General features: G+C 39.2%; 22 protein-coding genes and 1 non-coding gene across 36 annotated transcripts in view; 9 read left to right on the top strand and 14 right to left on the bottom strand.

The window, feature by feature from the left end:
• Positions 1 to 5,152, bottom strand: part of LOC140794066 (glycerol-3-phosphate acyltransferase ATS12, chloroplastic) — a 10,255-nt gene extending 5,103 nt beyond the window's left edge. Inside the window, exons 1-9 of one of the 3 annotated variants that reach the window (XR_012110054.1) lie at positions 4,530 to 5,152; positions 3,936 to 4,033; positions 3,650 to 3,736; positions 3,438 to 3,535; positions 2,271 to 2,328; positions 855 to 956; positions 690 to 751; positions 479 to 589; positions 244 to 322 (exon numbers count right to left, since the gene is read on the bottom strand). Coding sequence is in view for 1 of the 3 variants with exons in the window: in XM_073145900.1 (XP_073002001.1) it covers positions 244 to 322; positions 479 to 589; positions 690 to 751; positions 855 to 956; positions 2,271 to 2,328; positions 3,438 to 3,535; positions 3,650 to 3,736; positions 3,936 to 4,033; positions 4,530 to 4,875 (1,041 nt within the window). In the remaining 2 variants the exon portion in view is untranslated. The remainder of the gene's footprint in view (positions 1 to 243; positions 323 to 478; positions 590 to 689; positions 752 to 854; positions 957 to 2,270; positions 2,329 to 3,437; positions 3,536 to 3,649; positions 3,737 to 3,935; positions 4,034 to 4,529) is intronic. The other 2 variants (XM_073145900.1, XR_012110055.1) reach the window with 2 other exon arrangements.
• Positions 5,153 to 7,876: 2,724 nt separating this feature from the next.
• On the top strand, positions 7,877 to 13,397 carry LOC140793741 (inactive poly [ADP-ribose] polymerase RCD1-like). Of its 3 annotated transcripts, XR_012110010.1 has the most exons (9): positions 7,897 to 8,079; positions 8,239 to 8,335; positions 8,931 to 10,196; positions 10,389 to 10,630; positions 10,726 to 10,802; positions 11,125 to 11,304; positions 11,390 to 11,485; positions 12,063 to 12,255; positions 13,055 to 13,397. XR_012110010.1 is itself a non-coding variant. In XM_073145418.1 (8 exons), exons 3-8 carry the CDS (start codon positions 9,082 to 9,084, stop codon positions 13,094 to 13,096), a joined length of 1,752 nt encoding a protein of 583 aa, XP_073001519.1. In that variant the 5' UTR covers positions 7,877 to 8,079; positions 8,239 to 8,335; positions 8,931 to 9,081; the 3' UTR covers positions 13,097 to 13,397. The 3 variants fall into 3 exon arrangements, 2 of the variants coding, with proteins under 2 accessions (XP_073001519.1, XP_073001518.1); XM_073145418.1 differs by lacking the exon at positions 12,063 to 12,255 and having other exon boundaries at positions 7,877 to 8,079; XM_073145417.1 differs by lacking the exons at positions 12,063 to 12,255; positions 13,055 to 13,397 and having other exon boundaries at positions 11,390 to 11,936.
• Positions 13,398 to 18,426: 5,029 nt separating this feature from the next.
• On the top strand, positions 18,427 to 20,539 carry LOC140793742 (probable xyloglucan endotransglucosylase/hydrolase protein 30). Its single transcript, XM_073145420.1, has 4 exons — positions 18,427 to 18,769; positions 18,877 to 18,977; positions 19,522 to 19,730; positions 19,804 to 20,539. The coding sequence occupies exons 1-4, from the start codon at positions 18,589 to 18,591 to the stop codon at positions 20,312 to 20,314; spliced, it is 1,002 nt and encodes a 333-aa protein (XP_073001521.1). The 5' UTR covers positions 18,427 to 18,588; the 3' UTR covers positions 20,315 to 20,539.
• Positions 20,540 to 21,172: 633 nt separating this feature from the next.
• LOC140793740 (uncharacterized) lies at positions 21,173 to 22,873 on the top strand. The gene is made up of 3 exons (XM_073145416.1): positions 21,173 to 21,507; positions 21,592 to 21,932; positions 22,126 to 22,873. The coding sequence occupies exons 1-3, from the start codon at positions 21,450 to 21,452 to the stop codon at positions 22,678 to 22,680; spliced, it is 954 nt and encodes a 317-aa protein (XP_073001517.1). The 5' UTR covers positions 21,173 to 21,449; the 3' UTR covers positions 22,681 to 22,873.
• A 1,731-nt stretch (positions 22,874 to 24,604) lies between these two features.
• On the bottom strand, positions 24,605 to 30,201 carry LOC140794305 (homeobox-leucine zipper protein ROC3). The gene is made up of 11 exons (XM_073146291.1): positions 29,881 to 30,201; positions 29,563 to 29,783; positions 29,364 to 29,481; positions 29,050 to 29,238; positions 28,475 to 28,954; positions 28,285 to 28,386; positions 27,973 to 28,185; positions 27,229 to 27,397; positions 26,875 to 27,143; positions 26,664 to 26,759; positions 24,605 to 25,701 (listed from the first exon to the last, which is right to left on the bottom strand). The coding sequence occupies exons 1-11, from the start codon at positions 30,055 to 30,057 to the stop codon at positions 25,279 to 25,281; spliced, it is 2,457 nt and encodes an 818-aa protein (XP_073002392.1). The 5' UTR covers positions 30,058 to 30,201; the 3' UTR covers positions 24,605 to 25,278.
• Positions 30,202 to 31,843: 1,642 nt separating this feature from the next.
• LOC140793526 (plastoglobulin-1, chloroplastic) lies at positions 31,844 to 37,406 on the top strand. 3 transcript variants are annotated; one of them, XR_012109978.1, is made up of 4 exons: positions 31,922 to 32,662; positions 33,898 to 34,093; positions 35,657 to 36,024; positions 37,048 to 37,406. XR_012109978.1 is itself a non-coding variant. In XM_073145046.1 (3 exons), the coding sequence occupies exons 1-3, from the start codon at positions 31,998 to 32,000 to the stop codon at positions 35,972 to 35,974; spliced, it is 1,179 nt and encodes a 392-aa protein (XP_073001147.1). In that variant the 5' UTR covers positions 31,844 to 31,997; the 3' UTR covers positions 35,975 to 36,219. The 3 variants fall into 3 exon arrangements, 1 of the variants encoding a protein (XP_073001147.1); XR_012109979.1 differs by having other exon boundaries at positions 36,991 to 37,406; XM_073145046.1 differs by lacking the exon at positions 37,048 to 37,406 and having other exon boundaries at positions 31,844 to 32,662; positions 35,657 to 36,219.
• LOC140794540 (U1 spliceosomal RNA) lies at positions 37,048 to 37,207 on the bottom strand. Its single transcript, XR_012110153.1, has one exon. It is a non-coding gene; the product is annotated as a U1 spliceosomal RNA (small nuclear RNA).
• A 645-nt stretch (positions 37,407 to 38,051) lies between the features above and the next one.
• LOC140793525 (uncharacterized) lies at positions 38,052 to 50,396 on the bottom strand. 4 transcript variants are annotated; one of them, XM_073145044.1, is made up of 17 exons: positions 50,151 to 50,396; positions 49,882 to 50,059; positions 48,496 to 48,804; positions 48,275 to 48,364; positions 47,024 to 47,488; positions 46,827 to 46,934; positions 46,451 to 46,581; positions 46,239 to 46,368; positions 45,070 to 45,427; positions 44,433 to 44,932; positions 44,128 to 44,307; positions 43,902 to 44,060; positions 42,640 to 42,714; positions 40,825 to 40,966; positions 40,187 to 40,392; positions 39,542 to 39,757; positions 38,052 to 38,918 (listed from the first exon to the last, which is right to left on the bottom strand). In XM_073145044.1, exons 1-17 carry the CDS (start codon positions 50,327 to 50,329, stop codon positions 38,871 to 38,873), a joined length of 3,474 nt encoding a protein of 1,157 aa, XP_073001145.1. In that variant the 5' UTR covers positions 50,330 to 50,396; the 3' UTR covers positions 38,052 to 38,870. The 4 variants fall into 4 exon arrangements, with proteins under 4 accessions (XP_073001145.1, XP_073001143.1, XP_073001144.1 ...); XM_073145042.1 differs by having other exon boundaries at positions 38,052 to 38,905; XM_073145043.1 differs by having other exon boundaries at positions 38,052 to 38,905; positions 40,187 to 40,377.
• Positions 50,397 to 51,702: 1,306 nt separating this feature from the next.
• On the bottom strand, positions 51,703 to 53,079 carry LOC140793999 (myb-related protein Zm1-like). The gene is made up of 3 exons (XM_073145806.1): positions 52,884 to 53,079; positions 52,626 to 52,755; positions 51,703 to 52,553 (listed from the first exon to the last, which is right to left on the bottom strand). The coding sequence occupies exons 1-3, from the start codon at positions 53,020 to 53,022 to the stop codon at positions 51,842 to 51,844; spliced, it is 981 nt and encodes a 326-aa protein (XP_073001907.1). The 5' UTR covers positions 53,023 to 53,079; the 3' UTR covers positions 51,703 to 51,841.
• A 4,068-nt stretch (positions 53,080 to 57,147) lies between these two features.
• Positions 57,148 to 58,511, top strand: LOC140794000 (uncharacterized). The gene is made up of 3 exons (XM_073145807.1): positions 57,148 to 57,553; positions 57,636 to 57,680; positions 57,767 to 58,511. The coding sequence occupies exons 1-3, from the start codon at positions 57,319 to 57,321 to the stop codon at positions 57,886 to 57,888; spliced, it is 402 nt and encodes a 133-aa protein (XP_073001908.1). The 5' UTR covers positions 57,148 to 57,318; the 3' UTR covers positions 57,889 to 58,511.
• A 478-nt stretch (positions 58,512 to 58,989) lies between these two features.
• LOC140794071 (binding partner of ACD11 1-like) lies at positions 58,990 to 61,201 on the bottom strand. The gene is made up of 5 exons (XM_073145907.1): positions 60,773 to 61,201; positions 60,398 to 60,504; positions 60,244 to 60,316; positions 59,992 to 60,075; positions 58,990 to 59,898 (listed from the first exon to the last, which is right to left on the bottom strand). The coding sequence occupies exons 1-5, from the start codon at positions 60,776 to 60,778 to the stop codon at positions 59,131 to 59,133; spliced, it is 1,038 nt and encodes a 345-aa protein (XP_073002008.1). The 5' UTR covers positions 60,779 to 61,201; the 3' UTR covers positions 58,990 to 59,130.
• A 403-nt stretch (positions 61,202 to 61,604) lies between these two features.
• On the bottom strand, positions 61,605 to 66,927 carry LOC140794447 (protein SAMBA). 2 transcript variants are annotated; one of them, XM_073146479.1, is made up of 4 exons: positions 66,738 to 66,919; positions 66,493 to 66,603; positions 65,482 to 65,573; positions 61,605 to 61,792 (listed from the first exon to the last, which is right to left on the bottom strand). In XM_073146479.1, the coding sequence occupies exons 1-3, from the start codon at positions 66,883 to 66,885 to the stop codon at positions 65,500 to 65,502; spliced, it is 333 nt and encodes a 110-aa protein (XP_073002580.1). In that variant the 5' UTR covers positions 66,886 to 66,919; the 3' UTR covers positions 61,605 to 61,792; positions 65,482 to 65,499. The 2 variants fall into 2 exon arrangements, with proteins under 2 accessions (XP_073002580.1, XP_073002579.1); XM_073146478.1 differs by lacking the exon at positions 61,605 to 61,792 and adding an exon at positions 62,018 to 62,526 and having other exon boundaries at positions 66,738 to 66,927.
• A 2,215-nt stretch (positions 66,928 to 69,142) lies between these two features.
• On the bottom strand, positions 69,143 to 72,976 carry LOC140793802 (heat stress transcription factor A-1-like). The gene is made up of 2 exons (XM_073145509.1): positions 72,474 to 72,976; positions 69,143 to 70,662 (listed from the first exon to the last, which is right to left on the bottom strand). The coding sequence occupies exons 1-2, from the start codon at positions 72,717 to 72,719 to the stop codon at positions 69,415 to 69,417; spliced, it is 1,494 nt and encodes a 497-aa protein (XP_073001610.1). The 5' UTR covers positions 72,720 to 72,976; the 3' UTR covers positions 69,143 to 69,414.
• Positions 72,977 to 75,832: 2,856 nt separating this feature from the next.
• On the top strand, positions 75,833 to 80,131 carry LOC140793463 (alpha,alpha-trehalose-phosphate synthase [UDP-forming] 5). The gene is made up of 5 exons (XM_073144957.1): positions 75,833 to 76,114; positions 76,464 to 78,531; positions 78,720 to 78,993; positions 79,079 to 79,405; positions 79,814 to 80,131. The coding sequence occupies exons 2-4, from the start codon at positions 76,544 to 76,546 to the stop codon at positions 79,385 to 79,387; spliced, it is 2,571 nt and encodes an 856-aa protein (XP_073001058.1). The 5' UTR covers positions 75,833 to 76,114; positions 76,464 to 76,543; the 3' UTR covers positions 79,388 to 79,405; positions 79,814 to 80,131.
• Positions 79,659 to 80,565, bottom strand: LOC140793464 (norbelladine synthase-like). Its single transcript, XM_073144958.1, has 2 exons — positions 80,171 to 80,565; positions 79,659 to 80,082 (listed from the first exon to the last, which is right to left on the bottom strand). The coding sequence occupies exons 1-2, from the start codon at positions 80,460 to 80,462 to the stop codon at positions 79,781 to 79,783; spliced, it is 594 nt and encodes a 197-aa protein (XP_073001059.1). The 5' UTR covers positions 80,463 to 80,565; the 3' UTR covers positions 79,659 to 79,780.
• Positions 80,566 to 83,107: 2,542 nt separating this feature from the next.
• LOC140793462 (ABC transporter B family member 2-like) lies at positions 83,108 to 89,624 on the top strand. Its single transcript, XM_073144956.1, has 11 exons — positions 83,108 to 83,481; positions 83,568 to 83,622; positions 83,697 to 83,872; positions 85,576 to 85,776; positions 85,861 to 86,120; positions 86,201 to 87,127; positions 87,275 to 87,702; positions 87,791 to 88,032; positions 88,119 to 88,366; positions 88,443 to 88,855; positions 88,926 to 89,624. Exons 1-11 carry the CDS (start codon positions 83,191 to 83,193, stop codon positions 89,483 to 89,485), a joined length of 3,801 nt encoding a protein of 1,266 aa, XP_073001057.1. The 5' UTR covers positions 83,108 to 83,190; the 3' UTR covers positions 89,486 to 89,624.
• Positions 89,625 to 91,276: 1,652 nt separating this feature from the next.
• On the bottom strand, positions 91,277 to 92,543 carry LOC140794099 (uncharacterized). 2 transcript variants are annotated; one of them, XM_073145964.1, is made up of 3 exons: positions 92,049 to 92,543; positions 91,791 to 91,963; positions 91,277 to 91,686 (listed from the first exon to the last, which is right to left on the bottom strand). In XM_073145964.1, exons 1-3 carry the CDS (start codon positions 92,484 to 92,486, stop codon positions 91,596 to 91,598), a joined length of 702 nt encoding a protein of 233 aa, XP_073002065.1. In that variant the 5' UTR covers positions 92,487 to 92,543; the 3' UTR covers positions 91,277 to 91,595. The 2 variants fall into 2 exon arrangements, with proteins under 2 accessions (XP_073002065.1, XP_073002064.1); XM_073145963.1 differs by having other exon boundaries at positions 91,791 to 91,977; positions 92,049 to 92,531.
• A 1,340-nt stretch (positions 92,544 to 93,883) lies between these two features.
• LOC140794100 (uncharacterized) lies at positions 93,884 to 97,819 on the bottom strand. Of its 2 annotated transcripts, none has more exons than XM_073145966.1 (5): positions 97,493 to 97,819; positions 97,269 to 97,407; positions 95,654 to 95,739; positions 95,425 to 95,579; positions 93,884 to 94,281 (listed from the first exon to the last, which is right to left on the bottom strand). In XM_073145966.1, exons 1-4 carry the CDS (start codon positions 97,745 to 97,747, stop codon positions 95,451 to 95,453), a joined length of 609 nt encoding a protein of 202 aa, XP_073002067.1. In that variant the 5' UTR covers positions 97,748 to 97,819; the 3' UTR covers positions 93,884 to 94,281; positions 95,425 to 95,450. The 2 variants fall into 2 exon arrangements, with proteins under 2 accessions (XP_073002067.1, XP_073002066.1); XM_073145965.1 differs by lacking the exon at positions 93,884 to 94,281 and adding an exon at positions 94,381 to 94,675 and having other exon boundaries at positions 97,493 to 97,818.
• Positions 97,820 to 99,338: 1,519 nt separating this feature from the next.
• On the top strand, positions 99,339 to 102,199 carry LOC140794130 (cinnamoyl-CoA reductase-like SNL6). The gene is made up of 5 exons (XM_073146006.1): positions 99,339 to 99,774; positions 99,885 to 100,045; positions 100,333 to 100,521; positions 101,264 to 101,598; positions 101,708 to 102,199. The coding sequence occupies exons 1-5, from the start codon at positions 99,642 to 99,644 to the stop codon at positions 101,802 to 101,804; spliced, it is 915 nt and encodes a 304-aa protein (XP_073002107.1). The 5' UTR covers positions 99,339 to 99,641; the 3' UTR covers positions 101,805 to 102,199.
• Positions 102,200 to 104,061: 1,862 nt separating this feature from the next.
• Positions 104,062 to 113,546, bottom strand: LOC140794401 (uncharacterized). The gene is made up of 6 exons (XM_073146412.1): positions 113,281 to 113,546; positions 112,503 to 112,707; positions 110,190 to 112,408; positions 107,313 to 107,459; positions 106,607 to 106,850; positions 104,062 to 106,504 (listed from the first exon to the last, which is right to left on the bottom strand). The coding sequence occupies exons 1-6, from the start codon at positions 113,307 to 113,309 to the stop codon at positions 104,276 to 104,278; spliced, it is 5,073 nt and encodes a 1,690-aa protein (XP_073002513.1). The 5' UTR covers positions 113,310 to 113,546; the 3' UTR covers positions 104,062 to 104,275.
• Positions 113,547 to 117,236: 3,690 nt separating this feature from the next.
• On the bottom strand, positions 117,237 to 118,653 carry LOC140794177 (protein HAIKU1-like). The gene has a single exon (XM_073146085.1). The coding sequence runs from the start codon at positions 118,424 to 118,426 to the stop codon at positions 117,527 to 117,529; it is 900 nt and encodes a 299-aa protein (XP_073002186.1). The 5' UTR covers positions 118,427 to 118,653; the 3' UTR covers positions 117,237 to 117,526.
• A 2,496-nt stretch (positions 118,654 to 121,149) lies between these two features.
• Positions 121,150 to 123,821, bottom strand: LOC140794268 (transcription factor MYC2-like). Its single transcript, XM_073146223.1, has one exon. The coding sequence runs from the start codon at positions 123,359 to 123,361 to the stop codon at positions 121,442 to 121,444; it is 1,920 nt and encodes a 639-aa protein (XP_073002324.1). The 5' UTR covers positions 123,362 to 123,821; the 3' UTR covers positions 121,150 to 121,441.
• A 5,570-nt stretch (positions 123,822 to 129,391) lies between these two features.
• On the top strand, positions 129,392 to 133,293 carry LOC140794504 (probable ADP-ribosylation factor GTPase-activating protein AGD8). 2 transcript variants are annotated; one of them, XM_073146586.1, is made up of 7 exons: positions 129,392 to 129,647; positions 129,799 to 129,917; positions 130,737 to 131,172; positions 131,421 to 131,681; positions 131,879 to 132,001; positions 132,492 to 132,593; positions 132,875 to 133,293. In XM_073146586.1, the coding sequence occupies exons 1-7, from the start codon at positions 129,579 to 129,581 to the stop codon at positions 132,980 to 132,982; spliced, it is 1,218 nt and encodes a 405-aa protein (XP_073002687.1). In that variant the 5' UTR covers positions 129,392 to 129,578; the 3' UTR covers positions 132,983 to 133,293. The 2 variants fall into 2 exon arrangements, with proteins under 2 accessions (XP_073002687.1, XP_073002686.1); XM_073146585.1 differs by having other exon boundaries at positions 129,420 to 129,647; positions 130,771 to 131,172.
• The last annotated feature ends 350 nt before the right edge of the window (positions 133,294 to 133,643 follow it).

Below are 133,643 nucleotides of genomic sequence, written 5' to 3'. Positions count from 1 at the left end.
ACCTTGGACATTCCAGATAGATACCTAAGGTCACAATTACATCTAACTAGATAAATGAAAAGATACCAGAAGCACAAAAGAATCTATCAAATACTTAATACTCAAAGATAGTTAAATATTTAATTACTTAACTACCGAAATAACACAAGACAATTATCATGATGTCATGAAGGAATCTAAGTGATGTTCAGAAAAGAGAAGAGGCATAGATCTACCATGAGGGTAATTGGTAAGAGAACTTACTGGATGCCAATCCTCAGTCATTGGATCTGGACGGTCTCTACCACCACTTGGCGCAATCCAGATTATCTGAGATCCACCCCTATAATTGGTAAATAGGAGTCAGAAACAAAAAGGATACAAATAGAAGCACAGGGGAACAGATAACAATCTAACATGCTCATGCAATCTCTATAAGATAATAGACTAATAGAGTACAACCAACATGAAAACAAATTGTTACAATGAGAGGACATACTTTAAAAGCAAAGCCATTTCCTTGAGGCTTCGAGTATTTGCTCTCCTTTTCATATCAGAAAGTTCTGGAACATCGTCCAAGTGCTTTTTTGAGTATACGCAAATAAGATTTCTGAGGGAAACCATGATGGCAATAACAGATAGATGACAATCAAAACTAGCAAAATGTAAAATTGAAGAATGTACATCAGTTAGCAAAGTATCGTAAAGACCTTCCCATGCTAAACGGTTTGCAAAGCGTATCAGCAACAACCCTGTCTCCAGCAATAAAAACCTGATAAAAAAAAAATCACAGTTCACCTATATCCTACTGACATATCACATTTGGTAAGCAATTTCACATATTATATCAAGGAAATTTTAATGTGTTGGCATACTAAATTCTCGGCAATTTGTGGATTGCTTCGTTCAAGCAACAAAGCTATGACAGCTGGATCTGCTTCAGTCTGATGATTAGACATCAAAACAATATTATGACCCTGAAAAGCAAGAAAAATTTCAGAGAACTATTCATGAAGAAAACCAAGAAACTAGTAGTCATGCAGAGCAACTTAAGACCAAGAAACCAGAAGTCATGCAGAGCAACTCACTTAGTCAAGTAGGCATAGCATCTTTTGATGCAAATTTTCTATGTACAACATCAACTATATTCAAAATAACATGTTTCTCCTAAGAAAAATGATATCCAAAATAACAAAGAAGTTATCCAGATTTAACAGGATCAAATTTTATGCACTTTCATGCACTATGGAACGATACAAAAGAAGAAGAAAAATGATTTACTCCTCTGCATCCTCTTGGTATTAGAATAAGGCAGATTAATATCAGAAGAACAAAGTTCTAACTTCTAAAGTATAAACAGATTTCAGGAAATGGACAAAGTCTACCAGTGAATGTTTGTAGTTCCAAATTTTAGTTGAATAAAACATGTTCCACATCAAAAGTCAAAATAAGTTAATCAACCAAAAGAACTGTAGGGTAATCTTCATAGATCATGATTTTATATTGACAGTTCAAATGGAAATATCAAAATTGGAAATAATCTGATAGAGAACTCATCAGGTTAAAACCTAGCTACCATGCATTATTTTAGGGTAAGCAAATGATGGCACAGCTTTCCTTCGGTAAGTTTATCTCTATTTCTCCTACGCACAGCAGGAGAAAAGAAACAGATGTCATCTCCCAACTACTCAAACAATCCAAAGATAAAAACACTCAGCTTAGACATTCTGCTAAAACTCTCAAATAGGCATACTAGTATTTTACATCCTAGGAACTAGCCCAAGCCAAAAAAAAGGATTATCAGGCCTTGGTAAGTGGCAGCCTGCAGAAGGGAATCTGCATAAATGCAGACATACAGTAGACTGCACAGCCCAAGGTACACGAATACAGGACTGAAAGATTTATCTGTCCATAGTCAGGTTAATCATCCAGCTTGGGCTTAATATGATAACAAACAAATTGAGGCAGACTTGGTTAAGTTCTGGTCATGGACTGGGTTGATGTACCGAATTGCTAAACCTTTTTAAAAGGGCTTCTAAGGCTAAGTTTGATTGTTCACCCTTCTTAAGTAGCGCCAGGAGGAACTGGCATTCCAATTGAAAGTTCAGCATGAGAACTGTTAGAGCTTGAGCACGTGAACATATATATATATTGAGATTTCTAGTGTATCATTGCATACAGTAGTACTGAACAAGTAAAATTAACAAAAAAGTGTTTTCTTCCAGTAATTGTAATTATGTGCAAAATATCAACTAATGACATATGATCTCACAGATTACATGGACTATCACCTGCTGAATCTTTTCTTCCATGTCACGAAAAAGGGCAATATTGCCAACATATGACTTTCTGAGCAAATAAAGAGTAAATGTCATCAATTTGCAGGGTAAAACCATATCAGCAGATAGATTTGGAATTCGTACAAATATAGACATGCTTGTTATGCTTTAACTCACATAATTACAAGCATATTTAAAGCAACACAGAAGGTCACCTAATAAAAGAATTGATATTTGAGCAAGAAATGAAGATTGTATCTGAAATTAAAAGCAAGGTTCTGAAACTTGGAATCAGGGTTGGGTTCGGCTGTTAGAAAAATGATACGTATAGATTGTATCAGATTGAAATATTTTTAATTAGGTAAAATTTTAAATATTGTTTAAAAATGCAGGAAAATTCCTAAAAAATTTAGAAAAAATAATAGAAAATTAAGAAAATAAAAATTAGTTACATATGAAGCCTAAAAATTAAAGAAAATAACTCACTCAAAAAACTAATGAATTTCAACTTTAAATTTGTAAAATTTTATACTCGTAAATTACTAATTCAGAACAATAATGAAAAGAGAGAACTCTCTCTTCACTGTTGTTATCTGCCCTCTCAATCAAGGTCAATCTATCAAAACCATCGCCTTCCCTCTATAGCAGTAAGAAAAGAAAAGTTGAAGGGTGGGTGAAAAAGAGAAGAGAAATGAAAAAAAAAAAAAAAACTTACCCAAGTTTACGAGTGTACAAAGTAGCCGGAAGGGCTCACCAAATCGACCACCGAATAAGCTTGGTGAAGTGTGAGGGGTGAGAGGAGAGAGTGTGTGTGAGAGATAAAGGTAAAAACTAAAAACTTGAAAGAATGTAGCTAAGGGCATCAATTATAAGTTAGATATATTTTAGATTCCAACTAAATCTTAAAAAATTTAGCTTCGACCTTCGGCTGATAAACCGAAACTGGTCCAATCCCAAACCGAAATCAATCACTAAACTAGTTTCGGATCTAAATCAGGACCAGCCGATTTTGGATCCATGATTAAAAGAACTAACCATCAAATTAGGGCCTACACAAAGTGACAGGACAAGTACAATAAATTCTCTCACTTGCAAAATGCTCATTGACAGGCAATGGATTCTTAAACAAATCATGCTTCAAGATATTAGTCATTTGAAGCACTAGAAGTCTTGAATCACCTGAAATCAATCAATGGCCGGATATAATTTTGACCAAACATGTAATAATCAAATGGTTCTCTTACTGCTTTGTGATGAGATGGAAAGGTAAAAGGGTTCTGCAAGAGATAGAAAGCTTTGTTACATCAAAGGAATACATAAACGTCAAAATAATTTTCAAACAGTTTATCTCATATGACAGCATTTGGATAACAAAACATGATAGGTCAAACCTCTACATCCAACAACATACGATCAAATGCAACAGCCATGTTGGAAAGTATGATCTCACTTGCATTAGGATCCCCACTTTGCAAAACCTGACGAGAGAAAAGTTTGACTTTATCACACACATACCATGAAACACATTTCACACGCAAGATCCGAACGAGCCTCAAGCAAGATGGCCAACTAAGTTAGTAAGAAGTATATAGCTTTATTTAATCAGCCAAAAGTTTATTTCCGTGTATTCTCATGGAGGACATTGGGATCATAACATGAATGAGATGTAGTAGTTACCGCATTTTGGTAACTGTAATAGAGCTCTTCTAATCCTTTGGCAATGTCTGCAGGGAGCTTTCCACTCTCAGCTTCCTTTCTAATATGAGAAAGCAGCTCTGAAAATAAAAGATTAATAATGACCTGTGAATCATAATGAATAGCTTGCTAGCGGCCTTTTTATTCTATCCATCTACAATAGCTAGTAACCTCTATCCCAACGAAATCTTGTCATTACTAGGACGAACAGGACAGAACAAAAAATAAATAAATAAGGTGCACACCTATTTCGTTTCCATGAGATGAACTATCTTATATTTGTGTCACAGTCATCAAAGAGAAGGAATAAATAAACAATTGAAATAAGCAATACAGACAATTTTGATGATTCCTAAGTCATAAAGACTTGTGGAAACAAAGAAGGACCGTAATCAAGTTGTTACTAGCTAAGGTTTCTCCTTGTAAAGCAAATCACGCGAATAAAAAGAAACCAAGAATCACAAAGAATGCAAGAAACGAATTCATCAAATCTTTATCTTGCGCCAGAATTATAATAAAAGAACTGAATCGAACAAAACAAGTATTCACTTCCAGCATCAACCCATAGAGGCTAACCTTCTCCGGTGCGAGCCCTGAGAAGAGGCCGAGAAACAACTTCCTCCCCGGCGCCCATATCCGAAGCAAGAACCTCTCTACTCGCCACACTTCTTGAAGCCCTGCCCCCCTTCCTCTCCACCACATCTTCTACCCCTGCCTTGGCGCTCCACTTCAAGATCCCGCACGGGCAACGCCAAAGACGCGATCGGGCGGAGGACCCCAACCAAATGCCGGCGCGAGAAACCGAAGCAGAGGGATAACCACCGCTTCCGCCGCCGGGAAGAGTTCCGACAACCTCCGGCGGCCGAGCTGAAAGCGTAAGTGCCTTCGTCCAAGAACACGGAGAAACCGCGAAAGAAGTCATTAGACGATCGGAGGATTCCGCTCGCCTCCGAAACCCTAACCCTAACCCTACGCGAACTTGTTGGAGCTGCGATGGAGTAGAGTGGTCGAGTAACGAGAGAGAAGAAAAAAAAACGAAAGCGTAAAAAGAAGACGAAATTGAGGAAGAAAAAGGGTTATTTATAGGCTTAAGCACAGGTCGGCCATTGGTTCGATCGAGAGGCCTTTGTCCCACGAGCAAATTTTAGGAGTTTTTCTAACAATTTTTTTTTCTTTTTTTTCCCTAACCTAAAAGAATTAGAGGGAGTGTAGAGTGAGTGAGAAGACGATAGCCATAGCCCATAGGGGAGCGCGCCATTGCTCGGCTGTCCAAGTAATGGGCAGCAGAGGTGTCGAATCCCTATTGGATACCTCGCACGGTCACCGTGATGCCTGAGCCAGCGGGGACTCCAATGGAAGCGGTGGATCCCGTGTGGGTAACCAACACGTGGCTCGTGTTGAGCCACAGAGAGGCGGATAAGCTCAAGAACTCGTCGCCTAGTGATGATGGCGATGATGAGAAGATATCAGCCGTCTGATGGGAATGAGAAAATTCCCGTCGTTGAGCAAGACGTGTCTCAATTCACTTTGTCCTGTGAGTGACTACCAGAAGAGAGAGTAACAAAGCTCGAGTTATTTTTATATATCATTATCTATTACTAAGATGTCTCATTCGATGAAATTAAATAACCACCAGTAACCCTACGTAACAACATTATTAATTAGAATAAGAAAGTAATAATACTATAAGACTAACTGGTGTAGGAAAATAACGGAGTGAGTCAAGTCAGCATAATCTGGAAGGCTTGCATTGTCGATCAACATCGCATGTAATCAAGTCATCGGAAGGGAAGACCGGAAGAGGCATGAACTCATGACTCACGAGGAAGCAACCGTTTCTAGAAACAGTCAAGGACGAAATATAGCTCTTTTTAAATATATATGTACATATATATATATATATATAAGAGAAATAGAGAAATTTAGAAAAAAATTTCCACCAGGTAATATTCCACAGGACTGAGGCCGCTTTGTTTTAAATATATATATATATATATATTTTTTTTTATAACAACCCTTTAATGAAATATAAATATTATTAACAAAATTACTTCTTATATCATGTACTAACATATTTATCATTAATATATATCATATTAATTTATTATATATATATTAGTGGTAATTCTATAAAAGACAGCATATTTTTTCACTTTATATTATTAAAATTAAAATAAGTAAGCATAAAAAATAATTATTCATATATTAAATTCCTTGTTTCAAAATAATATATTATCATATTTATTATATAATTACTCTTATTTCTGAAGCAAATGAGAACAAATGAGCATGTTGCAATTTTTACAAAATAACCTATAAAATATGTAGACTATCTTAAACTTTGTTATAATTATATATCTCTACATTTTTTAACTAAATTATAAATACAAACGCCGTTAACTTTGATGATAATGTAATTTAAATGATTTTACTTCCGTTCAATAAGCATGTATTCAAAAAAACATCAGGGGGCTTAGTTATACATAAGAGAAGTATAGAGATGCAAAATAAATTTTTTGTTTAAATTAGTAAATAATTTTTAAATTTAATTGTTGCAAATAAATGAAATGTTGATAAGGAGGTTTTGTTTTTTTTGACTAAAATGTTCCTTGTTAAAAACTCAACTAATGTTTTGTCCACGCATTAAACTTGATATCAAAATGTGTCTCTTTCGATCACATCAACTACCGTATCAATAATTTATCAAAGGACTACTTAATAGTCCAACGGTTTACATAAGTGATCGAGAGTTTAGTTTAGCGATACTCATATAGCGAAAAGCTTTTGGGACAAATTTTCATGTGCATACTTCTCAAATAGACTTTCAACCTGGGTATCTCGAATCCAACTGCTGTCACTGTAATGTATGTCATGATGGACAAGACAAGCATGCATCGAAAGTATAAAATTTTGACACCACAAACACACCAAATGCCCACTGATAGCTAATTGATCAACTCAAACAAAAGGAATAGTAAAAAATCAAGACCGTAAATAAATTCACATTGAAAAATGAAGGATTTTGTCTCGTCCACCTCTTCACCTCCTTCACTGATATTTTGTTTGATGTAATGACAAACTTCATCTCAATGATGTTCTCGATAGCAAGATTGGTGCCGATGAGAGCATCGTCGACCAGAAAGCGAAGAGTCCACTTAAGTACAATATATAAAATGCTGTTCATGCAAATTTACAGGTGCAAAAAATAAAACGACTTCCAAAGGAGAAGGAATTGGAAGAAATGAGTTGCCCCTCGAAGAACATCAAATAAAGTGCCTGTGTTCCACTATTTTAAAAAATTGCTAAATTTTAAAGTATTTTTTCTCTAAGTAAGTAGTTGAACCTGTTTAATGGTTCAGTAATAAATTAATAGTACAGTAAAAAAATATTTTCGTGTTTAAGTTTGGTGGTGTATAAGAAAACGATAATTAAATTTACGAGGAGACTGAGGCAGTATTGCCGGTTTCATTAAAACAAATATTTAACCCAAATTATTTGTTTATTATTTTTCTTCGTACTACTCAAAGCATGATCTCATGGCATACATCTTCCACTCGATTTATGAAGCCTAAAATTTCAAACGAACATGCCGAAACCATGTACGATCCACACGTAAACCATCTCCTTTTCGCAATTCCAATAATAGAAGTCAACCCTGGTAAAAGTCATAAAACACCAAACAGGCTCCAGAGCATCTCAATCCTTTGCCGAGCGCGCCGAAACTAGCCACGTATCCGTTTCAAGCATACGGCCCGTCCACACATGTGATGCTCAAGAGAACGGACCCAAAAATATCGCACAGAATGAGCGGTTGTTAATCCTCGTCTTCTGCCTCGTGATGCGTGAAACAGTCCTTGGCGGTCAGATCGGGACGAAGTCGGTATCGTGGGATCATTTGCTTTTGACGCAAGCAAGAGAGAAAAGGGGCGAAGGAGCGCCGCCCGTGCGACGTTATTTGTACCCGAAACTATTCACCCCTCTCTCTCTCTCTCTCTCTCTCCCAAAACCGAGGGTTCCCCGCAAACCCCCCTATTCGCGACCACAGAGAACGCCCCCGAGATTGAAGAGAGAGAGAGAGAGAGGGAGAGAGGAGAGAGACGATGTATTTGATTCCTAAGCGCCCCAGGTATCCTTCATCTCTATCCCTTTATTTCCCTCCCTTCTTAATCGAGTGCAGTCCTCTTCCTTTTTTCTCTCATTGTAACTTGTGTGGGTCCTTGATCGTTTGATCTGGTGTTGCTATTTGCTATAGTTTGGGCTCGTAAGTAGGGTTTTTGGTTTACAGGATTTATTTTCTGTGAGTTGGAGGCCGGTCTTTTGAGGTTTTAGATGGAATTGGTGGCGTGCTGCTACAAGATATTGCCGGACGCCCAATCGCGAAGGTATTTGTTGAGTTATCTCGCAGTTTATGCTGAGTTAGTCTTTCTTAATATATCAAAGACGGGAGCTTTGCTGTGTTGATTTTTGAAGCTAGTCTATCCACTTCATGGGTATATTTGTTCTGCATCGATACTATCTAATTTGGTAGTCATAATGACAGTTTGTCGCTATAGTTGCTATCATTCTTGGTAAATACTGTAGTAATTGGGGTGAAACTGTGGAACTTGTTTTGCCTGCACGCGCACGATATTTTGGTTCTTTGTTGTCGCATATATGGTTCTCCAAAGATTATAAATTTTATAGCTGGTTAAGGAATTTCTCTTCCCTGGATTTTTTTTTAATTCTTGTCATGCTTTATGCTAGTGAGGGGAGATAGGCAGATAGCTGATTTTTTCCTCCAAATTGCATTTTCCAAACTTTACAGTATGTTGCTCTATTGCGGCATTGCCTTGCTCTTTTCTCCTATTCATCTTTTTATCAGAAAAGAACGTATCAAATATTTAAATCTGTTTGATTCTTTTTTCATCGTATTTTCCTGTTCTAGCAAGGTGCTTCATGCAATTACATGATTAAGTTATATATCTGCTAACCTTTCAGGATCACCTTGGTTATTGTCTCCACTGGCATGAGCCTTTTTTCCTATTGCCTTATGGACAAAGCTGTAAATTAGTATACATAACAGATTTTGTTGAGACAAGTCTGCTAAGAAGAATTAGTCAGTGGTCGGTGTTCTTTTCCGTGTATAAAAATGGAAGTGACGAGCGTAAAGGTGTCGGGTGATTGTGGAAGAAACATAGGTGATCTTAAGAGGAAGCGGGACTCTGCTGCATATTGGATGGAGGCTGGCCATGACTTGGAATATCATCAGTATGGTGCAGATCAATCTCCTGTGAGAACCTGCCACACAATTGAATGCATAGCTAACTTTAACTGCTGGTCTGATAGACATATCTTAAAGGGCTACCACAATTTTGTGACTAGCGGGTTGCCACAGCGTATGCTGTCATATCAGGAGAATCAGTGGAAAGATTTCCCAGGCAAAATCATCAGCATGGTCCAGAAAGACTTCAGAGGAAAAAAGGGAATAACTGAAGTATCATACCAGAACCAGCACTTATTGTTGGATTTTTTGCACATGGTGTGCATAGATTTGAAGACAGGTCTACGGAAGCCAATTGCTTGGATTGACAAGTGTGGCAAATGCTTCTTTCCAGAACTACGTCCTGAAATTTATGCATTAAACCAACATCAGCATCCTGGCAAAGGGAAACATGACTATGCCAATCTTGAACCAAATGGGGCATGTGAGGTTGATCCCTGCATTGAGATATCAGTAAGTGCAGCTGAAAGCTCAAGTTCAGAACCTCATGATGAAGTAACCTCTAATTTTAAGAGGATCAAGAGCGAAGAAGATTCCTTCAGCTACCAGAAAGTCTATACTGATGGTGATGAAGCAGTTGGAGAAAATGAGCCGTGTTCTTTCTTCCCTTGTAAGGTTTCTGTTGTTGAATCTTTGCAAGAGAAGTTGACTAGGCAAGTCAGTGGCCCACATGTCAATGATGCCGTGAAGAAAATGTTACTCCGGGGACTGGGCCAACTTATTGAGGCAGAGGACATTGCAATCTATAGAACCCCATTGCTTGATAATTCTGGACAAGTACGTTTTACACCCTTCCAAAAGCAGGTAGAGATTACTAAAAGCTGCCGCGGCAATGCAAATGTCCGTTATGCTTGGCTTGCTTGTTCCAAAAATGATATGGAGGAAATGATGCTCCACGGTATTTTGCAAATTAAGAAGCCTTCACAATGCCCTGTGTATGGTATCGGTACACATCTTGCACCTGCAAATTGCTCCAATATCTGGTATGATTTATTTCCTCCCTTGTTATAGCCATATTAATGTACTATATCATGCCTCGTGATCTTGTGATGGAATCTAGCAATGTCTATTGTTCTGATTGCTGTTGCTGCACAATTATTTCAGCAGTGCTGCTATTTTGTTTATTTAATCCGACAAACTTCATGATATACGGCTAATGCAAATACTCTGTGCAGTGCTAGTTATTCTGATGTTGACGAAAATGGGGTTACCTATATGATGTTATGCCGCGTTATAATGGGAAATGTGGAACTTGTTCATCCTGGATCTAAACAGTTTCAGCCCAGTAAAGAAAATTTTGATAGTGGAGTAGATGATCTTCAAAAGCCAAAGCATTATGTTATATGGGATGTGAATGTGAAAAGACACATTTATCCAGAATATGTTCTAACCATCAGAATGTCTCCCAAAGCTAAAGGTATTTCCCTAATATGACTGTTGTACTTTGTTTCATGCAATTATAATTTTTATTAAGGTCCAATTTTCTGGATAACTGATATTTTGTCACTGCAGAATATTTGGTTGCGAAAGGAAGCACATCTAATATGTCTACTGTCATAAGTTCCAGTTTACCTAACAGTCCATTACAGGTTTGTTTTGTTCTGTATAATTTTCATTTAAATTTTTTTTCAGGAAATTCATTAGAATCCAAAATTAATTTCGTATTAATTCCATTGGGTTATAAGGAAGTATATCTAACCATGTATCATGGTATTTACATAATTGGCCAGAACATTTATCTGTTTAAAACGACATGTACAGCATCGCCACTATTGTATGCCACTAAATATAAAACCATAACTCAACTTGCTACATGACTTTCTTTGATATGAGAACACTATTAGAATTGTAATCTCTTAGTAGTAGAATATTAGTCATTTGACTGATATTGTTTTATATTATCATAACCAGGATCGGGGTCCTCTGCCTTCTCCAGCTTTTGCAAATCAATCTCAAGCTCCCATGTTTGGTAGAGCTCCAAGAGCTCCTTCGTCACCCTGGATGCCTTTCTCAATGTTGTTTGCCTCGATTTCAACTAAGGTGTCTCCTCAAGATATGGACCTGGTTAATCGTCATTATGAGGAATTCAAGGTTTCACTTTTCCTCCTCTGACATTTTATTTTACTTGAGGCACTTTGATGTCCTAGCTAACTGGTGTCTTCTTTCCAACTTCTAGAAGAAACGGATAAGCAGGATTGACCTAGTTAAAAAGCTGAGGCAGATAATTGGTGATAAACTGTTGATATCTACGATTATGAGGCTCCAACATAAGGTACGATTTTCTCCCGAGACTATGATGAAGCCGTGCAATTGGTAATAGGGTTCGATATGACAAACAGTTAGGATTCTGAGCTATCTTGGTGACTCATATAGCTCATCGATAGGACAACCTTTGCCTGTTGGTTCCAAAAAGGGCTGATGCTTGATTAGGGATAGGGAATATTTGGTTAATTTTGTTATTGGACTCTCATGTATTTTACCTAAATTGACCATATCTATATCATCACTACTATGGCCCACATGATCACAGCGAGATTGCATTTTTGTGTTTCGCTGAACTGTACATATCAGGTAAAACTTGTATTGGTCTAAGCTCAGTCTGTGATAGGACTTAGCCTGTGCTATGTACATCAAAATACTTTACTTTGCTCTTTGTGAGTTGATGTAAGTGCTGTTATTTACACGAGAAAAAGTTTCTATGTAGTATGTACCCTTTCTGGATCTATCTTGTCAACTATATTCTCTGGGAAGTACAATGGCAATTGAAGACTTTCAAGTTAATACCTTCATTTTCTTTCTGAAGAAGCAATACATTCATTTACACTTATATATCACCCTCCATCCTGTAGTAGGTGTATCCTGTGGAGCATGGTACATCTCTACTTCCTGTATAAGTTGATGACGGTATATCCATGACGTATCACTCCATCTCAAATCAGTCATATATTTTCTATTGAGAGGTGTTGCATCACAGCCAGCAATTTATTCCTCCCAAACAGTAGCTTGCTGTAGACATCATTCTGGACATTCTACTAGCTCATGGTACATCCTTCAGCGAATCCAGAACATGGGTCATGTTTTTTTTTTATATTTAATTTTAAAAACAACTTATTGATCAGTTAGATCTTCATCCATCAAATGCTCTCTTCTGTTTATTAGGTTTTAAGACATGGCCCTCTTGTTAGAGATTAGTCCAAGGACATGCTTTCTCACCTTGAGTTAAGCTCAAAGAAGTGTTAAGCAATTCCCATTTTTAAAAGTTGCTTTTTACATCCTGGGAATTGAAGTTGGATGGGCATGTGAATTGTGAAATTGAGACGAGCTAGGAAACATTTGCCAGTTTCTCACTACTATCTTTGCTTAGTAGTCTCCTGAATTTTTGAAATTGTGGACAATCTGATTGGTTTTATTTGAGAGCAGGTTTTGATCAATTTTCCATTTTTCATTGCCTGACCTCTTGCTCAGATATATCAGCGAGTAGAATTCCTCATTCTGGAATTCTTGTTAAGCTTATAACTATACCATAAAGGCTAGGCGGTTTCATTGCAGATTCACGTTTTGTTCGTCTGAACAACTTTATTTTCTGTATCATGTTTTAGTTGTTTTCTTTTCTGTTCATGTTATATGAAGAATGGGATTATTGTGTTTTATCAGATTTACCTCTCAATCTCTCACGGAGTTTGTTGTTTTTTCGATTGCCTACCTGTCAGTTGTTGTTTTGCCTCATGTAATGTAGGACAAGTGTACTTGAGTTGGTGATCTTCCATAATTTTGCTCTCTTCACTCGTTTGTTGGCGCAACTGGATGGAGTCTTATCATAAGCATTCTCTTTTCTTCACAGTTACCTCCGATTGCAAGGCATGAGACACCAAGATCCTCGTAGTAATAACGGAATCCAAATCTTGATGTGGTAAAGCTTGCTCCTAGAAGAATTGCTGGTGTATTTAAGCATCAGGTTGATATGGAGGGTCACGTCCCCAGTGAGGATTGCTGTTTTTCAACTGTCATGACTCTATTAACCCATTAGATCAACGACATAAAATTGAGTAATTGACTATGTGAATTACGAATTTAGGTTGGTTAGCATTTCCTTTTTATTTTTTTGTGGTCCTCTTTTCATAAAGCTGCCTTGGTGGGGGTGGTAATGACTTTTCCTTCTCATAAAGCAAAGCTACCTTGTGTTACTGTCAGTTTATAAATTCTCAATCAGGTGTTCTTTCATAGTACTTGTTTTGAAGTCTACTGGAAAATAGAACACGGGAGAGTCGAGGGGTTGGCTAGGCGTACTTGTAATTCCAGGAGTGCTGTTGCAGCTTGACTTTCAGATGTGCAAGTTTTCTTGAGACGAGGCCATGGAAAGTTATGTTTGGGCTTGCGAATTTTGTGCTTCTGCGACGTCTCTTGTTTAAGGCCACCATTTTTGACAAGATGATGATAAACGAGAGCATTTTGAAGTCCAAATTCTTCTGGGCAACAATGACTTCATGGTTTGCTGTCATGGTTCTGCAGCTTCTTGCCAACTTTATTGGTATCCATTAAATTTTTTTTTTGGGGGGGGGGGGGTCATGAAACTAATTAACCGCAGGATTCAAATCCGGGATCACTGGCTTTTTAACTATCTAAGTACTCCTCTATTTTGGCTTATGGTCGGTTGATTTTTTTCAAAGCAACATACCAAGCTGACCACGATGTTGAATATTTCTCAACGGGGAGGAGGAGGAATATGTGGGCCTGCTTTGGTTGGTCGGGCTTACCTGTCATTCCCCAGAACCAAATTTGTCCAAGCCCAATTGAGATTACTTATAGCAAATATTCTTAGGATTATTTCTGCAAAGTGGTTAATCTTAATATCAAAAATTCCATGGACTTGAATCTAAAAATATCATACCGACATGGAAATAGAAATTAATAATATAATTAATAAAGGAGGAGTCAGGTCAAGGCTTCACAAAGTCCAATTCACTCGGTTATCTAACGTTGCATCCACATAACACCAGACTGTCCCAATTTCCCATTCCATCTTCCCCCTTCTCCATGTGGACAGCTGTCAACTGATCCGCCACAACACATGACAGCAGATATTCTTAACCATAGCTGCACGAAAACTCCTGCGGTCAACCTTACTGCACGAATCCCATTGGTTGGCTGCCGCAAAACAACCAGTCAACGTTCTAGAACTTCGTCGGCACGACCTTCTTAGTAGTTAAGCTGGGATAATTGCACATCACACCCTATGTTTCAGGAGGAAAGAAAAAAAAAAAATTCTGCTCAACAAAACCGTGCAACCCTCGCAGCAGACGATCCCGCACACACCGAGGGAAGCGGGGAATGGCTCTCTGAGGCCGGTGAGACGTCCATGCGTCCACGAGCGACCTGACAGCAACCGCCACCTCCTCGCACCCATTGGGCTTCCGACACGTAGCCCGACGATCTCGTCAAACCGTCTCCTTCCTCGTTGGGTTTCGGTGGATAAGCACAGAAAGCCGGTGGTGGGGCCTGGTCCACCTGGATGAAACCAGCAGCACACTGATACATGGGCTCACACATATCCGCATGGTACAGTAATTTATTCTCAAATGTCCGCCCTTAGGGGTATTTTCGTCATTTTCAATTATATTCTCAAATTTGTTAGCTTGCAATTGATTTTTTTTAAAAAAAAAATTTTAAAAAAAGAAAAGAAATAGAACAATAAGCGACATAGTTGGCTTTAAAATTAAAGTGGTGGAGAGTTGGGGACATGCATATGTATATATATTTTTGGTGGGTTTAGTTGTTTTGGAATCTTGGGAGTTCCGTTAGGTGGTGAGTTCCATCCTGTGACCCTCCTCCCTCTCTTACATCACCTTACGCAATCTCTTCTCCTAATTTTAATTCATAAAACTCGATCTCCCAAATTCTCTGTATTTATATATAAGAATAGTGGAAATTAACATTAACCTTGGTTTTATTATTCTTATCTATCCAACAAAAGAGTACAAAACTTTTGCTTAGTATTCTAACTAAAACTAAATCCTTCTGTCAGTGTGGTACAGTGGGGAGGGGTTATCGCCTTTAGTTGCTTCCCTGTCACGGCAGTGAGATGTGAGATGTTGCCTTGAGTGGGCCTCGCGAGAATAGAACCATGTAGAAGACCAACATAATTTTAGGGCACTCCAAGAATAAATCTTTAGGAGTCGCACTGTGTTCTGCCTCACATTTATCTTCCCCCCCAAAGAGTGAAAATAAAAAGTAGATAATTCAGGTTGACTAACTAGCCCAACAATAATTTTAGGGTAAATTACCTCTACCTACTTTAAACTTAAAGGTCGATTAATTCTGTATGTTTCACGATGCAGCATCTATAATAAAATATAAAAAAGTAGTGTAAATAAAGGTCTTATTTATTATTTTTTTTCTCTTTTTCTGTTAAAGATTAAGAAAATATGTTTTGATCTTCGCTAAAATGAAGGGGATGTCAAAGTACTGCATATGAGCTCATCTTGGCCCTTAGAAAGAATATTTTATGAGATTTATTAACTCAAAATTAGTTTAATTTTAGATTACACTTTATATATGCAGATGCAGTTTTTTTTTAAAAAAATTATATACACGAAGTTAAATGGCACCTTAAGTATTTAATCCTTTCGTTGTCAACACCATGTTATAATTGTTAGCTAGGTGTCAACCAAGATCCGAAAATACTAAATTACCCATACAAAATACTGTTTGATTTAAGAACGACAGGTAGTTTGATTATTTATCGACTTGAAAAATATTGGAATTAATGATGCACTAATTCCATTGCAACTTGATTTGGATCATTAGATGTGCTTAATTTTATAGTATAGGGAGTTAAAATCAGTTCAAACCATATGGAGGCAAGCTATAATTTGCCCAGAAAATCATTATAAGAGAGAGAGAATGTCTCATTTTCAAATAACTCAGAATTTAAAAGAAGAAATTTTATTTCAAAGTGCATTATTCATGTCCATATACTAATTGTCTCTCCCTGCATTGGCCCTAGCTTTGCTAGAGTTTGCCATATAATCTTCTCCCTCTCTCCTAGGGGTTTTTTCCACTTGTCGCCATGATCTCCCTAGCAACCGTCGATGTTCCCTCGACAACTTGTTACCATTGTCCACCCTCTTCTGGCTATCCCTCTTAGTCACAGTCCCCTCGCCTGCCATACCAGTCTTCATTTATGTCGATCACTATTGTTCCCCACGGCTACCTATCCCAGTTGTCCTCCCAACTTTGCTCATCGTTGCTGCTTCCCCCTCCCCAAGCTAATTGTCCCTCTTTGTTGTCTAACTCATCAACCCCTTGCTGCCTGACATCGTTGTCCGGCTCATCACCTATGTTGTTCTACCTCGCCTCTGTTCGTTGACTCCAATCTTGCGCACCCTACTTTGGTTGTGGGCGTTAGCCCCTTTTGCATTACAACCTATGTGTTTTCTTCTTTGCTATCTCTTTTGTGATTTGTTTTTTTTTTTTGCTTAGGTTGGAGTTTCTTCTTCGGCCTCTTGGAGATTCACAAGACTGTGACCTATAACTATCAGACCACAACGAAGCTGCATGTTAATCTTGGGTCTTTTATGTCTGTGTATTTTCTAGGGCTATTCTTCTTGTAGTACCCTTTGTTTATGACTTGATAACGCACTTTCCTTATTGGAATGCTTACCATTATATCAATATCCAAGTGACGGTCTTGTGTCAAAAGAACCGTCTTTATCTCTCTCTCTCAATTTCTATATCAATCATTTTATTAAATAAATGAATACGATATTTGCCGACAAGCTTTTTCTAAAAAAGTTGCTAATTATCCTAATAATTTTATGATGACAGGTTCCATAGATTGTGACCTACCAAAACCAACCTCTCCTGCAAGAAGAAGCGTATTAATATTTCCCCATGTTAATTTTATCTTGTTTCAGAATTAGGAAGTCAATTTGATAAATTATTAGTTCCTTTGCCATTGGCAAGTGGGTGTTGAGACGCATGCAATAAGGTAGCTTTCATCTTTTAGGACCGACCACGAGCAATTAGCAAAGATGATGTATCTTTTGGTGTGCCCTTTTCTTATCCTCACACCTACACCTCCCTACCAATGCTTTTCTTCTATATCATATCTAACTAATTACACTCATATCATGTAGCAATATATATACAATCTACTAGATTTTCATAATAAATACGATAGTTTTTTTTGGGTAACTAAACGATGGTAGGTTTAGTATCTCATTCACGTCTACAAATGGAGGTGAACGTTGCAACTACCTGCAGAGAATTGTCTACAATATGAGGTTGGGATTGTACCAAGATAACAAATACGGCTCGTGTGACATGCATCAAAGTTGTATACATTCGGCGTACGAAAAATAAAGCAGCTACTCACGTGAACTTTGGTCTTTACTTAATTGTCAAGCGTCCAAACATCTGTTTCACATTAGAGTTAAGAAGGATAAATTAAACCCAACCTTTGAATAATTAGGTGGGTTAGTAATTAGGCGATAATACGAATAGGTATACGTATAAAAGAATAATTAGTTCCCAAGATTAACCAATTGGTGAGGGTTACTTTTGGTAGAATAAAAGAAAGTAATGATTACATAAGAATCATCATCATCATCATCATCGTTATCATAATTACTAATTTCATTTGGGTAGGTTTACTGCCTTATCTTAATCACAAGTGTTGTACAAAGATAACAACCCAATAATTAAAACGACAACCTTAAGGTAGCATTCATCTCACCCGCCGCCGTCGCTGTTGGACGCGGTCCTCTGTTACGCAGGAGATGAGAAACTTTTCCTGTTCCAATGTTCCTCACCATATTGCCAAATATAATTATTCAAAAAATTATAAGAAAGGAAAAAAAAAAAAAGGTTTCAATATTATATAATATTTACATAGGGATGCGAATCGAACAAATACAACCAATAGTATCCAACTCATTTCTACTCATATATATATATATATATATATATATATACACACATTATGAGAATAATATATAACTTAATTGAAGAAGAATCCAACGGCTTATATCGAATAGGCCAAGGCAAGTGGACGTCTAATAGGATGACAATATCCTCCCACCAAATCCTTGGAATATTAGCCGCCACACCCTCCATTTCTCCCACTAATTAATTTATTCTCCTATGTAATAATAACACTAACAAATAAACAAATTAAGAAATACATAAACATATGCCAAAACCTTCTACATCCTTTCCCTCTCTTCCTTTATAAGCAAAGCGAAGGATTAAAAACAAAAAGAAAAAGAAAAGAGAAAGAGAAGCTTCACCTACAAGTGGCTAATAGAAGAAGAGAGAGGGAGATAGATAGAGGAAGAGAAAGCGAGATACCAAACCCAATTGGAGGGATTGGAGGAGATGAATTCTCTCTTATTGGCGGCGGTGATCGCCGCCGCAGCGATGACGACGGCAGCGATGGCCGCCTTCGATGTGCCGACGATCGCCTTCGACGAGGGCTACTCGCCTTTATTCGGGTACAGCAACCTCGTCAAGTCACCGGACGGGAGAAGCGTTAGTATTAAGCTCAATCGTTATACTGGTATATATCTAATATATAACAACTACTCTTCTTCGATCATCTTATGATCACCTCTCGTACCATGGATAGATAACTATTTAATTATATCTCGAATTGCTTATAATTAGGCTCTGGATTCGTTTCATCCGATTACTACTACCATGGATTCTTCAGCGCCTCAATCAAGTTGCCTTCGGATTACACGGCTGGCGTCGTCGTGGCTTTCTATGTGAGTAAATGATTAATTGTAGTTGCTATTATCTTCTCCTTCTTCTTCTTCTTCTTCTTCGTCGTCGTCGTCTTTTTCTTTGAGAAGAATTAGCAGGGGTATTTTGGTCAATTGGTCTCCGGCGAGTGATGGCTTTCTCCGGTGCCGGTAGCGGTGGTTTGGAGAGGAGTAATTGATAACTTCACGCCAAAGAATATAGATATTTTTAAAAGTTTTGGTGTTTCAATATATATTAGCTAGCTAGGAAGTCGTTGGGAGAAGCAGTATTGGCCACATGGATTGTGGGAGTCTAAAAGGCTGCGCGTAGAATATTTGTAGCCATATTTATTGCAAATTGCTAGTTCTATAGGGGATGAATATCGAAGCCCATGCATATCCATACCAATATGGAACCATCGATTTAATGCATACCGTTGTGTACAAAATATAATAATAATAATGCACATGCATGGATTAATTATTTATAAATAAGCTTAAGTTAATCAATTCGGGGTTTTAATTTTAATTTTAATATATATTTTTCCATTTTCTTTTCCTGGCGCAGCTATCGAACGGGGATGTCTATGAGAAGACGCACGACGAGTTGGATTTCGAGTTCTTGGGCAACACTTACGGCAAGGAGTGGAAGGTACAGACCAACGTGTACGGCAACGGCAGCACCAGCCGCGGCCGGGAGGAGCGCTACCACCTCCCCTTCGATCCCACGGAGGACGCCCACCGCTACTCCATCCTCTGGACCGCCGATCGCATCGTGTATGCCATCAATTCATATCTTGACGGAGGGTGTTTTCGTCATCCCATAATTTATGTAATTATTTTTGTGTAGGTTCTACGTGGACGATACGCCTATAAGGGAGGTGGTACGAAGCGAGGCGATGGCCGGCGACTACCCGTCGAAGCCGATGTCTCTGTACGCGACGATCTGGGACGGGTCGGCGTGGGCGACGGAGGGGGGGAAGTACAAGGTGAACTACAAGTACGCGCCCTTCACCTCCGAATTCTCCGACCTGGTCCTCCGTGGCTGCCGCGCCGACAGCCTCCAGCTCCAGCCCTCCATGGAGGACTGCGCCGAGTCTGAGGTCGACCTCATGACCTCCGACTACGCCGCCATGACCTCCAGAAAGCGCGCCGCCATGCGCCGCTTCCGCGAGCGCTACTTGGCCTACACCGTCTGCTACGACGCCGTCCGCTACGCCACCACCTTCCCGGAATGCGATAACACCCCCTTGGAGCAGCAGAGGTTTTGGGAGTGGGGCGAGTCTAAATATGTCACCTCCCGCCGGAGAATTAAACGCCGGAGTCGGACTAGGACTAGGCGTGATCAGGCCGACGTTTAATTTTAATCATTTGGCTAATTGGTCAATGAAACAGTCGTATCAAAAATTTAATTTTCTTGCTATGTACATGTCATTGGATACTTAAAAGGATGGCTCTTGCATGTGAGTACGTAGTATTCGTAGTGTACATTATTATTGTTATCATTATTCGTATGAAGCTACTGGCTAGTAGTACTTAATCTGGTTGAATAATATTATAGGATTGATTCTTTTTCGAGCGAGGCATATCATTTGGTCGAGCAGGTAGTGTGGTTGGTCTTATGTGAAGGAGTGGTGGTTGAGTTCACGGATTTCTGCTATACTTTTCAGATGGATTTGCTTTATAAATCATAAGCAAGAGTAAGTCGTTCTTGGAATCTCTGTGCATAAAAAGTTGAATTGCTTGAAAAGTTTTGGCTTAAGCTTTAATCTATATGTGGCTTTCTCTATTGAAAGCAACCTTAATATATTGTGTATATATATATATATATATATATATATATATATATTCCTGATGATTCTTATCTTAAAGGACCGAGGGCTAAGAGTTTCTGTTTTTAAGATAATTGGCAGTGAGAACTTTTAAAATATCACCAATATCATTACTGTTAGTTTTTAACGAAATATTTATAAAAATTATTGTTAAAGTTAACAAACTCATGTTAATGAGTAAATTAACCCTCCTCCTTGAAATTTAGAGTGTAAATATTTATCAATAATTTAGAAAGCCCATATTTGTAATTATGGATATTTTGTGGATTGTTGACCTAGTAAATATGTTTGATATGGAGAAATTAGTGCATAAGCACAATGGGCCAAAGGCCCAAAAGCCCATTTTTTTTTCATATTATTAATGACTCGTTTCTCGTGCCTCTCCTCACTCAACGGCTAGTTTTCAGAACGGCAAAGAAGGAAGCCAAATCCCTTCACCCTTCACCACTACACAAAGGATATGGGAGGAAACTCTCGCTGCAACGGTCATATTACCGTTGGAGTCCTCCCATTTCAAATCTTTTAAAATCCCCCCTCACACTTTCCCCCCGAACTCACTTCTGTTCTTGTGTTCTTCTTCTTCTTCTTCTCTCTCCTTCCTTCTTTCACGTTCCATCTTTTGATTCGTTCTCGCAGACCCATATCTCTTTTTTCATTTCCAGTAATGGAGACCCCATCATCCATGAGAAGGGTTACGAGATCTCAGACCTCTGTCGCCTCCGGTGAGCAGAAGAACCAATCATTTTTTCTTATTAGGATAAATATTAGATCCATGGCATCACATTCCTTGTTTGATCTCAACGCAGAGAAAGGCAAGCAATCCGAGCGTTCGGCGCTTCTCGACATCACGAACGATTCGCCTATTGTTGGGCTCGCGGTGGAGAAAACGCCATCGTCTTTGTTGGCCAAGAGCAGGGGTAGGGCTAAGCGGACGCCGGGGTCTGGCGAGGCGCTTCTCCGCGGCCAGGTGAAGACATTGCTGCAGAAGGTGGAAGAGGAGGGCGAGCTTGTGAATAAGATTTCCTTGGCAAATATCCCTCCTTTCCATGCCCTTTTAGGGATTTCGAGGTCCCCGGCGCAACTTCTTGCTCCGACACCGGCAAATACGCCTTGTATTGTGGAAGGAAATGTTTCGATCACTCAGCAGGTATGTGGGTGGGGCTTCTTCTGTTTGATGAAATGCCTCTGTTAGCCTAAAAGATCACATTTTCTCGACCTCTTGTTTTCCTCCAATATTCCAATTTTGAGAAAATTTCTCCAGCTTCATGGTTTATTGCTGTAAAATCAGTGTTAAGTACTTGTTCTTAATTCAAGTGATGCTAATTTTCTTCTTTCTTCAGGCTGTTTCAGGTCTGAAACGAGAAGAAAATCTCGGTCCTCAAGAATGCCTGCTCAACCGGGCATTGCTGTTTGACTCACCGGGGAAGTCTGAAGCCTCCGAGATCTCATCTTCCCTCACATACCAAGGAAGCGAAAGCAGCTACCCGGAGAGATCTCCTGAGGATGACAACTCTTCTATCTGGTCCATTCAGGTCAATGCAAGTACTCAGGAGGAGGATGACGAGGACAATGGCAGTGAGCTTCTCGAAGACTTCGAAGAAGAGGAAGTAGCTGCCTATTACTCTGAGGAATATGAAGAAGATGAAGAGTCTTTTGACGATCTATGCGATGGTATGATGAAGATGTCGGTTGTGGGTGATGGTAAAGCTGCAGGGCCGGAATTGAGAGGGAAGCACACAAGGTTTATCTACAACAGCGACGACGAGATTGAAGGACATGAGCAAGTTGGTGGCAACTGTAAGGTGACGGTTTCGCCGAATACATTGGTGCTGAAAGGACTGCCGGTGCCCGAAGGGAAGCATCTGCGCTTCAAGGAGGAAGACGAAGAAAATTGAGGGACTTTTTTTAAGAATTTGACATGTTGGAGATTGTTATGGTTGTCATTCCCTGACACCAATTCTATTAACTGCTTATTTCTTTTATAGTTTTAAATCTACTACAATTGTCTACTGATTCATCGTTGTCACGAATTGTGGAACAAAATGCAATTCATGCTGAAATAAAAAAAAAATTGCTTTATTTGCGAAATTAATGATTTTTTTCCTTCCTTCAAAAATTTAGAGTGGATTCCATGCCATTGTTCTCTTGAAACAAATAGTTCGCTGCGGTTGAACTCTTTTTTCTTTCTTTTTTTTGAAGATTTTGTATGTGGATTTTAATTTGAAATTGGAGAAGGGGAATTTAATTTGTTGGTGGAGTCCGAGTGAGAAAAAGTAAATTAAGAAGTGTAGAAAAATTCCAAGTTCTGAGATCACTACCGAAATTAAAGTTTCATTGATAGATAATATAATCTTATCTTAGGTTTAGTCGTTATCTTAGATGAAGAAGAATTTTGGTTGACTTCCACTACTATTGATAGACAACGTAAGATTCCTACTTTTACCAAAAGCTAGAGCATTCTGCGGAAATTCCATTAGAATTTTTGTAATTACATCCTTCGAGAGCCCTGTATTTACTCCTATATTCGATCTTTTAAAGTCTTTTTAGTCTTTGTATTATATATGTCAGCTTCGGAGCCAATTACATGCCGCCAAGTATAGGGCTGTAGAAAATCCGGCGCCGTGGCTGCGGACAATAGATCCGCTCCTTCTTTCGAATTACTTTCGCGCCATATATAACGGTATTAACGGCCATTTGTCTCTCTTATCTCGTCCTTTGCTCGTTCCCAAAGCCAATATTTAGCACTGGCATCATTCAAATAGGACGCAGAAAAAAATGATACCGAGAAAGAAGTGGAGTAGCAGATCTAGAAAGAGAGAGCCAGATGAAGCCACTGGGTGAGCTTTGGCTTCTTCTTGAGTTCTTTCTTGGGTATTCTACTTCTTCTTCTTCTTGGATCTTTCTCTTAGAAGGCTTTATGGGTCTCTAATGGAGTAATGGATATCAGAAGCAGTGGCAGCACCATAACAGAGCGAGAAGGCAGATTTAAAAATGGAAGAAAAGAAAGATGATAGCAGAGGCAAAGAGAAAAAGTCCCCTTTGCACCTGATCAAGATCTCGCGCTCCTTTCTGTCGCTACGGAATCATGGCATCGTGGAGTAGGAGGTCGCACTGCGGACTTGCTCCTTGCAGTTGAGGAGGGAGAACTTGGCAAACGAGATTGTGGACTCGAAGAATTTGACGAACTCCCTGCTCAATACCTATCGATGGCGACCTGGATCTAAGACGAGAGAGATGGTGAGGCACAGCAGAGTGACCAAGGGGGGTTGGAGAATGGAATGCTATAGCACGACAGCAGAGGCGGAAGAGAGGGAAAGACAGAGAGAGAGAGAGAGAGAGAAGGCTTAGAGGGGCTTAGATTTGAGTAGGCCGGGCTATATATGGGCGGACTAAAACCTGGCCTCGGGCCTAGAATGGACGGGGCGAGCCGGATGATGCATGCAGTCCAAAAGTATATGCTAACAAATGGCTTCAAACGAAGTTTCAATGTTGTCCATATCATGCCGTCATAGTCATATACTATCTTCATCCCACATAGGATTGCATTTAAAGAACCTAGGCATACAGGTTATGACGGTTTATTATGATGGTGATATCAACATAAATATATAGCTGAAAGTCATGATATGGAATTAATGACAATGTGTAAAAGATATATATATATACAGTAAAGGATATATTTGACAGTCAAAAGATCCAAACCATCAATTAATATCCGACTCCTCTAAAGAGGAGATGGCATACAATAATGGCGAACATTGAAGGCTCTACCTGAAATGGTCGTGAAAAGTCCCAGCAGCGAGCATTGAATACCATATATACTACCAACCCAACTTTGCATATATAATTGCATGCAGCGGAGAGGTAACACAAATTTAAAGACCAACAAGATAATAAAAGTTACATCAGGTACTGGAAGTAAAATGCCAAAAAGTTCCCAGGAAAAAGCAAAACAAAAGAGTCTGACAAGCAAGAAGGAAGTCAATTCCCGAACCAATTACCCTTCTTTCCCTGGTGAAATTATAACCCAACCAGAGATCACAAAGGGTCACATCTGGTGCGCTCTTGACTCCCCCTCCACTCCACTACCTCTCTATACTAACTCAAACACTTCATTAACAAATCTATCTTTTATTACTACATGGGAACTTCCTTCACATTGATCGATCTGTAGGATGGAAATTAACTATAGCTTTTAATTAACCCATGCATGCCACACAACCAACATGACCAAAACTATAGGGCAAGTGAAAACTTGACAAAGACCCCCAGGCTTTACAAAGGATGGCATATACAAAATGACTAAAATGCCCTCCAAATATATAAAGGGTATTTTTGTCATTTTGAGAGAGCATGTTAATTAGTTAGGGGGGCGGGGCGGGGTGGTCTTTGTCAAATCCTCTCTTGCTCCTAAGGGTAAGGGTGCATTCGGTTGCTAGGGGGTGTATGGGTTGTATAATTAACCAGGTAATTCCATCCTTACCCCTTTCTTGCTAGGGTTCAGATGCGGCGGCGGTGGCCGAAGGCTCCGCCTGAGCCACGCCTCCGAGGGCGGCGCTGATCTGGTGCACGGTGTTGCATATGTGATTGTTGATGGCGGTGACGCTGGAGAGGTTGAGCTTGGCCGACGGGACGGCGCTCGCGAGCACTTGCATGCCGACCGTGAGGAGGCAACCGGCGGCGCCCCAAGTAGGACCTTCTGTGTCTTCTTGAGAAGCACGATTTGGCGGTGCAATAGCTGGGGAGATCACAAACCCCATAGGAAGGAGAGGAATGTAGGATGGATCCTCGCCGCTCATCGCCACCTGGACGGCATCGACGTCTATCGTTGCACACACTACGAGGCTGCCGCCGGTCGGGTGGGTGCTGCTCTCTTGCAGTAGGAGCTCCACGTTCTGAGATGAGTTGCTTGCAGCCTGCATGCGTAAATTTCACGTAAGTACGTGCGTCAATATTGCATGTTATATATGCATGCATGCACAAGTATATTATCAGACAATAGCATATGATATTGTGACATATTTGCCCTTTTTTTTGTAAAAAATTCTTATTTGTTTGAATTCTTTAATGGAACTTGGAAAGGTTGGTGGGATGGTTGACAGGATGGTACGTGGCTCATTCAATGTGGTAACTTTGACAGCTCAAGTTGGCAGGCAGAGCTTGTTGTCTTACACTTGTGGGGAAAATAATAAATGCAGTAAAGCTGCCCCGAATTTAACTTTCAGTTTCACTCCTTAGTGGTTATCATGAGTAGTTCCTCTTCATTTGCATGAAATGAGTTGAACATGGATGAGAATTGGAAGACAAGCATGCATTAATTGTAGTTCAACTGCTTTGTTGTTTATGGCACTGGGAAAGCTAGCTTATTCTCGATGCAATTTATTACTTCGATTTCCAACTTTTATATGTAAATGCAACTAAATGACTAAGAAAACTTTCAACGAAGACTTCCTTAATTCAAATTAACCAAGCTATATTACAGGGATCCATATTTTTGCTTTCTCTACAATATATTGCACAACAAAATAGTACATATGTAAATAATATAAATGCAATGAAGGATGCACATATGCAAATATTCTCTGGAAGTAGCAATATTGTTACATAATCCTAAGGCTATTTATACGAAGTTTGTCATATATTCTGTTCTTTTCGGTATAGTTGTATATCTAAATGGCGAAAAATAAGTACTTCCTCTTTCTTGATATCAAGGAGAAAGAAGAATTTTCCTAATATTTCCGACTTACCTTCTTCATACAATTTCTGAAAATGTATATAATCTAGTCTAATAAAACGATATAAGTCAAATAAGGCACACATAAATGAAAGCAAAGGATAGCAACCTTCACCAACTAAAGAAAGCAATATATATACTCACATTAATACGCAGAAGAGAAACACAATTCCTTGGATGAGAACCATTCGCGATGTGAGCCACCTCATGTAGCGAGTTTCCACTAGAGAAAACATCAAACTGCAAAGTCGACATTTTAATTACAAATCATCATGCCACAAATTTAACATAAAATAGTAGAATACATAAAAGAAGATTCAAAGCAAAATACACAATAATATCCTCCGATAACTACCTGAGAACGTCGCTGCTCATCGGTTACGAGCTCAAACACTCGTTGATGGTGGAAGGGAAGCCATGTCGTAGAGACTGCAGTGAGAATTACACCATTAGGCTGCCCTGGATCGGTGTTCTTCCGCGTCGTAACCCTAATTGTGTCCTCGGGAGAATCCGAGAGCGCCGTCCAAGAGTGGATTCCAGAAGAGCTAATATTAGCACAGAAGGTCTTAACCATTCTTTGTGATAGTGTCATCATATTCTTTCTTGCTTCTGGAGAAGGAATAACTGAGAAGGAACATATATAAAGTCTATGAATAAAAGTACACACATAAATATATATAGTGGAAGGGTAAGATCAAGAATTTGTTACCTCCTAGGTCTGAGATGCTTCTCGCCATGAGGCTCGCAAGCCGTTCACATTGCCGTTGTAAGGTCGAAACCCACCGTGTTGCGCCGAAGGCCATACCACTGCTTACAAACTCACCAAAGACTTGGTGCACTACCTTGTCCTCCACCTCCGAGTGCTCTACCCATATCACCTATATAAAGAGGATTATAACTATATAATGCATTTAGAACTAATTGATGAACAACTGCAAGTGTAAACGTTTTAGGCTTTAGATTGTTGCTGTATCCAGCCCTAGATCAAAATACTAACAATCAGGGGTGATTAATCGGATTGGATACAGTCAGATAGTTTATAGCTAGGATTGAATCTGAAATGTTTAAATTTGTCAGATTTGGTTCAGATCTTATTTGACATTTAAATTCAAGTCCCATATCCGGTCCATTAAGAGTCAGATCATTTCGGATTTGAATTCTACTCGTAAATGCAAATAGATTCTAGTTACATAGTGTAATACAGAATTAAGATGTCGTTAGATTCATTTACTTAATTGATGCATATCCATTAAAATCAATCATGCTTGGATTAGATATATAATTTGTGACCTAATTAATCAAGGTCCTATTATGCCCTCATATCCATCACTACTTGTTCCCATATATGCGTCCCATATATTCTATGCTGAAGAGAAACTAGTAGGTGGAATTAATTTAATTAAGATGCATAATAATTAATTATCTTCTAAAGGGTACTTCTAAAGTGACATACTCTTGAGTAACCATTTGGCATATCTTGAATTAGACAGCCGGAGGGCCTTCTTCTACACTTGGCAAGAGAGACTTGAAGGCCTTCTTGGAAGCCATCTGCAGGGAAATCAACAATAGTCCACACACCCTCTTCTGCATTCATTTGGCAATATCGAAAGAAATAAATCTCGCGAACCGGCACCAAAGGAGACAAGAATTGCAACTCCGCTTGCATCTGTTTAAATTAATTAAGATCAAAATTAACGTAGATATATGTATTTATATATATAGGAGTATGGATGAAACTATTATAGTTAATTGATTAGATAATTACCAGATGGAGAGAGCCATTCACTTGACCAGAGATTCCAGTGTTAATAATTTGCAGTGTTCTTGCCTTGCAAACAATTGAAGGAAACAATTCCATCCATTTATTCTAGGAAAAAAGGTAGCAGAAATAATTAGAAGGAACCTAATTTCATATCAATGAAATTAACAAGTGAATTAAAGGTAATTAAACTTACAGCATCCATGAAGGCATCCACTAACGTAATGCTGTTCATTATAACCAACGCTGTATCGCGAGTCGACTCCTTCCTGAACTCCAAATGGTGTTCTTGCTTCGAATTAATCGGCCATGGGAACAATCTCGCATGCTCTTCCAAGTTCAACACCTCGATGCCATGCACGGCGCTTCGCGCCCAGAGCGGCTCATCGGTGCGGCACATCCTCGCCAGCTGGTCCGCCGCCGTCATCGCCATATCGAGCACGATCGGCTTATCATGCTCCATGACGAGCACGCTCGGGAAATGCGGGTGGTCATCTGCGATCGGAACGGAGGAGATCATATCGGCGCAACTCACCATTGTGTTCTCGTTGAAGTGCCTCGAGTATATGGCCATGTCGAGGTCTAGCGACGGCATCAATAGTGGCGGCGCCGGCCCTAGCGACGGTTGCACGTGCCGGTTTCCATAACGGGATGGAATGCACGACAGCCGCTCGAGCTACATACGTTCACGAGATTATATATGAACAGATGTAGGTTGAAATTTATATATATGATCGACGCTGTTAGGGTTTTGAGGGTGTTGGTTTATACCTCCTCCTTGAGGCGAGCATTCTCGATTCGGAGATGCTGCTCTTCGAAGGACATCTCGCCGAGGATGGCTGGGCCGCCGCAGTTAGGGCAGACGACGTTGCGGATCGCCGCCTGCAGCCGGAAATTCTCGTTCTTCAAGTTGTCGTTCTCCGCTCGCAGTATCACGTTGTCCGCCCGGTCTTGTTGCGCCTTTAGTTAATTACATTCCGTTCATCCACCACCACCAATAATAGGCAGTAAATTAATTTTCTTTGTCTTCGCACGTGCGAAGAAATTTGTATATTTGATAAGAAAAGGGAGAGAAATGTGCTCACCTTCATCTGGGTGCGGCGGTTTTGGAACCAGAACTTGACCTGGCGAGGTTTGAGGCCGAGATCTTGGCTAAGCTTCAGCCGCTGCTTGTCGTCCGGGTGCGGACATTCCTTAAACAACCTAATAATTATAAAATTTTTATTTTATTAACATGTAAAAAAAACATTCTTAAAGAAGAAGAAGAAGAAGTGGATGTCTCACGCTTCCATTTCTTGAATCTGGCGAGCGGTGTGGCGATGGTATCTCTTCTTCTTCGCCGCCGGTTGCAGCGGATCTTGCTGTTGGAATGGTTGCTGTAGTTGGTCGTTCTCTTCGCCCTCGCCGCAGCTAAGCCCGTCCACGTGTCCGCTTCCGGAGCCGCCGCTCTCCATCTCCTCCTCCTTGGCCACTCCCCTCCCCATCCCCATCAACCCTTCCTCCTTCTGCAGCACCCCCCAAAAAGATATATCATAAATAGAGGAGGGGGGAAAAAAAGAAAAGAGAGAGAAAGAACTGGAGTGATGTTGTATTACTACTCACAGGGACTATGGCGGAGAAGGCATGGAAGGGCATGCTCGTCATAAAGCCCAGGCTAGGGTTTCGGATCGGCGAGGAGAAGAGAGAATCGGGTGACACCACGCTGCCACCTCCCCCTCCCCCTCCTCCTCCTCCTCCTCCTCCCATCATGGAAGACAGCACTTGGCAGTCTCCATACATCTCTCTTCCTCTCCTTTTTCTCTCACTTGAGGTAGAAAAAGATGGAGACAAGATCTACGAGAAGAGAAGAGAAGAAGTGTATGTGGTTTTTGTGGTGGGAAAAGGGGAAGGAGAGAATAGCTCCTCTCTCTGTCTCTCTCCTCCTACTTGTATATGCTTCCTTCCTTCTTTTTCTTCTCCTCCTCCTCCTCCTCTTGTCTAGCAAATGCGGACCAACCTTTTGTTTTCTTCTCTTTCTCTCTCTAAAAACTTTGCCATTTACTCGGTAATTGCTGCGTTTTACCGCACGGGGTTAATGCGGTCTTTAACTCCGCGGGACAGAGAAACCGATCACTCGCCAGTGAATCCGCGTTGAAGAAACCGACACGTGTCAGTCGGCGAGGACGGAGGGGAGGTTACTCAATACTCTCCCCCCCAGAAGTCAAACCCTTGTCCGCTTCCCCCCCAACCTCCTTTCCCTTTCGCTTTTGGACTTTGGCCTCCCGTCCTACGGAGACCAGCGCAACCGCCTCTTGACTTTTTAATTCGGACGGCCCTGATCCTCCATCGGATGCATCTCCGCCGTCGGTGTAGTGAATGCACTCCAAATAATGCCGATTATGGTGAAATAAGTCTACAAGTTTACCCTTTTCCGCTGTGGGAGTGGGAGTGCGGCCAAAGAGCACGACGTCTATGCTATTCTATGTTTGGTTCAATTGATGCATGATTTGAAGTCGTAGATGCTAAGTGTTTGATTGGATTTAGGCACAGCAAAGCTAGTAAATTGTATCGCCTTTACTTCGTGTGTTGTCACAGCAGCAGCCGTAGGGATCATGATGGGTCAAGTGGGCTGTGGGCCCCCGACCTCTTGTTTTACATCTCGGCCCAACTTGGCCCCTTTCTCTCTCTCACATTCTCACAGTACTTACAATAGATAAGAAAAATAACCAAAATAATAATCTGCAAAACTTTGAACTAAGTTTACGCGATAACTATCCTCTTGCATCCTTCGCACGATGCAACTACGGTCTCTTCTCCCTCTGACAGCGCTGTCCCTGGACAATATTTTGGATAATAATATCATCTTATGCAGCAGGACAGGCTGCTCTTAAATGCACATAATGTTCATGAATAGTTCTGGGGTTTGTATTATTAATTAAACTGCATCACATTTACTTCATACATGTGAGTAGATGCCCATCCTATTAATGGGCTGTGGGCTCTTAATCTGACGTCAAGGTGGTGGCTTGTGTTAGTTGGATTCCAAAGCCGCGTTATTTAGTACTGGATTTGCACTCTTGACACTGACCTGCAGAGAATTGTGGGGTCTGGTACAAAACTAACGTCCTGTTATGCTTAAGCTATTATTCCCCTCGAACAATCAATCAAAATTTGTTTCTCATCTACGCCTTTTAGTTCAGTTATATATAATAAATATAAGCATGTAGATCTTTGGATGGAGAGAGAGAGGCTCCTACAAAGCCTCTTTATATATATATATATATATATATATATATAATGCCCTATTGCATTGGCGATTGACCCATATTTTATTCACTAAATTTATAAAAAAATATCCTTCTTGGAGTGTTCTCTGAAAATAAAATGACGAAAATAAGAGTGTGGTTCAGGGCATCCCTTCGATATTCTATTAAAAAATGTAGGGATGGAATTGAAAATAGCGAGAAAAGTAAGGTGTAAACCGCAATAACCCCAGATGTGAAAGGAAAAAAGGTCAACTAATAAGAAAAAAATCCACCAGTCATCAACAAAATTGAAACGAGCCGCTCCAATTCGTTCTTGGTGTAGATTCGGATTCGATCAGATCCGCACGGATCGCATCGTGACCACAAGAAAGTGAAACACCCAACTTTCCCTTCGCATCTCAAAAGAGATCTTTCCAGTTCTTTCCGCCCAGTCCCCCACCCCGCACCCCCCACCCCCCCGCGGAACTGACCACGATGGCTTCCTTCCTCTTCTCTCCCCACGCCTCCCTCCTCTCTCCAAACCCGAACTTCCATTCCCTCCCACTCCTCCCCAAAACCCTTACCCATCCCTTCCTTCATCCCCGCCCTCGAAACCCTAACCTCCTCTCCATCTCCGCCGCCGCCTCCGGCCCTGGCCGCCGCCGGAGACGCATTCCCGGCCAAGGTCCCGGCACCGAGCCGTCGTCCATACCCGATGAGTGGGGAGAGGAGTCCCAGCCGGATCCGGAGGTGCCGTCAGAGGCGGATCCCCCCAAGGACGACGAGGAGTGGGGAAGCGATCCAAAAACTGAGGGCACCGCGGCAGGAGTCGTGGATGAGTGGGGGGAGAAGGCGGATCCGGAACAGGAGGCGCCGTCGGTGCCGGATCCGCCGAGGGATGAGGACGAGTGGGGGAAGGAGCCCGGGGGAGACAGTTACTTGCCGGGGAACGGGAGCCCGGTGCCGTCGCCTGAGGATGAGAAGCTTGGGAATTTGAAGCGGTGTCTTGTGGACAGTATCTACGGGACGGAGTTAGGGTTTAGTGCTTCGGCGGAGGTTAGGGCAGAGATTTTTGAGCTGGTTAACCAGTTGGAGGCGGAGAACCCGACACCGGCACCGACTGAGGTGCCCGCGCTTCTTGATGGGAATTGGATCCTTCTGTGAGTTGATCGGAGCTCTTTCTTGCTTTTACCTTTTCTTTTATTTTTTTAAATTATAATGAATTTATGTGCAGTTTATGTCGCAATTTGTTACAAATGCGCAGAGAGAAGTTTCTTGAGAATATAATGGTTTAGTACTATTGAGTGATGGAACCACCTAATGTATTGCCTTTAGTCCTTAGGAGTATGAACTTTATTGTAGATTTATATATGAGACTTGAAGCTTGTTGCATTTTAATGACATAAAATGTAATGGATATGATCCAAGGGCATTTATTGCCACAATGAAGTGCCTTGCAATTGACTATACTCTCTTGAAAAAAATATCCATGTTTCTTTTAGCTAGTAAAAGGTTCAATAACTAGAACTACATAAATATCTCCAACTAGTCTTCAGTTGATAGGAATGTAATCCATCACCTAACGTTGTCTTTTTATAGAAATCATAAATTGTTGTATATCAGAACTTCTATTGGGGGATGCTTGGTATCTGCAGCTGGAGATTCTTCCAGTTGAATAACCTGAGAAGCAGGTTTCGGTCTAATCTTAAGTGACTAGATTATATTGGGTCTTATTTATTTTGATGTGGGCTTCGAGTAGGCATTATTCTAGTTTCAAGCTTAGATGATCAGATCAGGATTTGCTTGTTTGGAGCTGATGTTGGCTTGGGCTAGTTATTAGCCTGATTCATGTCAAAGTCAAATTCAGTTAAAATATTCTATCCACATGAGCTAAAACTAAATTAAGATCTGTTCAACGCTCAAACTGGACCAGATGAAGAATATATCCTGAGACATTCTGGCAACATTTATTGATATTTTGACAGATGAGACCCTGAAATTAGGTAAATTATTGAAATGATTGAGGTAGATATGCTGTTTGACTTGAAGTGCTGTGTTGGATCAGTTGGATTCTGGTGTGAAATTTATACACTTGTGGCTTTTGCCTTGATGAGATATTTAGTTATAGCTGCTGATATGGCTTAGCCATCTAATTAGGCCCCCATTGATTATCTTATGCACCATGCATGATACGCCATTAGGCTTAGCCATCTAAAAAGTCAGCACTCTTGTTGTCACCCCCTTGTTGAAATGCATGCTTGTTGTTAGTATTTAGTAGCTATAATAGCATTTGTTGTCTTGTAAGGTACTTATGCAATACTTTTGTTGACATTTTATTATGAAGAAGTATCATTATTTGACATGTGCTTGACTATAGACTTCTTATGTTCTTTAGGTACACAGCATTTTCTGAACTTTTACCTCTTCTATCTATTGGAGCAATCCCATCACTGAAAGTTAAAAGTATATCTCAAGAAATTGATAGCGGAAGTATGACAATAGTGAATGCGACAACCCTCTCCAGTCCATTTGCCTCTTTTTCTTTCAGTGCATCTGCTTCTTTTGAAATTCGAAGTCCTTTAAGGATACAGGTATCAACTTTCAATCTTGTATGGTATTCTACTTTGAGTTGGGAATATTTGACTGTATTAAGATACCAAAGACGTTTACTTTGATGCTTTGAATTGATTTAAGTTGTCCTTTCTTACATATAATTGTTTAAACCATTTGGTCAAATTACGTGTATTTGCATGAGTTTACAAACTTTAAACGGCAAGTTTGACAGTCACTAGGTCGAAAAAGTTATTGAAATATTAGTGAGTTATAAATATCAAAGTGCATTCACTCTTTTTCTGGCTATAACTAGAAATCTAAATGCATCTCACCTCAAATAAAGTTATTAATTAATGATTGTAGGTTTTAGTTAAGGTTCGAAAAATCAGTTGCAGGCTCGGGATCGGCTTTCTAAAAAAATAATACGTATCAATCGGGTCGGCCGTATCAGTTGCTCGGATTGGATCGAACTTTTTTTAATTACATAAAATTAAAAAAAGTCTTTTTCGAATCTCATTCACTCTTTTTTTGGCTATAACTAGAAATCTAATTGCACCTCATCTCAAATAAATTTATGAATTAATGACTGTAGGTTTTAGTTAAGGTTCGAAAAATTAGTTGCAGGCTCGAGATCGGCCTTCTGAAAAAATAATACGTATCGATCGGGTCGGTCGTATCAGTTATTCGGATTGGATTAGACTTTTTTTAATTACATAAAATTCTAATGCAGAAAAATCTCTAAAAATTTAGAAAACATAACAAAAGAATAAGAAATTAATTTATTCACACATAAACCCTAAATTTTTTTTAAAAAAAATACTAACTCACTCATAAGTCAACTTTGATGACTATCGAGCCGACTTTCATAAATCCATGTGTTTTATCGAAAAGAAGAGATGACAAAGAAGAAAACCAAAAGAAAAAAATTTCTGCTAACTTTCACCGAAAAGAAAAATAGATTAGAGAGAGAAAGTGAAAGAAAAAAAAAAAACAAAAAATTATGGTGCAATGAAGGAGAAGAAGAAAGAGAGAAGGGGGGAGAGAGAGAGTGAAAGAAATTAAAAAACTGAGAGAAATGAAGAAATAAAATTAAAAATTTTATACTGGAGTTAGATTTGCGTCGCCAGGGTTCGCTAGATCTCTCTATTTAGAAATAATGGTTATGATAAGGAGAGAAAGAGAAAGAAAGAGTTAGAGAGAGAGAGAGAGAGAGAGAGAGAGGGGGGGGGGGAGGGGGAGGGGGAGGGGGAGGGAGAGAGAGAGAGAGAGTTCTAGGATGTCTCCGGGTCAGATCCATAATGGATCTGGCCCGTTATAACCAAAACCCGCCGATCCGGTCGATCCCAGTCATTTGATCAAATGAGCCGACGAACCTTGGTTTTAATATTGTTTACTACATCTTGTTAATTATGGCTGTCTGGCTCTCTGGCTCATTGAGTGATTTGTTATAGTAATAGTGTATCTCTATACACAGACTTAGTCAATGGTCTATACAAGTATCTATATGCAAGTCTACTTGGATGTACAGCAATTGTACACGTTCTATTTGACTACAAAGAGGTCAATATATGGTGTATATCTAATTAGCCATTTTAATGCAGGTCCAATTCAAGGAGGGCACTATTCAACCTCCAGATATATCATCAAATGTAGTTCTACCAGAACAAGTTGATATTTTTGGGCAAAAGATTAGCCTGAAACCTGTTGAACAGGCATTAAACCCCATACAGCAGGCTGTTGCTAACATCACACGAGCTGTATCTGGACAGCCGCCACTCAAAGTTCCGCTTCCTGGAAACCGAGCTGAGTCCTGGCTCTTGACAACTTACCTTGATGAAGACTTCAGAATCTCGAGAGGGGACGGCGGTTTATTTATTCTTGCAAAGGAAGGCAGTCCTTTGTTGGATCAGCTGTCATGATTTTTCATGAATATAGTAGTGATGCAACCTGTCGTTCATGCATCCTCATGGTGAGATATTTCATAGAACCTCCATCACATCGTCTCTTATTTCCTGAAGCATGTCTTTATAGGAAGTACATACATCCATATTTCTATGGGCTCCTTGTCTAGGAAATGTATATAACGCAATATCGTTGTTTTCTGCTTCATGGGCAGAGATAAAATGTTTATCAATTTCAATGAATCTAATGGATTTCTCTACAAGCACTATTGCACTAATTTCCCAAGGTTTGGCAATCATGATAGAGTGATCAAGCGGGTTTCATCTCCCACCATCTTGGCTCCTTGCCCATTCCAAGCTGCATTCGATCATCACTTAAACATGTAATATGTTTTTCAGAAGTGTCACAATTAGTGATGCATTAATTTTATTCTCCTTGATGATTAAGAGGCATGTCAAGACGTACTATGGTTTATGAACCATCACCAGACAGTATTATAGTTTTATTCTCCTTGACATTGTCCTCTGATGAATATGCCACTTGACACCATTTCAGTTGCTCTTTATTTAATTCGATTAATGCTCTTGTTTAGTAATGCTCTTTACCGTACTATGGTTTGATTTTGCTCCATGTTTAGTGGCAAGAATAAGTGTTTGTTAAGGTAAAGTGTAGTGCACTGAACTGATTCAAGTCTTGCTTTTTACGACCCTGACCTTTGTAGGAGAAAAAGGTTGGTAGCTAAATCTTATTCTTCAAAATATTTTTTAGTGTGGCTTTTATTGACATCAAGAAGGATGGGAGTTTATGGAGAGGTTTATAACATTGATCCGTTCGGAGTAAAACAAGTTGCTTGTATTTGGAGTTGAGAATGTTTGATATTAAACGATATTGATCATAGTTTGTGAACTTCGTCTATTTATTTCTAGCCATCTATCTATTTTTGTGCTCTCAAATAAGCGATTACATCTTTTGTTCGTTATGAACTATTAATGAGTCAATACTGATGCCAAGATCTGCATCTTTAACTTGATAGACGTTGTTCATGCTACTTGGAAAATACATCATTACAAGGTAATAAATGAATGTTTAGGATGGGCAGAGGCCGGATACCCACTCGACCACAAATTATGACGTCCACTCTACTCTCCCACTTGGGGATGACAAGCAGTGCTCCTTCAACGTGCAATAGAGGCCGCTGACATAGGCAATGGGCCTTCTTGGTCACCCATATACCCCGTCCAGGTAAGTATGCCACGTATGCCTGAAAATTCAACATAATTTCTCTTTCTTTCTTTCTTTTATCTCAATGATTAAGAAACTGTCGTTTGACATCTGTATAATTCTTTCTTTTCTTCGCACCCAATGGTTGAGAAACTGTGTTTTTATATCTGTTCATTTTGAGTAAATATTAAGAATACTGCATACGAGCCTAACTTAGCACTTTGAAAAGAGCATGTATTATGTATTATGGCATCCATAAAATAAAAATTAGGAAAATTTGCATACAACACACTATTTTAACGAAATTGTAGTTGACACCTTATATTTTTACTATTTACAAATTAAGCTCTATGATTTAGTAAATATGTGTAGAAAATACTCTGGGTTAGATTTAAACTAACAACTTTTATGCAAATTAGAATATTTCTTCAAATTAATTTTTTTAAATGACTAAAATATCTATAGTATATGTTGGGTAAGTGCAATTTAGTTAAGAGTAATTTTATAATTTTTTTCAGTATAATTAACTTAACCTGAAAACTTAGTTAAGTTTAACTAACGAATCTTTAACGTCAAAATATTTTTACAAATTCGCCAAATCATACGGCACAATTTATAAATAGTAAAAATATAAAATGTAAACTATAATTTTATTAAAATATAGAGTGTTATATGCAAATTTTTCTAAAAAACTAATGCTCATATTGCACTTCGGATGCATATAGAAAATTATTTTAAATACATAAAACCAAACCATCGCCCCTGAGTCGTACCGATGAGTTCAACTTTCGCTTCGCAAAACATCAATTTTTACTTACAAGAGAACATCATAAAATTACTCTGCTAGTATGACAATTTTTAAACATTTCACAATTTCATGAAACGAAGAGCAAAATATTGTCCTGGCCATCTCTTCTTTAAAAAAGAAGGTTAATATCTCTTCAACGTAAACAAAACAACAAAATTGATTGCTCAACCCTGCGACAGGAAACTTTGAAACTATAATACAGTAGACCAATCAACCAATTTACATCCTTAGGTCTACAAGGGAAGCTACACAAGCATATGGTACAAACCTCTCTAACTATATTGGCAATCTACATCCTTAGCCCAGATTGAATCCTTTTAAAGATCGTCTCAACCGAAGAGGAATCTATATCAAATCCAAAACTTTCTCCCCCGTACTGCACATACAGGTATTCTTTGGAAGCCAACGGTGGGGGCAGAAGCTCAGAGATCCCAGCTAAATCTGGACTTGGTGGCACAGGAGCGTCCTTTTTATTCAAGGAATAATACAAATCAGCTAGGAGAAGCCAAATAAGATCGGGGTCAATGCACGCAAGGCCTGCTAATGCTTTGACAGCAGCTTCTCGAAGACCTGCCATGCTACTGCAAGCAATACCTACGACAAGGCCGCTAACCTTCTTTAGAACACTTTCTAAAGCTGTGGCACTCTTCCTATTTGAAGTTATCTCAGCAATCATGTCCAAAACGGCAGACTGTATTTTTTGATGGGAGATCTCAGACATTGGCTCTTCTGAAGAGGTAGCTCTATATGGTAAAATAATTGCTTTCTCATCCTTCTGTGCCATGGTCCTCCGAAATGGCGATAAGGTTAGCAGCTTCCAAATGACAGGTCCATCATTACGGAATCGACGGATAAAGAATTCTCCACCAGATATCACGATTGTTCTACTTAAGACACTTGTGCATTTCTTGACAACAGCCTGGCCACAAAAGCTGAGTCTAATAAGATCAAATATCATTTTAAAGGAAAGCAAAAGGATAGCAACTATGAACTATTAAGAAAGATCAGCAACTTGAAGACTTATAAGCATGAAGTGCACAGAGCTGTTATAAAAAACTACTACTTTGCCTCCACAGTAAATTGTTTTCATAATAATAATATATTGGAGTAAAAATGCATAAACCCTCACGATAAATTTTGATTCTGGAATAGTGCATAATACAACAGGTTTACAGCATTTTTAATACACAATGTTGCTTAATGATAATTAGAAACAAATTTTGCTATCCTAGGAAGGTGGTTACTAAAAGGTGCAGGCTAGTATAATTTTGTGATTTACCATTTGTACTAATGGAGCTTCATCTTGTGTTTGATATGCTTTTCGAGTATGACACATATGGTGAGTATGATTTAACCTGAAGTATACATAATTGCAAAAAGCCTTGAACAACAAATATTTTGATGCTTAAGAAAGAAAGATGGAAATTTTGTGTATCCCATGTGTTATTAGTTCCAGAGATCCATATCTATGCTTAATGCTGGAAGCATGAAAACCAGAAATTAAATTAATGATATCTCTCATATATTGAAAAGCAGAAAGGTGGATGTGCTTTACCACTGAAATCTTATTTTTGAGACAAATAACCAAATAAGGCCAGATTTTGTTCACAGCTGGAAGCAATCTATTCTCGTCAACTTCTTCATCTGCAGCATCTATAGTATCTTGAAGGCCATTCAGTGATAATAACTGAATTGCCTTGTAGATTGTTGCTTTGGTTCTCTTCTCATGCTTATATGCTTCTTCCACTTTAGCAATAGATATGACTGCATTCTGCAAATAGTTCAAATAATCTTAGAAAGCAAGGAGGAAAAAAAAAAGAACTTCTGAAAAACCAAAACCAAAAGAGGGAAATTTGTCCCGACAACATGTCATCTATAAAAATACATCAGAGAAAAATCAACAAGGTTATTTACTTTCCAGACAAAGGAAAATGAAATTTGATGCATGATGAGATTTTAATCATAGTCCTCAAAGAAAAAAGGCCAAGCCATTTCTTAATATAACTTGATTCTTATAAAAGGTTAGCTTATAAAAAAAATGCTATCAGAACAAGCTGATTGGAACTTCAAAATTTTCAGAATATTGTCTAAATGGCATTATGAGCTCTTTGAGTCGATAAAAGTAAACCCAAATTAAACCCCTCATGCCCAAACAGTTATTTCAGTTGACAAAAGTACTTTATCTCAATCAAAGTAATACCTCCACGATCTCGAGAGCCACCAGAGAAGCTGATTCACTGAGCGAAGAAAGAAGTGGAGTGGCAGCTACTAAGCAAGAGCCAATGAGAGATCCAACTATTCGTCTGTATCTTCTCATCTCATTCAGCTTACATAACAATTCGTCCCAATATTCCAAAGAAAGACATTCTTTGTGATTAATGTCCACCTTTTCTGAGTCCATCAAATCTAAATTAAGAAAGCTCGCAAAAACTGGTTACAATAAATAAATAAAGCTAGAATTAAGGGAAAGGCAGAAGATGATGCACATCGTTTGGTTGATACTTGAATAGTTGAATGTATCATCTATGTCATATATTAACCTAGGCCCTTCTTTATAAACATGCACGCTGCTCTGCGACATGTGTTTGGACCTCTTTCTTAATCCTACTTAAAAGCTAACCAAATACCGCTGTAATCTCTAAAAGAAGTTTTAAACATTAAAGCCTACTTAAATTCTTTGTGAGAAAGCATCCAATACAAACTGTAAATAATAGCCTTCAACTCTGGCCTCCAAAACAAAAGGAACTAATTACACCTAAAGAGGACCCGCCAACATGCAGCTAGATAAGCAAAGGGAAGAGCATATTATGGAAAAGCATCAATCGAAAGATTGATTACCTGATATAGCACTAGTTTCTTGGTGGTCCTTCATATTCTGGACTATATGAACATTGGAATCAACTTCCACATAAAATGTTTCCGCCTCATTGGGCAGCCTAAAAGCTTCATGTCTTGATGCCTTGGAAATCTCGCCAACCGCCTAAGCAAAGGAACTCTAATAACTAATTATGAAATATGTACAAATTATAAATAGAAAAATTGCTCTTAGCAACAATAACATATGCCAATGATACAACCAACTAATCCGACCATTTATTGTATTGCACACTAGTGTACCATGATGTATTTTACAAGAGAGTATATCCATTAAGATTACAGATACAAATGTCATTGGTTGAGGCACAAATTATAGCTGATTGTACATGCAGAAGAAACCGATATAATCACTCACACTGACAGCATCAAAGAAATTAGCTCCAGATCAAAACTATCGTGAGCAGAAGACCAAGAGAAACTGCATAATGCTCCTTAGATGGAAAGCAAGGTAGTACCATGAAAAAGCATATGCAAACTAATAAAAACTGCAAAGATCTTCAAGACATTGATTACTGGTGCTGCTACTTTTGCAAGCTAAGAAGTAGACTAATTTGATGGACAAAATGTGAGGAAACCGACAGCTCAAATGTGGGAAAGCTTCATTGGAAAGTTAAACATTGGAGAAGATCTCAGTTAGATTAATGCTTATGGATTCAGACAGCAATGATGCCAAATTTACGGTAAGGTAGTCTCTAAAAGTAAATGAACCAAGGAATCTGCTATAGAAAATAGACATCTTTGTATCTGTAAGACTATCAGCATCCACCTGATTCCTAATGGGGGTACACAAGCCTCCAAAGAATTCTATGTGGAAATGGCTTCATGATTAAGAACTGGTATTATTATATGCACATAGTTTTCTAGCTTTGACATATCCATTCATACATAACTTTGTTCTAGAATGAATAAGATTCATGTTCCATCATTTGCAGCATAATTGAGATAAATACAGGTATATGCACATGAGGAAAATTCCATGAAGGCCAAAAAAGGCATTAAATGACCACCTAAAGAGTTCAAACTACATCAGCAAAGCTTGTTAAACACACATGAAAGCATGCATGTCTGTCAGCAAGAGACTGGCAATCTCTAATTAAGGGTAGGGCACCTCACTGCATGAGCATCGATGCACACAGTCTCACCATTCAGGGAGATTAGTTCCCTGGCTCAAACCAATGACCACATAAATGCACAGACATTGACCATCAGTACTTAAGGACACATGTTGCACTATAGGGTCAAAGGATAAAATTTGATGTCTTCCTCCTTTTCTTGTTACACATTTCCATAAATTAGATTAACAATCTTGGATAATTCATTACTTCACCAAAAGATAAGAGTTATCTACCGCATAATGGCATATACACATAAATCAAGATAACGAAAAAAATACTTATCATTTGTTCAAATTTATCTACAAGTTAAAAAAATTAATGCAGTAAAATTACATAAATAGACAACAGCTAGATCAACTTACCTATAAGATAACATAATAAGCAAGTAAAGCCTGGCAGCAGGAAAACCAGGGAAACTAGCTAGAAGAGAAATATGGAACTTCTAAATTCTCATGGGCAATTCTACTTATCCTAAAATAATCAACAGGTGCTATTACAATAAATCTATTTTCTTCAAAGATATGTATGGGCTCGCTTACATTATCAAACACCTACCAGGAGAATAACATAAATAGATACAGTTAAAAAAACGTACATGCCTCAACAGAAGGAAAAGTTAAATTTGAGCAGGTTAAATAAATGGAAAAGAATAAAGGACAACCTTCAGAAATGGAACAGTTAGATGTGGGTGCTCATGCCTACCAACAACCTCCAGCTCTAGAGAAATAGCTCTCATCTGCGCAAATTTGTTAACAAATTAAAAAATCTATTGAGAATAAGACTTGTGTGCCAAAAATCAAAGACCACAAGAAATACTATCAAACAAAAGCAGTTCCAATAAAGTTTTAAAATAACATTTTACGTACTCATTCATGAAGTACATTATATTTACAGAAAAGTTTAGTTGGAAGTGTTCAAACAGTTTCAAGATCGAAGGTATTTAATAAGATAAACCTGTGAAGAAAGCCTTATTGAAGCTCAACAGGAGAAATCTCCACCACTAAGCAGTCATGTATTAAGGTAAAGCAGCAATTCTAACAAATTAACATTGTGGAGACAAACCTCGAAGAAAACCCTGCTATCAATTTCACTTGTTAACTTAAGTTCTCATTCACTTCAAAAATATGTTTTTTTATTCTAGAATAACAATTAAGTATCATAATAATCATATTCTAAAATACAAATATTATTCATCAAAATTACATCTTATACCACACATTAACTCAGTTACTAATTTACAATTAATATCTATTTCATCAACCTATTTTATATCAAATCAAAAAGTATTTATGATAATTTCATATAAATGAACATAGTAATAATTATTCCTAAAATAAAATTCTTATTTTGAAAATAAAAAGAGAAATATTTATTCTAAAATTGATCTTATTTCTAAAGCAAATGAAGCCTAAAAGTATGCACTCAAGTATCCTCAACAAGAGAAAGCAAGCACAATAAACAAAAAGGTAAAGAACTGTAATGCAAGAGAAATCATTTCTAGGCAACAGTAAATTGCTTTAGCTTGCCCAATTTTAATCAATGCCAGAAATCTAAGAAACCCAACAAAGTTCCTAAGGCAATTGAGACACGCTCGCATAGTAGATGCTCTGTATGCATAACTTACATAGAGGAATGTGTGCGCAATTTTATTTTATCATGGTCCTATATTTCAATCAAAAAACTAAGTTCACAAGGCAATAAATGTAGTCCTGCATACCATATACACTTTATACATAACTTACACAGGAATATGTCAACAATTTTATTGTATTACAATATATAGTCCTTTTTTTCCTAAATTGGAAAGATAATAGGAAAAATTATACCATTTACTCATTTAGTAAGGCGCTCAGATCCCCACTTGCAATATAAAATTATATACACTACTATAAAGGACATCATGAGCAAAGCATTTTGCTGTACCGGCTCTTCCAATAATGGCAGGATATCATGAGCAGCACCAACACATGATAGCATAGCAGCAAGAACATCAGGAACATGGGGGTTGAGATCCAAATGACGCAATTGTCTACATAGAGAGTCGACAACATAGTCGGCATTTGCCACAACCAAACGCCGCACCTGTTAGAAAAACATATATCAAGCATGAATGACTGCTTAATTTTGAGTGAATAGTTTAAGCACTTACAGTAGCGTGGCCAGAAGCAGCAGCAAGCACTTTTAAGACAGCATCTGATGCAGTTCTTATCTGAATGTTTGAGCAGATCAGTTTTTGAAGTAACAGGTAGAGAGAAGAGTGCATTAACCCACAGCATGCAAAATCTTTCCCAAGAACTATATTAAATATCCCTAGTCCATCAATGATAACCTGAAAATTGAAACTTAATTAATATTCAGTAAAGCAGCGTCTTTCAAACCAAAATACATGGAAACAGAAAAAGAAGAAAGAGGAAGGAAACAAATTCATTGGCTAAGTTTTGTAGCAAATATTACCTGCTGAAGTACTGTAGTATCACGGAAGAAATGCAGTGGAAGATCTAATTCTGTTTCTTGTTCTAGAGAAAGTGAATCCTGATCTATTGGAAGATCCCACACTTCAGGAGATAAATATTCATGTAGAATACTCCCAATACAATGGATTGTGTGATCAGTTCCATTTTGCAACATCCAAGCTTTTCTATTATATGTAATTTTGCTAGCTTGATCATTATCCATAAATTCCCCGCTATGTGAAGTTGCTTCCTTTGCACCAGCATTGCTGAACATTTTTAGATATAAGCTGATTGATTGATCAGATAACCCATATATTATTTCGTTAAGCATACAAACTGCAGCACTTGTCTGCCGCATTAATTGCCCTAATCCAATATGTGAATACCAAGCACGCCAACCTTCTTTATTAAAATCTTTCTTTTGCAGTTCTGATGTCAACTTTCGAAATCGATCCAGCAAAATATCCACAAGAACTGACAAAGACATACCAGTTGTCCAACCTAACATGCATAACCATAGCAGAAACAAAATAATTTAAAAAAAATATCAGAAATCTATACCAGTTAATGGGAGCAGAATATGGATTTGCCATATTGCTACACAAATACAGATTTAAAAGAAATTTTGAAGTCCATACCTGCCACAGTGGATAGACCAACAAGTCTAAGTATTCCAGCAAGAGCAAGGTAGATTTTCTGGCTGCTGTCACGGACAAACCAAGGCGGTATATGAGGGATCTCATAGTCGCTGTATATGTTTACAGGGCTTTGCAAGTCCGAATCTTCAACGAAAGAGACCTTTGAGACAGAAGCTGGAGCACTCTCCAAACCATGACTTGCATCTTTAAGGTGAGCGCCAGCTTTTAACTCAGCAACAGAAAACAAGTATCCAACTGACAGGGGCTTCGTTAAAACGAGTTTATCAACAGAACCAGCAAATTGTGAACTATGACTCAAGGATAAGCCTATACAATCAAAGAGCTTAGCAGCATTGGCCTGCCAATGCAAAGTAGTATGAGGGACCAGTATAGATCAAAAGAAAGCTAATAGTTAAACAACAACGAAAAATATCAGAGCATGGAGAAGAATAAAAAAGAAGCATGTAAAACAACAAAATAATAAGAAACACGAACACTACAGGCCCAAGTAATGACAAACTACAATTCGGGAAGAACTAAATACCCTAGTTTCAAGTAGTCATCTAACCAAATAGTTGGGCAAAGAAAGGAGATAATGCCACAAAAAGCACCAATAAGTTAACTACTAAATTAAGTAGCTCATGTTACAAAGATTCCTAATTTGTGGCTAAAGTGATTTTCTAGCCCGGAAAAGATCCACCATCTTATAAGCATCGCATCTTGCCCTCTATTTCTTCTTGAAACTTCACAATGAAGGTTAGCTGTGTCAACTTCAGCATTGGCAAGAACACTGAAAACTAGTCTCACAAGAAAAGAACAAAGACATACTAGAGGTATAAATAATGAACAAAATTAGTCAAAATAAATGCATTTCTGTCATCTGAATGACAACGGGGAAAGAGTTTTGTTCACAAATGTGTATCATTAGAAGACAAAAAGGTCAAGAGAGTTGCAGAACAAGGAAAAACCAAAGTTACAATCAACAGTTCAGATAAAGTTTGAAGTTCTCATACATGACAAAGGAACTAAGAGGAACATTTGTGAACCACATAATGAAATTCCCAATCATCAAAGAGAAAAATGAAAAAAAGGGTCCAAAATATAAAATCCATAGAGTGCATCAGATACCAGGTGAACAAGAAAAATAAGACGAGAACATTTAGGCTTACAGGAGAGCGAAGATGATTTATTACGTGCTGTGGACCTGCAAAATAAATTAAAGCCAGTAGTTTCCTTGCATGTGAAAGTGCAACTGCCTCTTCACTTCCAAGTATAACGCGTGGTAGCTGTTCAATGAGTCTGTTTACAAAAACAAGTTGAAAATTAAAATATTTTTCCAATAGTCATGTTCTCCATTCATTAGATAAAACAAGGCAGAAACCTGGTAAATATCTCTGATATCTCATCTTCTGTTAAAGAACTTCCTCCCTGAATGAAAAGATAGTGGAGTGATTCTTGTGCAGCTTCAGATACAACCACCGCATCATCACACACAAGAACACATAGACATTCCTGCCAACAACAAAGACAAGAACAAAAATTTGACCAGAAATTAACCTCGGCATACCTAATAATCATTACACATAAGAAGGGAATATTGTAATTTGATGATATCAAATCATAAACGACTATAAAGTGTCCTTTGATGCCATGGACATTATCATAAAATGAGAAACAAAATGATCTTACAGTATACTCCATATCTCACAAAATGAGTACAAGAATATATCTCATAGAACAGTTGCTTTGAAACTCACCAAGAGCATTAATTTGCTCCTCTTCAGACTGTAACAGCAATTTGACAACAGCCCTCTTATAGCAGCAACAAGTGCTTTCCTCACTTTCTCTGCAGGATGAACAGAAAGCTGAAGAACATGTAACAAAGTGAGATGATGTAAGAGATTCAGGTAACTAGAATAAGTTTATTTGTTTATGAAGGAAAAAAGATGCATACATGTGGAAATATAGCAGAAAGCAATTTATCAACATTTGCCGTAGTTTCGCTGATCCACTCCTTCGAACGGTGGACATGTAAGGATCGTGCACCAGCATGATTATACTTAGTCTTCTCTTTATGTGCATCCTCGGTTGACTGGTTGAGTGAATGTTCAGCTATATTACTGGCCTGAGTTTGCACATTTGCTGGTAAATGACGAAGCACCTCCAGAACAGATTCAGTAGACTCACTGTCACAAGGAAAAAACCTAGCAGTCTCATGTGCAGAAATCTCAAGCTCACGAAGATTTTCTTTATCATTTAGAACTATCATCAAGGATTCACTCAACCCAAGAACAGCATGCTCAATGCTCAATGCACTTCCAGCAGCACCAGTAATCATATTCTTGGATATATGCAGAGCTTTTGCAAAGCGACTGACAATGCCAGGTAGAAAAAAGGCAAGTGCATCAGCAGAGCCAACCTAAATATCAAAATTGAGATCAATAATGCAAATGCGGTTCTGTGGAAAATTAAAATAGGGGAAGAGGTTTTCAGATATTCTTATAACTGGAGTCAATAAAAAGATGGTATTGACAACTCCACATCATTACATTGTTTTGGAGAGTTGGCTCACCACTTTCAAGAATCTGAAATATTTAACAATAAATGGCAGACCACTATGCAACATGATAGGAGTTGATTTTTTTTCTTAAAAACAATTAATGGAACTTACACCAAGTTGCCAAGCAGATACATCTTGTTTTCAATCCTGATAACTTCAAGTACACCAGACAGAGATTCTTCTACTCAACACAAGTTGTTAATTACTGATGATTCCATCTCCTTGTAACTTCTTTTATGTTCCTGAGCACTTGCCTCGTTCCTACTTGCTAGGATATCAATTTAAGCTGAATTACTAATACTAAAAAGTTGGATATTAGGAAAATGTTACTTATAGTTCTAACAAGTTGGATCTTGTTGGACAGTAGCAAGGAAGTCAGAAAAGGATTAGATAAGAAGTTGACTGATAATGGAAGTTAGTCCAATTGATATTTCAATATGACATTCTAACTGCTGAGCTATTCCTTGCGACTTTTCTTGCAATTTAGTTATCTAATATTGAATATGAAGCCAAATCTAGAATCAAATTTGCAACAAGTATTAACTAATTCATGGTTTGACAATCCTTCCTAGAGCACAGCAGGTGCACATAGAGAGCAAGTATTAACTAATTCACCATTATACTGAGGTAACCACTGTTACTGACCTTTGCAACAAGAAGACGTAGTGTAAGAAATGCTTCCTTTCGAAGATTGGCACTCCCACAGTGTCCTCTCAATGCCTCAGTTTCTGCAGTCTTTAGAAAGGAACTTCAGCTCTTATTGATAAAGTTAGATAAGAATTCTAAAAATATGAGCAGAAGAACATCATAGGAGCAACATAAACATGCAAAGTTGAAAATATATAAATGAAACTTATGCTCCCTACTTGCAAAAGAAGTGATAGCCAGTGCCCCACAGCAGCAGAAGCATTTTGTGACCGGAGAAATGCAAGCAAACACTCGTCAGGTTCCGCACAGTAATTTGAGGAACTCACATGGTCAACTTGCAAAGTAATAACAGATAAAACTGTGGGCAAGAAAACTGTTTGCCTGCACGAGCAGGAATTGAGAGAGCATGGTTGTAACTGGAGAAGCATAGCCCTAAAGCATCTTACTATTCCTTCTCGGAACTCTTCTGAAGCCTCAGAAGGTGATAGCATAGCCCCAGAAGTCAGTTTCTTCAGCACCACAACCATCTGAAGAATCATAAGAGAGGTGCAGTTTCAAGAATTAGTCCAAATGAAAATAAGGAGACCATAATAAAACAGAGTGCCTAACATGTAAAACTCACTCCAGGGAAGTTTCCACTTCCCTTCCTTTTACATCCATGGTAGAAGAAATGAAAAGAAATGAAACAACATTACAAATGGAATCAGCCAACTCCAGCCTCATATAGCTGATCTAGTAGACCTGTCAAAATGTGAACTTGTTGGACAGAATCTAAGTTACACAGTCAATACTGGGCATAGTCCTATATTGACATTGGTTAGGGGAAACCACCCGACAACCTGATCCCACATTCCCTATATACTCTCTGTTAGAGTCCATCTCTTGGCAAGATATCATCTCATCTCATGATGGTCGCAGCTTCCCTCTTCTTCACTTCACAAGATATTCTCTCCTCTTACAATGCACTAACCATGCATTTGCAGACAAGAAATGCAGTCCCCATCTCTTCATCTTGTGCATGGAAAAGTGTACGAGGACTGATGAGTAAAAACTTAGACCAGATATTATTCTTGGATTTGAAAGCAACCAGGTAGTCAACAATGAACTTCATAACAAATGGTATAAAATTGCATATGCTACAACTACTGTCGGAACATTCTCACCAGTCACCAGCAGACAGTGGCATTAGCCCATGTTGCAGTAAGAAAATGCACGGGGAAGGACATAAGAGTACTCAAATAACTGAAGCTGAGCAGGAAGTGGGCAGCCAATGACCACGAAGTTCCTCAGGACATGATACAATAAATGTCTGAAATCCTCTGACTCTCGCTATTATAGTTTGATCAATGAAATTCTAATCCCTAACCCTACAAGCTAGAGAATCCAATTCGTTCTACTTCTAACTGGTTTGCCCTATGTACTCCTCAAGGAAGTATTTCTTACACAGGGTTTAACACCAAGAAAGCGAAAATAGCATGCACCTGATTAATAATGTTTTAACAATTTATCTAGATTCTCTCGATATCTGATTCGAAAAACACGGAGAAACTTTCCTAAAGTTTCTAATGAAAAAGAAAAGGCAATCAACCTCCAAAAGCATGCACCTGATTAACCGATCCCAGACGGCATTTCATCAAGAGGAACTCGAGGCACATCAAGACACCTTCTGCCACGCTATCGCCGATCTCAAGAACACCCAAACTCTCCTCTGAATCACCCTCCTCCTCCTTTCTGCATCCCACCGCCGCGTCCAGCAACATAAGCAAAGGAAACAAGGTATAACTGCAACAGATAGACAATAAAGCCAACTTCCTTCAAATCAAATCAAGAACACGCGATATTTCAAGAACTGAGAGATAGAGAGAGGGTTCACTCGAAGCAGGATTGAAGGGCGGGAGGAGGAGCATGGCGGAGGAAGTCAGCCATCTCCGGGACGAAGGAAGCGGACTTCTTCTTGATCTTAGGGTTTCGGAGGAGATCGAGGAGCTCGACAGAGTAGGATTTGAGGCGAAAGAAGACGGTCGACAGGGTTTCGTCGGAGAGCTCTTCCATGGCGATCTCTGGATCTCGAGGGTTCTGGGTTTTGGATGTAAATGGGGTTGGGCGTTTGATAGTTTGATGTTTTAAAAGGAATTGCGCCTTCGAGAGAGACAATATTAGGAAGAAAAGGAACCGGAAAGGCGGAACACGGAGACTTAGAGGCCCAACTCAGCACTTCATATTGGGCCGTAGAATAAGCCCATAATTACTTCGAAAGACACATCAAGAAATTCCCATTTATTTACATATTTCCATTTGAAAATTAAAGCAGGTGGAAATTTTACTTTTCATGTGGAAATAAATGACTCTCTCACTCAAGTCTTTGTCGTTTGTTTCATTTTTTGCATGTTCTTTTTTCTTACAAAATGTGGTTGAATGAATAGATGTTACAAATAGAATCTTAGGTAGCCAACAGTGATTTGATCATAGATGCTTGATGGCTTGAGGCAATTTAATCTACTTTAAATTGGCAGTATATTTTATCATGTTAAGTTTTTTTTTTTGTAAAAAAAAAAAAACAAAACAAATTACCCCTGTAGTGTGGTTATGATTAAAATTAAACTACTTCTTAAACTTTTATTTGTATTACTATGCCTTCTATGGTTTAGACTAATATCAAACTGTTAATTTTCATGTCCAACCTTAATAGAGAAAGTGGAAATTATTATAATACTCATATCATATTAATAATCTCATTATTTGAGTAAATATGAATCTTCTACTCATATTTTTGAAATAATTAAAAATTTTCATTCCATAATCATATATTTAAAGGGATGTAATAACTAAAATTTTGAGGCATATAATCTTATTTGAGAAAAAGATTGAAGAGATTAAAAGTGCACTTTATTTTAAATTTGAATAATAGGATATAATGAGTCAATTTATTGGAAGAAGGATTTGTGACATTTTATTCGTTACTGTGGAAAGATTCTCTCTAATAAATTTTAGCTTTTCTTTTGTACTTTCTCAATTGAGTCTGGATAGAATAATTTCACATTAGTCTAAACCATAATGAGGCAAAATAATACAAATGGAAGTTTATGGGGTAGTATAATTTTAGTCTAAACTACACAGGGCAATTTGTAATTTACCCCCTTTTTTATGTAGAGTAGGTGACAATAACTGACATGATGATGTTGCTTATGGTAGTTAGATTCTCATTTGATAGTTGGATACTGATGCCATAATAATCAGATCACTGTCTGGAACAAAACTTGAGATGAAAGTAAGAAAATAAATCTTTACACACACACACACACACACACACACAGAGACTATGTTAATGTAGTTGATGATCTAATGCTTACGAGAGCATGATCATAAATAGGCAGCATCAGATGGGTGGTTGTTACATTGCTATCGGTTAATATAATATCATATCATAGTAATTAAAGCACTAGAATTTTGACTCTTTGATAGGAATGATGTAGTCCCACACCCTATTAAGACTTCCCACAGTCCTCCAAAATAGACCATTTTGGTGCAATCTAACCTACCTAACTTACAGTTCATGACAAAGTACTAAGACCCCATCTCCTCATCATATAGCTCCAAAGGAGAGGGAGAGGAAGTCTCCTTTTGAAAATAACCTATCATTTGATCTCCTTCCATCTCACACCAGAGTCCCTCTTGAGTGTCTTCTCTTGCTCCAAATAAGCCAAGCTCCATCTCTAAGTACTCCAACCACCCTATGTTCTCACTTCCGGTGCTTGATTCCTTCTCTAAATTTGTTGGATTCTCCTTAACACCAGCCTCCCCTGGACTCTGTAAGTTGGCTTCACTGTCATCAATCATGAGCCAGAATTCCGGTTCGATAGGTATATCAGATATCTCCAAAGGATTCTCCTCAGCCTCTTCTGGATCATTGTTATCGAATGCTTGTCCATCTTCACCCACATTGCTGTTTGTCACAAATGAGTTCGACGAAGATGAACATGAAGACGTAGTTAGAGAAACAGAATCTAATTGTACTTCACAATTGTTCCACACGCCCTTGTTGATCTCTTCAGGGATCTCTGTCTTATTGAATGAGGGATCCATATCATCTATGCCATCACTCTTAGCTTTGAGTTGATCCGAGCAAGAGCAAGGGGCAGCGGAGGATAACCTTGGGGCCTCTTCGGGCTTGATCTTTTGTTCTTTTGACACCAATCTCTTCTTTAAGTGTGTGTTCCAGACATTCTTGATCTCGTTATCAGTTCTCCCTGGTAGGCAAGAAGCAATTTTTGACCACCTGCAAAAGTACCATTGAGCAATGCTTCAATAATAAGTATAATATGATGGATTGCCAACTCTGACATCTTACTTGTTTCCAAGCGAAGTATGTAGCTTAATTATAGTTTCCTCTTCCTCGTTGGTGAAATTTCCGCGCTTGATGTCAGGGCGAAGGTAATTAATCCACCTCAAACGGCAACTCTTTCCACATCGAAGCAGACCTATTCAAGTGGCAATTCAACTAGTATCACTGTTCCATTAGCTAATAAATTTGATCCAACAATTGAAAAATAAGCAAATTTGAGCTTATAAAGGCTGTTAAATTGATTTAAGAGAACAAACAAGTTACCAGCTTTCTTTGGAAGGGCACGCCAATTTCCATGCCCATGTTTTCGAATGTAGGTTATGAGTCTTATATCCTCTTCTGGTGTCCATGAGCCCTTGTTCAGTCCCACCTTCTCACAGCACGGAGCTCGACCCCTACCCATGGATAGAACCAATGTTGATGCACACTAAACTCCTCTAGTTGCTGATAAAAGTTAGTGACTGCATGTATATATATACCAGAGGATGAAAGAAGAGGTGATCTACTGAAAAGGGCAGTTTCACCAAGATCTGGGCCTACACTTGGATTCCATCCTTACCAAACTCAATCGTACAGTTATACATATGAAAGGGCATCTATAAGGCTAGTTATTTCTTTGACTTGAAAAGTTACTACATCGCTCTCTTGACCATGTGAATATAGAACTGATTGGTTTCAAATAGAGCCTACAATAGAAGTGCAATTATGAGTAAATGATATATATGCATTAAACCTGTTTGATTAATTCTTAGGAAACCTAAAGTAGGATTTGATTGAATTTAGGCACAGACCCACATATGCAAGGTGATGGTGTTGTGTTGCAAGGACTTAAGCGGCACATGCGTGCCCATTTGTCGAGGTTATTTGATCATTATTATATGGCTGAGTAGGAATCCACCACTATATTTTCCCCCTTTATTCATCAGATTAATACTCCTTAGGTAGATCACCATCATCATCATTACCTCAGCTTATAAGATCTATGTCAAAAAAAAAAAAAATTCAGAACATTCTGCATTTTATTGTCAGCAGATTCATCACCATTACCTCAGCTTCATCACCAACGTGAAAGAATGTTACCTCTATAACTACATAGAAGGACTAGACAGTATTTTTGAAGCATCCTTGTACTTTTAAGTAGTAAAAATATAAAGTTAAGATGAATTATATTGTCAAAAAGCAAAACTCGTTTTCATGTAGATGATCTTTTCATAGTCTGAATCCCTTTGGTTCCTGGGGTGAAGTATTCCTAGCCTGCTCAAGTGCTGCTAATGAGACTTGGTGCTTTTATCACTTGTACAGGGTAAGATTCTGTGATCACCTTAGGTCCTAAGTTAACAGGCTCTACCAACATCAGATGAATTAAATTCTATCCCTATAACCTCCTCTACAAATTTTCGGCAATTGTGATTGAATAGAGAGAAGATACTGCACTTTGAGATGATACAAAATCTCCATGCAGTTCCGCAACTTTGTGAAACAGTCTGTCAACAATCAGTTCTCAAATTACAGTTGCTTTCTGTTGCAATGTTTCCCTAAACATGTGCATCATGATAGACAGTAGTCTTTAAAATTAAGAAAGCATTTGAGGATACAACATTTCTCACAAATATGATCAAGACAGCATTTCATGTATAATAAATCATGTGAAGTAGTTAAACAAAAAAAGGGGCAGGGGGAAAACTAACTGATTCAATAACTTATAATAAAGATGTTCTTGTCTGTAAGAAATCAGTTCAGCTTTAGATTTTGAAGAATCTATTGCCTAAACACTTTTTTTCGATCAATATAATTTTAAGCTTTTATTGTTGCAAATCTCCTTCCACACCTCAACAAACCCTTGTCCTTGTAACCTTTGTCTTTATGTTGGGGCACCTTTACTATGATGTTACCTAACTTTTTGACATGTTTCTCAATTTACTCTTTCTTTGTTATGGAGGACTTTGAGGGGCTCTAAAATTCTCCACTTTGAATTATGATGCATCTAAAATCTTGACTCTCTTTATTTTTCTACCTCTAGGTTACTGGTACTTCAACTACCTCTTTGAATTCATTAAGACAATGTAGGAGAAATTTAACCCTTGTTTGGTAACTCTAGGAATGTTTCTTTATAAGCTTATGAAGCTAAATGACTTCATGCTTCCTTCAGCATAATAAGATGCCAAATAATTAGCTTGGACAGAATTAAGGAATCTTAATCATTGCCTATATGACATGGAGTCATGATTTATTAGTCAATATTCCTAAGGCAGACTACACTATCATCACCACCATGCTTCCATATTTGGTAGTACAAGTACAACAGATGAAGTAGGATTGCCAAGATAGTGCCCATTGTATATTACTAGAAGGATCATAACAAGATCTTGAAGGTTTATCTATTGTGTAACTTGTCTGAAATTTAATTTAGCCACAAAATGACTTAGAGTTCTTGATGCTATAATAATGAGAAGACTATCTAGGCTTTGCAGAGTTAAGAAAATGTGGGGAAAAAAATATCTAGGAGCGTGATGTGAGGTAGTATTCATTTTCTTCCTTTTCTTAAGATAGCATCAACCAAGTGGTCCAATATCTACCAAATATTTATGAACCAAGCATTACAAGAATAAAAGAGCAGTTTGGCATAAAGCACTGTTTTATGCAGTTTGATATGGAAGCAATATGCCAATTTGCCATTTTGTTGGAAAAAGAAACACAGAGGAGAAGGTGGAAATGCATTAGAGTGAACGGAATTGTTGAAGGACAACTATTGTTCTGCATGTATATTTAAACTAAGATATAAAAAACAACAACTCCAGGGCTAAAGGTGATATAAATTTATTAGACCAAACCACTAATGCAAACTTATGCAAGCTGTTCCAAATAATAGCTTCATAATGATTTAGTAAAATTAGGTGACCGTTGCATAAGTGTGGCAATAATCTATTTCAAGATAAGAAGATAAAACAAAATGGGCTATTCTCCTTTTTTTCTCCCTCAAATCATGGGTTATTCTCTCTCTTTTTTTTCCTCAAATCTTCTTAAAAAATTTCAAACCAATGAGTCGAATTTATCCAAATCTGGAATCAAGGGGGGTTTCCAGCCCAATTCCAATCCTTTTTACTTGAATCACCTATTTCTTTTCCTAGTACATCATATCAGAGTACGTAAGGTCATATGCATGTTTGCCACTAGCTTGATAGCCTTGGCCACTATGAAATATCTTTTACAGAAAGTTAAATTTGCTTTATACAATCACTACCAAGAAAAAAAGTTTGCTTTTGAAGATAATCGAGTGTCATTAAGTCCCAATACAAAGCAAACCAGTTAAATTAAGTACAATTATTGGAAGTTTAAGGTCCAGAAGCGGATATTCTACAACCGGGTTGTAAACTTATCTAACCTAAGATATGCCTCTGAACCATGGGGTTATTTGCAGCAAACAAAACAAAAAAAAAACTAAGTTTTAATAATAGTAAGATTAGGCTCTTGGAAACTGAGTGGGTCCATTTTCTCCACTAGATGTATACCCTTTTATAATAAAGTACGCACAATTTATATAGAAAGCATGCACAAAAATCCAAATACGACTATTACTAAAACTTTAGAAATTTTTTGTGCAAATGCCTACTGAACCATGGCATAAACTAAGGCTGTAATAAAGATGAGTACAACCTAGGTTTTAGAGAATCCCAAATGCTTTAGTAGGTGAATGGAGGCATCAATCTTTCAGAAAAAAGAAGCACATAAATTTCATAGCATTAAATCAACTCTGGAATTATCTTTGGTCCCCATGAGAAGGCTACAACCACAATAAAGTCGTTACAATTGACATAATTTTTAGCCCAAGCTAAAGTAGGACTTCGTAAGAACTATATGTATATTGAATAAGCCTCTAAAAGTCCTCTTTCCTTCTGTTTTTTAAACAAAAAAAGGTCCTCTTTTGTACTGTTAGTGGTTTTAATAATATGTAACTTTTTTCTTCGGGTGCAGTTGTCACTGGGTGTAGGTAAGTTTGGATTGATTTAATTTAATGTTTCTATCATTGTTTGGTACTAAGTAGGATTTATATCTCTATTGAGTGGTTGTGATTGTGACATAATAGCGGTGTAAGCACAACGTGAACAGGAGAACCATGTGATGGTTTTCACACAGTTCTAATGTGATGCCCTCTAATGCCTAAGCTAGTTTTCTGGGCAAGTCTCGCTTGCCTCTGAAGCAAGGACATTATCTTCCAACTTCTCGTTGTTTGAGAGTCCTATCCTTTGGTAAGAAGACACCATAATCCTCCTCTCTGGTGATTTCCAATGGTGTTAATGGGCCGAACTCTTTAGCTTCTTTAGAATAATACTTACAGGTTAAAGTTGGGCTAGAAGCCCATATCCAGATGTGGGCTTCTTTGCCTTAGCTACAGTGCGGCCCAATAAGATGGGCCACATCCCAAAGGTTAAGTCTACTAACTGTTATTGGGCTTTTTTTGTACATATACCCCTATAAAATTGGTAGTATTTGTATATATTCTTCAAAACTGGATATTTATGTATAGACTCCTATGAAATATATTATTTACATCTATAACCATCAAAATGTGATATTTGCATGAACATACCTTTCTAGAAGTCACTCTCGGAAACCCTTGAGCTGCCAAGTCGTCGCAGAGAGCACGCAGCCATACCTCTCTCTCCCTCTTTCTCTCCCTCTGCTCGCTTGGAGAGTCGCAATGCAGAGGCAATCGATCGGCTCGCCTGGATCAAAGATCCAGATCAAGGGTGGCGTCTTCACGGGAGGAGCGGCGGCGGCGGTGTCGGAGGCGGAGGCGGAGGAGGAGGAGGTGAAGGCGGAGAAGCCGATCCGCTCGAGCTTGCGGGCGGACCGATCCATCCACCTCATCCCTCTCCTTACCATCATCTGCTTCCTCGTCCTCTACCTCTTATCTCACGACCCTTCTCCCAACGGTCTCCCACTCGATCTCACCTCTCTCGATCTTTTTTCCTCGTTCTCCCTCGTTACTTGACCGTTTCTCTGGTTTGTTTCCAGATTTGGCGAGCTTCGGCATCGGCGCTAGGCTTCTTGATGCCAAAGGTACAATGCCTTTCCGTTAAGCGGCCCGATCCGAAGTTTTCGTAAAATTTTGGGATTTTACGATATCTATTTTTCGGTTTTCGTAGCGGTGTCGGTTGCGGAGATCGGGCGGCACGACGTCAGCGGCGTGGCAGCGGCAGTACGGAACAACCGGGGCTTGAAGGAGGAGGAGGGGAAGCTCCGCCACCGCAAGCTGGGGCTTCTCTAGTGTCGGGCGCACGTGCGGCTGGTGCCTCCGCACGTGAGATGAGGTCAGGACGCAGGAGCCGTTGGAATGGCACGTGCACCGTTCAGTGTCGTGGGCTTTTTGTAGATTTGGATTGATTCGTTGTCCTATAAATTATTTTTTTGTTCGTCTAAATTCGAAAAAGTTTGGTTCGTCACCTTCAACTCTAACGTGCGCCGTGGCCGATCAACTGATCAAAGCCCGTCGTACTGACAGCTGGCTCCAGCTGGATGACAGCTGGCTTTGCAATTAAGGCCCGCGGCAATTCCGCCTCCCAACGGGATAGGCGTTTACTTTCACTGTGCCGCGGGAGCAACTTAAGCGCTTACTGGACTGAGGACTGGCCTACAGGGAGCTGCTTTACTGGAAGAGATAAACTATTAATAGTGCGGTCTTGATGGGTTGTGCCCTGTGCCCTGTGCCCTGTGTCCTGTGCCCTGTGAGAGTGCTGCTTCGGTGCTTTTGGGTTTGGTTTGCTGCTGGTGCACTCATCAAGGGGGCCTCCGAATTGCTTAGTTTTGAGAAATAATGGGCATTGCCCAGTTTTTGAATCCTCCGAACTGCTTAGTTGCACTTATGAATGGACATTTTGGTTGTATTCTTTATGTTGTGATCTGCATGAGTGGCTAGGTTGGATAATGAATGCTTGAAATGTTAGGGTTTTTCTTTTATATTTGATATATGTACGTATATCTCTCAAAACACAATAATTTTACATGTATATTTTTGTAAAACCATGAATATTCGGTAGAGTTAAATGGACAGTTAAAATTTGAACAATTTAAATATAAAATAACAAACAAATTATTCTAGTGTTTAGGCATAATTCTTAGTTAGAAGTATTTTTTATCTTTTTAATTTAATCATTCAAACTTAATTTGAATAGTAAGTAGGAGTATATAATAAGTATACATTAATTGTATGCCAATGCTAAAGGATAATTGATGCCCTATACGACCAATGCACTGGCTGAAAGTTCATTCTCCATGTATTATTGGCACACTTATATGCTTCGTGAATCGCATTAACAATAATTTACTAGAGTTTGGATAAAAACGAAAAACAAGAGCAAAAGAAACAAAATAGGGAGCAGCTTAATTTGGCCTGACTGCAATCAAAAACTCTTGCTGTGTCCTTAAACATTGATGCAAAAGAATAGCAAATAGTTGCAAATTTCACCGATACAAACTTCATGTATATACAATTAAGCATAAACCAAAGGACTCATACAACCTGTACAGGCTTAGGTTTCTCAGACTGCTCATCTACTGTTCCATTAGAATGCTCATCAGGAGGGACTTGAGTAGATTCTGATATGCTACCACCTGCAAAGCCATTCCCCACCACCTCCTTTTCCTGAACAGCAACAAAATTCTTCTTCCCCTTCGATCCTACGTAACTCGCAGCTGCGACAACCTTACTGAGGGCACCGCGGAACCAGGAGGTGCCGGTAAGCACATAGCTGTTATTGAGGAAGACAGAACCAGCAGTGCCAACTTTCTGTTCTGCAACTGCAATGGCTGATTTAGTCTTCTCAGAGACTTGAAATTTCTGATCCATTTCCTTGACCTTCTCATTGACAGAAGTAACTTTCTGTTCAGCTGCTGCAATTGCTGATTTAGTCTTCCCAGAGACTTGAAATTTCTGATTCATTTCCTTGACCTTCTCATTGACAGTAGTAACTTTCTGTTCAGCTGCAGCAATTGCTGATTTAGTCTTCTCAGAGACTTGAAACTTCTGATCCATTTCCCTGACCTTCTCATTGACGGCAGAAGTGCCTGCGCTGATCTTTTCGCTGAGACCGATCCTTTTGTCGAAGGTTGAGACTCGAGCAGTGGCAGCGGATGTCAAGCGGTGCTTCTCGTCGAAAGCCTTTGCTTTGTTGAGGGCATCTTTGCCTAGGATGAATCCCTTGGCGAGCATGGCATTGACAATGTCCTCAGCCTTTTGAAATGCAGATTGCGCGCCGCCAACAGGCTTTCTTTCTTCAGACTGCAGTCAATTGGAGATCGTTGATCAGATTACTATAACAGGCTAAGGTTTGGTGAAGAAATTAATATCGAAAGCATATGGCACGCAGTTTACTGTTGGAGCAGCTAAGGCAGCCGCAGGTAGTTCGTAATCCATGGCCGGAGTAATGATGACAGACATATCAATTATTGTTGCACCCTTCAATTACGAAGAAGAGATTAAAATATATATATAACGAGTATAAAATTATATGAACAGGAATTAACTTTAGCAAGCATTAACTGTTAATTAAATTGCTAGTCAAGAGAGTTCATCTCCTACCAGAACAAGGATGAGATAGAGCAAAGAATAGAAGGGAATTTATACCGAAAGAAGCAAAGCGGTTTCGACTCCCTCTGAATCCCGGAAGGTGATATATGCAACTTGAGACGATTCTTCGCTGTAAAATTAAAGAAGTCTAAAAGCAAAAACCTAGGAAATTAAGCCAAAGAAAATTAACGTCCGATAACTGAACGCATACAGCGGCTGCATCTCAACGTAGAGAATGTCACCAGAAAAGGAAAAGAATTCCTCGATTTCCTGCGAAGATGCTCGGAGCGATACATTGCTTACTTTCACTGTCCTTACCTGCAGGCACCCAAAGAATCAACTGAAATATTAGCTATTTCTTGACAATTCTGAATTAAATACATAAATTACTAATCAATCAATGAGACAGAAGAAATGTATAAAAATGGAACCAAGAGACAAAGTTATAATCATATTTGAAGTGGTTTTATAGTTCACGAATGCTTAGAGAACTGAAAATTTCAAGATTATTTTTTCCCTTAGAAATCTCACGTTCGATCGTATACGAATCAATTTTCATTATCTCGGAGTGCAAAGAAATGCTCACCGGCATAGCTGTCGACCGTTGAATTCGAAACCTCGAAGCAATAGAAAGAGAGGCGATTAAAGGATGAGAAGTTTCGTGGCTACTGGCTAGCTCCAAGGTTCGGGATGTACGTTTATAGGCGGCCAAAAGGGTCCAAAAATAAACCGGGTTTATGGGAGATTTGTCGTACAACTTCGAAGTTTTCCGATTGAAAATTACAATTTTGCACCTCAAGCGTTACAGCAATGGCCGGTCTTGTATAAAGTTTGGCCAGCTCGAGGGCGTAGAAGAACGTGTTGAGAGTAACAGGTGCGTGAGGGCACGATCGTCAAAATGTTTATTCCCATGGGTTTCTGTGACTTCGCCTCACGTATCCGACGTGGCTCGAAAGAGCATCTCAGCAAGCCAAAAAGAAAAAAGAAAGAAAAAAGAAAGAGGTTAGTGTAGACTTTTTTTTTTAAAATTTTTTTTGAGAAAGGATTGAGAAATAAAACCCGATTAAAGTTTTAATAAAGCAGAGGAACAAGAAAATTTAGAGTAGAAAGGTAAGTATAGATTATGTTTCACCAGATGGCACTTCTCTTGATAAATTGACGGTCATCAGTTCAACCAGTGGATCACCGAGATTGCTGGTTTATTTATGATTAGTTTAAATATACGAATAATATATTTTTAGTTATAGATAATTATAAAAACTAAAAAATGTATCTATAAAAACAATAAAATAAAATAACGGGTCAATTATATTTCTGGTCTGATAATAAAATCAGAACGGCTTGGTGGTGATTCACTGGATGCAATTGCATTCGAATAATTATGCCTTTTAGAGTCAAGTTGACTAATGCACACAAACTATAACAAATTATATTTGTTTATAGATAAGGGCAAATTATTTATCAATCTATTAAACTGATACATCAAAGCGTAACTACATATAACATAAGATATAATTAAAGAACCTCTTCGGAAAGCATTAAGCATGGAAAGGACACGCATGGCGGCGGTAGAAGGGCACAAGACGAGGTCAACTTCGAATGATGCCTGCGATAAAAAGGTACGTACGCCGCAGCCATTATTCGCTGATCAAAATATTTTTATCGCCTAATTCGTAGAAACAAAGAGAAAAATCGACATATTATAGGCGGAGCCAGAATTTTAGTTAAGGAGGTTAATTATTGAGATGATTAAATTACATGTTAAATTAGAACACCTATTCAAGACAAGATTTCTGTGTTAAAAACTTAACAGAAACATCAAAAAAGAAAATTATAGTAAGCAATAATAATAATATAAGATTAGCTTTACAATGCACTAAATGTAACCAGGAGCTTTAGTCATGTAAAGTAGTAATACAAATATTAAGACCTGCGTAACTTTACAATTGCAAACAAATCGTATCACTGATTTTATTTCACTCCTCTTTAACTTGCCTTAAGAGGATGGCAAAGAACAATCCCATGCCTCGATGGCTCACTACGATGTTTGCTGAAGACTTCTTTGAAGATTGCACAAGGCACAACGAGAAGAAGAATTTCTACTGCATCTCTTCTTTCACGTCCTTGTGCATTCTGTGCCTTCTAGATCACCAAGAAGGCGAATATATTCAGGTCTGGCCCCTCTCACTTGCTGATGCTTTAATATGTTACATTATCTTGTCTTTGCATAGAATATTGAACAGTGCTCTTTAAAATTTAAAGTTTGATTCAGATACATATCACTTTTAAAAAACCAAAAGCATACAGCTTGCCCCTGAATTATTTCAAACATTACAATCTCTGCCATACAAAAAAAAGCAGTGTTACATTTTGACATAGTATAATAAGAGGTAAACTGTTCTATGCTAGTGAATCACATTAACATCTCAGTGCTTCAGGAATATCTCATTATTTCGTAGGATGCTGATTTCTAAAGGGCTATCAATATTTTAATATCATTTGGCTTCCCAATGATGATTTCCCTTGCATGTTGAGGTTGCGCAGGGAAACATATCAGCCAAGCCAAACCAAGCCAAGCATTTTTCCTAAGTGTTTTAGTCAAGCTTAGTCGTCAAATGATTATTTTCTGATAAAATTTCAGATAAGAAAGTACGTGTATCGAAATGTTGTTAACGTACAAGACATGAAGAAGCACTTCAGTTGTTCTGGCATACAGGTGTGTGATCATTGTTAATTGCAAGCACACTAACTTTTTTTCCTTGCTTTTTCCCCTCTTGTTTTCTTTATTTTTACAGAAATACTATGCTAGATATAGAGAGGCAAATTGTAAGTGGCATCACCACCACTACAAGATATATAGTTTCTGGGACTCGTACATATACCATCAGTTACAAGCTAACTGTCGCACAAATGGTTACTTCTCCAAATAATAATATTGGAGGGTGGTTGGCCTAATATAGGATCCCTGTTACAATTAAGGCTACCCAGGAATCAGCATGATACTCAGAAATGAACCATCAGCTTGACTTAAATTAGGACTCCTAAGGACATAAGTTATCCCTCGGGTGGAGCTTCAACCATCATGGATCCAGGGGCATCCAGCAGTTGAGGCACTTGGCGTTGAGGGTGGGAGGTCGACTCTCCTCAATGGTGGTGGCATTCAGTTAAACCATAAACTATGATTTCAACAAGCTTAATGAGTAATATGTCAAATCTAGGGTACAATTTGTCCTAATATGTGGTACTATTTTCTCTTCACAGACGTACTTAATCAACAGTCACAAGGTAGTACCTTTGACGCATAAGCCATCTGCAAGCAAGAATCAAGTGACCAATTCCAAGAGCATTTGTTTACATTGTCAAAGAAGCTTGCAAGAGTCCTTCCAATATTGCTGTCTAGAATGCAAGGTAAACTCTCTTCCCTAGCTACACATTCCTTTATGATCCAATTCTTAAATTCACTAGCAACGGAAAAGTAGTAAGCTACTACGAAGCATAAATCTTTGATTTTCAAAGGTGGTCAAGAAACTACATCATGCAGCAAATATATCAAATTGGATACTTGCTCAGGCCTAAGGATCTCATAAAGATATATGTAGTTGGCACAGCAAGTTAAAGAACAGATGGTTCTAGTGTCAATCTCAATTATAACCTAGAAGCAAGAATCAAAACAAATTATCTTCCATAATGACTGAATTCTTTTTCTATCAAAGATATCTAATTTCCTACGGATTTAATATAATCTACTTGATGTCTAGACTTATAGACAATTATAAAGTTCATGGCGCAAAAGTTTGTGGGTTTCTAAAACCTTTAAGCAGCAATTCAACATCTCTTCTACACAGATTCAACAATAGGATAAATTTACATTTAAAAATAAAATAGCTGTAGATGATGTAAAGCATCAAAAGATATCCAAAATCTTATCCCCGCTTCTCTAGGTTAGATAATTGATTGATAGGTCATATAATGCTTTAATCTAATAAATACTCTAACTAGATCCTATTCACTTGAGGTGCAACTTGTGATCATTCAAACTATTTAATTCAGCATTGGAATTTTATACTTTGTTGAACACTTGGATGATTATATATACAGTTTGTTTATGTGATTATGTCTATTCTGTATTTTTTGTTTATAATAATCCAGGCTTTTGTCATCTATGGAATAGAAGGCAGAAGAAAACAAAAGGAAGACCCTTCAACTACTGCCAATGATAGACCAGCCATTGATGATGACAATGACAATCAAGTTCAACCTTCAAAAGCAAAATCAATGCAAAGGATATCATTCAGAAGACATAGAAGAAAGCAAGAAATGCCCTGTAGATCACCTTTCTTTTAGGGTTGAGTGATGGGTCACCCAGTTGCCAGTCTGATCTAATTGTTACACGAGTGATTTTTAAAGGGCTAAATAGTGTCTCACCATGTCCTGTGTCAGAAGTAATGTAAAATTTTGGTTCTTTCTAATGAGACTGAGATAGGAGCTTTCTTATGTCTCATGTCAGCTTTGTGACATACAAACATGTGGGGTGCCCGTCATATCCCTTCCCTTGGGTGAACTAATCCAAGAGAGACTAAGAGCTTGGGAATCATTTCCTAAGTTTAGCAGATTTCAAATCCATAATCACTATATCATGTGCAGGAAGGGCACAGAAGCCCAAACCAAGGAACTATTAAGATTTCATCTACTAAAACCTTGTTGACACTTGACAGTATACCAAACTGTAAGCTTAACATGAGTCCATATAATCACCAAGGAACAAAGGTTCTCTAGCTGAGAGCCATATTAAAATCAATGTAAATATGGAGGGCAAGGGTAATGAATGGAAGCAGCTTGACAAGTCAAAAGGCAATGTTTTAGGGTATATATCTTACATTGAAGGAAAAGTATAAGATATGTGATCTAGCATTTCCAGTGAAAAATACAAGTCACCGTAAAGGATTAAAGTCCTTGGCATCTGACTACCATATTTGACAACTATGTGAATATCAAATCTCAATAGAATGGTAAGAGTAGCAAAGATAGGAGCAACATAATTAGCTGTAATAGTCCTAGTCTAGAGATACTATATGGATGCATCAACCAATCAAACTTTAAAGAAAAGATGAAAAGAAGAAAAGCGAACAATTTGAATAATCTCAAAAACGGATAAACACTAACTTTAAGAGTATGCCTAACTTCGATTGTAGCCATTAGAGGATCTAATGCCAAGATTATCTAAAGCCCAGTATAAGCAACGCAGGAACATTCCTCTAATGCTAAAAGATTAGCAGAGTTCATGTAATGACCAACCTCTTAACATTTTAACCTCTAAAAATTTCTCGTCTGCTTGAGTGGATGGTTGACATGTTCATTCTGTCCTGCTCGTTTGAGTTGATACCCACCTGAGAGAAATTCAAAGAGGCACACAAATCAGCTAACCGTTGATATGACGGAAAAATCTATTCAGATCTCTCCAATAAGGTTACAAGATTCCTTAGAAAGTCAATGAGGGCATACCACATCATACTAGTGCATATGCAAGTACATAATGGTAAACTAGTTAATGATAGCCTATAAAGGTTCATTTATAGTCATTTGAAATTTTGAATAATCATTGCCTCATCTTATGTTAGACACTAAAAATCTGGAATTGACAAAAGAAAGCATGCGCTGATGATGAAATAACAGTTTTCTCTCATGGCCCAAGCATTCTAGTGCACAACATATCAAGGAATTTCAACCTGAAAACAGGAAAACTGGCAAGCATTCAAAAGATTTAGCTTCTGCAACAGCCAAAGACAACATAAAGTCAATCAAAATTTGAATTAATCATGGATTATAGATAAAACTGTCTTGTAGTAGGATAAAAAAGAGCATCTCCCAAACTGTACATTTACTCCTTAATCTATAATGTGACTATTTGGGTAGATGTGCAGACTGAGATATGTAGCATGTAAATGCTATTTCTGTCTTTATACTTGGAAACACAACCCTACATCTAACCATTCTCAGAGAAGAACACATAATCAAGAATATGAATCTGCACACCAAACAGAACAAAATCTGAGTTCAGCACGGCAAGCATGAGCAAGATACATTACGATCCAAAAGAATCAAACAAAGATAACAAATAACATGAGCACAGCAACAATACAAAGATAAACACCTTTTCTTCTCCAGATGATCCAATATGGAACGACGAAAACAAGAATATGTAACACCTACGAGACAAATAATATATAGAAAAACGAAGACAAACAAAGCAAACCAAGAACTAAGCATTGATGTATAATTATATATCAGAAGAGTTAGAAAGTATACCGGGTCTGGAAATCAGGTTAATTCTCGATCGAGGACCTGCGAATTTCCAACTGTCTTCATCCAAGGACTTCACCTCCTTCTGGAGAGCTGCCATTACTTCCAATTTCAACGCTGACAAGGAGGAAAATGCAAGAAAATTTGTAAGGAATCCTCCGATCCGTGACGGGCCAAGAAGATAAATGAGAAACAAACAACGAAGAGAGTAAAATGTTATTAAAAAAAATAGATTTGGGTATTTCTATTACCGGCTAGGGCTTCGTCCTTGCGGTCGAGTGCGGAGATGAGATCGGTGGGGAAGTGGTAGGCGGAGGAGTCGTCGCCGAGTCCGGCATTGCTGCTGCCGCCTGGGCCCGCACTCGTCGCCGACACCGATGACCTCGCTGGTGAGCTCATTAGCCTTTCACGGAGGAAAGCGTATGATGTAATACGTAATGTTACCCTAAAGCCCACGGGAAATAGCCAAATTATTTAATAATTAATTTCTCTCTCCTAATAGAACAGTGAAGATTAAATAATACTAAATAAAATTAACCGAAAGCATCGATTATTTTTTTTAATTGTAAGTATAAATAAATCATATTATATTTCTCTCTTAGCTATCTTTTTTTTTTTTTACAAAAAAAATAATAAATTAGTACAAGTTGACGCTCTTATTATTAAGTAACAGTAATAACAATGAGTAATAAAAAATACTTAAATTCTAATTTTTTATTAATTAATTTAGTCTAAAATATCTTATATACTCTTTAATTTATTAAAAATTAAAAATTATTTTTAATAAGTAATTGGTTAATATGGAATCATTGCTCAATAAGAAATACTTATTGTCTGTCACACACCGCCCGGCAATATCGAGGTTTTACTTGGAATAAATAATAAACAGTCGTCACGTGCCACGTAAGCCTACCAACTGGATAATTTACTACGATATTAACTATAATAATCATCAACTTCTCGCGGATTAAACTTCTATTCGTATTAATATTTATTCAAGGGGATTGTGTTTAGTTTTTAAACATTAGAATCCGCAAAGTTTTAAGTGGAGCTTAATTTCAACACCGTGTCAAGTAGCGTCAAGCACAAGACGTAGCGGCTTAATTCAACAATTAAACTTGAGTTAAGAGATTGTGAGTTGAATCAAGTTTCACATCTTAAAAGTAGTGAACAAGTCCAATGAATATGGAAAAAAAATAGAGTGTTTACTCCTAAACAATAGGCAGCTAATCCGTGGTTGGTAACAGGCGTACATCAACAGCACTAACATAAGATTGTACGACTGCCCAGTGCCGACATCTCAATCATCTCAATCCTTTGACGTAATAAAATTATAAGCTCATCGAGTGAAGGAATAGAGGCGCGTTTTGCTGGGAGTAAGAAGAAGTGGATAAAGATAGAGACGGATAAGATCACACGTGAACAGCTTTGCCATCGAGAACGTCGTCCAAACTCCGAGGTTTGAGCACGCATCATTATCATCATCATCATCATCACCTCTCGATTAAATTCCTCCCTAGCTTTAGATTTTTTATTAACGTGTTTGCGAGTTCCTTTTGATTTGGTTTTTAGGACCCAAGAAGTAACTTGATTAGATTTTGGTGCATGGGATGCTGATGAGGCTTGTAACTGTCAGTCTACTGTTTGTTAATTGACACTTAATAATCTCGTCGTGGTTTTCCTTCATGTCCAAAGTATTTATCCCCTTTTCGTTATTATCTCACAGAAGTTGCTGTTCTTTTTGAAACTTCTGTTTTGTCATGTATATATATTAATCTAAAGAGATTTATCAAATTTGGACTACTCTTCTGAAACAAGAATGCATTTCGAGAGTGTATGTTGATGACGATGCTCGCTGCGACGGGACAGAAAGATGACTTCAATCATTTAAATATGAATTATAAGTTGGTAAACTGTAAAATATTTCAGCGTTCCTTATATGGGTGCATAGATCGGATCAGAAACTAAATATAATCTACCAATCAATTCTAGGCATATTTTTCATTACTAAGGAGGTCTTCAATTCTAAATAATATTATAGAAAAATTGTTCGGTAATTTGGTGGTGATTTTGTTCGATTTGATTAATAGCTTGGCATTACGATTAATTTTGAGAAGCAACGCGACGGTTTAAATCAGGTCTGACGTTTGATTTGAAACAATTATTCGACGATATCTATAACTTAAAACCTATACTAGATAGCTAAAAACTTAGTGGAGCCTAAGTGACTCTGTAATCTGTATCTAGAGAAGGTTGGCCTATTGTCCAACCAATGTCTAGTCTTCAAACTCATAAATAAAAGAAGAAAAAAAAAATATAAATATGATCTACAGATCACATTGTAAAATCCCAAATAGCACGAGGATAAGGAATCTACAAGTTGCCCCTGATCCAAATAATATACTATTGCATCTAGGATCCATAGAACCAGAAAGTTGCCCTCGGTCCGAAACTGCAAATATGACTCAAATCTACAAAAAGGATTACAAAGAAAAATCTCAGATACCATACCTCATGGCAACTAACCATTCTCCATGGTTAGAACACAATTCACCGTAAACAACCAATAACGCTAAGAAAAAAAAATACCAGTAAGATAGCGAATAAATAACCTGGTGAATGTACTAACCCAAAAAAGATAAAAAGACATGGTGGATGATAAAAAGAAATTGCTATTAAGAGGACAATGTGAATGAACACAACAACCTGTTATATATATTGGTCTATCAACATTTCTTTTTTTCATTCAAACGTTGCTCCTTGGAAAAGCAAGAGGTCAACAATTTGCGTCATTCTAGACAAATAGTGGATGATCGAAATCTTCCTATATATGATTGTCTAGCGCTGGAGACCATCAGATGTCACATTAGCCTAGCTCAGTAGATCTCAGATTACTTTGGTGGTAATGATGAATGTATAGATAATATATCACATTCCGGGTTCTGATGAAAGAAGCCCCATCTGCTCTGTAAGGTTCTCCATATTATGAGCACTGTCCCAACTATTCCCTGATCTTTCCTGCTTCTCCTTCGTTTCCAGTGAACTAGACTCTGCTTCTTCTGTGTCGCCAGATAGAGGACTAGCAGCAAGGAATTGCTCCCAGAAAGAATCAATAATGCCAGGAAGTTTTGCCTCCTCATCATATAGGATATCATCTGTTTCAATGGGCACAGCCTCATCCACTTCCACTGCCATATGGTTCAAATATGTCCGCTCGGGCTCAGGCATTACAAACTTATCTCCAGAAATGTTGACCATGTTGTCCTCAGGCATTATGTCTTGCAACTCAGGAAAATCCGGCATGCTCATATCAGTTGTACACGGAGCAATGGTATCTGCGACTGCAGAAGGAACAGGCATATTTGGCAATTTACTGGATAAGTTATTATCTGCCAAACCAACAGGCGACTGGACCTCTGGAGCAGCTGAAGATGAGCATATTGCTGAATAACCAGAGCTTGCTGTGATATATGGAACACCTGAACTAGAAGGAACCTCTGCCAGGGTAACCCTAGAATTCCGAGAAGAAGAGGTGCTATCAAAAGCTTCAGACGGTGGGACGAAATTCCCTAATAGAAAGCTATCAGAATTGTTTGGAGATTCCAACCTAGAAGAAGCATCCATCTTCAGGATCTGCCTTAGCATTGCTTTGGCTGCTTCATTTATTAAAGGCTGATACTTGATTATCTGGCCATCTGGTGAAGTATTTTCACCATCCAGTCTGCCCTCTTGCTTGGGCAACCTCCTTTTCTTGCTAACTGCAGCTATTCGTCTGTTGCCGTCATTTTGCTGCACAAATTGGGCCAAAAATCCAGGATTCTGCATGGCCTTCGCCAAGAATGACATCATTTGCTGTTGGCGCTGTTCCATTCCCTGAAGGCGTTTGCCTAGTGTTTGCAGCTGATGATCTGTGGTCTGTTGCTGCTGCCTTAGCCTGACCAGTTCTTGCATGAGTACATTCTTATCCCTCTTGAGCATCTCAATTTCTTCCTCCAAGCCAAACTTCCCCACCTCAACACATGCAGCAACTGAAGGATTCTGTGGTTGAGGCTGCTGTGTCTGACCATGAGCATGGGATGGTTTTCGCCTGCTGATAGTCTTCAGCAAATGTTTCTGCCCTCTTAGGAATCCCTCGTTTGCAAATTCCCATCTATCAGGATCAACTTTTCTAAATCCCTGCTCACAGAACACCAGAAAACACCCTGAAGAAAAGAATAAACATAGGATAGGCATATTTCATAAAATGAAGCAATCTGTTTTTTCTCTAGGAATAGTTGTTGTAGAGGCTGAAGATAAATTTTAAGACTAATAAAGAAAAAGAATGGCCTCCGGCATCACAAACCAGGTCCTACTAAGTGACAAAATATTAAGATCCAAAAGATAGTTTCCTAAAGGCACCAAGACTTCTCCTGAAAGAAAGTGTCACTAACTTTAGAGAGTCTTTAGTTGATTTCCATGGAAGGAACAAGATTCCTGCAATCCAGTTAGGAGGAATCTAAGATCAAAATATTGGATGTGAATTTGTCATTGAATTCATGCAAAGGTGAATAGTTGTCCGAGAATCAATAGCTATCTAATAGTTAGTTTTGGTTCTTCCATCTTAGTTTCGGAGATTAATTCCTCCCTAATATTATAATTCACAATTTCACGGTTCCTAGAAAAGCAAGGATTAACACAAATTATCTTCAAAATAACTTGATTACAAGGGTCTTCGGACTGAATTTCCGTGTAAGGAGTGGTTCCTCATTCAGCATGCTGCATCTTACAGAGTACAAATAGGACTTGTGTTGACTTTTGTTAGCTCATTTGTATCACATCAACATATCAGCATAGATTTGACTTATCAAAGTGAATATAGACTTTCTCTGTAGTGTAAGTTCCAAAGTTCATTATGCCCTGTCTGTCCTCATACTCATATACCGATATGCAGATATATAATTATATCCATTTAGTAGCTCTGGCAGTCATCAGTCTATAGAAGCTTCAACGGGATGTTTAACACAAGGACATACTTATATGCCTAATGCAAATTGAAATAACATTTTTCACAATAAAAAAGAACTTTTATTTAGAATACATAGTTCTAAAAATATATAAGATAAAATGTTGAGACAAGAGAAATAGGGTCTGCAACCTGTTTGTCAAAAAAAAGAAAAAATGTTGACACAAGAATTTTTAATAGATAAATCAGTCAATCAGATATTCAATAGGTCCTGACCTACTTACGATGCTTAATTAGAAGGACTAATAAAGAAGCAAGAGTAGAGAAAATGGTCATCAAGGGAAGTGGGCAAGGTAAGGCGACAGACCATGGTCTCAAGATATCTAACTTCAATATCACAGTGGTTTTATTTTTGATATAGTTCTCACTGTGGAACAGCTGGTTTTATTTCTAACGTAGTTCACACTGTGGAACAGCTGATACTCTGGTAGTTTCAAAACATTACTTTAACAACTTCAAATATCTTCCTGAATGTATAGCATCAAGTTTAGTGCCATACAGCACCACAAGTATACAAATCGGCAAACTAGTAGCATGGAAAACCTCATCAAAGAGTCAAAAAGTTCCTAGATGATCCATCAACATTCAAAACTCGCCTATAATAATCCTTAATGCCCATCCTTCTAACCATCATCAGAGCGTCTTTAACCTATGCTCCATGCAGACAGCCTTCTGAGGGTAATCTTGCAAATTTTAGGGCCTAATAAATAGAGAATGGATTACGCATATATATCCTAATTACTGTTTAGGGGTGAAAGGAGAAAAAGAAGAAACAAAAGATGTACGAACGCATATATATCCACATCTCACCCTTTTTTGGGGGAGTCCAATTTTCCCAATCTTCCTCAACACACCTTCCGAGTATAAGAGCAATCTCCCTCAAAATTGAAACTCTCCCAAACGAATTCCATCAATAACTAAGTAAATGAGAGATGCAAACTTCCGACTAATCCAAAAGATCAAAGAGAGCAAGAAGAGCACATACGTAGGTATTGAGCTGGCGTACGAAGCTGGAGAAATTATTGTGTTTGAAGTACTTGGGAAGGAGATCTCTCGCGAACTCCGGCGTATTCCAGACCACGAAGCTGTTGTTCTCTGGTCCCCAAGATACGACCGCGTCCGTCGACGGATCATCCACCATCTCGTACGTCTTGCTCAAGAACGGCGGCGGCGCGCCGCCGTTCACGCTAGGGTTCGCCGCCGCCCCACTTCCTCCTCCTGCGCCGTCCATCCCCTTCCGACCCCGCTCCTGCTTCCAGAAACCCTCACCGCGATCGCTTCGATAGCATGCGGTCGAGATCGGAGATTAGGGTTTACAGAACGAATTCCCGATGCCGAAGGGGAGAGGAAACTTGATTCCAGGGTCTCTGCTCTTTTACTTTTAGCTCCCTCTTTTCTCTTTCTCTTTTTCCTTCAATTTTCCTTGGGCTAGAGCGAAGAGGGTTTAAGAAATGGGGTCGGGTATTAATAGGGCCCCGTTAGGGCAACGACGACGGCGTCGGCAATCGAGCAACGAATGTATCAGACTCAAATGCCCCTGAATGCCATAAATTTATCAGTAATAGCTCGTTTCAAGTCGACGGCCTAGATATATTCGATGTTAAGATTTACGGTTGGAGATTGAAAGATTAGAGGGCTATTTCTGATGTTTTACGTAACTATGTAGACATTTGTTAGACCACGCGATTGGGTGACTCCTGGGCAACCGACGACGGCGAAGGGAGCCTATCCGAATTCACGTGCACCGCAGAGGAGGAAGTTTGAAATTACTCCATTGTCCTTAAGCGAGGTTCAAAATTACTATGGAAGAAGGACGATGATAAAATTAACGAGGAGTGTTTTGGTCATCTGGAATTGGAGTGAAGGGAATATCCTCTCTTGTTCCTCGGTATTTTTAGGCGTTGGATTAGAGAAAAATCACAATATTATAAACGAAAGAGAAAGAAAATTCACAAAAATGAGAAAAGCCCAGGATTTGTATCTTTTGTTCGCAGGCCTTCGAGAGCTGGGGCCTAAATCTGTCGGTCCGAATTCCAAAATTTGGCCCAAAATTGCAAGTTAGCTGAGTTGGGCTTGCAACCGAGCCCAAATCTTCAAGCTAAGCATTAAAAAAGTAGGGGTTGTAATCGCGTTAGAGCTTCGATTGAGATTAGTTTGGAACCTAGCTTAAAATAGTAAACTCAAAGTAATTAGATTGAATTCGAGCCGAGCTGCTAGGTAAGTATATTCGAACATATTTCAAATTTAGTCTAATTCAAGTTTGAATCAAACTTGACTCATTTTAAATACGAGCCATTGTGAGAGTAAAACAAGAGACTCTCATGGAGTCATGGGTTCACTATCAGAGATAGGAGCGGGGAGCAACAACAGCCGTAGAGCCATGGGTCAAACACCAGCAAAGATAGCCATGGGGCGACACCAGCAAAGAAGCCACGGGGCGACACCTGTTAATTTGGAGGCAAATAGAGACAGACGCCATGAAAAGGTAATTCGGCCCTGTCGATGTTTGATATAATGCCTCAGAGACAACCATTGGCGCTCTGCAGACATTTCCTGCAGCTGAGATACTTGGCCGAGAGCTACCCAAAGATTAGAATAGCTTATCCGAGTCCCAAGAGCGTCGTTATAATTTAATCATCGTCATGAGCCATCTTTCAATAGACTAACAAGGCAGGGAACAAAGCGCTGTTCCTTCTAGAAGTGCAATATTCGAAGCCAATCTTTCTCAAAAAGGATAATCATTCAGCACCTACTCTGAGGTGGGGCAACCTTTTTTTTTTCCCGAGATATTTATTTCTCCTCGTATATATATATATATATATATATATATATATATATATATATATATATATATATATATTAGCAATCAAATTATGAAGACATATCACCAAACACTGGGCTTATTATTGTACTTTGTTTTTCATCGTTTAGAGAAAGCTAAGTTGGATGTCAACTGTGAGTGACTCCTCAACCGCATACAAACTCGTATGTTTATACTGTGCGCTTAATAAACAAACACAGTGTCACCTGTAGCCATTATTACACTAATGGCAAGTTATGCTGGGCTTAACTTGTTCCGCGAGCCTACCGTAACGATGAAAAGAGGTCTTGTTGGACATGTTAGTATGGGGCCCAAAGGAACAGAGGCTTTCGATCATGGATCAGACGGTGCGGAATAGCCGGACTGGGGCCCACCTGGCATCCAAGAGAATCGTACTGGTTAGCCACGTTCCTGCGAGCGTGGGATGCATCATTTATTTTGGCGTATTTTGGCTTAATGGGTCTGTTATTATGCGGTGAGCTTACCACCTGGCACAAGGTTATTTATAAGAAGTCCTTTGACTTTCAGTACATTTACTCTTATTTTCTTGTAATTTTAATACTCAATATTATTATTTACTAAATCACTTTGTATATGAGTAACTTAGATATGGATCTTAAATTTTCGACAGTCGAATCTAGTACAGGTGATTTTAGATTCACAGTATTCAAATTCAAATCAGTAATAAATATCTATCGGAGCTTCAATAAATATATATATGTAGTATAATATTTAAATTATGTAAATAGAAAATTTGAATTACTCTAATTTCAATATAGTATGAATAATCTTGAGTCGTTCAAAGAATAATTTTTTTATTTGTTTAAAATATTAAGCTCGTTTCATTTTGGGTGAGACTAGTAAAATATTATACTTTAATTTTTTACTATTAAATTATCATAATTGAGTACCAGAAAGTATAATTTGTTACTTTAGAATAAAATTATTATATCAAAGTATATTAATTATGCGACATGAATTCAGACCCGGTTATTTATCTGATAAAGTTAGAGTATAATATAATATAATAATAAATGAGTTAAAAATAAATATTAATTTTTTTAGAGAAAAGGCGCTGTTTTATTGAAATAATAATCTTTGTAGCATCACAATAAAATTTAGGTGGAACTGACCACCTATTAATTCGCAGCATATTTTTCAAGCTAAAAATAATTATAGGCAACAAATAAAACAACATAAATAAACTCCTAGACCATTATACCAACACCAAAAAATTAATTTGATTAGATTTAAAATTTGGTTCGAATTTGAGTCTAATAAAATTAAATAAATATGAATCCAATTTTTATACATAATCTACAGAATCGGATTCAATTACGCCCGTACCCATTCCCGGCGGTGACAGTAAGGTTCGCAGTGCTGCTTTCATATTGCAGCCACTGCTAAGACCAACCCCACACACTACGTATGGTGGTGATTGGTGAATGAGAAATGAGGAGGGAATCGATCACTTTTCTGTCCACCCCCACAAAAAAAAACCATAAACCAGTGAGAGAGAGAGAGAGAGAGAGAGAGAGAGAGAGAGAGTGTGTGTCCAAGGTTAGCGGTCCATTTCGTCTCTTCACTTCTTAGTATTAGTACTCTACTGCTCTCCGGGTCTAAAGGCAACACCTTTTCTCCAGGGTGAACTCCTCCTCTGGTCCTCCATGACCACCTTCTCTCCCACCTTTCCCCTCTAGTTGGTATACCATCCTCTTCTTATCGTGAATCTTCCCCATCTCCGTTAGTGGCTTCCTTCTTCTGCAAACTGATGTCAGCCCTCTTCAGAGCTCTGTTGCGCGGAGGTAAGAAGGCCCTGTTGCATACCCTCTATTTCCCTTTTGGTTTATCTAAGTGCATGTGGAAAATTGATGTGGACTTGCCAATTCCTATACTTCAATAGTAATCTGATGCTATTTCGTGCGTGTGGTGGTGGAATTTTGCTATCTGATTTATGTTTCTCGATTTAGTTGTAGGATTAGAGGATCAAAACTTCTTTATTTGTTATTAATATGATTAGTCCAAGTGTAGCGTAGAATTGGATTGTGATTCCACTAATCTTCAAGTCACCAGAGGGGATGTGTATTTCTGAAATATTTGGGTTGCATTCATGTTTGGTGTTTTTCGCTTACTTTTTATTTGGCCATTCTGCAGAGTTTGAGATTTGAATTAGAGACGAGAGATAAAGGAATTTAAATCCAGAAGTCTTGTGCTACTGTAATCATATCACCATAATGGTCTCAAAGTCATATTCGAACCTCTTGGACCTCGTATCTGGCGAATCCCTGAGCGCCAGCCATCTAGGTAAGAGGTTACCGAGAGTGATGACAGTGACCGGAATTATCTCCGATCTAGATGAGGAAAATTCAAACAGTATTGCTTCTGATGCCCCTTCTTCCATCTCACAAGAGAAGGTAATTATTGTCGGGAATCAACTTCCCATTCGTGCACACCGCAGACCTGATGACCGTGGTTGGAACTTCAGTTGGGATGAGGACTCATTATTGTTGCAGTTGAAAGATGGTATTGGAGAGGAGACAGAGGTGATCTATGTTGGTTGCTTGAGAGAGGAGATTGAGCCAAGTGAACAGGATGATGTTTCCCAGACCCTATTCGAGACATTTAAATGTGTTCCTGCGTTCCTTCCTAGCGATCTTTTCTCAAAATTCTATCATGGTTTCTGTAAGCAGCATCTCTGGCCATTGTTCCACTACATGCTACCTCTTTCCCCTGACTTGGGCGGGCGTTTTGATCGGTCTCTTTGGCAAGCTTATGTTTCTGTGAACAAGATATTTGCAGACAAGGTCATGGAAGTCATAAGCCCGGAAGATGATTTTGTGTGGGTCCATGATTACCATCTTATGGTCTTGCCAACTTTCTTAAGGAAGAGGTTTAGTAGAGTGAAGCTTGGTTTCTTTCTGCATAGCCCATTCCCCTCCTCCGAGATTTACCGGACACTTCCTGTCAGAGATGAACTCCTTAGAGCGCTTCTGAATGCTGATCTTATTGGCTTCCACACCTTTGATTATGCGAGGCATTTTCTTTCATGCTGCAGTAGAATGCTTGGTCTTGATTACCAATCAAAAAGAGGCTATGTAGGTATCGACTACTATGGTCGTACTGTTAGCATCAAGATACTCCCAGTTGGGATTCACATGGGGCAACTCAAACTGGTGATGAATCTTCCGGAGACTGAGGCTAGAGTTGCAGAGCTCAGGGATCAGTTCAAGAATCGGATTGTGATGCTTGGAGTGGATGACATGGACATATTTAAAGGAATTAGCCTAAAGCTCTTGGCCATGGAGAACTTACTTGAACAACATCCTGAATGGAGAGGGAAAGTGGTTTTGGTGCAAATCGCAAACCCTGCCAGAGGCCGAGGAAGAGATGTACAAGAGGTCCAGTCGGAGACATATTCTACGGCTGAAAGAATAAATAAGAGATATGGGAGGCCTGGTTATGAACCCGTCATTCTTATTGATAGCCCACTTCAGTTCTATGAGAAAATCGCTTATTATGTTATTGCCGAATGCTGTCTTGTCACTGCAGTAAGAGATGGAATGAATCTCATTCCTTATGAATATATAGTTTGCAGGCATGGTAATGAGAAATTGAATCAAGTATTGCAGCTAGACCCATCAGTTCCTAAACAGAGCATGTTGGTTGTCTCTGAATTTATTGGTTGCTCTCCATCTCTGAGTGGAGCAATTCGTGTCAATCCATGGAATATTGATTCTGTAGCTGAAGCAATGGATATAGCTTTGGAGATGCGGGAATCTGAGAAGCAGCTAAGGCATGAGAAACACTATAGATATGTAAGTACTCATGATGTTGGATATTGGGCAAATAGTTTTCTGCAGGATTTGGAGAGGACCTGCAAGGATCACGGTAGAAGGACATGCTGGGGCATTGGCTTTGGCTTAGGCTTCAGGGTTATTGCTCTTGATCCAAGTTTCCGGAAGCTTTCTGTTGATCATCTTGTGTCTTGTTACAAGAAGACAAAAAATCGAGCCATCCTTTTTGATTATGATGGCACTATAATGCCTCAGGCATCTATCAACAAGACCCCAACATCTGAGGCTATCAATATACTGAAAAGCTTGTGCTCAGATCCTGGGAACTCTGTATATCTTGTTAGTGGAAGAGGCAAGGAGACACTTAGCAATTGGTTTTCCTCCTGCAATAAGCTAGTAATTGCAGCAGAGCATGGCTACTTTTTAAGGTACATTTGACTCGGTATCAATTTGTCATGTCATCTTATATGTAAAATTACTTCACCAATTTGCCTTCTCAATATCTTGTGCTGTCACTTAGAATTCAGAAGATCAATATATCTGTTGCACTGTCTACTTGTCATATTGACTACTGTTGAATTAATGTGTCCTACTTGTGGATCAATGTTGGATTCAGGGAAAAACATGAAGATGAATGGGAAACATGCGTTCCGGTGGCTGACTTTGACTGGAAGCAGATTGCTGAACCTGTTATGAAGTTATACACTGAAACAACTGATGGTTCAACAATAGAGACTAAAGAAAGTGCACTTGTTTGGCATTATCAGTATGCTGATCCAGACTTTGGCTCGTGTCAGGCTAAGGAACTTTTAGACCATTTAGAGAGTGTTCTTGCAAACGAACCAGTGTCAGTGAAGAGTGGCCAACATATTGTAGAAGTAAAACCACAGGTCAGCATAAATTTTCTTCCTGGATTTAATTAATATTTGCGTATACTAGTATGCTCACTTATCAAAGCTATTTGACTCAATGTAGGGTGTAACAAAAGGACTAGTGGCTGAACGGCTTCTGTCCACTATGCAGCAGAAGGGTATTTGTGCCGATTTCGTTCTTTGTATCGGTGATGATAGGTCCGACGAGGATATGTTTGAGGTCATCAACAGTGCGATCTGTGGTCCTTGTTTATCACCGACGGCCGAGGTATTTGCATGCACAGTTGGACAAAAACCAAGCAGGGCAAAATACTATTTGGAAGATACGGCTGAGATAATCAGAATGCTGCAGGCCCTTGCAACAGCTTCAGTCCAGACAGTTCGGGCTGCTGCTCTTCAAAATTCCAATTAAGAGATGTGCTTGTTCTTGGTAGACCTGATTCATGCACCCATTCAGCTATTTGTTTTGTTTGAACTTAAGCATATAATTTTACCCATGTTACCTCAGTTAAAAAATTAGTATGCATTAGTTGTTGGCATTTTGATATGTCTTCTTTGCTTTGACTATTTCTTTTTCTTCTTCTATTATTCCTTTTTCTTTCTAAGATGGATATTGAGGTTTATGTAGAGGCCAGAGAATGGAAATGGATTAGGCATGTGAATTGATGGGAACGAACCTTCCATCCAATAAGTTTAGCTAAATCATAATATGATGAAAACAAGTTATAGTTCATATAAATCTTATTTATACTCGGTTACAATAAGAGTGTTCTCTTTGTCTGATTCCTTCTGCTCCAGCTTATTCTCATAACCTTTTGCAACTCTTCTTCTCCATCAGATACTTAGCAATGGCTTCAGCAATGACTTTTACTGGTCCAATGGTGACAAAAGAAGCAATGGATGCATTCTCTTGGTCGATTTCATACTCGACGGTCGATTTTATAATTGAAGAAGAAGCAGCTTCTTTTTCGAGGATCTCGAAACGAACTAAGAATGAGCGAAATCCAAGCTCTAAATATCCCCCTTCAACCACTGCTGCCTCCTTAACACGTTTCTCATTGTCTATCTTTACAAACTTCTCTTTGTAGTACTGAGGTCCAGGATTTCCTGATGAAACAAATATATGGTCAAATAAAAATCTTTGTTTTGATGCAAATTATTCATATTTTATGGAGACATAAGTGTAAACTCTCACCTGGAGGAAAGGTGAGGTGTAGAATGGTGTCGACGCCGCCGTCACCTTGAACAAGATCGAACTTTTCGAGGACATTAGGGAGCAGCTCGACAACCAACTCTGCTAGCTTGATCGTGCCGTAGATCTGCCAGACTTCGTCGGCGGGAATGTCGACCTCCTCCTCATGGCAAATTGTTCCCTTCATTGCTCCCCTCTGTTTGAGGTTACTGAAGGCCTTCCTGCTCGAGATGATTAGAAGAGCTGTTCTCGTATTTATTGCCTTATACAAAGATAAATAATTTAACATTAACATCTATATTTTGGCTTCGGGATCTCGCAGCTGAGATGTCGATCAGTAACGTGACAAAATTTGGCGTACAAGAATTGGATTTCCAGTACCCAGATGCTCTTTTCCATTGGAAGCTTACTTTTATTTTTCAGATTACTGGAAGCTGCCTGGGTGCTTAGAGAGAGGCTTTGGGATATATCACCTCACAGAAGACAACACGTTTATAATGTTTAAATTTAATAAAATTACACTAACTCATATTTTTAAAGAAGCTAATTTTACATCCAATTTATTGGCTACTTACGATTTACCTAAAATAAAATGAAAACTTCATTACATTTCACACCCTGCGTCCTTATTATTTACAAATCTAGTAATTTCTAAGAATAAAAGGGCCAAACTGCATTTTCCACAGGCGATAGTCGAGGTCATGCTATCGCTTAATCGCTGCAAGCCTGCGAGTGGGTCGGGATGTGAACTTATATCATTCACCACGTTATTAATAGTGAGAAAACTATGGCTTAATACTAATAACATTACCATCCACTTGAAGCTCTGCCATATTTTGCTAACTCTTCATGTCCTCGTTACTATTATATATATATATATATATATATATATATAATCATTTTGTTTATTATCTGATACAATTTTGGTAGCATTTGAGGATAAACACAGGCATAATTTATGGGGAAATGTATGTATTACAGGCATTGTTCCCCAATGTCTTTCTCACTCATTGTGGGTTCCTTCCATGCTACACCACAACGTCTCTAGTACACTTTACATCTTTCCTACTCCGTTCAGCTGGATATTTGTTAACTAGGTTGTTAATTTATCACTATAGTCCTTCTACGTGACAACTAACTTCTAAAAGTGCTGCTAGATATCACTGTGAATGTGGTCAGGGTCTAGTAAATAATTCCTTCTGTGCCTATTGATGTTTCCCAATTTATGTTTGTCTGACGGATTTAATGAACTCATGGTCACCAATCTACGACTTTGGTCCAACCCTACCTTCAATATTACCGGCCCAAATCGGTGCATAGGAGTTGCTTCCTTGGCGATCATAATGATACAAAATTTAAAGTATACATACATACACATACGCACACACACACACATATATATATATATATAGCTCAATCAATGCAGAGCAAAATTAATTCCAACCAGGAACTTTGTCAGAAGAGACATATATAAATACTTTTTTTTATCGGTAATAAATAGGAGTGGTAATTGAGTCGAATCATATTAAATTTTTATCTAATTAGATTAGATAAAAATTAAATAAAATATAAACACGATCTATTTATTATCTACTTTTAAATAAATTTATTGCGGCAATAAAACAGATTGAACATATTGATATATAGAGAGAGTTTATGGCTAAATTGAGTTAATGATTTTTTTTTTTAACATTTTATTGGAGTTTACTTTATGAGGCCAACAACTCATCCAACAGCTCTAGCATGAAAATAGAAGGATTGATACCACCATCAATTTTGACACCCGAAGTAGAAAATCTGACAGCCTAATGTCTGGTTGTCCTACCAACTAAGACATCTTCAAATTCTACATGGGTGAGTAGATACTTCTAAACTATTATGATTGCCATCGTATTACAATTAAAATCTTTTGATTCTTTCATAATTAACATTATGGTTAATTTTTATTAAAAAAAACTATATAAATGGCTAAAATACTATTATTTCTTACTGTTTGGGAGTGTAAAATATTTCTCAACTAATTTTTTCTTGCTTAAACGAAAAAAAAAATCCTTGTAATGTGATATTGGGTAAACAATTTATACAAGGATAAAATAATATTTTTATTAAATCTAAATTTGATTTTAATTGTGATTAATATTTAATATTGGAATGATGTTTTTAAAAGAAGATAATGGTTTCTATAAAAAAATTATAATATTTTAAAATAATATAGTGTTTAGTATAATATTTTAAATTAGGTTATATACTACTAAGCTACTCCTAACCAAATTTACATGCGACAACCGATAACTAATCTCTCTCTCTTTTCATCAACAAATTCTCTTCATGACCAGACTCATAGCTCTTCCTTTCGTCTTAATTTTTTTCCTTCACCCAACCTTCATCATCTCAACTGCCAATCCCCAACATTTATTAGTGACTCAATTAATCTTCCAGCCTATTAACTTCTCCTATCTATAAAATTAACCACAACCACCTCAACCTTTTCTCAAAGCTCTTAATTGTCTCGTCTTAAAAGCATGTTGCCACTACGTACTATTTGTATCTACTTTAACCCTATCTATCCATATATAAAATATTAGAAAATCTATCGAAAACATTGTATATTTTACTCTTATTATCAAATGATAAATATTCATATAATAGAATGTGAGTAATAATAAAAACAAATCTAGGGTAATTTAAATAAAATATTTGTAAAATATTTAGTTAAAAACGACCATAGTATATAACTATATATTATGGAAGAATGCTTCATTTCTCGTGATATATCTATCTATCTATCTATCTTAGTGCTTGCCTCCCAACTCTCTCTCCCCTACTCAATCGGCGTATTAATTAGTGAGAGTCCGCAAAGTAGGTTAACTGGCACTAATGACACAAAAAAGTTGATGGGGCCCCCACTCTCTCCTATTTGCCACTTACAAAAACTTCCTAAGATAAATTGCATCTCTCTCTCAGGCCTCAGCCGATCCCTTCTGCAACCAAAGCAAGAGAGAGCAAGAGAGGAGAGAGAGAAGATGAGCTCAGTCGTAGGCCCGGAAGGAAGCCGTGGAGGAGAAGGGCAAGAAGGCGAGGAAGAAACCAAGAAGAAAGATGGCAGTAAAGGCAGCAAGGTCCAAAAGGTCCCATTTCTCAAGCTATTCTCCTTTGCAGACAAATGGGACTACCTTCTCATGGCCATTGGATCCATTGGTGCTTGTGCTCATGGAGCATCCGTCCCAGTCTTCTTCATCTACTTTGGCAAACTCATTAACATCATTGGAATCGCCTACTTGTTCCCTTCTTCTGTCTCTCATCGAGTCTCCACGGTACTATTAAAACTTTCACGTTCTAGTAATTAATAACTTGTTATAGTAGCTGATTAACTTGATGATCTCTTTTTATTTATTTGCAGTACTCCTTGGATTTTGTCTACTTGGGCATTGCAATATTATTCTCATCGTGGACTGGTATACATGTTTTCTTTGTTATGGATGATTGATTAGTGAAAATATTAGTTTTGATACGTTAAAAATTAATACAGAGGTGGCTTGTTGGATGCACACGGGAGAGAGGCAGGCTGCGAAGATGAGACTGGCTTATCTCCGCTCGATGCTTGATCAAGACATCGGATTGTTCGACACGGAGGCGTCCACTGGGGAGGTGATCAATGCCATTACCGGCGATATCATCGTCGTGCAAGATGCAATCTCCGAGAAGGTATACGCTTATCTTTGTTTTGCTTTGGTATTCGTGCTTATCTTGAGTTTTAATACGAGTTGGTGAGGGGGTAAGGGTGGTCCTTAGAAATTAGAAAGAGAGTTGGGGATAAAAGTTATTCCAGAACTGAACCGGCATAGTTGGCTCTTTTAATTTCGAGTACCTTCATAAATGCAAGTAGGTGGGAGACTGGGAATAGCATGTCTGTATAAAAAGCGAAGATAATCTCTTCCTCCACTCCACTCCACGTAATTTCTATTATGTGTAAGGAATAATTAAAATTTGACCGCCTGAATATTGCCGATTCTCTTATTTGATAATATAAGATTTCTAAAATATTTCTTCCGTAGTTATCTTATATTTATTTTAGGCTGTCTTAGAATAATTTTTTATCTTTATTTTAGACGAAAACCAGAAGAAGGGAGAGAAAATGAGGATTAAAATAATAATATTGTTATTATTATATTTACACTCGAAAAAGGAGCCATTTAAACTCATTTATATTTACACTAGCCGCTCATATTAGGTGTCCAGCCTAGCAATCAGTATCTAATTCAAATCATCTAAAATTTCTTCGTAATCACACAGTTGTTTATCAATCGGACGGTCAAATGATGTAGAAACCCAATTTATTAGGGATGGGGTCCACCCCAAAGGACTTTATGGTCACCGTGTGATCATGATCGTACGGCGTCTGTGGGGGCCAGCGAGAGCTGCGGCGTGGTTTTCAAATAATGCCCTCGGCATCGAATTAATTGCGACGCATATATTGGTGATTGGCTTCCCAAAATGCCCCCCTTACGGTTGGGAAGCCATGGCAAGTTGGCAACGCGGTGTCGTCCTCGTGAGATTGTCTCGAAGTTATGATCTCGTCTTTCGGTTACCTGTCAGCGTTTCATGAGTCACGGTGCTATCCGTGAATAAGGAGGAGGTGAGTCGTGACGTTTATCCGTGAATAAACAATCCAATCTTTATTCCCTGAATTGCTTCCCCTATCAATATCCTTCCTGGATAAAAACGTTTAGTTGGCGCGTGAATATGATCTTATCTCCTGGATGGTTTTATGAGAGAGTAATCATACTTAGTGGAAATTGAATAACTTCGTCAAACGGTTTGGTATGAGAACATGGATCCCACAACAGTAATAGACTTTAATCCTATCTATCTTTGAATAAGGTATAGAACGCAGCTCCAATTAGAACTCAAAAGGCAGAGCAAGACTTTAAATAGGATTAAATGTATTTTACTTTTGGTACTTTAACATAAAATTATTTTGTCTTCTTAATAAAAAATTAAATATATACGATGGTAAAATGATATTATGCCAAAATATATGAAGGTTAAAATATATTTAACTCTTTTAAATTAATGACACTGTCTTGACTTACAGGAGCTAGCTATGATTAGATTCTAGCCATTTAGTACTAAGGAACCTGCTCAACTAAGTGGCTTCTACATTTATCTCATTTGCAATTGACTATCTAGATTAGGGCTGTCAAAATAATCGATTACCTTTGTGTTTAACTCAAACTCGGCTCGAAATTAAATGATCCAAGCCTTAAATTACGAGTCAAATTAGGCTTAAATTACGCTCGCTTAAAATCAATTAAAATCAAGCTAGATCTTAAAAATAGATTTAAAATTAATTTTGAGCTGAGCAAAGCTAGGCACACCCGTAATCTAAATACATCTATGCATGGCAGGTTGGGAACTTCATGCACTACATCAGCCGGTTCATCGCCGGTTTTGCCATCGGCTTCTTGCGCGTGTGGCAGATCAGCCTCGTCACCCTCTCCATCGTGCCCCTCATCGCCATCGCCGGCGGCATCTACGCCTACATCACCATCGGTCTTATGGCCCGCGTCCGCAAGTCCTACATCAAGGCCGGCGAGATCGCCGAAGAGGTCACCCACCTACTCCCTACATCTCTCCTTAATTAATCCCACATGCATCTCACTCAAAGCCGTCGCTGAATTGATCAAATGCAGGTCATTGGCAACGTACGAACGGTCCAGGCTTTCGTAGGCGAGGAGAAGGCAGTGAAGTCGTACAAGAACGCGCTCTTGGCCACGTACAAGTATGGCAAGAAGGGTGGCTTGGCAAAAGGACTCGGGCTCGGTTCCATGCATTGCGTTCTCTTCTGCTCCTGGGCGTTGCTCGTGTGGTTCACTGGGATAATTGTCCATAAGAACATTTCTAATGGAGGAGAGTCCTTCACCACTATGCTCAACGTCGTAATTGCCGGATTGTGAGTATTATAATTTTCATTTTTGCCCAAGTTTCTCAACAAGGAAGTACTTGATGTGGTTAATTATTTAAAATCTACAGATCACTTGGCCTGGCAGCGCCGAACATTTCGACGTTCCTAAGAGCAAGAACAGCGGCGTACCCCATCTTCCAGATGATAGAGAGGAGCACGGTTAACAAAACAAGCACGAGTACCGGGCGGTCGCTGAGGGCCGTCGACGGCCACATTCAGTTCCGCAACGTCCGTTTCAGCTACCCGTCGCGGCCCGACGTCCTAATCTTCGACGGCTTCAATTTGGACATCCCGTCGGGGAAGATCGTGGCCCTCGTGGGCGGCAGTGGGTCGGGCAAGAGCACGGTGATCTCGCTGATCGAGAGGTTCTACGAGCCCTCATCCGGAGCGATCTTGCTCGATGGGAACAACATTAAGGAGCTTGACATCAAGTGGCTAAGGGGACAGATTGGGCTAGTCAATCAAGAACCTGCGCTTTTCGCGACGAGCATCCGCGAGAACATCTTGTACGGAAAGGATGATGCCACTGTCGATGAGATAACGCATGCCGCAAAACTTTCGGAGGCCATAACATTCATAAATCACCTCCCTGAGCGCTACGAGACGCAGGTCGGCGAGCGGGGGATCCAACTGTCGGGTGGCCAGAAGCAGCGAATCGCGATATCGAGGGCGATACTTAAAAACCCTTCGATCCTCCTCCTCGACGAGGCGACGAGCGCGCTCGATGCGGAGTCGGAGAAGAGCGTGCAGGAGGCGCTCGATAGGGTCATGGTCGGGCGGACGACGGTGGTCGTGGCCCACAGGCTCTCAACGATAAGGAACGCCGACATGATCGCCGTCGTGCAAGGCGGCAAGATCATGGAGAGCGGAACTCATGAGCAGCTCATGGCGGATCCTAGAAGTGCCTACTCCTCGCTTGTTCAGCTACAAGAAACCGCTCACCGCCAACAGCGGCCGGTCTTCTCCGAAAGCAATAGCACGAGCCGACCTCTAAGGTATAAAACATATCAGTCTGTCTTTCTAAGCACTTTCTCTTATTTATTTTTTGTAAGGGGTCTATATAAAATTGATAAACAGTTTAGGGTCTAAGTGTAATTATCTCATCTATGTGTCACGATCAAATGCATATTCGTGTGCTTCAGCTTCAAATATTCACGCGAATTATCGGGTCGAACTATGAGCTTCGGAGCCAGTTTCGGTGCCAGCTTCAGATCCGATAAGGATTCGGTAAGCCGCTACGCTCCCGACGTGAACGATTTGCAAAAGATCAAGCCTGTGTCTATGAAGAAATTGTACTCCATGGTGCGTCCGGATTGGGTTTTTGGTGTGTTTGGCACCATGGGCGCCTTTGTGGCTGGTGCCCAAATGCCACTGTTTGCTCTTGGAGTGACACAAGCTCTTGTTTCCTACTACATGAGTTGGGAGACGACGAAGAAGGAAGTTAGAAAAATTGCATTCTTGTTCTTAGGTGGTGCAGTTATTACTGTGATCGTGCATGTCATTGCGCACCTCAATTTTGGAATCATGGGCGAAAGGCTTACACTTCGAGTGAGGGAGAAGATGTTCGGAGGTGAGTCTGCGATCTGTTTGTTGAAATGTCAAATATGGATGCTTATTTGGATCGCTCTCATGTTTTTGTATGGATCGTTTATCTCTAGCAATTTTGAGGAATGAGATCGGTTGGTTCGATGAGACGAGTAATAACAGTGCAATGTTGTCGTCTCGTCTTGAGACCGACGCGACTCTCCTGCGAACGATAGTTGTTGATCGGACGACCATTCTCCTGCAAAATGTTGGGATGATCGTAACCTCTCTTATCATTGCCTTCATGCTGAATTGGAGGATTACTCTGGTGGTCTTGGCCACATACCCACTCATGGTCAGTGGACATATCAGTGAGGTATGATGTTTCTCCATCCAGATAGACCTCTAAATGAGAACTTTTATCACTCAATTGCTTAGTGATGTATGTTTAATCCATCACAGAAACTATTCATGAAAGGATTTGGAGGCAACTTGAACAAGTCCTACTTGAAGGCTAACATGCTTGCAGCTGAGGCAGTAGGTAATATCCGGACCGTCGCTGCCTTTTGCTCGGAGGAAAAGGTAATTAACATGTATGCCAACGAGCTCAAGGAACCTGCGAAGCATTCTTTTCGGCGAGGCCAGACTGCGGGGATCTTTTATGGTGTTTCACAATTCTTCCTCTTCTCTTCCTATGGCCTGGCCTTGTGGTATTTTAATCTTTACAATCATCTCACCTCATGATGTCTTCTTGGTCTTTGGTTTAACATTTCTACATAAATTCAGGTATGGTTCCGTCCTCATGGGCAAGGAGCTTGCAAGCTTCAAGTCTATCATGAAGTCCTTCATGGTCCTCATAGTCACTGCGTTGGCCATGGGAGAGACCTTGGCATTGGCTCCAGATATTATCAAGGGGAACCAAATGGCAGCCTCAGTGTTCGAGGTGCTCGATAGGAAGACTGAGGTCCTGAGCGACGTCGGGGAGGACATAACAAGAGTCGAGGGAGTGATCGAGATGCGGGGCGTCCAGTTCCGTTATCCATCAAGACCTGAAGTGATTATATTCAGAGATTTTGATCTCAAGATGAGAGCTGGGAAGAGCATGGCACTGGTGGGCATGAGTGGATCAGGGAAGAGCACAGTCATAGCTCTGATACTACGATTCTATGACCCAACTGCTGGAAAAGTCATGATTGATGGTAGTTCCCATCTCCAGCTTAAATCTACTCTGTTTCTTAGGATGTATGTGCTTATATGAATCTAATGCAGGCAAAGACATAAAGAAGATTCGATTGAAGTCAATAAGGAAGCACATAGGACTAGTTCAGCAAGAGCCAGCTCTCTTTGCGACCACAATCTATGAGAACATCCTATATGGCAAGGATGGCGCCACGGAGACAGAGGTCATAGAAGCTGCAAAGCTTGCAAATGCCCACTCCTTCATCAGTGCACTCCCTGAAGGCTACTCGACGAAGGTTGGGGAGCGAGGAGTCCAGCTCTCTGGCGGCCAGAAGCAGCGCATTGCCATCGCAAGGGCCATCGTCAAAGACCCAGCTATCTTGCTGCTCGATGAGGCCACAAGTGCGCTAGACGTCGAATCTGAGCGTATCGTTCAGCACGCGCTTGACCGCATCATGAAGAACCGCACCACCGTCATGGTGGCGCACAGGCTGTCTACAATTCGCAATGCGGATGTCATCTCAGTGTTGCAGGATGGCAAGATTGTAGAGCAAGGTAGCCATTCAGCTCTAGTGGAGAACAAGAATGGAGCTTATCACAAGTTGATCAACTTGCAGCAGCAGCAACAACAGCAGCAAAAACAGCAATAGTTCATATATTTATCTCATCTGTTTGTTTGGTGAGAGATGATGACTGATCCACACATGAATTTATCTTATCGATATACAATAGTGGCTTATATCTCTGTATTCCACTTTCTTGGATAAATTTATCTCTATCAATTTGTCAGATATTGTTTAACTCGGATAAGAAATAACTATACTTTGTAATTCTTTTGCAGTCTTGTGATTCAGATCGGTGAACGCTTAATTTTCACAATAAAGTGAAAACAGGGTAGAAGAAGCCATGTAGCTATTTATACGTCAACAATTGCATTAAATATGCTTTGAAGTCCAACTCCTTTTGTTGACTTGAAAGGAGCAAATTGCTATAGTATTAGTAATGCATTCCTCCGAAAGGATATTCTCCAAAATAAAAGAAATGCATTGTAGATAAGTTCTGTTTACTGATGTGAACCATTTAATTTGTTCTTTCATATTCTACATCTTTTTTGTTATATTATCTCCTCCTAAATTTTTAGAAAATTTTAATATTATCCTTCCGTTAGTATACCATTAAAAAATTAAGCAAGTCAGCTTACGTAGCAATCATATTAGGCATAATTAACTCCGAAATAACCTAAATGCCCTTGCAACCCTTATACAACCATTTAATTAAATTATAATAAAAGGATGTATATTGATATAATCTAATTTTCTTATTATCATCTTGAATGGTCGTTTTATTTCCTCTCTTCACTATCACTAACTTTTTCGTCGAAAGCTAGCACCATTGATATCACTGCCACCAACATCACCTCCCCGCCACCGTCTTGCCCGACACCGGCTGGCCCAAGGCCCTAGGTTGATTTTTTTTCCTTCCTCTCTTCTCCTCTCCCTTCATCTCCTTGATAGCAGTACTATCAGTTACATTCGCCAGTCTCTTAAGGAAGAGTTTTCGTCTGCAGTGGCTAAGGAGCGCAAGGGCAACCACAAAGAGGTGAGGGCGTGGGCAGCTAAGGCCAAGGGCAGTGAGGGAAAAGAGTGCCGTCGCGTTGGGCCATTCTCCAACGACGCGGAAAGCGAAGATGAGTGTCGCCTTGAAGGCTCTTCCAATGCAGGCTTGTTACGCACTGATTGATCTAGCGATGATGTTAAACGTGAGCTAGGGAAGAAAATGCAGATGCTGCGGCAGGCGATGCAGCTTGTGATCGTGTCGCTAGGCCCGGACAATAGGCTATCTATAGTGATTTAGTGAAGATAGAGTGATTTGGAGGAAGAATTCGAAATGGGTTTGGTGGAGGAATGACAATAGGTTTTAAAAAGCTATAAATTTATTGAGGCTATTTTAATAATTTACTAATTTTATTTTATTTTGTTGGCTAAATTGATGAGTTAATTTACTTATTAAAAGAATAATTGTCATTAGGCGTTTTTTAGAATGTCCTATAAAACCTAAGTTTAATTAGGGGGTGTAAGATGTAATCAACGCTAAAAATAAAAATAAAAAAACCTAAAGATAAAGTTCTCTTTAGTCCATTTATTACTTGATCCTTATCTACATAAATATGATAAGATTCCCGATTAGACTTGTAACATAATTAAAAATGTTAGATAGTACTTCTAGTGCAGCAAACCAGAGTTATAGAACCAGCGAATCTCGCTATACGACAATGGGATTGATAGAAACTACTTTTGTCTTCATAGGCGGTGACCATTTTAATAATATATCTTGGATCATGATATCTAAGTTCATTATTTATAACATTCTTTCTAGGATCTAAAACTCTGCAACCAGCTTTAACAGTATTATCCTTCGATATGTTACAATATACCAATAAATTTTGTCTTTGGCACTAAGGAATTATGCTGCATTAATTTAAAAAAAAAATTTCTAACATATGATTAGTATTAAGAAAGTTACGAGGTGAAGAGCACATTCTCTAGTCTCTTCCCCATTGATCGTTAAGCATATTATACATCAAAAAACACCACTATCCGTCCCTACTATTTCTCTCTCTCTCCTCCTCAGTTACGTATGCTTCCGCATTATTAGGTTATCTCGGTGGACTTCCATTTATTCCGTAGTTACAGAGTCACACCGTCTCAAGCTTAGCACATGTACATCACCGTCCCTACGGTCTCATCACCGTTCATCACATCAAAACGCCTCAACCAACGGCGGAGATGACGAGTCCTCCTCCTCGTCCGCCGCGTCCCAGAGGAAGCTCGCATACGACCCCAGCACATAGCTGTACGTTTAGCACCACGAAAGATCAACGGTTAGGAATCCCCCCCGGTAAAATTAACATCGGACGGTACAGAAACGCGAGAAGGGAAAAGTAAATAATGTTACCAGTCTTGCGGCGATGCTTCCACGGCTCTCTCGAAGTAGCCCTCCGCTCTCTCCTTTTCCCCCTGCGTCTCCCAAACCAACCTCCCGTACAGGGAGAGCACTTCTCCATCTCCTGGGCTCGCCAGTATCGCTCTCCCGTAGAATTCCTCCGCTTTCTTCGCATCTCTCTCAACCTGAAGGCTTCTTCCTATTAGATCAAGAGTTCAAGGAAGGAGGAGAAGAAAGGTAAGTTTCTCGATCTCTCGCTTAGTTTGTTACCTCGTGCAAGAATTGGCCGTAGTTTCGGAGGAGAAGCGGGTTTCCCGGGTCAGATCTGAGCATCTCCTGGTAGTAATCCCCGATCCGCCGGTTGTTATGGTCACCGCCCTCGCCACTTCTCCCTCCGCCTCCGCCGACCTTCGTCCCTTTCCCCATCCCGCCATTGGAGTACTCCTCCTCTTCCTCTGCTACCCTCGCCGGCCGATAGGTTCGGGTTACCAGATCCGCCTCCGATCTCGCCCGCAGGAGGAGGCTAGAGGAGATGTTGCCGTTCTCCTTCGGTCCGACGTGCAGCGCGAATGATCGAGGCGAGAGCCGCACGCTAGGGCTCCGCCGGAGGAAAGGGAGGCTTCCAGATCCGGATTCCGGTCCGGATCGGACAGCGAGCTCGGTCCAGGCGTGGAACGAACCGGACCGGATTAGAACCACAGCTCTCATGGTTTTGTGATGGTAATTTTAGTTGCATAAGTTTGTAGAAGGGCTCCTTAGCTGGGTGGGAGTATTTATAGGCGTCAGGTTTTTGACTATTCTTCTAAATGACGGCGTTACGAAACGACTTATGTCTTTGCGACACGTAGCGCGATCACGTGATGGGCAATGGCGGCGTTAGAGAAGACAGTCGCTTTTGGAGAGACGACACGTGTAGGTGGGCACGTGGGAGGGTCACGAGGTCCATGGTGAGGACGGCGTAGAAAGTGCCACGTCGATGGCGGGTTCCTTGTATAGGGCGGACTTTCTTTGCCGGTTTCACCTCCGTAGCTCCCGGTTTTAGGATCCAATAGCTGGGAAATTTCGACTAAACTGTTGTTTAGCTGTCGCGGTTTTATTTCTCGGCTTGTGTTGCAAGGTTGGAGTATAAAGACAACCTTAATATCTGCAGGTAAGAAAATTCTGCTCATAAAATTTCAAAAAGCGAAGGACGTTCTAAACTACTCGAAGCTCGAAATTAGATTCCAACTTAAATTCACCACTGGATTAATCTCAATCGAAGATTGATTCCATAATTACAGGATCACAATTAATCTCGAAAATGAAATTAAACTAATTACGTTTGATATATTAAACCTCCAGAAGCATGGCATCTGAAGTCCTTTCCTTAGGAATCGGACAGACCACAGATGGCACGTCATGCTTTATGTGTATGTCATATAGGAAACGCAAGTACGGAAAGCGTACACGGCGGGTATTATTCCCTGCTTTTCTGCAACAATTTACGTGCAAAGAAGAGGGTAATTCAGCTAATAGCTAGGGTAAAAGTTTAATAAAAAAAATTACTTCTGGGGATATTGAGTATTTGATTCCAGCCTACTAGTATCTCAATCCAAAACTATGGGTCGGTGATCCATAGTATTTCCATCCTTCGCGTCGTAACGGAAACCTAAGAAAACGATAAAATAAAAGGAAGAACCCAAAAGTACTAGTAGCTGTCGAATCTTGCGGACTCAATTAATCACCACAAGGGAAGTTCAGATCCCCTTTCCTCCTACATGCACTTTTGCATCCTATGAACTCAAGGGTACCTAGGGTTAAACCAGGAGACAGTGGTTGTTTTCAAACAAGAGGGGAGAAAGGAGTAGGAGCCCGAGCCTAACTACCAATCAGCTGGCCATTCTAAACGTAATAGTGTGCCATGTATCTCGTCACATGCATGCCCCAAGGAAGAGTTACTGTGGGGGCAGGACTTGTATGTTTTGATGATTAGACCCTTCATATTAATAGGAATATACGATCCATCTGCAGTACATGCTGAGCATTAGTGAATCAAATATCATAGAACCTTTGATTGATGGGGTTTCAAGTCCAGTGAATTTTCACAACCGGGGCAGACGCTGGTATTGAGAAATAAAGAAAGTTCATATTTAGGGTCACAAATTTACATCCATATGAATGTGCTAATGCGCTCCAAATTAACTAGGTTGAAAAATGGTGAGGAACAGCAAGTAACTTGAAACAAAACTAGGGGTTCCAATATGACGACGGATCCATAGTATTTATGTCACTCTCATCTTACAGACAAAAAGATCAGAACAATTGGTTCCTATTGTATCTAGGGCCTCCAAATAGTGGCCACAGGCAGGCGTCCCAAGGACTTTTGCTTCTCTCTTCCAAGTTCTTTGGCTCTTTGAAATGCATGCACCCAGGACCAACACTAGCATGGGTTCATACTGTTATGTTACAGCCTATGAATCCACAAGAGTGCGGTTGCTTCGAAAGGTTGCTGTCACACTAGTAGCTGGAAAGAAAACGAAAAAGAAGGAATATGAGAACAGGAGGACGAAGATAGCTGTCGGTTACGAAACCGACAAACGTGAGAGCAATGTAGAGGAAGACATGGTAAGTTCCCGAGGTGATATTTATAATGTTGAGTTGAAACAAGACTGTAAACGCTCGAAGAACAAATTAATTATTACTAACAATAAAGTTTTGCAATAATACATATTTGTATACTTTTTTCCCCAATCTAAAAGAAATGGGTGAGCTAGGTAAAGCTAAGTTCGACGTCGCCCTTGGGTAAGAAAGGGTGGTTCAAATTCCCTGCTGTTGCCGGGTCCGGCTCCGTATGCCAAAGAGAGAGGAGTGGTTCAAATTCACTGCCAATTTGAGACTGCTGCACTTTCCAAGACAGACTGCGATAAACAAAGAGACGGAGTGTGACATAATCTTAATACTTCCCACTCAGCAGTCAGCTCATGGATTAATTGAACACACCAACCACTCTAGTGGGCCTACTGATATGCCGCCGACCACGAAAAGTGTGTCACCCAAAGGCATATTACTGATTTAAAGCAGCTTGGTAGTGATTTTACTTATTGGAATGTGTGATCTAACCGCTTCTATGTCTTCCAGACGGATAATTAGAAATACATATATGAGACTGCTAAAAGTAACGGATAAAAACATTTCTTTTTCCCCGTTTTGACCAAGAAAATCAAATTGAATTTCTTTTCTTCTTTTTCATAGTCTATAAATCAATAAATAACGTCTGCTGATTAATGTATAAGCTCATCCCGCATTAAATAAGGACGGTTTGAAACATTTCCAAAGTCAACGTTCATGTGAAACTAGTTAGTGTATTGCAGCTGGTCCAAATGGAGGACCAGCTCTGGATTGGTCAATGCTATGATCTAACAGCTAGGATTTAGAAATGGTCACATATAATCCCCAATGGACTTTCTAGGAAAGAGTTCACTTAATAAGCTCATTAATCCAATTTCTTTTTAATTTTTGAAACGTCCAGCTGACTGGTGCCTAGATGGTGAACTATTTTTTTGAGAAAATTAAGTGGATGGCGAACTATTATTTCACCATTTCTATGATAATAAACCAAATCACCAATCAGCTAAATGTACAAAAATGACAGCTAAGAAATACTTACAAACTTCCCCAACAGAATCCTGAAGGCTACTGATGCTTTTTTGATCTTGAGGTTGGACTCGATGAGGCCATATCTTGATTGGATGTTCTTATTATAAAAAGGACTACTTCAAGCAACATACCACAGACCAAACCAAAGATGCCTCCAGCAGCATTCTGCAAAGATAATCAGTACAGTTATAACTCTTTGGACTGGAGAATTGTGCATGCTCATGCATTTTAGAAGTTACCATTACAGAACTATGGTTGAAGAGGGCTCTGAAAGCAGCAAATCCAACAAGATAGCCTGTGAACATTATCAACACAACATGTAGACCTGCGAAAGGAAAATTTAGAACTTAGATGTTTGCAATGTCTACATCCCTTTCACGTCTCAAAATGTAATTGCACTATGGGTAAAAAGGAAAACAAGACCTGATTTCATGAAGAAATTATCGAGCAAACACCAATTCAGGCTACTGTAGTTTCAGAAACTATGTTTGTGCAAGCAAATAGAATTGAACCATATAACTACTGTTCAGATATATTATTTGACCTTTTGGAATGCAAATTCAGCATGATACCCCCCGACCCAAAGCCTGTCCAGACTGATATCCAGCCACATATTCACCTCTAACACACAAGCCGATGCCTCAGATAATACAACCAGATGCCTCAATTAATAGATAGTTGATGTAGCATCATCAACAAGCCACTGAATTATCACGTGCAAGTAAATTCTATCTTGAATTATTGATACTTTTAATATAAAATTTACAAACTACAATTGTGTAGTGTTGACTTTGATCAGATGCTTATCTCCCTGCATCATTGATTTTAAAAAAATTCGCCTTAAAGGTCCCGCTTAGATGACTGCAGCACATCTCATATCATATTTTAATTTGTAGTTTGATTCTAAAACTCAAAATTATTATCGTGTTGATGAATTAGTGGATTTTAATAGCTTACTAGAATGCAGTAGTATATTGGTTAGTATTTCTTTTATTTATTTATTTTTTAACTGTCTTGGATTATGAGTGCCCGCCTAATGCCTAGGGGCTACATGATCTTTGTCCAACCATCTATCGCCTACAGTCTTTTAAAACCTTGCCTTGTATACACTAAATTTAGAGAAAAAAGGGTGGAAATACATTATCGTTGAACTGTTGAGATGTAGCATATTTGGCAATTCTTTTAAGCTTGTTGTTATTCTCATAATTTCCATATGAAAAGTAAATGCACAACTCTAGACATTAGAAGCCTGCATCACTCTTTCTATGAAAGAATACCGTTCCAATTTAAAAGGCAACCTTCAAAAGTTGCAACAAGTTTGCATGAGCTAGACCTATCCAAGCATCTAAGTCCTCACAAATCAACTGGCACTTCATGTAGACATGCCAGCAGTTCCTCTATGTGAGAACCCACTCTAACAATTTGTCAAACAAGGACCAAAATCATGATCCCTAAACCTACCTCCATAGTGAAATAGTATTTGAGGCATATCAATGCGCTAGAGATACAAATTTTGTACGCAACTATATGTAATTTAGACTTAACAGACATTTAGCCCTAATACATTATGTTTAAGTTCCATCCCAAACCACAATGTCTAATACTCAAGAAGAACAAGAAGTTGGCCAGATTAGAAAATGTTCAAATTACTGACATTTGGTGCACATAAAGCTTTCCTCGTGAAGAGGAATTTGATATTGTCCCTCTAAGTTTAAGAAACTAATCATCTCCGCAAGAAAATTGGATCCTTACCAGAAATGTTTATCCATTTTTATCTTCGTAATAGATTTGCTAGTCACCCTATTAGTTATCATGCATCTCCCATGAAAGAAATAGCGTATAAGAAAAGCTTACCAAAACCAATCTGATCCTTGTAAGAAGAGAAGGGCTCTGACTCCTCCTTCTTGGGTACGATGTCCTTCACCAGCTCCGCGTACTCTTTCCTCTCCGCCATCTCCGCGAGCTTCTTGAGCCTCGCCTTCAACTCCTCGCTCTTCCAAGATGGCACACGAAACCCTAGATGAGAATTCCAATATAGGAAAAGTTCCAAGAACCGGATCCGGATAGGGTTTCTTTACCTTCTCCCTGGGTTTAGGGCTGGAGAAGACGAATTCGGCACCGTCGAAGAGGCGGCGCAAGGAGGGGCGTGCGGCGGCTGGGAGGGCGGACCAGATGGATCGGATGGATTGGTAGGAGACGGAGCTCCGAGAAGAAAGAACAGAAGCGAGCTCTTGGAGCTCCGCGCCGAGGTGGTCGTCATGGTCGCCGGAGGCGGCCGATAGGAGGAAGGATCGGATCACTTCGTTGTTGGCAATCACGAGCCCCTCCGCCATTAGGAATTCGATCAAGATCGAGAGAAGGGAAAGGAGAAACCCAAGACGGAAACTATAGAACGTGGGCCGGATAATAAAGGCTTTATCTGCCTTTATTATTTTTGAGCCGATTAGCTTTTAGCCCACCTTAGTCCGATAGTTATGGGCTGGGCTGCCTTCTATAAAATGAACCTTAATCTTTAAGGGTTAATTACACCCAACCCTATAAATTATAGCTTATATTCACATAGAACCCTTCCTTATTTTTTATAACATTTCAACCCTCCCAGCTATCTATTTCACGCTAACGTTCTCTCTTTCTTTCCTTAAAATGAATGTAAAATAATTATTCTTGTTTAAATGGGTGTTTTAACACTACAAATTGGATTGTCCATAGCGATTAATTCAGAATTATAAGTATATATTCAAGCGAGTAGGCATTATTTTTTTCCATCCAGAAAAATTGTTGTCCTGATAAATAGAGCATTTAGTTATACAGCATCGTAGTAAATGGAAAGGGATAGAAATTAATCCGGCAGCAAGGATTCTAGGCAATTAATGAGATCCTGATACGTGTTCGTTTAAATCACAACATGTTTAACGATGAATATAAGAAAGAGTACACACAACCAGAAAAGTTTAAGGCTATTATCCCTGTTAATTGCTATGTGGATGATATGGAAAGACATTAATATATCACTACAGAGAATATTTTGAGTTATATTCTCCTTTTTTTTGATATTTTAAGAGCCCAATCTCACCGAAAATATTCCTAATCTATAGCCGAATTCTCAGCTCCTTTTAATAATAATAAAATTAAAAGAACAGGGTTGACTCCTCTTCTATTACACGTTGACTTAATTGGCATTTGGTCAAACGGTTGGCAGGCAGCCACGCGGGATCATTGAAGGATCATTCAAGTGGGTCATCACAGCCGATCACCATTAATTGCCACTCTAGCTGTCCAATTTGGTATGGTGCTCTACTCGATCAGATGGCTGCGGTGTAATGTACCCTCGGCTGCTTCTTCCTGGAAGTTTCTAGATTTTAATATCCATAGGTTCATTTATGCATCTCCCCGTCCAAATATAAGATAAAATTATGAACAGTGCTGTGCTTAAAGTTTTCATGCTCGGTCCTAATATCAATATTACAATTTGCTTGTTAAGAAAAGAAAGAAAAAATAAACAATTTTGCTTGCGTTGATATTTTTTTAAACACAAATATATATATATATATTTTTTTTCCTATGTCTCCAAATTATGATTTAATTGACTAGTGTTACAAATTGTACATTTCAATCCAGTAGACTTTTAATGTTGAATTTCCTCGTTCCCCGGGTCCAACTAGGTTCCTTGAGCCAAATATTATTTATTTCCCCGGGATCGTTTCCACTCCTAGGTTTATACAAACTTCATCTGGCTACATAAATCCAACCACGTAAGGAGTAGTAAAGAATTCCTACAACTTGAGCTTTAGGGAATCTGTGGTTGTACACGTCCCTTTTGCAATCTAATCCACGAAAGCTCGCAATTTTCCTTTGTATAATATTTTTTCTTTGGACCATGACCCACGGGGATTAGATTAGTAGATACGAGCAACCGGTGGCCAAGAAGCATACTTTCCTACCGAACTCCCCCCTTCTCTCATCAATGTTTTCTCGCTCTTCTTTCTCTCTCCACGCAGCTAACAACCACCTCTTCTCCCACCTATCAATTCTCACACACCCTTTGAATGCGTTCCCTTCTTTGCCACCCCTCCTTTAATTTCCCCTCTATCCTCCTCCCCTTTAAATACTAATCCCCTCTCCTTAGTATCCTAACCCTTCTCAAAATCTTCCTCTCTCTCTCTCTCTCTCTCTCTCTCTCTCTCTCTCTCTCTCTCTCTCTCTCTCTCTCTCTCTCTCTCTTATCTAATGGCTCCTGCTTCTGCCTACTTGAGCTCAAAGTCCGTATGCGTCATGGACGCCTCCAGTCGACTCGGCCTATCACTAGTCGAGAGACTCCTCCAGAGAGGTTACTTTGTCCATGCTGCTACTTATAACCATGGTACTTTTCATACAGCTCTTTCTCTTGTCATATTACGACATATATGGCACTAATAGTTTATGGATATTAACTACTGGGATTGATCAATTGTTGAAATGGTTCTTATGCAGGCGAATCGAGTGGGATACTGAAGAGGTTATCGAGCGAGAGCAAGAGGCTGAAGCTATTCAAATCGGACCCTTTCGACTACCAAAGCATAGTGGACGCAATGAGAGGCTGCTCTGGTCTCTTCTACATGTTCGAGGCTGCCCAAGACCAGTCTAGCTTTGATGTGAGTTAGTAGCTGGAATTAACCTCGTTAAGTTAACAAATATAGGAATTAACGAGAGGGAGGGATGAATGGCAGTTGTCATGAGTTGGGCTAATTGATGGCGATTGGCACAGCTAGCTGTTTCCTCCTTTCCCGCTCGTCTCTACTTCTACTTTGCATTAATGGCGTCACATGGCTTTTCTTCTTCTTCTTCTTCTTCTCTTTTTTTTTTTTTTAATTTTAAATGTCGAATTTTGCTATTTAGACCCTGAAGGAAATTGTATTTAATCGTGGGTTATTTGGTGCAGGAGTTGATGGTGGAAGTGGAAGTGCGAGCTGCGCACAACGTGCTGGAAGCCTGCGCGCAGACGGAGAGCATGGAGAGGGTTGTCTTCACGTCATCGGTCACGGCGGTGGTCTGGAAGGAGACGCGTAAGTTAGCGGAGGACCTGGATGAGAGGGACTGGAGTGAGCCCAATTATTGTAGAAAATTTAAGGTATTATTTTGCTTAAAAATTTATTACGTCTCCTAATTAATTAACAGTTTAGCACTCTCTGTTAAAAATTCTGGAACTAGTCTATGCAATTAAATAGCATCCAACCACTAGAAAGCACCATTATATATATATATATATATATATATATATATATATATATAAGATACATCACAGTTTGGAAGGTTTGACCCGCAAATTTTATAATCAACTAGTTCAACATTCGACCAGGTAGTTGAGGTTGGATTAACTCCATTTAGATTCTTTATTAATATATAAGATTATATGTGTGTAGACCCAAGATAGAGTGTACGTTATTGGAGGTTTGACATGTCTCTGCCGCAATTAATTAATTTTCAGTTGAGTTGCAACATCGTGGTCGAGTCGACGTCGCTTCTTCTTGATGCAGTTGAGATAATTACTCTGAGCATCGGTATCTCCATTTATAGACGTCGCATTCAGTGTTCTGACCGTTTCTTTGACTTATTGACTTAGCTCATAAATATTTTAAAAAGTTGTCATCACGATACAACCTCAATTCTCCATCAACGTCATTAATGCATAACTACACCAACATTTTGTTTTTATAATCTCAAAAAAAAAATACCATGTTATTATTAGTTAGTTAGTTCACGATTTTTATTAAAGTATTTAGTTTTTTTAGTCAATAAAAGTAAAGTATAATGGGCAGATAATAATTTGAAATGCCCTCTCACGGTTATTTTTTATTTGCAAATTGATCCAGCTGTGGCATGCTTTGGCGAAGACTCTATCAGAGAAGACAGCATGGGCTCTTGCAATGGACCGGGGCGTGGACATGGTCTCAATCAATGCTGGGCTCATCACCGGGCCGGGCCTCTCGGTCGCCGCCCCCTATCTCAAGGGTGCGCCGGAGATGTACCAGGACGGCGTCCTAGCGACGGTGGATTCCGACCTCCTCGTCGACGCCCATATTGCGGTCTACGAGACGCCCGGCGCCTACGGCCGTTATATTTGCTTTGACAATGCCGTGTGCCGACCGGAAGATGCTGTAAAGCTAGCCCAAATGCTGTCTCCTTCCTCTCCTCGGCCTCCTCCAAGGTATTATATCCATAAGCTCCCTAAATTATAACTTTATGAAAGAAAATAAACTCAAAAAATTAGAATTTGTATATATTATTTTTATTTATTTATTTTTTATTTTTTGTAGTGATGAATTGAGGGTGACCCAGCAAAGGATTCAAAACAGGAAGTTAAACAAGATCATGGTGGAATTTGCCAGTGGGAGGCATGTGGATAGGGATTAGGAACAAGAGTTCTGGAGATTTATGGTGATGACGTTCTTTATAATTATAAATTAAACGGCCCATGTATAAATACTAGGGGAAGTCTAAGAGGTTTAGCAAAGAAAGAATTTAAGCTCAAGTGGCTTTATTCTTTTTAGTTGGTCGCCTGTTTACCTTCATCAACAGAGGTGAATAGAAAGATATCAAGTAAAGCTGGAGATTGGAAGAAGAACAAAAAATACAACAATTTGTTCTTTATTTTTATTAAGTCGACCTTACAATGTTTAAAGGATTCAAATGTTCTTCACTTTTAATTAAATTGAGTTCCATTCTATGAAAAGGAAATGGAACTATAGTCTTGCCTCTCTGTAATTTATTTTTTAAATAAAATAATTATATGAATACATTAAGGATGACGACGAGTAATTAAACCATATTTCAAATATATATTGTGAAGGCATAGCAATAACCTACAAATTTAAATCGGACCTATAACTTGAGGCCCAGCCCGGATCCGAAGAGCTTGGCTGGGCTTTATGGGCTTTGGGCCGGCCCATCTCTGTGTGTGTTAAGTCCACTTTACCCATGTATCAGATGCTTTCTAAGTTTTTTTTAAAAGGATAATTACCCTACATTTGTGTTATCGGCAATTTATTTACTACTAAAGGAAAATACGATGGTTTATTATAAAAAGAAAAGTTTTATTAGTAGGAAAATAGTACACTAAGTTTTCTATCTTAACTGTTTAGAAAACGTGTACGTAAGCCACTAAATAGTTCAGTAATTACTTATAGGATAAATAATTAGGATGGTAAATAGTTAAAAAAAAAAGAAAAAAAAAGAGGTACATTTTGGTCAACAACTCTTAATAAGTACTAAGACAACTGCACATGGAAGCAAGCAACCTTTGACTGCAGCGGATGGAGACGGCGAGGAAAGCAACATGTTATCTTTCAACCAACATATGTGATGATGCATAAGTAGGACCTAATTGGAGCGGATTCTCTGCACCGCTGGTTGTACAAATTTCCACTTATTTTGCAGCAAACTCATCATTTTTTAGTCGTCTTTGGAGTTTGGAAAACTTATCCTTTTGCCATTGAGAGAGACACACCATGTGAGAGGATTGAGCAATGAGCTCCCAATTCCATCATACTTTCCCCTAGTAAATCTCCTCTTGAGAGATAATCAAGCCCCATTCTTCTATTTTAACATCAAATTTTGTTTTTGGCTATATTAATTTTTAACCCCCCCCACCCAAAAAAAAAAAACATTTAGGAGGATCAAATAATTTTGATCCAAAAGTACAGAAGAAGTCTTAATTGAAACGGTCAAAGGAAGTAAATGGATCAGATTCTTGAAGTAACAAGTCAGTAAAGTGGTCAAAAAGGGCGAAGGTGTTATCCAAAACAAGTTACAGCTTTCTGTGACCATTTCGAACAGCAGCAGTAATGTAGGAAGATTCCAAAGAAGAAGAAGCTGCATTTAGAGTGACACAGGAAGTGACTAATTAGAACAAGATAATAACTTTATATTCAATTGGACATGCATTCTGGGACCATGCCATCCCAAAGAACAGACAGTCCATGATGGAGTAAAGTTGTCCGCAAGCCTCGCATTACTATAGATGAAAGCTTCAAACTGTTACAAAAGTTTAAAGAGCAAAGGGAAGTGGTTGCATATTTGGGAAATATAGGTGTAAAAGATTGCAAGAAATCGAAATGCAAGCATAAGCTGCTACTGCCCACCAAAAAAACAAAACAAAAACAAAACAAAAGGAGAGAAAAGGATGTAGTACCTACCCATGTGATGCCTTTAATTATTTCTGGAGACATTTGAAACTTTGATCATTCGATGCTTCTGTTGACTTTTCATGAAGAAGATGGAGGATACCACATGAGAGGTTGGGCTACATGTAGGGCTGACAGTCCTATCAAGATGCTATATTGGCTCTTACTTTGTTGATATGCATATTATGCTTTATTCAATTATGCACATAGAAAGAGATTAAGCAAGTCAACCAGCAACCTGCATGCTCCTTTATTATTTTACAGTTCTTTGTTTATTTGAATTCTTAACCCATGGTAGTTGAGAATTTGAGATAATTCTAATATGACAATGGCAAGGATTTCATATGCAGGGAGTGTTTGATTCGTCAATTCAGAGTAGTATGACAAATAATTGCATTTATAAGTTTTAAGGAACAGAGGTTTCAGAATATGGCATCCCTCTTCGCAACCCAAATCAAGGAATTTACTTTCATCGGAACATGAATGGATTGCTTAATGCTCGTCAAACATTAAATATCACAAAAGGAAAAAAAAGATTGGAGATACATCTCTGATACAACAATTATGTTCCTTCAAATTTTTCTTCTTATGATGGGCACCAAGTAGAATCAGCAAGGATCAGAAACCATGCATGAAAGTGAGTGACAGCGCTCGAAGCATAACACCATTAAATCATGAAGTACTTCTAGAGAGGCTGCTCATCTACGTCGTGCAGTGAGTTTTCTTCTTCAGTAAGCTTCCAAATTTCTTCAGCAATGGCTTCTTCTTCCTTTGCTTTTGCTGCTGCTTGGGTGGCGCCGTTTCCCTGCTTTCCATTTTCTCTAGGGACAATCCATTTGTCTGGTTGAAAATACTATCATCCACATTTGACTCTTCATCTACTGATTCACTCTCATGTCCCCCTTCTTTGGACAAGTCATTCTCTATGATCTTGCTGCTCTCCCACATTTTAATGTCGACTATAACCGGCTCTTCATCAGCATTTTCTTTCCCATTCTCCTCTAATCGATTCTTATTGTCCTTGTGACATTCCTCAACTTCCACTGTGAGTACCTCTGACGTTGGTATCACTTCTACTTCCTCATACACATTCTCCGCTGGAGGACTGATTGACTTTGGCAGTATGGTAGATTTTTCAGCCTCTGTTAATGCATCATTTTCCTCAGCTTTCTTGGCTGTGGCCTCTGAAAGCAATGCAGAAAGCTCATCAATTTTAGCTAAAGCAGCGGCTTCCCTAATTCGCAGTTCTTCATTTTCCTGAATTATACTTTGCAATTCATTCTCTTTGTCCAACAACCTTTCTTTCAACCGAAAACCCTCAGCCTTTGCTTCTTCCCCAGTTAAGTTGGTTTCCACTATCTTAGATTCAACTTGTCTCAGCTTGTTCAGCAATTGGGATTCGTCCTTCCTTGCAGCTTGTATTTCACGCTCTGCACCTCTTAGTGACTCTTGTACCTTATCCATTTCCAATTTGATGGCACCCATCTCTTCTTCTGATTTATTGACTGAACTCATAAAAGAAATCTCTTTTAAATGCCAGTCATCTTTCGAGTTTTTGGCTTCTGCTTCCAATTGTTCAACAGTTTTCCGAAGGCAAACAGACTCATAATTTGCTTCATCGAGCATTATCTTGTAACTTTCTTGACACTTCTTCACAGTCGCCTTCAGTTCTTCTATCTCAGATTGGGCATTCTCAATCTCGGCTTGTTTTTCCAGAACTCTTTCTTGTGCTTCCCTTGTATCACATGATACCTCGTGCAAGGCAGAAGCTAAATCTTCCATTGCTTTTTTAATTTTCTCTCCGTCATCTTTTGTAGCCTCAAGCTCTATGAGAAGCTTGTTCCTCTCCTCCAACATGCTTTCAATTTTTGAAGTTGCTATCTTCTCATTGTTAATGGCCTCCATCTTTGCCTCCTCTGCAGTTTGAAGCTTTGATTTAAGACCTTCAATTGTTGTCTTCAATTCGAGTGCTTCTTGCTGAGCTGCATCAAATTGCTGACTAGATTCATTAGAGCCTTCTTTATGCTTCGCCGCCTCAAGTTCCAATAATTCTACCTTCCCTTTAAGATGGCTGATATCAGAATCTTTATCTTGCAAGAGAGCACTGGTCTCTTCCAGTTTTTCTATCACAGAGGAGAGAGACTCGTCCTTAGATTTATTAGACTGATCAAGTTCCTGCAGCCGAACTTCCAACAGCTCTACCTTCATTTTCCACTCATCTACTAACTGGCCTGCATCTGATTCGGCCCTCTTCGCATTAGCAACGTCAATCGTAAGCCCTTCAATCAAAGTTTCCATCTCGGTCAACTTCTCCTCGGCTGCCTTTGCTTTCTCAAGCTCAGCTTTGAGCATTGAGACTTCAGACTCCAACCTCTTAATTATATCTGCTGCCTCCTTCGCTTTACTCTCCAGCTCAGAATCAAGCAACACTTTCAGGCGGCTTACTTCGGCAGACAGGAGCTCCACCTTCTCTGCATTGAGCTTAGCAATTTTTATCACATCATCAGCATGGCTCATTGCGGTATCCTTGGCATCAACACTCTTTGCCAGCTCATGCTTGACTCGCTCAAGCTCTTTGGTTGTCGCAATGAGTGCTGCAGCATCCGTAGTTTGTTTCTCTTCAATGGCTTCCAGCCTCTTCTTCCATTCCTCTTCCTTCTGCTGGGCGGCATCAATGCTTGCTTGCTCCAATTCAACAGCCCGGAACTTCTCAATCTCAGATGTCTCTTCGGCTCTCCTCTGAGCCGCAAGAGCCTCCTCAAGCTTCTCATTTGTCTCATCAGTCAATCTCCTCGCATCCTTCAACTCCTCGAGCACTTGGGTCTTCTCCTTCTCAATCAAAGTCAATTGCTCTTTTGCCTTCTTCAGGTCTTCCTGAACTACAGCCAATTGTGCCTGTAGTTCTGACGGCTTCAATATTTGTGATTGCTTCTGTGATAAAAAAAAACCAAATTCCACAAGATGGAGTGATGCAGTGAACCAAAACTGGTAATTAAAGCAGATAAGAACATATCAAAAGTCTCGTTCTCTTACATCAGAAGGGATATTGATCCTAGGTGTGATCTTAGGTGACCGTCGTTCAGCAGTGCTTTTCGAATCAACTGAGGCAGGCGATTTATCGAGCGGAACACGGGCATTATGCTGAGGTGAAGCTGAATCATGGTCTGACTTCGTGGGTCCTGTCTTGCTTAATCTGGCAACCCTGGGAATTAGTGGTGTGGTTTTGGTACTTGAAGGTGGTGTACTTTTGTTACTCGAAGCTTCAGATAAACCAGATCTGCTTGCGAAATCCCAAAGTTAGAGACTTCCCGCAATCACACACAAGATCCATCGCATAACAACAGAAAATATGAAGGGGCCCAATACAAACCAAGAAGCAAATTTGGTTGAATCTAGGGTAATTCAATATAAACAAGCCTCATAGTGCAATGAAAGAATATAGAGTCCTGAGCGTATAATGAAAAAGGCAATGTAGATAACCACTATGAAGAAACACAGCTCAAACCAAGCTAAGATCAAGGATACCCAGTAAACCAAATTGGAATTTAGACCCAGAAGCTAAACGAGAACAAACCCATCCTGCATTGGTTCTAAGAAAAACAATACCCCAAAAAGATCTCTCTTTTTTTACACAATGCTTACGGAAATCCTCGAAGAAAAGCTGAAAAGATCCCAATTTTGCATTGAATGAATGGAAATTTAAGCAGCAAGGTAAGATTACTGAGCAGAGTAGACGTACCTGGACTTGGAGGCCAGCATCGTGGTCGCAAAGGAAGAGCAGAGGTGGGAATCGGTAGCGCAATTGCCGACAATGCGATTGCCGGAAAAGGATAAAAGGAGGAGGAGGAGGAGGAGGAGGGAGAAAGGAGGAAGGAGGACTACTAATTATTTTAGCTGCTCCAAAGAAAAAGTTGTAGTCGCCACGAAGAGTTAGTTGTGCTGCAGTAACGTAGCACAATACTTTCTTTATCTCTCTTTCCACCAAGAGAAGGGAAGAAAGAAATATTGGTAATTTGCATTTCACACCTCATTTTATATTAATATACGCAAAATAGTAATATAGTCGTTTTTACATTTTTATCCTACATTTCTCTTCTTCTTCTTCTTCTTCTTCTTCTTCTTCTTCTTCTTCTTCTTCTTCTTTTTATTTTTTATTTATAGGGAGTTTATTTTGGAAACAAGGGCCCCATGAATATCCAAATAACGATGTGATCCTTCGAATCCTACTTCACCCAATTGATAGGATATTTAGTCCATGAGAAACACAATTGATAGGATATTTAGTCTTTGAGGAGGTGGTGTTCTCAAAAAATTCCATCTCCTTTTGTTCTTTTTTGACTAGTCAACCTTTCGAACTCAATCGATCCTCTGCAGCCCAGAATGCAGGAAGTTACTGCAACCTGAAAATTTGGCCTCTTTGATTGGCTTCCGCATAAGTTTTGTTAACTAATTACTATTTGATTCCTTTTGATGGAAAGTTGTACTCATGGATTTTTGTCACTAACCAGGTACAGATCTAAAAGAACAACCCAGTTAGCTAAGTGTTTCACTGATCCATAGTACTCCAAGAGAACAGATCAAATAGTACTTCATCTGGCAGTTTATAACTCCAATCTCAGCTGTAGATTGAAACATGACAAGAATTTAGTCAGCATAAAAAAATTATCATTTCTCATAATCCACTACAGCATAACCAGTGCACAAGCCTCCAAGAATTGAAATTATTATAATTTGAGTACAAGAAAGCAAGTCTTACCGTCACCCTTAGCAATCTAAAAGGTTTAGATAAAGTTTATATGAGTTTAGAAATGAAATTTGTTAATTGCTACTGCCATAACTATGATTTCACTTTTGAGATCTCTCTTCCTCCACCTTCTCTGCAAAGGAAGCAAGACAAGAAAACATAAAAGCTAGCAAAGAAGGCTGATACAAACATACATAGCATAACTTTTTTCTTGTAACCATATAGTTGCCTTTAGTCCATTTGAAGTGGAGGTCATGTTGCTTTCCTCCTTTAAATCTAGTTGACACTAGATTGTCCCGCTTATATATATATATATATAACTAAATCTTGTTATCACAACCAAACACTTCATATAAATGGAACATTCTTTTCTATCATAGTTATGTATTTATACAGTAGAACTTTGTCATATATTATCCTGATGTGATGGATTCAAGTCATGAAGTATGAATGCATTATGAACTGGTGTGGGCTTTATAACATGTGCTCAAAGAAGAGATTGAGCTGTTATGTTTGATCCTCCTCATGGCAATAATGTAGTTGCTCCACATCATACAAAGCTATCATCTCTACCTTCCATATGGCATGGCTGGATGTTGATGTCACCAGGCATGTGCAACATGAACTGCCTCTGTTAACCTCTCCTTTTCTTGTTTAAGATATATTGTTGTCTAATGGTGGTTAGGGATTAGATACTCAATTATTGGACACAAGGTCATATAATTACCTTCTAAAGTAAGTTACTGCAATAAAAATATTTGCATATGATGCATTAAGTCAACTAATCACTTGGGTTAATTGCAGCACAAGCAACCTGGGTTAGCATTTAATAGACGACTAATGCTGCAATGCGTGGCATACCTGTGCAATTCTTATGCGGCTCTGGCATACGCATCTCAAGAATGACATTAAACTACCCCTCTTGTTTGTTACTATTCTAAAATTTTAGTGAAGCGCAATATTAAACAGTGTCCTTTAACAGGCCCTTTTCAAGAAAGAACCTTATAAAGTGGAGGAGGTATTAGTCAAAAGAAGTTTAAATTACGAAGGTAAAGACTAGACACTGAACGGTCTACAATAATACCACACACAGCACATATGCCTATTGGAGAATTAAAGGAAGATACTAAGGAGATAATAGACCGAAGCAAGTAAATTATCTAGATAGTGGTGTTCTGGTCATTTGATTTTGAGAGGCGTAAGAAAGAATAGGCCCTAATGGATCAAAGATGTCAGAGCCAAAGCATGCCAAGCTGATGGAGGAGTTAAAAGTAGTCCATTAATAGATCAAAGATGTCAGAGCCTCACATGATGAAATATGTAACTCTTAAGAGCATCTCATAGGTGCATGGTTTGTTGTCATGTCCAAGAATCTCTTTAGGTCACCTATATAGAACATAACCAACTTCATTAAATTATCTGAATTGAGATTTTAATGACTAGCTCCATTATTTATGAGAATCTTCTACTTAGCTACTTTTAAATTGTTAAAGCATTTTAATCTTTCATAATCTGTTTTTAATGCTTAAGATTCACTGTGCAAATACTTTCACATTTGACATAGTAAGTAGCAAGTATTTAGCCTGCAACAAAGTTTACATTCAAATCTGGATGTACTATGATTACATGTCATAATAACTACATCACAAAACAAGGACATAAAATAAGTGTCGACTGCTTAGTGCTCAAATGCAAATATGCAGACGAACAAAAGAGATAATCTCGGGTGCACTCTATGATAAATCTTTAGATAGGCACTCGAAACTATTGCACGCATCGTAGAACAGTGAAACCAATTAACACATGCATAGCACAACAGTACATTCAAACAAAACCAAATAACAAATACCAGCGCTGGAGTAGGTTGTCTACTTTTGGCTATTTTTCTTCTTCAGCAGGCTCCCAAATTTCTGCAGCAATGGCTTCTTCTTCTTTTGCTGTTGCTGTTCTTTCATGAGCATATTTGGTCCATTATATACATCCTCGGATGGCAAACCATTTGTATGATCAGAACTGTCATTATCCATCTTTGAGTCTAAGTCATCATCCAATGACTCAGCCTCATGGTCCCTCTCGGCCAACAAGTCCTTCTCCATTATCTTATCACTTTTCATGTGAACTTCGGCCTTTAGTGCTTCATCTTGTTCAGCATTACCATTGCTATCCTCCTCTTGCACGTTCATCTCATCCTTACAGGACCCGTTGGCAGTTTCTGGCTTTGGTTTGTCAGTTCCACCAACATGTGTATTCTCCACTGGAGAATCAACTAAATTCAGTGGAAGTGTGGGCTCTCCATCACTGTCAGATTTCTCCCCATTTACCTCAGTCTTCTTTTCTCTGGCTTCAGCAAGCAAAACAGATAACTCATTAATTTTCTGAACAGCAGCCGCTTCTCGAATACGGAGGTCCTCATTCTCCTGAGTAATGCTCTGCAACTCGTTCTCTTTGTCCAATAATCTTTCCTTTAACAGCAAACTCTCAACTTTTGCTTCTTCCACAGCTTTGTTGGCTTCAGTTCCTACAGATTCAACTTGCCTCAACTTATCCAGTATCTGTGCATTATCCTCTTTTGCAGCTTGCAAGTCATGCTCGGCAACTCTCAGTGACTCCATTGCCTTGTGCATTTCTAGTCTCCCAGCAGCTATTTCTTCTTCTGATTGTTTGCTTGAACTTGCAAAATTAATGTCTTTTGAGTTCAACTCCTCCTTGTAGTTCCTGGCTTCTTCTTCCAATCTTTCAATAGTTTTCTGGAGGCAAACTATCTCATAGTTAGCTTCATCAAGCATTACCTCATAACTTTCCTGAGTGTTCTTCAAAGCCAACTTGAGATCACCTATCTGAGCACGGGCATGCTCTTCCTCAGTTTCTTTTGCCAAAAATCTTTCTTGAGCTTCTCTTGCTTCAGAAGATGCCTCATGCAAGGCCGCAGCTAGATCTTCCATAGCCTTTTTAGCTTTCTCTTCTTCGTCTTTAGTGGTTTCCAGCTCACTGAGTAACTTGCTCCTCTCCTCTGACAGGCTTTCAATCTTTGAACTTGCAATCTTCTCATTGCTTAGAGCCTCTAGCTTTTCCTCCTCTGAAGTTTGAAGCTTGTTTCTTACAACTTCAATAGTCGTCTCTAATTCAAATACTTCTTGCTGCACAGCATCAAAACGCTGACTTGATTCATCAAGATCTGTTTTGAGCCTAGCCACCTCAAGCTCCAACATTTCCATCTTCTCTCTAAGAGCAGCAATTTCTGATTCTTTATCTTTCAATAAGGTACCATTCTCCTCCAACTGTTTTGCAATGGAGGCAAGAGAATCTGTCTTGAACTTTTCGGACAGATTAGCTTCTTCCAACTGCACCTCTAATGACATCACCTTGTTCTTCCACTCATCCACTAGCCGGCCTGCATCTAATTCAGCCTTCTTCGCATCAGCGGACTCGGCCCTGAGCTCTTCAGTCATTGCTTCCATCTTGGTCAACTTCTCCTCAACTACTCTTGCTTTCTCAAGCTCACCCTTCAGTACTGCAATTTCAGATTCCAACTTCTTAACAAGCTCGCTAGTTTGATTGGTGTCACTCTCCTCTTTGGAATCAAGCAATGCTTTTAGTCTGCCGACCTCTCCTGAGAGGAGCTCCACCTTCTCCGCATTTATCTCAGCTATTCGCATTGCTTCATCAGCATGGCCCAATGCAGCATTCTTGGCATCATTATTCATTGTCAGTTCATGCCTTAACCTCTCAAGCTCTTTTTCGGTGGAAACAAGAGCTGCAACATCAACATCGTGTTGGTTTTGGATTCTCTCGAGATCCTTCTGCCATTCCTCTTCCCTCTTCTGAGCAGCATCAATGCCCACCTGCTCCAATTCATCAGCCCTGAACTTCTCAATCTCAGTGGCTTCTTCAGCTCTGTTCTTAGCCACAAGAGCCTCCTGAAGCTTCTCATTTGCCTCATCGGCCAATCTCTTAGCATCCTTCAGTTCTCCAAGAATACAGTTCTTCTCCTTCTCGATAGAAGCCAATTGCTCCTTTGCTTTCTTCAGGTCCTCCTGCACAAGAACTAGCTGTGCTTGCAACTCAGATCCCTTCACTTGGCGTGGTTGTTTCTGCAATCAAAACCGAAACCAAAAATAGTTTCTTTACTAAAACTGGTAAGGAACTGGGACAGAAAGTAGATTGACAAGGCTTTGCTTATCTTACATCAGGAGTACTAATTTTTGGTGATCGTCGCTCAACGGCAGGCTTTGAATCAACTGATCTTGGTGATCGATCGACAGAATGGCGCGGATTTTGCACAGGTGAAGGTGAATTGGCCTCTGATTTGAGAGATCCTGCCCTGCCCACTTTCGAAACCCTAGGGGTTTCTGGTGCCCTTTTGTTATTTGAAGCTTCAGATAATCCAGATCTGTTCAAATCCAAATCTCAGATCTTTTTTGCATAATGAACATAATCCTAAAGCGGATCGGGAAGCAAATTCCAAAAAGCACTTGTTAATGGGAAGAGAACCAATTCAAATATAAAAGAACGAGGATACCCGGTTAACAAATTGCACTGTTGTACTTTAAAAAAAGCTTAAAAAAGCCTCAGGATGGAGAAAAAAGAACTATTTTGTTGACAAAAACCCATTCTAGGTTGGAGACATGAATCCAGGAAATAATCAAGATTGCGACACTGGATCGGTGTTTTTCCCCCTTGTTTTGTGCACATAAAGGAAGGGGAAAAAAAGAGAGATAGAACAAACCCATGTGCAAGTCACACGCAAGATCAAGGAAATGCAAGTAAAATCGCATCTTGAAGGGTAAGTACGAAATCTAAGAGTAATGTTTTTGCACAAACATAAGAAAAGAAACGAAAATTTCACGAAATCCAGGTGCAAATCCCATGCAAGATCAAGAAAATCCAGGGAAGATCACATCTAGAAGGCAAATAGGAAATTTAAGAGTAAACCCAACAGATCTAATGCGATATGATGACTCACTTGGACTTAGAAGGCAGCATTGTCGCCATAAGGAGAAACGAGAGAGAGAGAGAGAGACGCAGAGCCGAAGTGGAGTGGAAAAGTGGATGCGCAGAGGAAGATGTGGTGAGTGTGGAGGAGGATACAGAGCGAAGGTAGGTAAGGAGGCGCTTGTCACCGAAAAAAAGGGGGGGGGAGAGAGAGAGAGAGAGAGTAGAAAAATATTGAGCTGGCCGGGAAGTTGAGCAACTGCAGTAGCCCACGAACACTTTTTTTGAGTAGAGAAGTACGGTGAGCGTAAACGGGGTCGGATAGAAAATGGGTTAACGGGTAAATTTTGCTAACCCTGATCTGTTTCGCCTTCTTTATAGTCGTGACCTAGTTGGCTAGTTATATACAATTTTAGGATTTTAACCGGTCAAATCTGGTTTTGTCATGCGATCCGATTCGGACAAGATTTTAAATTACCTCTGGATTTAATAATAGATTTGAGTTGAAAACATATATGCATACGCTATCTTCGTCGTCGTCGTTGGTGACGAAGCAGCAGTTGAGAGCGAAATGTCGTCCGCATCAATTAGTTGGCATGGAAGGTAATAGAAGAAATTAGTATTTGCTTGTCCTCTAAATAAGCACTTAACTTGAGAAGGAATATAAGTGGCAGATTCAAATATGATCTCAAGGTGGAAACCATATAATAACGTAGAACGGGAAAATATAAGAGATGGAAAAGGGTGTGGGAAGGGGTTGTATATATCTCTATCTATCTATCTGGTCTGGTCTTTAGCGAGAGTTCTAAGCGACTTCTTCTGTTTGCTTGTACACTCTCTCTTCTGAGAGACGATGACAAAATATGCTGGGAGAAATCGAAGCACTTTTTATTATTCCAAACGAACTCCATGGAAGATGGGCCACAGTTGGTGAGCCATGCCACCACCACTGTGCCAAGGGCTTAAGAAACAAAAGAAGAAAAGCAGAGAGTACTCAAGTTCAACAGATAAAATAAAAATGAAAAAACAATGGATCGAGGGATTAAGAGAAAATGAAGCATCTTTCGCTTACAAAGATACAATCGAATAAGCACAATCTATATCTGAAAGAGAACAGATTAACATTCCAAGTGGATTGCAACATTCAACTTGAAAAATAGAAGTTGTTCAATATCTCTAGAAGTCTACTCAGCCATCTGCAGAATCTGTAAATCTGAATACACCACTCATTGAGCTAATGGGTGACTACCTTACTAGCTTCACAGGCAATTGGCTCGTGTAAATCAGCTACTATCCTAACAAAGAATCTCAAGCTCTAGGTAAATATATCAGTGATGGGTGAGGCCAGATTCTAAGATAGGACCCCTAGCACTACCAAACCAAATCCACATTTGTCTATATCAGGTGAATCAAATCTATCTAGCTTCAAATAAACTTTGTGAATGCTTGAGCCTTCAAACTAACTGCACAAGCATTTCTGCCAACTACAATTATGGCATTATAAGATGTCATTCCTACCAGAGAATACCTACAACCAATGAATGTGACCAAGAGAGAGAGAAATAAATGCAGCTTAGTATTTCTCTAGACTACTTTCCTGTTCAGAAATCCGACAATCAACTACTAATGATTATCCGGCAAATAATATCAAATACTATTGAATACAAAAACTGCCTATCTTCAAAACATTTATCATTGTGTAATAGGTTCTAGTTGACCATGGGAATAGATAAGCTTGGAAAAATGACAAAATCTCTGAAACAGAATGAGAATGGTAGCAAATGCGAAATTGCATAAGGAAAAAAACACAGGCCCTAGTGCCAAGACATAAAACAATTCATTTGGGTCTTATGATGCAGATAAATTCACTCCATGCCTACGGCTATATGCAGAGAACTGAGGGAAGCCATCCATATGGTCTATACTATCAAATTTATTTTCAAATCCTAAGAAGCCATGACAAAATGCAAATCCCAAAGAGCGGCCCTGATGGCTGTGTGGCTGCACATGGACATGTACCTAGCCAACAAGCAAAGAGTTTAGATGGCTCACATTTATGCAAAGTCTAGTAGCACAGACTAAGCAACAGCATGGCACTGGTTGGGCAAAAATAGAAGTCCAAGATCAAGCAATAGGCAGATCCAATAGATGCTCCATTCAAGAATAATGAAGAAGTCAAAGATCAAACAAAAGGCAGTTTTAAAATGTATAACAGTGCAAGGATAAATGTACTGCTTACCTAAATGATATAGCAAAATTGTCAAATATTGCATACATCATACCACAAATTCAGATTCTCAAAGACAGATTACACTGTTACATATTGATTTCAAAAACATGCTTCATGAACCACACTTCTCAGCCTTACATGTCTGCGATTAACACTATTGTACAAACCAATACACACATACATAGCATGTACTTTCGTTGTACTGGAATGACCTAAACAATCAACCTGTTGGTTTCTCTGAATATTTTTTGTGACATCCACTTTAATGTCTAGTCCATAAACCACGATTTGGAACGCTGATGATCCCTAGCATATTAGAGAAATTACTGATCATGCTTAGGTCCCTCAAACAGAGGGAAAAAAAGGATTTCACAGACTAGGACATTAGGAACCACATAGCCTTCAACAGATTTCCTTCTTGCTTATAACAGGTCAACCAATAGTTTAAGACCAATAACCAATGAGATGGCCTGGACATGTAGATGATATAGCTGAACAAGGAGTGCTGCTATTAACGAACACTCCAAGTTTATTGTTAGTATCAGCTTTAACACAGAATGAAAAAAGAACACTAGCAGCACCACGTAGAAAGATATCATGTATAAGCATAGCTGCACAAGCCAGAAATTCTGAGGATCAAGTTATTTGATGTTAAAATCACAATAAGTTCATTGTGAGTGAGCAACAACAGTTGAGTAAATCAATTAACAACTCTCGTAACTTACAATCTACAAAGTAGTTCTACGTCCTGCTTGTCTACAATCAATAGAAAGGAAACAAATGTGAACCGAAATTGAACTCACTTGATCACGAAGAAAATGATAGTCTCTTAATCTATAATTAAGATTTCTTCCAAGAGAGATTGTATATAACGGAGAGAGCCCAAAGTACTTAAGAGGAGATAAAAACAACTAATAATTCAAAAGAATACCTAATAAAAGCAAACTGCTATTTCAAAACTCAGAACCATTAACTGCACCAAGATCGAGCATCAAATGCAAAGAGTTAGCAAAAAAAAAAATATAGGAGTCATTTGGTTTTATGTATGTGGAAAACTGCAACTACACAGAAGTGCAATATCAAAATCAATTTTTGGTTTATGAATCTCGTGACATATCTTTTCCTAGTCCCAAGTTAGGTCCTGTGCAGCATATTGACATACACTTAATATAAATGGATGTCAAAATAAATGCTCTTAAACTTTGATGGGAAGAAGATATTTATGATGATTTCTCATTTGACACCACAGATGCAGAATCTTGAGATGCATGATGCCAAACAGCCTCATGGATAATTTCCATAGATTAATGATCCATCCATAGTCTCAAACATTAGAAGTCAAAGTAACACGCTGAATATTTATCCAAAGAAAAGCTAAAATTCTAGGCCTACTCGTGGTACCATGCACTATTCCAGGACAAATAGAAAATCATCATAAAACCCCAAAATAAGATGACCTCTAGATAAGAACTTTTCCATCATATCAGTAAGAAAAAAGGGCTAACAGAAATCAAATGATTATCTGAAAAAGAATCCATTCAGATAGACAGCAGTAAGTTTTTCGTATAAGACAGCAACGAGAAATTACTGATGTTGTAATAGGGAAACCTCTTGGGCAATTATATCAGGACATTTGGAAAAAGAGGCCAGTTAACCAGAATCTGATGTTGTGATAAGGATACTTCTTGGGCAATCATATTAGGCCATTTGGAAAAAGATGACAGTCAACCAGATTGCTATTATTCAAGAAGTTCACGTTATCAGAATTCCAAAGTAAATGAATGCATTAGTTTCAGACTTCCAATTATACAGTTAAATACAAGCATTTAACAACATTAAGTCGTTAATGATACAGAAATTAACAGTATCTAATGCACCTACCTCTCATCTCTGGCTCCATCTCCAGTCAGTCGAACTCCAAGAAGGCCAGCCCTGGATCTCAACTAGCTATCATCATCTTCCATTCTTGTACATGTTTGCCTTAATTTATATCGTGTCTAAGCAGAACAAGTTGCCACTGTTACACTGCCCATGATGGGATGCATGCCTACATGTCCCTCCACCTAGGGCTGAGGAGGGGCAAGAAAGCCGAAGGCGACAAGAACCCCGACGGTGACGGTGGAAACAATAGCCCAGGAGAAGGCGGCGGAGGTGGTCCTTGCCCTGGTCTCGGCCCCGGGCCGGGCCCCAAGATCCCCGGCTGGGGCAACGGCGAGAAGGAGAAGTTAGGAGTAAACGGCGGAGGATACTGGAACCCCGGCGAGAGCAACGGGTAGGGCGATTTGGGCGAGAGCAGGTTAAGGAACGCGCTCGGGGATGGCAACGCCGACTGCAACCCCGGCGGGGTTGGAGGAAAGCCGGGGGAAGGCAGCAGCCCCGGCGCCGGAGTGCGGCCACTATCGAGAAGCGAGCTTTCGAGGTACCGCATGTAGGCGGAGACCTGGGCTTCGGTCCAGCCGGGAGGAGTAGTGGCGCCAGGGGGAGTTACCGGGCGGGGGAAGAAGGAAGGACGGGTAAAATTGGGAGGGCGAATAGGATTAGGGTTAGGGTTCTGGTATGGAGGATTGGGGTGCGCAGCGACGGGCGGGGGATGGGGTCGGGCGATGGGAGTCAACGGCGGCGGCCGGATCTTGTGTAGGCGGGTGCTCGGCGGCCTCAGCTGCGGCGGGCGGGGAGGCGGGGCAGAATTGGGAGGCGGGGGATCTCTCGACGGGGTCCCGGTGAGCTGCTGGACGATGCTGCGGAAGTCGTTCTTGCTGATGTTGTACACCTGCGGCTGCGGCTGCTGCGGCGGGGCCAGCGGCGGAGGTTGCGGGTGTGGCGGCCGGGGATTGCTCGCGAAGCTCGGCTGGTGGAGCGGACTCTTCCGGATGTTCTTCCCCAATTTGTTGACTCCGAGATGCTGCTGGTGGTTGTGGTGATGATGGTGGTTCTTGGATTGATCCATAACCCTAACTTTCTTCCTAAATAGAATGAGGTGAGGTATTGAAGAAGAGGAGGAGTTGTTGGCTTAGAAGAGATTTTTCTTTTCGGTAGGATGGGGAAAGAGGAAAGAGGAAAAGGGGAAAGGGAGGTGGGGAGGATTTGGGAGTATTATTTGACTTCCTGGAAGTGAAAGAATCTGGAAATAGTCGAGAAGTTGGGAAATAGGGGGGCAAATAGAATGGCAAGCCCAAGGAAATTTTCTGCTCGACAAATTAAAAGACTCTGCGACTATAAAACTCCCCCAAATCCCCCCCACGTGACATTAGTTTCTATTTAAGTTTTTTTAGATTTCAAAATTGATCGCAAAACTGAGATTAATGTATTAGATAACTCACTTAATTAAATCCTATTTAAAGCTAATCAAAATAAGCTTTAGGGGAGAACAAGGGAACTTTGAAACCTTTTCTTCTGTCTGTTTTGGGAGAGAAAGTCAGTCCAACTTTTCTTAGTTATAAGTCAATCCATCCAGATGTATACACCAACGCATACCAAAACCCAATTCGATACATAAGCGGCTATTATTACTATAATTTACCATGCTTAGTTGCATGAGAAGGAAGAGAGGTTCGGATTGTTTGTTGGGGGTAGTTATTGGGTGGGTGAATGGTAGAGATACTGGTCACCCAGTGATATGCTGACTTCTTTTTATCCCCCCCCCCCCCGAATAGTTTCACGGATCTTTGACTGGTAGAGTGAATCCGAAATGAAGTGGTTTCCGTTTCAAAACGGGAATTAGATCTAACGATAATAATAATATCAAGACTGTGACACATAGGGGTAGCGTGTTAAGGATTTAGTTGAATAACTATGATTACTAATAAGATGGCATATATTTCTCAATATTGCTACAGTGGGGAGTCTTCCTTTTCTGGGTGCCTGACAGCCCATGATTGGTTGTCAAGTCATAGTTTTAAGATCTATTGAGGTAAGGAAGTTCAAACATTTTAGGTGAGAAAAGTTTGTACGAAACGTTAATATTATGCTGTTGCTCTGGAGCAGGAAGCGAATGACACGTCAATTGAAATCTCTGTATGCGCATATTATATATGATCTATATGTGTGACTATTACAGATACTACTTAGTCACAGAGCAAACTTTAAAAAAGTATACTATACAATGAACTAGATTATATCCCTCATCTCAACTAAATCTATTTACTGTTAATAGTCCCAGTTATTATTAGTTTATTATGCCTCTCTCTCTCTCTCTCTCTCTCTCTCTCTCTAATTGATAAGAAGTAATCTTTCTTAATATCGAAATTGGTACCAGAAAACCGGCACCAGTAATCAACCATCTGGACTGTAATCTGTGAGCATTTAAGCCCATGGACTCAAAGCAACATAGTTTTCTTCACCGTGCCAATATGGATCAGATAGAGTCACAGAATGCCACCCTTTGGAGCTCTATGTATATGATCCACTGGAAAGAAATTTTGACTAAAATTATTTGGAAAGTGTATAAAAGTTCATCAAGTGCTATGATCTTAATACTGGTTACACTGGTGTCTCGGTGACCCATACGCTGACCTTCTAATGAGGATGTCTTCGCCATGATTCACTGTGGCCTAATCTGTGTACACAATTCAATATACATTCAGATTCAGATTCTGAAGCATATGCTGGTAATCTTCTGGTGTATGTCTACGCAATAAGTTGATTGAGATAGATTTTGAAACAAAAACATGGAAAGATTTGTTTCTTGACTTAATGGCAATCCCAACAGTAATATATTAGCAGCTTACATTAACCATGACATCTATGATCAAGGCCATATTGATGATCGACCAAACTTTCCCTAATCATTAACCGGAATATATTCGGAGAATATTGTAATCGAATTTCTTGTAAAACGAACGTAAGACAGAAAGGAATATAAAATACGGATCTTATCTGTTTATGTGAGTATGCATGAAAGCTAATTAGAGAGGGTTGGGGTTCATCAGTTCGTGTCGACCTTTGGTAGGGGTGTCAAACATCTCAGGCTCTGTTTGACTTCAAACTTGGCTTGATGCGACTCAAGTTAACTCAAACATAAATACTATTTTAGGATAGGCATTCAAATTGGGCTCAATTTTTTTTATTAATATTATATATATTATATAGAAGACTAAAGGCTTAGCATCTTAAACGCTCGGCTTGAAAAACAAGTCAAGTTTGGCTTAGCTTAAAACTAGCCTAAGGTCTGACAAGGACTAACTCAGCTTGAGTTCAATTTAGACTTGAGCTTAGCTCGACTTAAATTGAATATGAATAAAAAATTAAGTTCAAAATTAATTTTCACTCGAGTCTGAGCTTGAGTCTGAGCTTGAACTGAAGCTGACTCGCTCATATTCCTTTACACCCATCAAAGGGGTCAAGACCGACCCGCCTGGATCAGCCGAAAATTATTGTCATTCTAAGATTAGGCTAATATACTTGAATTTCTCTATTTTTAATTTTCCTTCTCCTCTCCTCTATTTTTACATTCATTCGTCTCCTTTCTCTCTGTTCTTCTCCCCTGACAAAGCATCCAAAAGGAGGGCAACTTTCAAAGGGCCCAGTACTTGGACTAACTTAGCAACTTTAAGCAAACACCAAACAACAACAGCGAAGTTATCTTTCCACAAGAGTGCAAGGTAATGTTCATTACTAGTGAAGTAACACGTGAACACACACACACACTCTAATAATCAAATTTCTCTAGCATTGAGGAGGATTAGACTAAGCATTGGATATCTTAAACTATCTATAAGAATTTACAGACGAAATTAACTAAGCACTCTCCATTACAACAGAGAAGACACCACGTTCCAGTCCTAGTGTACAAACTACAACACAGCTGAAGCAGCACTTACCTCCTGCATTTATCTTATAATTTATAAACACGACACCGATTTATAATCCGCGGACGCATAAGATTAGGAAAAAGAACAAAAAAAAAAGAACTCTTCCCTCCGATACGAATTGAGTGAGAACCGATCGAATATGGAAGGCGGGGTTACCTCCCGTTCGGCGGCTCGGCCACGCGGGAGTACAGCGCGGCGGTGAGTTGGTCCTGCGTGTACACGCGGCTCGACATCTTAACCGTCGCCTGCTGGATCATCAGATCCTTCACCACCGAGACGCTCGCGTAGTACACGTCCAAGTCAAGGTCTTTAAGCGCCGCCATCAAGCGCGCAGCGGGGTGGTTCTTTTTGTGGCACTGGAGGCGGATCATGGCCTCGAGCCCGAGTATCTTTACCTCGATTTCTACTCCGAGGCACCTCGGACCGCCGCCGTTCATCATCTTGAAATCCTGATCGGACGGCGGGGATGGACGGGCTGGGGCCCTCTTGAGGACGTCGACCTGGGATTGGAGCGATTCCTTGTCGGATTCTAGGGTTTGGAGCTTGCCGCGGAGCTCGTTGATGTAGGAGATAGCGTCGCCGAGGAGGGAGGCCTTGTCCATCTTCGAGACGTTGGGGACAACTGCGCGGAGGGCGTAGAATCGCTGGTTGAGCTTCTCCCGCCGTTGCCGCTCGGCTTCCACGTGGTTGAGCGGCTCCTCGCGGCCGTTGGCCGGCTTGCGCCCGCGCTTCTTGGGGCGCTTCTCCGGCTCGGGCTCAACTACTCGGCTGCTCTCGACCTCGCGCACGCCGGATGCCTCGAGATCCGAGTGGTAGGAAGCGGACTTGACTGGGCACGGGGAGGTGGAAGGGCGGGCGGCGGGAGCGGAGGAGAAGGAGAGCATGCCTTCGTCGTTGTTGCTGCCTCGGGATGTAGTGCGCTTGGATTTCTTAGCGTCGTCGGCTGCGGAGGCGCCGATGGTGTGGTGCGAGAAGTTTAGGATCTCGCCGGACTCTGGCTTGAATGATTGAAGAGGGGTAGAGGAGTTGGATTGGAATTCGGAGGAGAATAAGAAAGATTGGGGGCTTTGCTTCTGTTGTTGATGCTGTTGATGGTGGTGGTGGTGAGTTTGGTGGATCTGGATCGAGGAGCTAGGGTTTTCTGTGAGGGTGCTCGAGCTGGGGTTGCTGTCGATTTGGATCTGGGGCTTCGAGACGGAGATCTCCGCAGTGGGCGGATCCTTAATCTCGATCACCGACGGATCTGAGAGCCAGAGCATGGACGGATCTGTCTCGCCTTGATCGGCCGTGGACGCCGGAGGCGGCGGTGTAGCCGCTGAAGCCGCGGCGATCCAAGATCCAACTCCAGCAGGGACCTCGACGGAGTTGAAGTCGAAGAGGATGCGGACCTTGCTCATAATCTCGGAGCTGTGGAAGATGAGCACGGTGGATCCGAGCTCGAGCACGCCGCTCCCGACAGGGACGCACACCATGGTCTGGAGACCGAACGCCTGGGCCTGGCGTGCCCGCTCGCACTGTGCCATGGAGAGCCGATCGCCGCCGGTGATCCACGTGGGCGCGCCGGCGAAGAAGGCCTGGCCGGGGAGGCCCGTTCCGTTGATGAAGGATTGCGTCATGGACACGAGGAAGAACCACTCGGTGTCGGTCACCTCCTCCTCCACCGCGTCGTCGACTCCACCGCCGCCGGAGATGAGCGAGTTGAGCTCGCGGAGCACCTTCTTCCGGTGCTCCTGATCCGCAGCCGACGTTGCCGCCCGCTGCTTCCGCTTGTCCTCCTCACACCCTTTATAGTATCCATCCCCCCATCCGAGGAGCGACGCCCCGGTCGCCACATCCACCGACGACTGCCAGAAGATCGCGTACGTCCAGCTCTCGCGAGCTCCTTCGATCAGCGTCTGAAGCCTCTGCTGCAGCGTTTCCTGGTTAAAGTAAGGAGCCGGTGTGGCCACCTGACCAGCCATCGGCGGCGTCGCCACCGCCGACGAGGACGCCCATGGGAAGCCCTGGAGGTCGGTGGTCGCCATGAAAGCCTCCATCATGGAGGCGTTGTCGTCAGTCCAAAGATTCATCATCCACCTTCAGGTCACGGCCTCGCCCCAAAACCTATGGTTTTGGCGAGGAAGGGGGTAGGAAAGGAGAGAGATAGAGAGAGGGGGGGAGGAGGACGAGGTGAGGGTGGAATGGAAGGTGTGGCCTTTGCTGAATTCTTTAGAGCTACCACCGTGGGAGGTCCCTTTCACATTTCATTTAGCCCGGATGCGTAATTTAGACTTCATTTAGCCTAAGTTTGGTTTTTTTTCATCTTTTAACCTTTCAACCTTTTACTGCGGAAGTATTCAATTTACCAAAAAGCCACTAGTAGTAGTAGCCACCACGTGACCCTATTCGAGAGGCCACGGCCGGCTTGTTTGACCCCGCGTTGGCCCACGTGCGACTCAGGAGATAAGCTCGCACTGTTCGGATCGAGCCACTGTTAATATCAGCCGTCCATCACGGCCGCCGGGGTCTCGGCGCGATGCGCGATTAAAAAAAACAAAGGAGAGAGAAGAATAGAGAAGGGATCGATTTAAAAATATTGAGGCCTAGTTTTGGAGTATAGCGGAGGTATAGGACATATTAATCTAATGGGCGATGATGGTTCCGTGGAAATTTCAAAGGCCAGCACGTTTTGCTCGCTGGTGTCGGAACGAAAACAACGTTTTTATTTTTATTTTCTCGTCGTCACGTGCAGCAAGCTGCTTTAGCATGTGATAAAGTTATACGCCTCCTTTTTTTCTCCTTGGGTGCCATCAACAATCATAGATGCGCCCTTACAGTAACGATGGCTTCGTTAAATTTTATTTATTTATTTATTGTTTGTTTGTTTGTTTAAAAAAGAAAACAACAAAAGGAGATTGAGAAGGTTGTCACGTTGACGTGAGCCACTCGTTAATCTTTAATTACGGAGGGGATTTACTTTTTAATTATTCGGTGCATGAACACTAACTACCTCGCATAATTTCTCACTCGGTCTCGGTCAGGTCTGGTCTGGTCCGAGTCACACCCACCGTGTTACTTCCCATTGTACAATATATATATATATATATATATATATATATATATATATATAATACAGTAAAATAAAAACTACAGCACAATATAATCATGTTTTTTTTTTTTTTAACACGGTTCCTATCAAAGAACATATTCTTGCTTCTCTTTGTACCCAAAAAACTAAGCAAATATATCACATATTTTGTTACATAAAGACATCTAATAAACAAGTGAGCCCTAAATTCTAATATCAGAAAAGAGAAAATCCCTGACCTGAGCATGATTGCATAGTTTTACTTGTAAGATTGAGCTTTGGATAGACATAGGCAAACTAAATTTCAATTATTCAATAAGCTACAATGGCATCAGAGCAATTAATTAAGCATAGTAATCACATAAATAGAGCAGGTGGTAACCAAAGGCTTCTATCTGATGGACGTATACATTTCCTCTTTAATTATTGGAGGCGATCTGATTCGCAGCTGAAAGGATCGAATAAGAGCAGACGCTTTTATCATAGTTTTATTTATTTTATATTTTAAAACAAAAGTCATCTAGAATTCCACGTGGAGAACGTGTTAGTCCTTATCCCCAGCCAGGGGAGATGTATCAGGTCCCACTCCCACCCCCTATATACAGCACCATAAATTAATATCATTCGAGTGAGCCAACGTTTACCTTGACATTTTTAAATCCCATTTGTTTAGATTGCTTGTAGCTTCTGATGAACAAACTTGACCGTGAAAAGTAACTAGATTAAACTACCTCTACACCTATAAGTGGTGACAATTTTGATGTATATATATATATATATTTGATAAATAGCCAAAGCATCGTCTAGCCCAGCCAATCACTAAATAATTTTAAACCACAATAATTATTTTAGATTAGTAGATTCCATAACTTTTTAGTTACGGAGATGGTATCTACAAATTCTGCTAGAGTTAGTTGTGTTGAAAATATTATGTATTTAACATAATTATTTTATTAGCTTTGAGCTAAGTTATAAATGGGGTCCATATAATATTAGCGATGAAATTAATTTAGTTTAAAGAATATTTTATTATTATATATTTACTTATTAAAATCTATAAAAATTAGCTCTAAAGTAGATATTATCGTAATAGAAAAATAAAAAAAAATAAGTTTAATATCATATTGGATATTTAATAAATACTAGTTTAGTATATAAGTGCTAATTTTTTTATAAATTATGGGCCCCAAAAGGAATAACTATTTTGTGGACAAAAAATAATAAACAAATTAATCACACATATGCATTGTCAGATTAGATTTAATTTGCACGCTGATAGAGCCTAAAATTACTTTTTGACATATTGGGTTGGTCCCCTTTGCATTATTTTCCCACTAAATTTGATTTTAATATTTTGTTTGTATTCAAGTTTGATAAGACATTCGAATAACTAATTTGTTTTGGACGTGCTAATCTTAAGAAACTAGTATCAAACATTAAACATGACTATATATAATTTTATATTTTATAATTTATTTAATTATTTTGAATTAAATATTTTCTTACCTTTAAAATCAAATTGTCACCGCGAATAGTACTGTGACGCTGATGTAAAAGGCCTATTCAAATTAGGTGGATCGAATAGAGAGATGTGATGGTTAGTTTGTCAGATGCATCCAATAGTAGAATAGTAAGTACGAGCCATAAATAGGTTCAATTTAACTTTGTAAGAATTTAATTCATCGATCAGGTACATCCACATGCGTTCGTGTATATATATATATATATATATGTAGATATATGTGATAATTTATTATAAGTGTATAGTATTTAAAGTGCAACTTGAGATACCCAAGGCGTAATATTTAATAAATAATCCGTGACTTGCATTTATGATCGAGTAGGAGAGAAAATCAAAACGTGCAGTGGTTGGGCTTGGAAAGCAGATGATGCATGTGAACCACGAATATATTTTTTACTCCTTTTTTTTTCTTTAATAATAAAAAAAGAAATTTAACTTGCGGCCAACGTGGCCACGTGGCGATGCTGTCGGGATGCTGCTGAATTAGCTGTACCACAATAATTCTGACGAGCCATATATACACGTGGCGCGTAACGCTTGGCCTTATTTAGCCATTTCTGTTGGTTCGCTGTGGCATCCGTACATCTTCGCCACGCCATACCGGGGAAACCACGTGGTGAGATGGGGACTCTTCGTCGCTGCTCGGATGGTCCTCTTTGTACATACGACAGCGATTTTAACCAATCATTGGGTGTCACGTGGAGAGGACCACTCAGTTGCGTTCACACGGACATTATAAAAAATAAAAACCCCCACACAAAACATAAACACTGTTCACTTTACATTAAGATTATTTAGATTAAACTACAAGCTTAATTAAGGTATGTGTTTGATAATAATTTTATTAACCGTCTTGTGATAATTTCTACTTAAATTAAATTATAGTAATCTTTTTTACTGTTTGTTGTTGTACGATTTCCCCTATAGCAATTCGATACATTGAATCCACACATGGCGTTAAATTTTTATCTGTTTATATTTTCTCTCCTTCGTTTTGTTACATTATTAATTTTCTTTCTTCTATACATTAGTTATTGTACAAACCATCTAATATCTGTATTTATTATTATTATATTTGTCGAGCTACAATATTTTATTACTAGACATTATGCTTATAATAAATTAGCTACAAGACAATTATAATGGACTACCTATTGCATGTGTTCCTCTTTTCTGGCATTTTAATCTCCATTTTGCTATTAAAATCTCGAAAGTAGTAATGGAATAAATTGGTGGTGGGGGCACTAATTCTCCACGTGACAATCAAGAGCACCAATAGTATTCGATTATAAAACTCTGTCAGCAAGAAAATGAATTATTTTTTCTAAGAGTATATAATAATATAACTTAATCTTTTATGAAAATATTTTATTATTCTAAATAACGAGAGAGTGACTAATTTTTAAAAAAAAATTATAAATTTTTTTATGCGATAAAAAATAAACATTTTGTAATATATTTTAGAAGTTATAGTAGACCGGTAAAAAGAAAAGTCCTAATATAGTGAACAAAAATATCGGAATCCGAATCCATAAATAGTAACAAAAGGCTAGCGTTGTATTCCTCTGCAAGGATGTCTCCACTGGACAAAATCTACTGAGACTTAAGACATAGATCCAAATTATAGTGGTTTTTGGGCGGTGCATGTTGATTGGTTAACAGCGAATAAGTCTTAGATCTTCCATGGGATGTTCTGGATTTATTGGTTCCACCTAACGATATATTTATGTACGTTAATGGTATGTTTAAAAGGGGATTAAGAAAAAAAGAAGCATATTAACCACAAGGCTAATATAGATGGGCTATATTTCTCACTTGTGAAGTTTCGCACTAGAATTAAACCCCTAGCCCCTAGTTAATTTGATCATATAAGTTTAACGCACTAATATCCCCAATTTAATTCGACCTATGCATGGGTAGATCCTTTTGGGCTGGGCCTAAATCCACTCAAATGCAAGCCCAACTAGGAAGGACCCAATGGACGGACTGAGGCCTTAGTTGGGCCAAAATTATAAACTTGTTGCAATAGAAAATAATAAACAACAAATATATATATATATATATATATATATCTTAAAGTGGAACTTTTGGCGTTTCACGTTACAAATGTTTCAATTTGTATGAATATGATATGGAACTGTGGGAATTCCATTTGTATCCAAGGTTATATCTTAACGTAGGTTGCTGCTGCATATTGTTAGATATAACTCATGCCATGTAATGGAAAGTAATATATAAATTTTTAGCGGCTCACTTGTGAACAGAGAAAAACACTTTCGCCTCATTTGCTTTGAGTCTTAGGGGCTCCTTAAACTGCTTCAGAGATTCCTAACAGTAACTAATTTTTTTTATATTTTTTTATAACTAATTAAATTTACTTTAAAAAAATAAATAATAAAAAATAAGACTGACTAATCGGTAGTTTAGTTTCAAATCAAACAAGCCTTTCGTTTTAAAAAAAAAATCAGTGCTTTTTTATAAAAAACTTACAAATAGTATTTTGCGTTAAAAGAAATATATTACCTTGTACAATTTAATTACATTTAGTTTTTAATTTAGTATATGATTAAATATATAAATATGTATTTTATTATATTAGAATGTACACAATTTATACTCTTAATAAATATTTAGGATTTATTATTAGAAATTAAAAATTTTAATCAAACTCTGCATACCCATTACTTCTGCACCGGTTTTGCATTATAATTCTATTTGATCTTTGATCTTGATCTTTTTATTTATAATATTAAATACTAGTGATGTATCTTATTGTTACGAAGTGGCTTGATCCTATCCGAAACTATTCTAGATAAGATTAGGGATGTGACTTTTAAAAGAAGTTGCGGATAATTTAACCATTGGATATTTATGAATGTTGAATATGCTGTGATGTATAGATCTTGAGATATTGATCGAACAGCAGCTAAAGATCAAATAAATCCTAGCTTGTTAGCTCGTCAACGACTAGATTGATGCTAGGTTAATTCTTTGCTGTGAAAGGGTATAAGTTGTCGTAGAAGATGGGAGATTAGGAGTTAGATGAAAAGTCGATCAAAACTTGGGCAATAGAAAGAAAGAGGTGAAAAAAGGGCAAATGATTAGAGGGAGAAGAGAAATAGATAAAATGCATAATGCCGTTTTCAATTATCAAATTAATGTCCAATTAGACTTTCCTCCACATATTTATGGTAGCTCACTGTAGGACCAGACAACTAAGTTAAAATTATAACAAACAAACTAAAACAATATTTTTTATCTTCTCAGATTAACCCTTCGTTTTGCTTCAGATAGATTCTGAATCTTCTCTCATTAGTTTTGTTCTGAATATGGAGAAGTGATAAATACTAAAGTTGTAGATCTTGAGGTAGTTTTATATTATTTGGACGTGGAATTGCACTATATATATATATATAATGTGTACTTAATTATATTAAAAAATATAAAAACTAAATTAGAAAAATAAACGTAATTAAATTGCAAAAGGCGCTAAAAAACCACTTTACTTTTCTCGCCACGATCTCACGAGCCGCTTCCCTCCGACGACTCGTGGCTTTGCGAATTTGGAAAGGAACCGAGAACCCCAATTCATCGTCTTCATCTCTCTCTCCTCTTCCTCAAATTTCTATATAGAGAGATAGAGAGAGAGAGCAAGAGACCTTCCCTTGCCCCGTTCTCCTCTCCTCTGATCTCCACCGCCATGGCTTTCGATAGCTTCAGCGACAAGAACGTCGTCTTCCGGAAGCTCAAGGCCAAATCGGAGAACAAGGTAAGCTCTATTAGGGTTTTATTGCACTCGATCTTTCCCGTGTGATAGCGGATCCACTGTTGGGGGGATCCCTAAATCTGATCGATTTGGGTTGTGGATATTGATTTGGCCTCTTTTCTTGGTTCCCTTTTGTGTTTTTTTTTTTCCTCAGACATGCTTCGATTGTAACTCCAAGAACCCGACGTGGGCGTCGGTGACGTACGGGATATTTCTTTGCATCGATTGCTCCGCCGTTCACCGGAGCCTCGGCGTGCATATCAGCTTCGTGAGGTACCTGAAACCTTTTCCATTGGTATGCTGTTTCTAGGTTTTGTTGGGTATGATAGTTGCGATGCATGTAAAAGGTGCGACTGATGTGCAGTGATTGTACGATTATTAAGAGTAAATATCTGAATCGATGAACTTGAAATGTTTATTTTCTTTTCCATTTGGAAACAAAATTTTAAAATTGTTATCCCTTATCATGCAAATCATATGCCATGAAGCGAGATCACGATAAAAAAGACAACCGTAGGGAGTATAGGATTATGAATGAATGCAGATTGGCTGCCAACCAGCTTCCATTTCAGCTGACTTAGGTTTTATAAATATTTGAATGTCAAGATTTGCAGTTGATTAACTACATAGTACACACTTAACTTTAAGGCAATGCACTATGTGCTCACTGCTGAGTGTTATGAGAAATCATGCAGTTCACTGTAAAGGGCATGCTTTTGCCATTGTTGTCTCAGCGTAGGGTCATTATGATATGATCCTATTGTAAACATTGTTGGTGCTGATGAATGGGAGAAGAAAATAAGGAATGGAATAGGAAACTTGAGCAGCTATGTCGGATTCATTTAGCTATATTCCTATAATACATTATGGCTGATTCGATTTAATTCAAGGTTTGCTGTATCCAGCTTTGTCTGCATGACAATGTTTACTTATTTCGTCATTTATACTGTATTTGCTTCTTGAAATTTTCCTTTTTCATGTGTTCTATCAGGTTAATGGCATCACATAGAAATAGTTGTACACTTAATGAATCTTACGTAGATTAGGGTAATATACTCTCTCTGTTTTAAAATTATTTCCCGTCATATCTAGGTCAACTAACCTAGACTCATGGACCCTGGAGCAGTTAAAGATGATGGCTTTTGGAGGCAATAATCGTGCACAGGTTTTCTTTAAGCAGCATGGTTGGACAGATGGTGGCAAAATAGAGGCAAAATATACATCAAGAGCTGCTGATTTATACCGACAGATGCTATCCAAGGAGGTTGCTAAGAGTTCTGCAGAAGATACTAATTTACCGCCCTCACCTGTTGCAGTGTCTCAGGAACCAGATGCAATCCGTAGCATTCTTGATATTAAGCTTTCAGAAACGCCAAAAGAAAGTGTAAACGAGGAGCGTGAACCTGAGATTACCCGCTCACCTAAAGCTCCCATTCATTCAAATATTATCAGTTCTGTCAAGAAACCTCTAGGTGCAAAGAAGACTGGAAGCAAGACCGGACTTGGTGTCCGGAAGTTAACTACGAAGGTTAGTTGTTTCTCATCCTCACTGTTCTAAGAAAAACAAAATATTGTTTCTGAATTAGAACTTCTATTTTCAATAATCTCTTATTTTTTTAATGTAGTTTAGTTGTGGTGTCTAGAATTATACATGGGCAACATAACTGTGTAACCACCCACTCTACTATTTAATTTCTTTTTGGAATCTGGGACTTTGAATCAACTTGTCTGAGCATTATGAAGAAGCACCTTATTAATTTTATTTTCTGTTTGCAGCCAAGTGAAAGCTTATATGACCAAAAGCCCGAAGAACCAACACCTGCTCTAACATCCTTGCCTAGTACCATGACAATGTCGGGCCAATCATTTCCTTCTCGTTTTGAATACGTGGAAAATATAACATCAACTGAGACCAGCTCTGGGGGAAGCCAGGTTATTGGCCACATTGCGCCACCAAAATCTTCAAACTTCTTTGCTGAGTTTGGAATGGACAGTGGATTCCAGAAAAAGTCAAGCTCCGCTTCTTCTATAGTTCAGGTAAAACTTAGATTCTTATTATAAATATATACTGAGAGAATAAACTTTGAATGTCGTCTGGTCATGAAGATTGTGTGGCGAGTGTGCGTGTGCATGTGTGTTGGCTGTTGTACAGCTTGTGTATGTAATCTGTTATCAGTTATCTATTGATTTCTCAGGTAATGTTAATTTCTAACTATTTCCATGATGTTCTTCAGATCCAGGAAACCAATGAAGCAAGAGAGAAATTCTCAAATGCAAAGTCAATTTCATCGGCTCAGTTTTTTGGTGATCAGAACAAGGCTGATAATGAGGCTCAAATTTCCCTTCAGAAGTTCACGGTATGTAATGTTTCTAATGGCATGAGTCATTGTCTAAATGAACTAAATAACGAAGACATTCTATCACAAGACAAAGGCAACATATAAATCCAGTTTTCATTTCGTCCTGGGCTGGAAGTGTGACTGATTTGGTCCTAAGAGTAGACAAAATAAATAGTTCTTTCTGGTTAATTGTCCTAAAGTCAAAGAGCATTTCTGTGGATCCAGATTTGACACGACTTAATAATAATAATAACAATAATAAATTGTTATTATTATTATTATTATTATTATTATTAAGTTTTTGTGAGTATGATGCAATTCTTTGTCATCTGTGAAGGTCCCTGCTCTGACATTCTATTTACTATCATGATACCTAGGTTGGCATCAATCTGCTGAGACTCGGGATTTTGGTCTCTTTAGATTGTACCTTTTTGAGTCTTGTGTTATAATCAGGTCTGTCAACCGCTAAATGTTTGGCTGTTTAACTTGACTTCATTGCCTTCCCTAGGGTTCAACATCCATTTCAAGTGCAGATCTCTTTGGTCATGATATAGATGATTCCAATCTTGATCTGGGGGCTGCTGACCTTATCAATCGAATCTCCTTCCAGGTAATCCCTTTTGTACCATTAATTATATAACCGCTGGTCGGTCGGATATTTCACTGATAGAGATTGCAGAATGAAGTTGTGATTTCGGATGGGTAGATAATCTCTATTAGTCCTTATTTATCTGCATCTCTTAATAGCTCCGAAATATCATTTTCTCAATAAATATTAGTCTAAAAATTTGTAGATAAACGTGTAGGTACCACATACTTTCAGTTTTTGCTTTTAAGGTTCTCACGAGGTTTCTCTAAGAATTTGCCTTATTGTCTAAATTTTTGCTGCAGGCGTCACAGGATTTATCTTCCCTCAAGAACATAGCAGGGGAGACCGGGAAAAGGCTGACATCATTAGCTTCCAGTCTCATTAATGATCTCCAGGACAGAATACTCTGAGAGTGGTGCATAAGCTTTTATATATAATTTCGGAGGTCGTCCTCCTTTTATAATACATGATTTATGTCAGGCATAATCAAAAGTTGCTAGAGCACAATGTCAAATTAAATTTTTTTCCTTTCTCTTTCTTTTTTGCCTTTTAGAGATGCACATTAAAACTTTTCCAGTTACCATGCGTGACCAACCTCTCTGTAAGCATATCGATGTTTAGGGAAGTAATTTTGTCACTACTCACCCTCGTATTCATACGGTCTCAGTGAATGCGGATGCTGTTGTTTTCTTTTTAGTAAATCACTCGTTTGAAGTTCAAATTAGATGAATTGTAGTGCTGGTTGTTTTGATGTGATATCCTTGTTGACAATCTTGTTATGACGGCAACGTCTCGTATTTTCTTTTCATTAGTCTTAAACCGTCAGAATCTACTAAACTATCATTCATTATCTAATATGACGCCAAAAGTCTTCCTGGTAGAAGTAGAAGTTGACAAGATGAAGCAGAGACGGTCGAATTCATACCGGCGATAATTACATGCAAAATCTTCTCCGTATACATAAAGTGGGCCGACAAAGAAAGCTGACCTACCCACATGCACAAAGATAACCCTACGCGACAACGTCACCTGCCATCAAAATTATCTCTTCTTCTCTACACTATGCTTTTA

Source organism: Typha latifolia, chromosome 8 (assembly GCF_019914945.1).
Source record: "Typha latifolia isolate L0001 chromosome 8, TyphaL0001v2, whole genome shotgun sequence".
Taxonomy (NCBI): Eukaryota; Viridiplantae; Streptophyta; class Magnoliopsida; order Poales; family Typhaceae; genus Typha; species Typha latifolia.
Note: the sequence above shows the minus strand (reverse complement) of the source record. Positions and strands in the feature narration are given on the sequence as shown.

What these genes read in the sequence shown, in the direction of transcription:
- LOC140793741 (XM_073145417.1), top strand. Translation starts at nt 9,082, where the DNA reads ATGGAAGTGACGAGCGTAAAGGTGTCGGGTGATTGTGGAAGAAACATA. An exon ending in TACCTAACAGTCCATTACAG is followed by an intron (nt 10,803 to 11,124) that starts GTTTGTTTTGTT and finishes TATCATAACCAG; the next exon opens with GATCGGGGTCCTCTGCCTTC. An exon ending in GTCATTATGAGGAATTCAAG is followed by an intron (nt 11,305 to 11,389) that starts GTTTCACTTTTC and finishes TCCAACTTCTAG; the next exon opens with AAGAAACGGATAAGCAGGAT.
- LOC140793742 (XM_073145420.1), top strand. Translation starts at nt 18,589, where the DNA reads ATGAATTCTCTCTTATTGGCGGCGGTGATCGCCGCCGCAGCGATGACG. An exon ending in GCGTCGTCGTGGCTTTCTAT is followed by an intron (nt 18,978 to 19,521) that starts GTGAGTAAATGA and finishes TTCCTGGCGCAG; the next exon opens with CTATCGAACGGGGATGTCTA. An exon ending in TGGACCGCCGATCGCATCGT is followed by an intron (nt 19,731 to 19,803) that starts GTATGCCATCAA and finishes ATTTTTGTGTAG; the next exon opens with GTTCTACGTGGACGATACGC.
- LOC140793740 (XM_073145416.1), top strand. Translation starts at nt 21,450, where the DNA reads ATGGAGACCCCATCATCCATGAGAAGGGTTACGAGATCTCAGACCTCT. An exon ending in TCAGACCTCTGTCGCCTCCG is followed by an intron (nt 21,508 to 21,591) that starts GTGAGCAGAAGA and finishes ATCTCAACGCAG; the next exon opens with AGAAAGGCAAGCAATCCGAG. An exon ending in ATGTTTCGATCACTCAGCAG is followed by an intron (nt 21,933 to 22,125) that starts GTATGTGGGTGG and finishes TTCTTTCTTCAG; the next exon opens with GCTGTTTCAGGTCTGAAACG.
- LOC140794305 (XM_073146291.1), bottom strand. Translation starts at nt 30,057, where the DNA reads ATGTATGGAGACTGCCAAGTGCTGTCTTCCATGATGGGAGGAGGAGGA. An exon ending in CAGATTCAAGAAATGGAAGC is followed by an intron (nt 29,482 to 29,562) that starts GTGAGACATCCA and finishes TATAATTATTAG; the next exon opens with GTTGTTTAAGGAATGTCCGC. An exon ending in ATGAGCAGCGACGTTCTCAG is followed by an intron (nt 26,760 to 26,874) that starts GTAGTTATCGGA and finishes TCGACTTTGCAG; the next exon opens with TTTGATGTTTTCTCTAGTGG.
- LOC140793526 (XM_073145046.1), top strand. Translation starts at nt 31,998, where the DNA reads ATGGCTTCCTTCCTCTTCTCTCCCCACGCCTCCCTCCTCTCTCCAAAC. An exon ending in GATGGGAATTGGATCCTTCT is followed by an intron (nt 32,663 to 33,897) that starts GTGAGTTGATCG and finishes TATGTTCTTTAG; the next exon opens with GTACACAGCATTTTCTGAAC. An exon ending in GAAGTCCTTTAAGGATACAG is followed by an intron (nt 34,094 to 35,656) that starts GTATCAACTTTC and finishes ATTTTAATGCAG; the next exon opens with GTCCAATTCAAGGAGGGCAC.
- LOC140793525 (XM_073145042.1), bottom strand. Translation starts at nt 50,329, where the DNA reads ATGGAAGAGCTCTCCGACGAAACCCTGTCGACCGTCTTCTTTCGCCTC. An exon ending in TGCCATTATTGGAAGAGCCG is followed by an intron (nt 42,715 to 43,901) that starts GTACAGCAAAAT and finishes AAATTTGCGCAG; the next exon opens with ATGAGAGCTATTTCTCTAGA. An exon ending in TCAAAAATAAGATTTCAGTG is followed by an intron (nt 38,906 to 39,541) that starts GTAAAGCACATC and finishes TTTTGTGGCCAG; the next exon opens with GCTGTTGTCAAGAAATGCAC.
- LOC140793999 (XM_073145806.1), bottom strand. Translation starts at nt 53,022, where the DNA reads ATGGGTAGGGGTCGAGCTCCGTGCTGTGAGAAGGTGGGACTGAACAAG. An exon ending in TGCCCTTCCAAAGAAAGCTG is followed by an intron (nt 52,756 to 52,883) that starts GTAACTTGTTTG and finishes CCACTTGAATAG; the next exon opens with GTCTGCTTCGATGTGGAAAG. An exon ending in CATACTTCGCTTGGAAACAA is followed by an intron (nt 52,554 to 52,625) that starts GTAAGATGTCAG and finishes GTACTTTTGCAG; the next exon opens with GTGGTCAAAAATTGCTTCTT.
- LOC140794000 (XM_073145807.1), top strand. Translation starts at nt 57,319, where the DNA reads ATGCAGAGGCAATCGATCGGCTCGCCTGGATCAAAGATCCAGATCAAG. An exon ending in TCACGACCCTTCTCCCAACG is followed by an intron (nt 57,554 to 57,635) that starts GTCTCCCACTCG and finishes GTTTGTTTCCAG; the next exon opens with ATTTGGCGAGCTTCGGCATC. An exon ending in TAGGCTTCTTGATGCCAAAG is followed by an intron (nt 57,681 to 57,766) that starts GTACAATGCCTT and finishes CGGTTTTCGTAG; the next exon opens with CGGTGTCGGTTGCGGAGATC.
- LOC140794071 (XM_073145907.1), bottom strand. An exon ending in TACGTTGAGATGCAGCCGCT is followed by an intron (nt 60,317 to 60,397) that starts GTATGCGTTCAG and finishes TTAATTTTACAG; the next exon opens with CGAAGAATCGTCTCAAGTTG. An exon ending in AAACCGCTTTGCTTCTTTCG is followed by an intron (nt 60,076 to 60,243) that starts GTATAAATTCCC and finishes TCGTAATTGAAG; the next exon opens with GGTGCAACAATAATTGATAT.
- LOC140794447 (XM_073146478.1), bottom strand. Translation starts at nt 66,885, where the DNA reads ATGAGCTCACCAGCGAGGTCATCGGTGTCGGCGACGAGTGCGGGCCCA. An exon ending in CAAGGACGAAGCCCTAGCCG is followed by an intron (nt 66,604 to 66,737) that starts GTAATAGAAATA and finishes CCTCCTTGTCAG; the next exon opens with CGTTGAAATTGGAAGTAATG. An exon ending in TAACCTGATTTCCAGACCCG is followed by an intron (nt 65,574 to 66,492) that starts GTATACTTTCTA and finishes AATTTCTCTCAG; the next exon opens with GTGGGTATCAACTCAAACGA.
- LOC140793802 (XM_073145509.1), bottom strand. Translation starts at nt 72,719, where the DNA reads ATGGACGGCGCAGGAGGAGGAAGTGGGGCGGCGGCGAACCCTAGCGTG. An exon ending in TACGCCAGCTCAATACCTAC is followed by an intron (nt 70,663 to 72,473) that starts GTATGTGCTCTT and finishes TTCTGTGAGCAG; the next exon opens with GGATTTAGAAAAGTTGATCC.
- LOC140793463 (XM_073144957.1), top strand. Translation starts at nt 76,544, where the DNA reads ATGGTCTCAAAGTCATATTCGAACCTCTTGGACCTCGTATCTGGCGAA. An exon ending in GAGCATGGCTACTTTTTAAG is followed by an intron (nt 78,532 to 78,719) that starts GTACATTTGACT and finishes TGTTGGATTCAG; the next exon opens with GGAAAAACATGAAGATGAAT. An exon ending in TTGTAGAAGTAAAACCACAG is followed by an intron (nt 78,994 to 79,078) that starts GTCAGCATAAAT and finishes GACTCAATGTAG; the next exon opens with GGTGTAACAAAAGGACTAGT.
- LOC140793464 (XM_073144958.1), bottom strand. Translation starts at nt 80,462, where the DNA reads ATGTTAATGTTAAATTATTTATCTTTGTATAAGGCAATAAATACGAGA. An exon ending in ACACCTCACCTTTCCTCCAG is followed by an intron (nt 80,083 to 80,170) that starts GTGAGAGTTTAC and finishes TTGTTTCATCAG; the next exon opens with GAAATCCTGGACCTCAGTAC.
- LOC140793462 (XM_073144956.1), top strand. Translation starts at nt 83,191, where the DNA reads ATGAGCTCAGTCGTAGGCCCGGAAGGAAGCCGTGGAGGAGAAGGGCAA. An exon ending in AGCACGAGCCGACCTCTAAG is followed by an intron (nt 87,128 to 87,274) that starts GTATAAAACATA and finishes CGTGTGCTTCAG; the next exon opens with CTTCAAATATTCACGCGAAT. An exon ending in TCAGTGGACATATCAGTGAG is followed by an intron (nt 88,033 to 88,118) that starts GTATGATGTTTC and finishes AATCCATCACAG; the next exon opens with AAACTATTCATGAAAGGATT.
- LOC140794099 (XM_073145963.1), bottom strand. Translation starts at nt 92,486, where the DNA reads ATGAGAGCTGTGGTTCTAATCCGGTCCGGTTCGTTCCACGCCTGGACC. An exon ending in ACGGCCAATTCTTGCACGAG is followed by an intron (nt 91,978 to 92,048) that starts GTAACAAACTAA and finishes TTGATCTAATAG; the next exon opens with GAAGAAGCCTTCAGGTTGAG. An exon ending in GAAGCATCGCCGCAAGACTG is followed by an intron (nt 91,687 to 91,790) that starts GTAACATTATTT and finishes CTAAACGTACAG; the next exon opens with CTATGTGCTGGGGTCGTATG.
- LOC140794100 (XM_073145966.1), bottom strand. Translation starts at nt 97,747, where the DNA reads ATGGCGGAGGGGCTCGTGATTGCCAACAACGAAGTGATCCGATCCTTC. An exon ending in GCCCTAAACCCAGGGAGAAG is followed by an intron (nt 97,408 to 97,492) that starts GTAAAGAAACCC and finishes CCATCTTGGAAG; the next exon opens with AGCGAGGAGTTGAAGGCGAG. An exon ending in TCAACCATAGTTCTGTAATG is followed by an intron (nt 95,580 to 95,653) that starts GTAACTTCTAAA and finishes TTATCTTTGCAG; the next exon opens with AATGCTGCTGGAGGCATCTT.
- LOC140794130 (XM_073146006.1), top strand. Translation starts at nt 99,642, where the DNA reads ATGGCTCCTGCTTCTGCCTACTTGAGCTCAAAGTCCGTATGCGTCATG. An exon ending in AAGACCAGTCTAGCTTTGAT is followed by an intron (nt 100,046 to 100,332) that starts GTGAGTTAGTAG and finishes TATTTGGTGCAG; the next exon opens with GAGTTGATGGTGGAAGTGGA. An exon ending in TCTCCTCGGCCTCCTCCAAG is followed by an intron (nt 101,599 to 101,707) that starts GTATTATATCCA and finishes TATTTTTTGTAG; the next exon opens with TGATGAATTGAGGGTGACCC.
- LOC140794401 (XM_073146412.1), bottom strand. Translation starts at nt 113,309, where the DNA reads ATGGCGACAATGCTGCCTTCTAAGTCCAA. An exon ending in CAAAAATTAGTACTCCTGAT is followed by an intron (nt 112,409 to 112,502) that starts GTAAGATAAGCA and finishes TTTTGATTGCAG; the next exon opens with AAACAACCACGCCAAGTGAA. An exon ending in ATGCTGGCCTCCAAGTCCAG is followed by an intron (nt 106,851 to 107,312) that starts GTACGTCTACTC and finishes TTTCGCAAGCAG; the next exon opens with ATCTGGTTTATCTGAAGCTT.
- LOC140794177 (XM_073146085.1), bottom strand. Translation starts at nt 118,426, where the DNA reads ATGGATCAATCCAAGAACCACCATCATCACCACAACCACCAGCAGCAT.
- LOC140794268 (XM_073146223.1), bottom strand. Translation starts at nt 123,361, where the DNA reads ATGATGAATCTTTGGACTGACGACAACGCCTCCATGATGGAGGCTTTC.
- LOC140794504 (XM_073146586.1), top strand. Translation starts at nt 129,579, where the DNA reads ATGGCTTTCGATAGCTTCAGCGACAAGAACGTCGTCTTCCGGAAGCTC. An exon ending in CCGCTTCTTCTATAGTTCAG is followed by an intron (nt 131,682 to 131,878) that starts GTAAAACTTAGA and finishes GATGTTCTTCAG; the next exon opens with ATCCAGGAAACCAATGAAGC. An exon ending in TCAATCGAATCTCCTTCCAG is followed by an intron (nt 132,594 to 132,874) that starts GTAATCCCTTTT and finishes TTTTTGCTGCAG; the next exon opens with GCGTCACAGGATTTATCTTC.